At 41.5% G+C, this 130,521-nt stretch overlaps 5 protein-coding genes across 5 annotated transcripts in view; 4 read left to right on the forward strand and 1 right to left on the reverse strand.

Annotated features, from left to right (window-relative positions):
* Positions 1–207, forward strand: part of LOC119729269 — a 1,940-nt gene extending 1,733 nt beyond the window's left edge. The window contains exon 2 of the mRNA XM_038201876.1: positions 1–207. This exon is cut by the window's left edge and continues 1,308 nt beyond it. The gene's annotated coding sequence lies outside the window, so the exon portion shown is untranslated.
* Positions 208–215: 8 nt separating this feature from the next.
* Positions 216–3,119, reverse strand: LOC119733179. Its single transcript, XM_038206762.1, has 5 exons — positions 3,096–3,119; positions 2,850–3,011; positions 2,282–2,479; positions 2,031–2,163; positions 216–1,468 (listed from the first exon to the last, which is right to left on the reverse strand). Exons 1-5 carry the CDS (start codon positions 3,117–3,119, stop codon positions 1,185–1,187), a joined length of 801 nt encoding a protein of 266 aa, XP_038062690.1. The 3' UTR covers positions 216–1,184.
* A 32,025-nt stretch (positions 3,120–35,144) lies between these two features.
* Positions 35,145–99,138, forward strand: LOC119733193 (the record flags this gene model as incomplete). The annotated part of the gene is made up of 44 exons (XM_038206783.1): positions 35,145–35,214; positions 36,211–36,315; positions 39,754–39,891; positions 40,883–40,987; positions 42,753–43,010; positions 44,819–44,975; positions 46,429–46,642; positions 48,756–48,936; positions 49,722–50,015; positions 50,335–50,701; positions 51,069–51,198; positions 51,338–51,508; positions 51,599–51,805; positions 51,990–52,264; positions 52,526–52,670; positions 53,651–53,872; positions 54,222–54,372; positions 58,975–59,258; positions 59,821–60,021; positions 60,208–60,346; positions 61,772–61,951; positions 62,211–62,329; positions 62,734–63,024; positions 69,114–69,279; positions 70,623–70,832; positions 71,041–71,252; positions 71,539–71,644; positions 72,268–72,384; positions 72,718–72,856; positions 74,177–74,357; positions 74,498–74,774; positions 77,640–77,829; positions 78,335–78,662; positions 79,930–80,049; positions 80,975–81,103; positions 81,706–81,816; positions 83,431–83,661; positions 84,458–84,601; positions 85,727–85,904; positions 95,674–95,824; positions 96,443–96,564; positions 97,352–97,491; positions 97,702–97,843; positions 98,572–99,138. Coding segments are annotated over 44 exons (8,004 nt in total), but the record flags the coding sequence as incomplete, so codon positions are not given.
* On the forward strand, positions 87,226–88,769 carry LOC119729279 (Bloom syndrome protein-like). Its single transcript, XM_038201888.1, has one exon. The coding sequence runs from the start codon at positions 87,496–87,498 to the stop codon at positions 88,690–88,692; it is 1,197 nt and encodes a 398-aa protein (XP_038057816.1). The 5' UTR covers positions 87,226–87,495; the 3' UTR covers positions 88,693–88,769.
* A 10,389-nt stretch (positions 99,139–109,527) lies between the features above and the next one.
* Positions 109,528–115,765, forward strand: LOC119733202. The gene is made up of 2 exons (XM_038206792.1): positions 109,528–109,698; positions 110,162–115,765. Exon 2 carries the CDS (start codon positions 110,321–110,323, stop codon positions 115,763–115,765), a length of 5,445 nt encoding a protein of 1,814 aa, XP_038062720.1. The 5' UTR covers positions 109,528–109,698; positions 110,162–110,320.
* Positions 115,766–130,521: the final 14,756 nt, after the last annotated feature.

The following is a 130,521-nucleotide window of genomic DNA, read 5'->3' on the forward strand; positions in this document are numbered from 1 at the left end:
TCGTTAATACATGTACATGTATACTAATAAAGGTTTGATCGCAAACATGCCTTTGTAGATGCAATGTGACATATTTTTTCCTCCTTTAATATTCCCTGTACTTAATACCCACATTATTATTATTATTATTACATCTGTACAATGTATTTTGAATGGTGCTTCTGTACATTTTCGATCCTTTTCATTGCAGCGGCCATCGTGTAATTGCTTTTTTCCCAAACAGAGATACACGCAATACTAGTGCATGAACATTCAAACTCACTGAATTAAACAAACACTAACAGCAAGGTATCATTTAATTTGTGAATGTCTCTATTTTGTTAAATCAACCTTTGGAATGTTCGCTTTCTATCAGTAGTACAAGAAGAAATGTCAAGATTCTAATCACTTTATCCCTGTGATAACACATGGGAATGAAAACTGTATAGCTACATGTATGATGTATTACAATACTTTGAATTCATTTATATGACAGACTTGGTACAATCCCTCATGTCTCAGATGACACTCCCATGTTACTCTTACCGATATTTACAAATGTATAGTTTTGCAGAGTAACCATGCCAATGAAACAATTTATGAAAATTAAATCCATGCTGTACAAACTGTGGCAGAAAGTGACACATTAAAAGAAAAGGAATATGAACTGAAGGATCCTCTTAATTATTTAAATTCTGCGTGTCAGTTATTTTACAGGTTTACTGCAACCACTTATGATATGACTCCTAAAAAAACTCAATGAGGAATGGCAATTTTTTTGGTTCATCATAATTGGCATACACTACACAAGAAAGCTGAACATTTTAGGCTTATTGGAAGCATACGTTAAAGTCGAAAGAATTGAAATGAGCATCATACCGTTGATGTTTCAGTTTGACGGTATCAGATGTTAAATCTTGCAGTCCTTGCACTGTATTTTTTTTACCCAATGTGAGAAAAATTTGGTCTCTATATCATGCATGATATAAAACATTATTTTGGGAAAGAATGTTGCAACCTGGCGCCACTTTTTTCTTAATACATCATCTTAATAATGGATAGTCATTATGAAAATGTTGAAAAGCCATGAATCTGGGGCCGAGAAAACTTTCCAATATTGTAAGGAAATACACATTTTTTTTCGTAACTCTCCATACACTTTGTACACAACCGCTGAAGTGACATCTGGATACTACATTCTTTCCTTACTTTCTCCGAGGAAGAGGTGTGCTATCAAGAGCAGCCACTTCATCTGCACCCTGTACTTTGCAGTTGCCTCTCTTCGAAGCTTTGACGCAGCTGGATGCAACATACAGGGCCTGCATGTTATGACCAAACTGCTCGACGGTCGGGTTATCGCTGCAGCCACCTGTGCCACGCTGCTTGCTAAAATACTGCTCCAAAGGATCCTGATTAAATTTCTCGCTTAGAAGAAAAGTCACACCAGGAAGCTTGAGCAGCAGCCTCCCTAGCTCGACAAATGAATGCACTGAAACAGAAAATCCAAAATAGGGATTTGTGTTAAAACTTTGAAGAGCCAACTGTCGTGTACACATGTATGCATACACTGTACAAACAATGTCAAGACAAACTTTTTAGGTACAGCATGCATGGAGGAAGGAAGGAATTCCTTCCTCCCTGGTTACAGCAAACAAAAACCTTGGTCCCGATTGTGTATTTACATGTCGTCGCGTCAGTGCAACAAAGGTTGTATTGCGACGTCCATTTACTTTGTGTGCACATCTGGGTTATTTTAAGCGAGATACAACCTTTTGACATTATTAAACTGGAGTTTCGTGTTAGTGCAATTTTAGGAGATACGACCTTGTTGCAGAGATGACTTTAAAACAAAAAGGGAAATGATTCAAGCAAACCATTGCTCACAGATTTCGTAAAATAAAACAAGACTGTGACATTCTACTTTGAAGTTTTACAGTTACAATTAACTGCATTCAGTGGAAATATAGTTCACAATGTATATGGTATTGAACACACACAGGATGGATTGATGGCAGTTATTGGTACCGTTTCTAAAACACTGTTGATCTAACCTGTTATTCTCATCCCCTTGAGAGTTTCCTTGCTGAGGATCATCTTCGCCTTGGCTGTCTTATCCAGGGCTGGGTGTGACTCGACTTCAGCCTCCCATTCATCAAGGAAACCAAGGAAGTCGTGCATCAGCCACTGTTGACAAAAAATGAAATCATCTGAAAATTATAAATGTAATACCAAATCACTGTGGTAATACAAGACAGTTAAAGTAACACAACAATTGGCATTCATTGAGACATCTTCTACTTACGTCAAATCTTTTATCCTCAGCACTGATGTAAGGTTCCAAGTTGGGCTTCCTGAGGCGAGCGTAATCGTAGGCATTGGAGACATTCAGGCAGTCAAAGAAGTCATCAATGTATCTGATGAATTTGATGGTGGACTCCAGACCAACCTTGCCTGCCTTCATCTGTGCATCAAGAGTGTTGGCAACCGTGGAGCTCATAACCTAAAAATCAATTAGAATGATTATACTTCCTGTTTCACTGTCTGTACACTCTGGAACTGTAGGTTGTGACGGTACAGTTGCCACCTTAGCATAAACAATGTTGCCACCAGTGGGCCAACAGACTTCAACGCTGCAACTGTTTTCTTAATTTCTAAAACAAAAAAATCCCAATAGATTTTGATGACGGCTTTGCTTTGTAAAAAATTGCAACTTCAGAGTTTATGACCTTCTGGGGTTCCCATGTTTTGAGTGCTTTTAAAAGGGGGATTTTTAAGCATGTGTTCAATCATGCAATAACTTAAATCATTTTTTTTTGCACTAGTACGGAGATCAATTGGTAAAATCAAAACCACGTCAATTAAAAGCTTACCTGTGCAGCCATGTACACCCGCATTCTGAGGGACGGAGTTAGGTGCAGATGTTCATAGGTTATCTTGTGCAGGCGACGGAGACCCGGTGAATGGCGATCCAAGCCGACGTCCCACTCATACAACTGAAGAAGTTGCGTCCACTTGATGTCTTGCTTATGGTACTATGAAAGAAATACACAACACAGCCCACAAAATAAATAGATGTACTTAATAGCGCAAATATTACTTAGTTGTTTGCATCAAACAATTCTATGGACCACAGAGAGCATTCTGAATTGGATTTTGTAAACAATTCTCACAAATTTATAGTTTCTTTTTAATTACAACCTTTTTGATGCATGTGGGACAATTTTATTACACAATTTCAGCATCCCATACCCAAGCACTCCTTATAATAGATTTCTGTTTAGATTTTTTTTCTATTTTCTTGCTGTTAATATACAAAAAATGAAAGACAAAAGAAAACAAACATGAAACTCACGCAGAGTGTCCTTGTCTAGCGATTGTATCCCGAATTCTCGAAGTTGTTCCTTGTTGTTTTCAGCAGATTGGGAACATCGCACAGGAAAAAGATTTTCCGGGTGGGGTCAAAGGGATTCGGAGTGCAATACGTTGGCACACTCGTCTCAGAACTCTTTCCGTGTAATCGATAGAATTTCCTATTTGGAGAGGCTCCATCGGACACCAAACCCCGAACCTTCAGCCCAGCTGTTTCTAACCACAAAACAGCTTCCCACATGCACGGGTACAACTGGTCGCCTGTGATGCCGGTAGTTGGGAAATACGCCACTGGAGCACGTAAAGAACTGAAAATGCCCCTCACCATCAGAACCATGACATGAGTTGCTATGGTTGGCTCCTCGTCTCCTCTGCACCTCCTTTCAAAAGCAGCAATCTCGTTGGCCACACTCCCCAAATCAGTGAAACCCATGATTTTCCCAGACCTCACAGAGAAGGCCAAGCCTGCTTTCACCTTCATTTCATCAAATAGAAGAGACACATTGCGTTCGAACTCAGGAACCGTCTCCAGATGCCAGTCCTGATAAATCCTGGCAAGCATAGAGGCATTAAACCCTGTAGTGAGGCTGGCAAAATGGCTGTATGAATGCAGCGTGCTCGGGTGGGGTAGCTTAAGAAAGCCTGAATCACGAAGAAGACCATACCCTGCTGAGGACTTGCTCTGAAGGGCAATGCACCATCTGATAATGGCAGGATGCCATCGCATCTGTTTGCCCTTCAGAGCCGACTCCTTTTGCTGTTCCCATAACAGCCTTGCTGAGCTCAACCCAAGGATTTTCTTCATCTCGTCATCACAATCACCTACTGTCGCTGATAACTGCTTATGCTGAATTCCATCAACCGCCACATTCTCCTTTTCCAGCATGGAGGCTACTTTGTCCTTCAAGGCTAGACTTCGTCGTTTCAGGTTTCTCCTTTCGGTCTGCAGAAGGGACACTTTCTGTTGAAGCTGTTGATTTGTCAAGTTTTCTTGTTTGGAATTGTGGAATCGACGGACACATCCTTGAACAACTTTCCTTTCTCCCGACTTGCAAGGACCATCAAGTCACTCCGATGAATCATGCACACATCACACCGGGGCCTATTACTAAGAAGGAGACATTTGATGTGTCTAACTGTCCCCTGACAGTAGATGTCATTGGCTGTAATCCTGATTGGCATCTGACCTTCTGCCCCCTTCCTTGCCTCCACAACGCCATGAAGATCTTTGTTTCCCTCACAAACAAATAGTGAAGACAACTTCCGCAGCATATCCTGGAAATCTTCCACACTCAGAACCCTTGGGTGCCCACAACAGACGGGAAGGTCCCCTTGTGCAACAATACCGGCTACAATCAAACGCCACGTACAGTCATCAAATACTGTAAAAAACACAGAGGGCATACCCTCACCATCCATCTTCATGACTTGAAGACGACTATCTGTCAACCATGTGTTGAGGCCTGCACTTCGAGCTGCTTCCTCCCATTCAACTTTCGCCAACGTGGCCGTGGTCGATTGTGAAGAGATCCCTTCACCCCTTGGAAAATTAGAAACTTGGATGTTGAGGGAGGCCTTCTTCTTTTTCTTTGTTGCATCCCACCATCTCCGCAACTTCATCTCGCACGGTCGGCAAATGTAGGGTGGATGAATCCCAGTGACATCTTCTTCTACGTTGATGTTCAGGCCAGCTCGAATAATTTTCGAAACATCCTCCTTCCGTGTAGGATTTCGATGTGATTCCGAACGCCTCAAAACCCCACATAATCTACACAAGTCTTGCAACTCTGGACCTGACATCTGCATGCAATAAATAGACAGAAAATAATAGGGAAAAAAATGGATCAATGCTTCTCAGTGCAGTATTCTAACATTTGCTTGGAAAGTGGAAAAGCTTTAAAGCGAAATTGCACGTCCTTATAAAAAATAATACATAACTTAAATAATAATAATTACATTCCTTTTAACTTTATTTTAAATCTTAAAATGAACCACAAAAAATTATGTTTAAAGAAAATAGTTAACTGAAATGTCACAATTAAGAAGAAGACAAAATAAACGTATGTAATTAATGATTGAACATGCAGAACTTAAGGTACATGTTCCGATTAAAAAATGGTGTAAATGGTGAAAGTGTTGATTTGTAGTTAAAAAAATAAACAGAGACTAAACAATCAGACAATGATGTGCATTGCCCTAAAAAAATCTAACTTCTAAAATCTAAGATTCTTAGATTTAAGAATAAAAAAATTAAAATTAAGTAATGAAGTGAAATATAGTTCTGTAACCATTTTCGTAACCAAATATTTTTTTTTAAATCCCGATCCAAAATAAAAAAGATTTCAGCAATAAACGTTAATAAGAATTATTTAAAACATTTGAAATAATTGTTGCCATTATCATTCAATCATGATCATAAAAAAAAAATCATCACTGTGTCATGACTAAAAATATAGTTTTGTAACGAGATTGGACTTTAAAAAATAGCCTTCTAGAGGGTAAAATAATGTTTGTTTCCCAGTGGTTTCCCCAAACAATGTTCGTAGCAACGCGTAAAATACATTAAAAAAAAATCGGAAGGTCGAAAACGAAGTCCGGTAAAAATATTGCACGGGACTGCACACCTTAAGTACACAAACGAATGGTCAAAATGGGTGTCGGACGCTTCGCCCCATTTCCACGTCGCCCCATGTCACTTCGCCCCTAACCACTTCGCCCCATCCCCACTTCGCCCCATCCCCACATCGCCCCATCTCCGCTTCGCCCCATCCCCACTTCGCCCCATCCCCACTTCGCCCCATTTAGTATGAAAAAGGTGAAGGCTAGGGGTGCAGACCAAATAAACTGCCAAAGACCCCAGATAATAAATGCTCCCAATTCTAGAAACTCAGGAAAAATACAAACTCTCTGATGAGGTGCTCGAGACACAGATGAGAGAAATGATGGCTCTATCCCATTCAGGGACGCCTCTCCTATTGGCGTGTGAATAAAATCGTCAGCCGCTGGATTCAAAAGAGTCCCGTAGGTATGGGTCAGTGAGTTAAAAGGAACTCACTGCCTTGAGGAAAATGTTCCGTCAAAATTTGTCTGATATGTGACACTTACAACTTCATTTAAATGAGATTGGTTCCTCCAAGAGTGAAATTAGGATGTCAAAGGTATTGTCGTTCTCAGATAAGTGGGAAACGGGTTGGTATAGCCGGGTTGGGAACAAAGTTGGATCTTTTACTTCAAGCTTTTTTCTCGGTAGGGGAGAGCCTAGCTTGAGAGGTTGGTTATGAATTGTTGTATTTGGTGATGAGCTAATTCTTTCCGTTGGTTAGCAATTAGTGAATCTATTGAAATTGTTTTTTTAAGCCAAAAAAAAATAGATGAGATTTTTTTTTTTTACATGTAACGGCTGGGGCGAAGTGGGGATGGGGCGAAGTGGGGATGGGGCGAAGTGGGGATGGGGCGAAGTGGGAATGGGGCGAAGTGGGGATGGGGCGATGTGGGAATTGGGCGAAGTGGGGATGGGGCGAAGTGGTTAGGGGCGAAGTGACATGGGGCGACGTGGAAATGGGGCGAAGTGTCCGACATTCCTCTGAAGGATGTACTATGGTCCATACTACGATCTGGCGATAGATGGCCCCGGGTGTGTTTACCACGTGGCCAGGACAATATAAAACATAAAAATGTGTAGAGTCAATATTCCCTCCTGAATCCAGGTAATTGATCCAATGCAATCAATCCTCTTTATTGATAACCATTATGGCTTCTAATTATATTCAATCACAGTTGCTTAACACACTGTGAAAAGAACAGTTTGGGGACTTTCCAGACTCTTGAAATATTATAGGGGTACTGTTCGAGCTCTTTATTCCATGAAATTGTTTGTGTACTGTCGCCTTAGCAACGTGTAAATGTCGCCTTAGCAACGTGTAAACAGAGACCTCCGAACAACAGAAAATGCACGATAAGACTGTTTTCCCCTGTGGCATATAATAGTATGACCTATGGAAGGTGCGCCAAGTCGTTTTGGCGACATTTGAACTCAGTCATCCTTTCGCCTGAGGGTGAAGCTAGTCTGGTTCCCAGACCAAAAGATTCCGACTATTCCTGATGAATCTTAGGTCCGGTAGCCTCCGGTAATACAATGTATTACAATTTAGGTCACGTGACTAAAAACGGGAGGAATTCCTCCTTTTTCCGAAAATTTCCGAAGTTTGCCGAAGTCGTTCGTCGACAATCGGATAGCGCCCGAGTATTTCCGAGTATATAATATAGGTTTAATTAACTGCTAATTACTTATTAATTTTATTTTAAATGAGTTGATAATTAATATTCATTGTTTCATTTAGAAAACTTGAAATTCAACGACGATTTTGTGCATCAAATATATTCGGATCGTACGGGCGAACTTTTTGCTGCGTCATGTACAATTTTGAATTTGACGACCGTTACCGAGATTTTCCAAAACTCGGTCTTCATTCGGCTCCGCCTGCTAACAGTGCTATTTGGTTCCGTAAGTTTGAAGATTCCAGATCAACATTACTCAATGTTATCTTACAAAAACATCAAGCTGTATTATCATAACTGTATGATATTACGAAGCAAGTGATTTATTTAAAGATTTGATCAGAACATTCAAAGCTACAAGTGATAAAGCGAAATTGGAAACGAAGCCGCGCTTTGAAAAAGGGCCATTAATGTCGTCATGTTTATTTTTAGCCACGGAGGCTGCCTGACCTACAATACAAGACGTGAGCGTCGGGAATAATTGTCAGGTCTGAGAACCAGACTAAGGGTGAAGCCGGAAACTCCGGTGGCGTGAGATCCCAACCTCGTCCCCAGTGCTTACTTTATTTCCAACCGCGTTTCCAATAGTAAACCCTGGATAGGAAACTTTCTTCCTGTATCCTGATTGGATACCGCAATTGGCTAGTAATGGATTTTTATCGTGTACTTGGTGCTATATATTCACAACGTGCAGTACGTGTTTTCGCGATCATTCGTCCACGCCTTCTCGAAAATACTAATTTCCTTTCCAATTTGCTCATATTAATATGAAATATGATACTGCATGTTGTCTTGATAAGATCGTAACAGTTTGATTTCAAAAATCGTGTTTTCGTAACTCACGCCGTGCTCGCGCTGCTACGAATTGACTCTGTTTTTACCCCAGACACCGCATACAAAAACAAACGCTAATGTGTAACGCATATCCAGGCACCAGACTGTTCCTCATTTGCATACGTGTGCAAAAATCTTGCACATGCAAATGATCCAATACCAGGGTGAGAGAGCAGGTAGTGGTGGGCGCGTACTGCTCGACACCCTGGGGACGAGGTTGCGTGAGATCCCATTGTTTACTAAGACCTTGTCAATATAAAAATTAACAAGAACCCTGGAGGTAAAAAAAAAATCAAAATTCACTGTAGGCGGGTCACATGCTCCGTCAAAAACAAACTTTAATGGAATCAATCCTGGGTGGTTTTTTTTTTGGTACCTCGTTCCTCCTGGCTGGTTACGACCACCGAGTGAACCCGGAGGTAAATCTCCTGAAGCTCGCTGCTATTGTTGGAACTTTTCACCAATACGAAGCCAATCTATGATGACATTAAAATATAAACAGCATAAGTTAATTGTTAATAAACCCTGTAGCGCCATCTCATCAGAAACTTAAGCTTTTTTCTTCATCTAGCAGGGTACAAAGTGTGAAAAAAGGTCGACAACTTTGACTTAGGCCAAGTTCGGGCAAGGACCATTAGTCGACTAGTGGTTGATTTGTGACGTACCTTACGCCTGCGCACTGATAGCAACGTGCGAACGTCTCTAGTCAAACGCTGGTCAAAATGTCATCACAAAACTTCTGGATCCTGGCTCTCTGCTAGCATTATGAATGCGCGCGGCTATTGGTTACCAGCGAAGCAACCAACCCCAGTAGGCTGGTTCCAAATAGTCAACTAGCGTAGTCAACCACCGTCGACTAGACAGAGTTCGGGCAAACGTTAGTTAACCATTGGTCAACTATAGTCCTTGCGCGAACTTGGCCCTAGATTACCGCAGTGCAGCGTTATACAGGGTGAGTCCAACAAGAAAAAAGCGGAACCCAAACCCCCAACAAACTTTTCATATTTAAATATATATATATATATATATTATGTGGCACCTAAACTAATAATGACTGGAAAGTCAATTTTAGAAACTACTTTTATATGGAAAAATTCTGAAATTGCTCAATCCGTTCAAAGAATACACCATTTAAACACACTGACCCTAAAACCTGTTTCATCCAAAAAGTAAGTTATTGTGTGTCTGACTGTTTGGAACAAAAAAAGCAATTTATTGTATGTTCTGACTGTTTGGAACATCAAAGAAGATGATACAGGATACTTGTTTCAACAACTGTCGACAACTGTAGTACACAATATCTTTATTTACAACCCTGCTTAGGCAAACAATATGATTTGAGGCCAAATAAAATAAGTCTCCGATTTCTGGTATGGAGCTTGCCCAAAAAGTGGTGCGGCGACGCGGCTTTTTTTTTTTTTTTTACCTGATTTTTTTTGCCTTACATGTCGGCTGATGACTGCAAATGGTGCCCGACTAGACTTAGTGCAAATACATGGGAGTCCAGAGAAGCCACTTAAAGCTTATTCTCGATCATAAACTCATCTAAAAACACGTTAAAACTGTGCAGCAGCAGGATTCCAGTCAAACCAGTGAATTTGGCGGTTTTGAGACATCATCTTTCCTTGCAAAAAAAAAACTTTTTCATTTTGCCGACGCGCATGGCTACGGCGACGCGCGCGCATACCAGAAACCGGATACTTTTTTTTGTGGGCCTAACAGCCCTATCTTTTTTTAACAAAACAAATCATGGTCACAGGCCCAATGCCGGAAAAAAACGAGGAAATATGCATTCTTATGTTATTTAAAAAAATATTATTGTTGCCTGGCCCAACAAAGTATCAACGAAAATACCTAATCACAGTACAAAATAATAAGGACAAACAAAATAAGGAAATTGGCAAAGTATTATCATCCGGTTGCGTGCAGACAATCTTGCAAATGTCCTTGAATAAACTTACCAACATCCAGGAAATAATTCGAGACAAGAAGCCAGCATTAGATGGGAATTTCCCGTTGAATCTCCCATTGAACAATACATGCAAACACATCTGGTCTAGAGCTTTCAAACAAAAGTTTGTTAGTGGCCTAGAAGTAAAGTACTCAACTTTTAGATAGATAGTTTGGACATTAAAAGTCCGGGAGTCCATTGGGGATTTCCAGTCAATTTCCGTTTTTATTGTCTATGCCTAATGTCTACTTCAATCCTAAAACAGTTATACAAATCTTTAGTTATTGGCTCATGTATTATGTCTCCAAAATTAAAGCAAACTGTAGAAAGACTTATTGTACACGGTCGTCCGGTACGATGTTTAATCCAAGATCCTTGTCCTTACCATATCGTTATATATGATAAATACATTGCGGTTAGACAAAAAATGGTTACCAGGGTACCAGGGTACGGATTAGTGTAAATTCACATGGTCGGCTTTTTTAATAATATTTGTTTACATCTGACGCAAAAGCCCATGAAGACTTGCCTATTCGTATTTCCATCAGCGTATAAAGCTTTCAAGTTATTAGCTCTTATATTATATCTCCAGAATTAAAGCAAATTGTAGAAAAGACTCATTCTACACGGTCGTCCATGACGATTTTTAATGCAAGAACCTTGTCTATACCATATTGTCATATCTGATAATTACAAATACTGTAGGCCTAAGTGGTAAACATTTTACCGAAATACAACATACATCTGCAGTCAAGTATATACCCTCCTGTGGAAACATGCATTGTGGGCCCTGCTGTTATTGGTCAAGTTACCCATTGGTTTGTTAGAAGTATACCAGGGGAAATGGAAGGAAACTTTGACCGTTTGTGACCTTTTAAACAGCAGGTGTGTCTGTGTTTTTTACGAACTGCAGAAACAAATGAAGCGAAATTCGAAAACGCAATTCAACAAGTTTATATTTGCATAGTAGCAAAATATGTGTTAATTTTGTATTAAACAGCTTCTTTTTATGTTTTATGTCACTCTGTACTAACATTATAACATCCCTCTCCCACTTTGTCTATGTACAAAAGACACAGGCTGAGAGAAACCACGTCCGGCTCACACAGCTGTGCCTACTATGCTCATCCCCCTCACCAGTGTCAAAGCTGAAAGTCCATTGTTTACAGCACTTGCTGATCAACCAGAACAAAAGCACTTGCCAAATAATTGTGTCCTTTTGCATATACAGAACAACAAGCCACGTCACCCAAAGACAATGCCACTTGTAGAGTCAATGACATGTTTTGGTATGCCTGAGGGCAATAGGTGTCACAATCGCTGAAATTGAGCCAAGAGTTGATGCCAGATCTTGTTGCTAGTGGTTTACATGAATATCAATTTTTTGGGGGCGTTAGCTGTGACACGTTTCTTGACGCAGAATTTAGTTCATTCTCTTTGCATACAAAATAATCGTTCTCTTTGCATACAAAATTGCCATGAAATAATTGCACCATCAATATCTCCAGAATTTACTCCCGGCTGAAAACGATGAACTTAATCCGGCACGGGGTTTACCCTCCCTCCCCGCCCCCTTGAATTGTTTTTATAATAGCTCAAAACGAGCTACAATAGCCCTATCCATTTTCAACAAAACAAATCATGGTCACAGGCCCAACACCGAAAAAAAATAACAAGGATATGCATTATTATGTTATTCGAAAATTCATTATCTTTGCCAGCATGTCTCTACAAAGTATCAACGAAAATACCTAATCACAGGACAAATAATGACAAACAAAACAAGGAAATGTGCATTTTTTTGTGAGTCAAAACCATGTTTTATTTGCCTGGCTCTATCGAGCACAAAACAAATTCATGGTCATGGGAACAACTACAATGCATGCTGGGAATCAAATGGTGCCATTGGCTCAAAAAGTCATTACCCAGTAGCAACTGTACTATTTTGTTATATATTGTATTTATTCACTGAAAAATCGATCATAATACTGTAGAGTGCCAGGGCGGTTTTGGGAGCTATTCAGGGCATATTAGGAAAGGCGGTGTTGGGCGATATACAATTTGGCGTCCAAGGTTACCGCTTAAAGGCGCTTTATGTCCACTTTTGGAGAACAATCATCTCTTTTTTTCTCTTAAAAAAAATAATAATTTGCCCCAATAGTTCAGTAACTAATGATTATTTAAAGAGGTTGTGGAATGCTCGAAGACATTTCCGTCATTTTTTGGGTATATGTAGCCTAAGGTGTGATGGAATAAAAACGACTATTGTTTCTGTCATGAAATGAGTGCAAAGGTTACTTTTGAGAGTTATTTTTTAGGTCCTGTTTCGACCCGAACGTGCAATTTGTGTAAAAGTCGTCGCTGCGGGCAGCAAACAAAACACAGTAAATCGTGACGTAATAAACAGGACTCGTTTATGCTACTCTGCATCGGGAGTCCTGTTTATTACGTCACGATTTACTGCGTTTTGTTTGCTGCCCGCAAGGACGACTTTTACACAAATTGCACGTTCTGGTCGAAACAGGCATGACAGGACTTGAAAAACAGCTCTCAAAAGTACCTTTTGTACTCATTTTATGACAGAAACAATAGTCGTTTTTATTTCATCACACCTTAGGCTACATATACCCGAAAAATAACGGAAATGTCTTCGAGCATTCCACAACCTCTTTAATGTATGCATTGTATGTTTGTATGCAAGAACTGTCAAATCCCAGAACCAAGAATACTGTGCAGAGGAGGGATATCCTTTAGTCTATGTAGCGCACCACAAACCCCTGCATAATACATTGTAGCACTCTAAACTACCCAAGCACTATATTATCGACATTTCTGATTTCATTATTGATGACCACAAAAAACCTGTTTACCTAAATTTTAATGTTTTTGAATGAAAGATGTTCAAGTCTCTGCCTTAAATACTGTTTTTCACCAAACATGGGGAAAATGCAATAAAGGTTCCTCTTGTGGCCAGCGCATTAAAAACCAAATGACTTCATGTTGTAGAACTTCGGCCAATCAACATTTCTGCAAATGTTCAGGATAATTTGCCGTCGAATACAGAATTTAGGATGGGATGTGCCCCCCCCCCCCCCTCGGTCCTGAGAAGACCCCAAAATACCCCGGTCCTTGATACGATGAAGGTGTATGAGCCCGGAGGTTTTTTCTAACACGACTTTCAGAGTAGTGTTATCCGGTTGCGAGCAGACAATCTTTCAAATGTCCTTAAATAAACTTTCCAACATTAAGGAAGTAATTCGAAACAAGAAACCAGCATTACTTGGGAATTTCCCTTTAAATTCTGCTTGAAAAATTACATGCAACAACATCTCGTCGATAGTGCCTTCAACCAAAAGTGCTGATGGCATGGAAGTAAAGTACTCAACTTGTTTAGATAGATAGTTGGCACATTGAAAGTCGGGGAGTCCATTCAGTGGCGGTTCCAGACTCTAACATTTGGCCGGGGGCAATTGGGGGAAAGGAATTGGGGGCGGGGCAGTAAAACAAAAACTCAAGCCTGTGTACGCTCGCGCGTAGCCAACGGTCCGCTTATGAGCCACTAGAGCAAATTATACTATTTGGGCTACGAACAAAGTGATAAGACAGGGATCAAAAGATAGAATTTTAAAAATGATCATTTTTAAATTCTCCGTACATTAACTTCCAGTCTGATGACGTCATCATTTTGAAACCTTGCAAACTTATATGTAGTTGATAAATTTTGGTTAAATTGGGACGGATGTTTTTTTTAAGTTGAAGAAAGGAAACTCTATTTGATGAACCACTAGAGGGCGAACTTTGAAATGATGACGTCATAATGTTATTTGTGTGTCATTTATTCCGTTCTAACACTACCATAATTTATTTGCTGATAGTAAAGAGCTCTGCTTTTGAGTTGTATTCATTATTTTATTGGACTTCCGGTAACACCGGAAGTGAAGGTCAAGCTGTTTTGTGACCGGGAATAGAATTGTTGCCCGAGGCCTCATTTATATCCGCACGCAAAAAGCAAACGCGATACTCTATTTAGTTTCAAAGATATAGCTAAAACTATTTTCACCAATTTGGCACTTAAATTGCTTGTAATTTGATACCTGTATTTTTTGTATATCTTCGGACGGGGGTTCAAGTTCATACCAGGTTTTATTATAATCGAGTAAATCGTTGAAAGAAATTGGGTTCGTTTTGATTGCAAGGCTTCTGTCTGTATCTTTAATTTACCCAACGTTGACCTTCTGGTTGACCCGGAAGTAAAGGTCATGTGAGTTTACGAACACAAAAAAAAATGTTATTTGATCACAACGTATGAACATAATTGGTTATTTTGTTTGAGACCAATGTATTGGTCATTTTTTTTTAACGAAAATCAGTTGTAATTTTACACCCGATGACGTCATCATGACGTCAGAGTAAAATGAACCACAAGGGATGAGGGTCGATGTATGTTGATAGTAACAAGTTCCTACCATATACAGTTTAGGCCAAAAAAAAAGTTTCCGGTTTCTGGTATGGAGCTTGCCCAAAAAGTGGTGCGACGACGCGGCTTTTTTTTTTTTTTTTTACCTGAATTTTTTGCTTCAAATGTCGGCTGATGACTGCAAATGGTGCCCGACTAAACTTAGTGCAAATATATGGGTGTCCAGAGAGGCCACATAAAGCTTATTCTCGATCATAACCCCATCTAAATACACGTTAAAATTGTGCTCGGCAGAATTCCAGTCAAACCAGTGAGTTTGGCGGTTTTGAGACATCATCTTTTATTGAAAAAAAAACTTTTTCATTTTGCCGACGCGCAGGGCTACGGCGACGCGCGCGCATACCAGAAACCGGAGACTTTTTTTTTTTTGGCCTTATAAAATCCTTTTTTTTTTCAAAAAAACGGGCCTTCAAAATGACTCCGTGAATGTTAACTTTTAAACTGAGGTTTTATCACTGGTGATGTTTGAAGACAATTGTAACGTCGATTCTTGAAATCGCATTTTTTGGCGAAGGAGGTTTTAGGGTCATGTGTTTAAATGGTGATACTATTTGAACGGATTGAGCAATTTCAGTAATTTTACCATCTAAAAAGTAGTTTATAAAATCGGATTTCCAGTCATTATTAGTTTTGGTGCTACTTTCTTTAAATATGAAATATATTTTTAGAGGTTTGGGTTGTTAAAAATCCAAGTGGTGGAAATATGCCTAATTTGCATAAATTCAAAAGGCCGCTAATTACATGATTTTCATATGATTTGGCGCGGCCATAATAGTATATAGGCCGTTATGTACTTTTGCTTTTTTTGTTTAAGAAGTAATTTTTGCCATATTTGGAAAGAGTTTACCTCCCTAAGCCGGAAATGCATTGAAGACATTTTTTCCCAGCTGCCGTGTGGCGGCCATCTTGGATTTCAAAATGGCCGCCATTTCGAGCCTAATTTGTATCATAACTTCGGACTTGATTGTCACATGAAGTTTATTTTGATGGCAAACCCCATGTTTTTGATACCAAGGAACCTGAGTACATTATTGTTTATGGTGTACTCTTAATGGATGGCAGCCATCTTGGATATTTCAAATATATGGCCGCCATTTTCGGCTTATTTGCATAATAAATTTGGACTCGAATGGCGTACGAAGTCAATTTCGGTGGCAAACCCCATACATTTGATACCTAGTAATCTTAATGACCCATTGCTGATGATCTATCCCAGATGGATGGCAGCCATCTTGGATTTTTTTTCAAAATAGCCGCCATCGTGGATCTTATTTATAATAACATTGCACCTGAATGTCCTATGAAGTCCATGTATTTGAATGAATGCAAGTAAATCACTGTGGACGGGGTACTTACAGTTGATGGCAGCCATCTTTGATATTTCATAATTGCCGCCGTTCTGAACTATTTGTATAATAAATTTGGACTTCCATGTTGTATGAAGTCACTATTGGTGGTGGCAAAGCCCATAAATTTGATACCAAGGAATCCAATTAGCACATTTAAGCATCCCAAATGGATGGCAGCCATATTGGATATTCAAAAATAGCGGCCATCTTTGATTTCATTTAAATAATAAGGTGGCACCTGAATGTCGTATGAAGTCCATTTTGGTGGCAAACTGCATATGTTCTTGATACCAAGGAACCCAAGTTAATCATTGTTGATGGGGTACTCCACTGGGAGTATACCCCATCAACAATGATTTTCGTGGGTTCATTGGTATCAAAAACATGGGGTTTGCCACCAAACTGAACTTCATATGACAATTAGGTCCGAAGTTAGATACAAATTAGGCCCGAAATGGCGGCCATTTTGAATTCCAAGATGACCGCCACATGGTAGATAGAAAAAAAATTTACCAATGGATTTCCAGCTAAGGAAGGTAAAGTCTATCCAAATAATTATGAGAAAAATTCCTTCTTTAGCAAAGAAAAATGCAGTGGCCAAAAATATGACATAATATGCTATCTAGTAATAACTCTCGTCCTAAGTTGCTTTTCGGGGTACTTTAAACAACTTTTGTCATTTGACATTGGGGCCATTCAGTGCCAAATCAACCCCCAAAACCTTTAAATTTGAAACCCCAACCTCTTCAAATTGGATCATATTTAGTTTATGGGGTAATTTCGGCTGAAAAGCCGAAATTTTAAGTTTGAGCACCATCGGACAAACAGTTTTCGCGCTACCGCCCAGGCAATTTTGGTCAAAATGGACATTGCTGCCATTTTTAAATGACCATATTTCTATAATCTTTGAGCCAAATGTGTTAATCTTAATTTCTTTTGAAAGGTTACATCATGAGAAATCCAAATTTACCATTTTTTTTTCATGTGGGGGTTATTTTAAGTAAAATGACATTTTGACCTTTAATTTGACCTTGAATTTGACCTAGTGAATCACCCGACATTGAGACAAACTTGGATGAAAATTAAACCCCAAGATGTTCGCTACAAAATATCAAAAAATTGGGAAAGATATTTTTTTGTTCGGTTTTTGGCTCATCTCAAAGTTGGCATACGCGTTGCAAAATGTGATATCCCTATGCAGTGTACTAGTGGATTTAAAGTAGGGTTTTTTTTTGTCCCTGAAATGTGTTAAAATTATTCCTTTTATTTTCTGAGTTAATTCATCAATCACTAATTTGTTTACGGCCGTAAAGTGTTATGTAACTTCGGAGGTGGGTGCTAGGTGAATTATGCAAATCGTAATTCCTTTTCCCTTTGTTGCATACCAATTCCGGGCTTGCAGCCATGCGGGAGGGGTATAAAACCATCGCCCACGTATTTTCGGATTGAGGTTTGCGGTTTTTTTGTTTATTTCTTTCCCGTATATATAATATGATTTTTGTGATTTGTAACTCCTGTGTTGAATCCTCTGTTCTCTTGAGTTATTCCTTGAGTTTTGGTCCGAGTAGAGCGGCACAAGGGTTCGCTCTGCGACACAGGGATATCACATTTTCCAACACTTATACCCCATAGGAAACATAGGATCTCATAAGGTACCTCGGACTGGAATGATGATGAAATCAATGTCAAAGGACAAATTGTTGTTCAAAGTACTCCAAAAAGCAATGCAGGACAAGAGTTATGGCCAAATATAAAATCATGTAATTAGTGGCCATTTTGAATTTATGCAAATTAGGCATATTTCCACCACTTGGATTTCTTTCCTTTTTTAAGGAACCTTATGGCAATGCACCATGGTGTGAAATTAATTTATGTACATGACTGGACTTGGATTATCAGGGGAAATGTTATTGTGACATGTCAACACATGACAGCCATAATTTTAACTTTAATCTATGCAAATTAATAAATGGCATTTATGCAAATTATTATCGGCATATCGCAAATTTGGGAAACATAGGGATATTGAAACTTACCAAGGTCTAGAATAATGAGTAAATTCGCCTGATGATCGCCACGCAGTGTGCGTGTGCGTGAAACCAATGGTAGCAGAATAGACTGAACCTATATGTTATATATAGATTCATATATATATCATATTGCAGATAGTATATATATATTACAGCATAATAAATGAATATAAATCATCTACAGATCTTTTCTGAAGTCAATGGGCATCTCAATAATAAATTAAGATCAACTCTCTGTGTTTAGTATTAAATATATTGTTGCAGCATCACTAAATATTCCATTATAAAGTAGCAAAAAAAAGTGGTACTGGGTGTGGTTAAGAAACACATTAGAAAACTACTTTCCACCACTCGGATTTCTTAAGACTTTTAATATGTTATAGAGGAGATTTTTCTGAGTAATAACCTTTTTAAATGGTTTCTGTTGCAATTTGTTTGAGGTTATCCCTTAATTTTTCACATAATGCCTGTACTACAAGGCCGGATTTTCAAAAGTTAACTTGGGCGTGCAAATCATTGAAATCTTCAAGAGCCTGGAGATTTGTTGCAATTGTAATTACTGGGGGGGGGGGAGTACAGTACAACATTTAGACTTAAAAGTCAGTTCAATTCGATGCTCCAACGTTGTCAGATTTTCGATAAAGAATGATAGAGATAGAGTACTGCAAAAACCAAAACAAACCATCAAATTTACAAACAAACGAACAAAAACAACGACAACAAACCATCGAATAAACATCATCATTCTTTTTCAATAGGCAGAGAAGGTATCAAACAAATTCCTGTGGCGTTTGAAAACGAGTTCATATGAAGTAATCGCAGTCCTCGTGGAGAGATAGAAAAAACCCAGAATGTTTGGCTGCTTCCATGCATCGTGTAATCGAAGACTTTTGCCTATCCCAATCCTTAATGATTTAGAGAAACAGACGATTATTGGGCGTACGGGAAAACAATCCCACATGGTTATATACAGGCTAGAAGTGATGTTACAAAGCCTCTGATCTCGATCTCTGACATTTAACCTCATGTCGGATCCTGAAATGCAACCTTGTTTATACAACATACTAGACAATTGAGAGTGAAAGATTAATTTTAGAGTGAACAATAATTGTACACAGGAGGGAAACTCTGAATAACAAATGACCAATGCGTGACTTTTTGTTTACTCAAGTTGAATGGTCTCGATACCTTAGACTCGGCCTGCAGCGTCCGAACCATCTTCAGTTCCGTGGAGGAATGGAAGGTGTAGACGTACTCGGTGTCCGGTTTGAACCGGATGAAACTGGCAAGGACCGGACTGAACCAGCTAGTGCTTATGGAGAGTACCAGAGCTAGCTTCAGCATGGTGACTCCAAACCGAAGATTGGTCCTCCCTGCCGGCAAGGCCATCTTGGTGGATGGCCTGCTTTGGCAGCAGAAAAATCCGAATTCAAATATTTAAAGTTCTGAAATTAAAGAGAAAAGACAAATCTTGAAAGTGAAAAACTACAACCCAGTGGTCAATTTCGGGATAGAATGAAGTCCATTTGGAGCTCGCGTAAGGCCCCCTCAAGGCAAAAGGGTGTAACTTCAGTCTTGGCCTTTTTGAGATGAAGTCACTTCTGGGGTTATTTGGGGCGCTGTTTTCCTTCAACGAACCCTCAAGTCCATATGTCCTTCCTTTTCAGATGTATCTCGTGCAAAATTGTGAATGTTTGGTTCAGTTTCTTTGACAAAAGGGCGTTTGTTGAGATATATTCTGGGTTTTTTGCTGGATGTGACCTCATGTCAAAAGGGCATAAAAGATACATCCTTTTGCCTTGTTATTAGGTATACATTATACGCATAGTGGAAGTGCAATAATAGTGCATTTGGATATGCTTTCTCAAGATTCATCCTTTTGCCAAAATAATCCTTTTTATTATATTTGTTATACTTCATGGAAAAAAATGGCGCAAATTTCTGGTTTAAAATTGCCAAGGACAAGAAACTGACATTTCTAATGTATGTTTATTCACAACTCGTGGTAGAAACATTGGTTTAATTTGTGGTAAAATAAAAAAAAAACAGAGGACCTTGAAATTTGACACTGATTTTTCTCGAAATGCTCTTTTTTTCCCTTCAAGTTATACCCTTTTGCCTATAGGGGTTCTAATCGTAATAACATGAATAGAAAGTAGCAATCACAGTAATTGTCCTTGAATTTCCTTGATCTGAATGCCCTAGTACTGAAAGAGAGATGCGCGAGGTCATGACGCGCCATTCGCAGAAAATGAAACAAAATGTGAAGTAATTGGTTGAATCAAGGAAATACTTATTAGTCAGACGAGTAGAATAATGGCTTTCGAAGTGGATAACGCAACTTTCGTTGGGTAGAGGGGTTCTGCCCCATGAGAATCCAGGGACGGGAAATTATAGTCTACTTACAAGGCGCCAGGCTGTGGCCGATCCAGGATTTAAGAAGTCGACGGGTGTCGATGTAAGACTCCAAGGTTTTAGGGGGGGGGGTAGAAGAGGCGTTGCAGTTATAAGACTAAAGACCTGAATCAATTAATCGAGATTTTCAATAACGCGTGTAACTTTATTCAGGGAACCTTGCAAGGGTTATGCCAATAATTAACGTTGGTAAGTCGTGGGGCGGGGGCGGGGCCGGGGCGGAGAGGGGGGGGGGGGGGTTGGCCACTTAACCACACAAACTCCCGCCTGGATCCGAGCCTGTTATATAGCCCAACATTAAGCCATATTTTTTTTCAGGGGCCCAATAAAGGATTTTTTGTCGTATCCAAGTTGGTGAATAATACGGACAATAAACCTACACATGTAGCAATAGGTGAAGAAAAGGGGGGGGGGGCGCCCGATAGTCCAAAGGTCTGATAGTCCGAATGTTCTTTAGTCCGAAGGTTCGATAGTCTGAATGCACGAAATTTCCATAAGAGGGGGCTCGTTAGTCCGAAAATGAAATAAGGTTCGTTAATCCTAACATTTGATGCAATAGTCCGAAGGTTCATAATCCGAAGGTCCAATAGTCCGAAGGTTCATTTATCCGAAGATTCATAGTCCGAATTTAGAATAAGGTTAATCAGTCCGAAAGGTTCAATAGCCCGAATGTTCATTATTCCGAATTGACAATAAGGTTCGATAGTCCGAATCGGCAATAAGGTCCGATAGTGTCATACTGACGAACCGTATTGCCCATTCGGGCTATCAAACCATATTCTCAATTCGGACTATCAGCCTTATTGTCAATTCAGACTATCGAACCCTACGGTATATTCGGACTATCGAACCTTATCATCTATTCGGATTATCGAACCTTATCGTCTATTCGGACTATCGAACCTTCGGACTATTGCACCTTCGGACGACTAATGACCAGGCGCGGTTCTAGAACCAATATTTTGGGGGGGGGGGCTAGCACGGTGGATCCAGAATTTTTTTCAGGGAGGCGTGCTGAAATGTTGACTGGTTATTTTTTCCAGACACTTAGGCCTCCGAAAATCATTACGGGGGGGGGGGGGGGGGGGGGCTCATGCCATATTTTCAATGGGGAGCGCAATAACATCCTAAAATCATTCACAATATATTAACTAATGCACCCTTGTCACGGCTATTTCTTCTTTAGGGGGAGACCGTTCGCATGTACATCACAATCCTTCTTTTTGCTAATGCAATTTTTTTTTTACGGAAATTAATTTGGGGGGGGGCTAGACAAAATTTTGGGGGGGCTACAGCCCCCCCTAGCCCCCCCGTAGAACCGCGCCTGCTAATGACCCTTCGGACTAAAGAACAATGGGACTGTCGAACCTTCGGACTATCGGGCTGTAACCAAGAAAAAGACACCTCTGGATAGCCATTACCGAGTAAAGATTCTTCGAGAAGTAGAACATAATACAGAAACTAAAGAGGACTACTCCTAAATCAACTACAATACACGTACAGACATTCCCTCAATAAGCAGGATTGTAATTTGTAAATATTGGAAATGCCACATAACATTTGACAATTCGTGCGATGGTCTTCTTACCTTTGATCGCTGCTTTCAACGACGACGATTGAGACGGACAACAAAGGAAAATGGCCTGTATTTTTACAAATAAAGTTTGAATCAAAAAAAGGAAACCCAAAGTCAGGACCATTTTTCAAATGAAGTTCTACATGTAGCTTTTTTAAAATCTAGCATATGAAAGCCCAAGTAATAACCTTTCTTTTAGTACAAGAATCATTCAAATCACTTAGGCACTTTTCAAGTTACGGAGTTTTAAACACAAACACCGTTTTAAAATTCTGTCCACGGATCACGAAAAAGGTCAGTGTTCTTTCAGCAAAACGAAAACAATTCATCCCGTGTACATCCCTATTTGAATTATATTCGTTTTGCTGAAAGGACACTTATTTTTTTGTGATCCATAGACAGAACCTCGTTTAAAATTCCGTTACTTGAAAAGTACATGAGTGATTTGAGTGACTCTTGTACTAAAAGAAAGCTTATTGATTAGGCTTTTTATATGCTATATTTTGAAAGTGCTACATGCAGAACTTCATTGCAAAAATGGTCATGTCATTTGGGTTTCCTTTTGTTTTACTCACCCTTTACAAACTCAGGAGACAAAACGGTACACGTACTTACAAGTTCCCTCAATAAAACCACTATAGCTTCTACTGTAAAAAGAATATGTTGCGGTCACTTTACCGTGAACGTGACAGATGTATCATTATTAAGGAAGTGCTCTAAACAGGCAAAAACACGTGAGTATGGTGGCCCTGACAAGGGCGGATCCAGAACACAATTTTTGGGGGAGCCCAAAAAAAATTTGGTCCCCCCAAAAAAAGTGGGTCTAAAAAATTACGTGGGTCTAAAAAATTGAGCAGTAGTTGTCAAATAGTTAGGTTTTTTTCCAACGGTGGTCGGCTGACCACCGTTGGAAATGAATACATTAATACAATTTTCTTGAAAATGACTTCACACCAGGTGCCATAATTTTACAGGATGCTTTAGACTGTCATTTACCAACATCCTAGTAAGTTTTGTTTTTCGATGTTTGCAAATGTTGTATATTCCCTTTAACCAACATCTGCCGAAATTTCATGCATCTGCTTTGCACAGACCCCCCCCTAACATAAACATGTAATCTCTTTCACTTCACTTTATTAGACGTCCTTTTCTGCTTAGCAGCTCCGGGGATAAGGTTTCGGTTGGCAGTAGTCCAGGCCTACTTGAATTGTACAGCACTTGAAAAGTGCCATGGCCTATCGGTTAAAAACAGTGCACTAATGCTCTGGTGTTTCAGAGGCAACAGTGACGTGGGTTCGAGCCAGGGCCCGGACACTTGTGCCCTTAAGCAAGGCACTTGCTTCGTCCTTCGGATGGGACGTGACGCCGTAGGTCCCGTGTGTTGTATAATAATATAATGCACAATAAAGAACCCAGTACATCGCTAAGAGAAGGGGTTCGCCCCGGTGTTTCTGCCAGTGCGATTATCTTCAGCACTTGTAAGGAAGAGGAAGTGTGAAACAAACAGCTCAGTGGAATTCCAGTTCCCAAGTTCCCATATTGAAGTTAGTTCTGCTTTTACTTTGTATTATACATGTAGTTTGCAGCTCCCGATCTCGTGCATAAAGTCATTAAGGTATTGAGCATAATGTCATATCAACAGCACTATATCAAAACTATTAGACACCAACGAATATACAAAACACATCCAGGAAATAAACATAATAGTCGCATAACGGATGTAGGATATGTGTGTGCTATCATTTTATCCATCTACTTCACTCTTGATGTTAAATACAGATGTGCTGGTCTTTACTCGAGACGCTCACAAGTTCCAAGCCGTGTGAACAAAAAAAGCAGTACACGACCAGTATTGGCCTAGTCTGTAGGCCTATACATCTTTGTTTTAGCGTGTGTGAGCTAGTTTGTCAGTAATAACCATCAGATGATGAAGTCTGCACTAATACATTTGAGCCAGTTTGAAGTAGATCTGGGTGAACTTACTTCGTGAAAAAGAAATACACTCCTTCCGTGGGAGAGACGGTCAAGTCAGCCCAACAACCCCAAGAATTCCAATTTCCAGAACTGTCGCACACAATCACCTATTGAGTGGTATTATGTGTTAATCTTTTCAGAGGATTCGATTTTGGTTTCCCGCATCTGGAGATAAACCATGCTTTCCTTCGGCTGTGTTATCGTCATCATCTTGGCTGCCCATTTACCACAATCACAGTAAGTCGTGCCGTCCCAAGTGCGAAAAAAACTCTGATATTTTTTCTTGATGAAATGTAAGACTCTGGAATTATTGTCAACCCCACTTCCACAGCGGCTGTATACATGATTAAATGGGTGGTCATTATGCGGTGATATTTTCTTAAATATCAGAATGATTCAATTTTGTTTCAGCGGAATTATAGCAATGGTGTTTAAAGCAAGGAGAATTTAAAGTGAGACATTGTTTTATTTATTTATTTTATTTCTTTCTGGTAATGAAACCAAGGATTCCTCAAAAGTACCATAAGCACTGTAGCCCGGAAGCCTGAAGAAACCTGTGGAGAGAAGACAATGAGAAGAAGTTACAGTTTTAGAGGTGGGAGGAAAACCCCAGAAGAATATTCTGGGGAAAACCCACGGAATCAGGTAGGGACTGAAAACCCAATCCACATATTGGCCCAGGCGGGATTAGAACCCGGGTCACAGCAGTGGAAGGCGAGGAAAGTACCGCTACGCCACCCTGACTCCCCATATTTTCAGAAATTCTTGACGAATACCGTAAACTACTGTAGGCCTACCAAATTACAAATCGTAAATGAACAGAGTTGCGTCGGCTCAAAGTTGCAAAAGAGGAAATTCGTATTGTTACATTGTCGGTCAGAAGATGAGTACTGAAGTTACAAGATTACAAATGGATTTACCCAAAATAATATCCTCCCTATTTTTTTTTCATTTTGCTGTACGCAAATCTCAGTATTTCTGAAAATATGGATAAATAAAGTTTTGTTGTCGTATTTCCTCTTCACCAGTGTTGTTAGACCACATTTTAAGCCAGAGTTTTGACATGCTTTCTGGAAACTTCTATCTATACAAAAATTCAAAGGTATTATATTTATGATAAAAATGTGAAAACCATATTGACTGAAAATGACATTATAAATTGTACACAAGGGGAAGTGTCTGTGGATACGGATGCCCTCAGCGCTACACAACGAAGTGTGGATTGTTTGGCTGGAACTGGAAGCGCTGTACCAAATACAGGTGAGCATGTAAATACGGTTGTCACGCGTGCTGATTATGTGATACTTGTAAAGCAAGAAAACCCGTCTCTTGATCTCTGGATTGTGACCGATTAAGGGGTGTGCGCTGATTAAACGCAACATGGCGCACATGCATGCTGTATAGGATGCATACCTGCAAATACATTCCCATAGACACTAGTGCTAAATGCCCATACTTCAAAATTCTTTTAAAAATACCCAAAACTCTCACAGGTAGTCAAGCTGCACAGAAAAATGATAATCAACATGTCATCTTTCGTTTTCTTTTCAATTTTTGGTGGGTTGACCATTGACTTTTCGAGATATTTTCACCCAAAGAAGACGACCCCTAGTTTCCCCAAAGCGGAAAAGTAGCAATCTTGAAAAACGATACCTCCACAACACGGCAAAATAGCACGACTTTCGAGCCCAAGAGCATCCAAAATGCTCAGAATTGGAAGCCCCAAGTCCGGGCCAGAGGTTCATAACCATATCTCTTCAATTCTCCAATTTTACGGCGCTCAGAACTCTCTAATATAGAATATTTTGTGGGTATAACTTGTATTCATGAGCTTGGCGGATCGATTTACCGGTGTGCACCCGTAATGAAAAACCCGCGTCATTATGACGGAACAACGTTTCATACAATTGCGTGATTTTTCTTTTAATAGGACGTGACAGCAATACGCTTCACACGCTTTCATAATTCAAAAATTAGACGCATGTCAACAATTACACTTGATGTTGAACATCCTTGAAAAACAAAGTTATTTATGATAGCGTGGCGTGTCCTTCAATATCTGAAAAATTGAAGTTCGTAAACCAACGTTTGAATTTGCGAAATTGGACGAAAATTTATATTTTTCTTCGCAGGGCATAAAGGTCTACAAAAAGGTGGAGGACAAAATCTTCCTGATCCAAATTCCATATGGAAAAAAACCCTATTTTTTTGGACACAACCATTATTTGAATTTTGCCTAAAATACTAATGTCAAAAATTGAAGTCCGTTGTGATGACGAGTTAGTGACACACTACATGTTTGAACACGGTTCACTCTTACAAGTTGTACGAGAGGGTCACGTGATATACCAGCAGTGCCAACGCGCGACCGGTCACGGAAAAGGGGAATCCCCACATTCCATCTATGCATCACCTTTGACCGTACTGCGCATGTTGCTTCAGCGAATGGAACAATTAGAATGCACAGACAAAAAGAGACCAGTACAGAGTGCAGTCTCGCTTAGACTTGACTCAAGTCGGAATTGCTTTAAGTCGGAATCTGAAAAGAAAAAAAAAGTAGCGAAAATCACTTAGTTTACGCCTTCCCAGATGCCCGACAAGGTACACTTCAGCGCGCGTTCCACTTCAGTGCCGTATAACAATGCGCACACACTGTATGTACATTGTACAACACGCGTATTTCACGTACATTGTACACATGTGTGTGCATGTATTGCAGAGCATGTGCATACATGTGGTGCAAAAGTTAGCTGCATCACTTGAAAATAACATGTACATGTACGTTTTTAACATGATGGTCCGGATTCGACGCATGAGGGCGCGCGTTATGTACTGTTAGGACGTATGCGGTAAGCGCTGTGAGTGGATTTACTATAGGTACAGACCGAGCGCAACCCAGACTTGGCCAAGTCTAAGTCTCGCTGGGCATATGACTGCAAGCCCTATCGGGCTATACTGACGCCTGTTCTCATATAAGGATAAACACCATCAAAAGTTGCCGGACAACGAGCCTGCCTGACCCACTACAGGTAAAAAATCCTCAAGTATTCCCTTCTTTTTCGTGCGTATTTTTATTGTAAGAATTATTGCTAGTATTGTTTAGGACTAAATTATATGCAGTATAATATACGTGTTGATATATTTTGCAGATTTTTTTTTCCGACCAAATTAACTTCAGGTTTTCCTGTCCAGTTTCATACCTTGCTCAGTCGGTTATGCAAAGCTTTAAACAAAATCGCATTGAAATTTGATTTAAATTTTACGAAAGCAACTCTATTATGCTCAATGAAATCGGGAAAATGTTTTAGGTCAAGATATAAAATGACAGGACATTTTCGAAAGATTTATGAAGTAATGTACAGCTATTTCAAAGAAAACTACGACTGCTTGAGCAGGAAAAATGAAATATGCATAACATAACTTTGAAAGGTGTAAAGCGTCGAAGTAAGAGAAGGAAAAATATGACCTTTTAAAAAAATTATTTGTTTTTAAAAATAATTATAGCACGTCGCCAGGGGTGAACCTTCAGGCTTTATGGGCTTCGTGTGCCAACAAGAAAGGACGTTTTTTTAAACCACTTTTGAGAGCCCCGTTAGACTTGGCCCAAGTCTGGGTTGCGCTCGGTCTGTGCCCGCCCCGTAAGCCTTCATCACGTCCCCCTTAAGCGTCGAATCCAGACCACCATGTTAAAAACGTACATGTCATTTTCATGTGAATTCAGCAACCCAAACTTGGTCAATCTCCTAAGGCTGCGCTAATTACGCATGCCGTACGTGTACGGTGCGGTATGCGTTCTGTCCACACCGGCGCGCCGGTGTGGACAGAACGCACGACAGGCCACCAAACCCAGCCAAATCTATCGTAGTCTAGTGATTGTGTCTGGCACAATGCAATTTTCTATTTATAAGATTTGCAAGAAAGAAAAAAATGTTATTTTCCTGAATGTTGGGGTTTCTATGATGGGTTTAGTTAGTGCATAAACGAGTGGAGGCGTTAAATTATTGTAGGCCTAGCCATTATATTATTGGTAAAACCATCGCAGAAGTTGAAGTTGTGGAACACTTTCAGTTTCCGTAGCTTTCCTTTTCTGGTCTGAATGGACACAATGCTTATCATCAGTTGCTTTATGATCGTCTGTCTGACTTCAAATTTAAAAATATAAAAATAAAATAAATTGTAATGCTTATGAAAATAGCGCTTTCCATCGTATCAACAGTCTCAAGGCGCTTTACGACCATTTGCGTCAAGGTAGGCATATGATATAGTTGTCCACATAGCTGCATTTTCAATTTTATTCCACCCTTGTTCTTATTATTGTGTTCACTTTTTCCCCTCATAAAAAACTTTCAATTTGTGTGGTTTATCTCAACCCTCACGGGAAAAGCTACTTAAAAAGGGGCGGTTTTAACCCTTAGTGAATACTTGTAAACATGACCCTGTGACGACCTGCATTTGTCCCTTGTCGATGATGTCATTGTTTATTATAAGTCTTGGCATTAAGCGCCGTGGACGGCTCCTGCGTAAGTATTTTCTCTACGAGAGTCACTTCCCATTTTCCACCGGTGGAAAATGAGTGCGCCCTCTTGTGACCCGACACTGCAGTGACCACGCTCCACGAAACTTGCAGCCAATCAGGGATAAGGGTAGGGTCGAACAATCAAATCACAGTTAAAGGGGCGGGGTTTAGGACAACCAATTGTAAATGATATAAAAGTATTTGCTGAGTTAAATAAAGGAGAGAACTGGTTTGGAATTGAAACAATACAGACGTGTTCCGCATCTCCCCCCCCCCCCTCTCCCTCTCTCTCTCTCTCTCTCTGTTTTCAAATAGTATCAGCACTGAGGGAGATTGGAATCCGGTGTCATATGAAAATCGGACTCGTATGAAAATCGGACTCTTTTTCCCTTTTATTGGTTAAACCCTCTCACGTGACCAGTCCCTCTCCTAATTATCTATGCATGAGCATGCGCAATACCACCAATGAGTCCGTATTTCATAAAACCTAAATTCATGCTACACCGGCACTGTCGCCACGCTACCCATTGACAGACTGGTGCTGATTCCAAGGGGATATAATTGTATGTAAATGATAAAGCGCTCGGATGACAGCAAAGGTCTGTTACAGCACGTTTTATTTTTGGGTCGCTTTTGCATCGGGACCAAAATAATACGCCCGTCATTTAATTTCAAACCGCAAATATTTCGAAATATGTGAAGTTACAATGTATTAATGTGGAATTTTTTAATTAGTTTAGTTCAATGTCTTATTCTAACTTCAGCACTTTAAAATCGAAATCTATATCGGGTGAAATTTAAAACAAAACACGGGAAGAGCAATTTAACCTTGTGAAAGTACACTGAATTTGCACCAAACCCCTACCTATACTGTAGGCGTAGCCGGCGGGGGGGGGGGGGGGGGGGGGGGAGGGGTAGGGGTGTATTTACCCCCCCCCCCCCATATTTTGTAAAGATTGCCCTTTTCCATTCAAATGCCCTTTTTCACCAGCGTTTAACCCCCCCCCCCCAAAAAAAAATTGTAAAGGGGGGGGGGGGGGGTAGGGGTAGGGGTGTATTTACCCCCCCCCCATATTTTGTAAAGATTGCCCTTTTCCATTCAAATGCCCTTTTTCACCAGCGTTTAACCCCCCCCCCCCCCCAAAAAAAAAAAAAAAAAAAAATTGTAAAGAGTGCCCTTCTTTTGTTGACAAGTGCCCTTTTTTTCTGAACAAGTGCCCTTTTTAAAGAAAATACGTGTCTACATTTCAGCACGGATGTACAAGTGCCCTTTTCAAGTAATCCGCCCTCAACAAAAATGACCTTGCTATATACGCCCCTGTATACCACTCATACTAGTAAATTAGCGTTCTAGACAAAAACGCGTAGGGCCTCAACGGGAACAATTTTTTTTAATGTGTTAATTTACAGGCGTAGTTTTCCATGATTCCTGGATTTCATCCATGTGTTGTTGAATGTCATCTTACTTATCCTTTTTTTTCACAATCTTTGGTGTTTGTACTCTTCGATGTATAGGTCTACAAGCACTATGGTTAAGAGCTGCTTAAATCCAAGCGTTGTTCAAACCAGAACATTATTTTTGCTTTGTCGATCTTCGTATCATTCATGCAATGGTTAAATCGTGTTGCTCGTTGATAAGTTATAAATTGAAGCTTGAAATTATGTATCGTTTGCAATAAGGCTTCTTAATGTTAAAACTCATGACATACTTACATTCATTTATGTAAAATAGCTATCACGCCATAAGGTTTAGTTGTGAACAAAGTTATGCACGTAAAATATAAAAAAAGTGGTTTAACGATAGTGTAACATATAGATTTGGCTATAGTCTTTGGAAGGTTTGACTATAAACTATATGTTAGGATACGGTAGCTGTGGCTAAAAACGGAATGAACGATGACTATGAAGAATACAAGACAAACGGAGCTCAGCTATAATTATGGAGAAATTATTTTATTCTCAAGAACTCAATTAAAACCAGGTCTTGTATAATTACAGAAGTAGGAGACGGAAGACAGAAAATCGTAGATGAAGACTGGTCAGAGCATAGGGCTCGAGTTGGCTCGCGTACGAGTTGGCACGCGTACGAGTTGGTTCGCGTACGAGTTGTCTCGCGTACGAGTTGACCAATCCGCGTACGAGTTGACTCGCGTACGAGTTGACTCGCGTACGAGTTGACTCGCGTACGAGTTGACTCGCGTACGAGTTGACTCGCGTACGAGTTGGTTCGCGTACGAGTTGACCTGTTTCCGCATTTAATGAAAACAAACAACCCAAAACAAAATAGCCTAGGCCTACTGCCAGTTTTCGTCAACGAATCAAATGCTTTTTTACTTGTTTCTGTAATAAATGTATAAATTGAAATTTGTATGGTTCTATTTTATTTTAATAAAAAGCGTACTTGTATTTACCTTGGACATCTCTGTAACCTTTGTTGCTTTTTTTTTTTACTCCTAGAACTATGAGGCTCCACTGTGGAGCCTCATAGTTCTTAGCCCCATAAATGTGGCCTATTTACTGGACTGCCTCCGTAAACATAGGCCACACATCCACATGTACAAAAAACGTGTCGACTTTGCCAAATTTTGATTTTCACATTTAGGCTTACTTTGTAGATTTTTTTTGCTTTAGAAGCATTCTCACCCTCTATATAGGCTAATCAGAAAGTGCTGTCTTTTTCAGATGTTTAATTTTTGTGAAATTTCATATTGAAATTTTGATACGCAAACGTGTGCAAATGTATCTGGAAATTTCACGAAAAATGGACATCTGAAAAAGGCAGCACTTTCTGATTAGCCTATATAGAGGGTGAGAATGCTTCTAAAGCAAAAAAAATCTACAAGGTAAGCCTAAATGTGAAAATCAAAATTTGGCAAAGTCGACACGTTTTTTTGTTCATGTGGGTGTGTGGCCTATGTTTACGGAGGCAGTCCAGTAAATAGGCCACATTTATGGGGCTACAGTGTACATAGTTCTAGGAGTAGCTTTTTTTCACAAAACAGATCCACCCTGTTTTGGGCTGCTGTTTAGTGTTGGCCTGCGAAGCAACTTTTACTAATTTCATGAATTTGCAGCGCGAATACTTGCCACGACTACTCCGCAGAGCGGAGCATCATTGTTCGGGGCCGTATCATAAGTCTGACGCCTCATAGGTCCGACGCATAAGGCGTCGGACTAGTAATGAGGCTAGTCCGAGTAACTTGGACCCAACTTATCGCCTTTTTTAACATTTGGACATGGTCTGGCAGTATCGCCAGACCATGTCCAAATGTTAAAAAAGGCGATAAGTTGGGTCCAAGTTACTCGGACTATAATGAGGCATAACAATGTACATTTATTTATTCAGCCTCATAGGTCCGACACCTCATTCATGTAAGTCCGACACGTCACAAGTCCGACGTCGGAAAAACGAAGCGTATGAGGTGTCAGACCTACATGTATGAGGCATCACACTTATGAGGCACCGGACCTGTGAGATGTCGGACTATTAAATGGGCCTGTATTTGGTTGGGGGATGCGATTTTGTCGGACCTATGAGGCGGCGGACCTTATTGGACTTATGAGCGGACCCCATAGTTCTAGGAGTATGGGGATATGCCATGATGTCACAAATTCACATTCGCTTTTGCTTTTGCGCCGTACTGGAACCGGGCTTAAAGATGACATTCCATAGCTTGACATGGAAGTGAAGTGATTTTGTTGTTGGATGTTTCATTCAAAAAGTGAACAACTATTGCTAGAACAAAAAATAATTTAAAAAAGGATGCATGTGTCAGGTTGAAACTTGAAAATGGCACTATCTATAAGGGAAATGGAGAACACAACTTAATTTGTACAGATCATCCCTATACCTAGTCCCAGTAACTGGGTCGCTAGAACTCCTTTTTTGACATTTGGGATGTTGGTCTGTCTGTACGATAGACCAACATCCAAAATGTCAAAAAGGAGTTCTAGCGACCCAGTTAGTGCATGGGGCTACCCTATACCCACCAGATATCTTTAATTGTATGTGTATGACCCGGATATTCGTTTCTTGTACAAGTTTATTTTTACAGCAAGAAAAGGGTAGATGGGTATAAGTATATGTTGAGCAAGGATGGGAAAGGATTGCTGAGCTTTGCTTCAGAGAATATCTTCTGTTATTAATTTAATTATTAGGACGATAGTTAAGAATGGAATGAACTACTACATGTGTAGTAGCTCATGCTGACCACACTGACCACAATGTAGGGCCTAAGACCCTCAGTGGGTGGTTGTTGCTAGGGCAACCAGTGGGCCTTCCTTGTACAACTGATCTGATCTAATAAAGGGCAGTGCACTGAAAGTGCCTGGTCAAACGCAGTAGCTTTGAATATATTGAAATACCTTTATTGTTATCCACATCAGTGATACAATAAGAATATTAAGAAATTACATTTATTTATAAATAAAAACATCTACATTTTGTTCATTATCACACAGAAAACGTCAGACATGGACAAATTCACAAATGTACATACACCAATGTAGCAGTAAAAAAAAAAGGAAGGGGGGGGGGACCTAGGACTCAGGCGTAGGAACAGGGGGAGAACCTTGAAAGGGCCTGGCAAGGTAAAAAGGGGAAAATTCCACCATCTGGAGGGGGACAAAGCTATAAAAAAGCAATTTGGAGGGACATGTATATAGAAAATAAAAAAAAAAATAAAAAAGGGGGGAGAGATTCAACATGTACAGAATGCTTGCAATAAACACATAAACCCTACTGTCTGGAGATAGAAAAAAAAGGGAAAACAATTGCACATTCAAAGGCCTTATTTGATGCTCAAATTCCAGTCAAGCTAGGGAACTTATATAAAGAAATTGAATTATGCACAGAACTTACATTTGCAAAGGATGGCTACTAGGCTATAATATTATAATGGAGCGCCTAAACTTTAAGGGGAGTGGAAATGGCTAATCACACTCAAACTCCCTATATTCCAAAAAAAACAACAATAGAAACTACATGTATAAGTAAAATAAAAAAAAAATAAAAAATTACCGATAAAACTGTCACAGATCATATCCACAAATTTTTTTAACATGGACTGGAATTAAAAACTTAAAACTTAAAAAAGAAAACCCTAACATCGGAGGAAAAGGGTTTCCTGAAAGCATTGATATGTAGCCCGATGAGCAATAAATTTTTTTTTTAAACCCACAAAATCAGCTTATGAAAAGGAGAAATTGCCCATGTATTCAAGGGCCCGAAGATGCTCAACTACGAGCCAACCTAGGGAGCCTCTATCAGAGAGTATAATTTGCTGACAAAAAAAACCAATGAGCCCACCTTTAAATTTAAGGAAAAAAGAACCCAATATGACAGTCACATTCGAGATCCCTTTACACTGAACATGTATCCCTGAATCAAATTACAGCAATTTCCTGAAATGTATTCACACATTCGCTGGTTTTTATAATAATAAATGAGTGGTTTAAATGACCAGTCACACTCGATTCTCCGGTTACTGAATACAGTATATGAGGCATTCACTACTGTCCTTACAACATCTTCTAAGAGAGTCTTAATGACCCGTTTAGACATACTAGGGGCCAAAGTTCTGACAGCAGAGGTTAAGTCTGATGGGATATAATGACCTAAGGCACCTACTTCTATTGTCACCAAGTCCACTGATTGAATTTGTTCTGTTAAGTCCGCCACCAGTCCTTGGTATTTAGCATTCCCCAGGTTTACTGTGGAGTTGTTTGGGATCGTCAGTTCTCCTACAACGGCGCTTGTGTGCCCGCTATATGTAGAAAGATGTCCGGACGAAGGTTGGTTGTGCATATTGCGACTGGAATATTTTACTGGATTCCACGCACATACCTGGGAGGTCGACTGTCAAGTTCGATTCCTGGTCCACATGATCGTACAGGTATTTTGAAAGACATTTGAGGACGCAGTCGTGTCTCCATGTGAAGTGACCCAAATTCAGGGCTTTTTCACATGCGCTCAGTATGTGAGCAAGCGTGCATCTAGGTTTATGACACAGGTGACATTTTGGGTCAACTTGGATGCGCCATCTTGTCAAGTTCATGGGGGTGGGTAGGGTATCGCATCCTGCTCTGAGTAGAAATGCTAGCTGGCCACTGGGGAGAGAATAACGCACTCGCTGCCAGGCTTTGGATTCACTCTCCAACTGGATAATGTCCGATAGCTTTGATTGTACTTGTAGCTCTTGTAGGTGTGTTTCCCAGTGGAGATCATGGTTGGCTTTTGTCAGTTCCTTTATTCTCCTGGCAGAGGTTCGTGAGGTATGTGTAGTGTCGCTTGAAGCCAGTTCCCGGACTTTATCGATGGCTGATTTGAAGATTTTAGGGACCGCATTTCCCCAGTACATGTAATGGTCAAAATAATATTCATGATTATTCCTATCATACAGGTCTGTAACCTGCTATCGGTGTTGCACAGGATGGACTGGAAGTACATCAAGTGGCTGCACAACCCGTAAGTTGACTGTTTTGACCAAGTTTTTTAGAAAATTTTGGTTTTTTTTCTAATTTAATTGCCTCAGGTGTTATTACAGACAGGGCTCTGGAGTGCTCTGAAATGTGCAAAACTAAATTAGGCCAACTTTACTCACATTAGTCAGCAAATTTCTCCAAAAAATTCCACTGGGCAAAGGAAAGGTCCTCAGTATTTCACCAACCAAGTTTGTAGACTCAATTCAATGTTTGAATTAAGGAGATTTTTCTTCAATATTTTGCACATGAGAGGGAAGTCAAGTGATTTCAAAATGAGGCTAAAGACTAGACTGGTACAGGTCCGACCATGGTCCAATTGTTTGAAAAGACCAACTTCTTCATTCAGTGACATTAGTCTGGTGGCTGACTGAGGAGAAATGTGTAGTAAATTGAGACTTGTTCTCGGTTCATGCGAAATGTTTCTTAAATTCTGTTGGCATGGTTGATTGATGCAGTGCTGTTGGTCTGGTTGTTTCAGGTGCCAGTCTGTTTTCTGGTATTGCATGTTTTCAATACCTTAAGTTTTGGGACTCTCATTACACAGTATTGAGAGTCCAAAATTATCGGACTAGTGTTATATTATATGCTTTAGCTTTAAACAGCTCTGGAGTGTCATATGGCCTAGTGGTTAAGAGCACTGGACTCATGTTCTGGTGTTTCAGCTAGGCAACAGTGAGGCGGGTTCGAGCCCGGGCCCGGACACTTGTGCCCTTAAGCAAGGCACTTAACCATTATTGCCTCGTCCTTCAGATGGGATGTTAAGCCGGAGGTCCCGTGTGTTGTAAGCCTAACACACGTAAAAGAATCCAGTAACACTTATCGCTAAGAGAAGGGGGTTTGTGTATCTGGCCTCCTAGTTATGCTCCCTTGTGGAAGTCCTTCCAAGTAACCAACCAAGCTCACACACAAATGTTCATCAAATCAATTATGCCTGTAAGTATCATGCATTCATTGATTTGTTTTCTCATTTCTTACCAAGCCATTTGTTTTGGCCATACTGATTCGTGTCCCAATGGAGGGGATTGCACACGTCCTGACTACTGCAGCAACTGTAACCGAGGCTTCTACTCTCCACGATGTAATCGTAAGTTGTTATGACAGAAAGACTTCTTGATATAACTTGAATATTTTGATCATAGACTACTGACATCAGACTCTTTTTCTCAACGGATAGGCCTAATGAACAGGAAATCTCTGACAGCCATGCTGGGAGGATTCAACATGATCATTCAGGGAATTGAAGTAGCCAGCCAACTATCTCACTTTGGTTAAGTCAGTTTAAATATGTATTCATAAATACCTCAGACAGTGTAGCTATTCCTATTGGTCGAGAGCCCGTCACGTGGCCGGTCTTAAACGGATGATAAAGACATGGCCAGCTGGTCTTAAACACTTTTCCAGTGTCACAATAAAATGTGGACTCCTAAAAATCCAGTGCCTCTTACCGTTTCATTGGTTGAACGTTCACAATCCTCACGTAGGCATGCGCAACACTACCAGCGAGTCAGAATTTTATAGTTCTAAATTCAAAACGCAACGCCCCAGGTGCGTTCTGTAAAACATCGGGCAGAACATGCTACGCGCGCGTCAATCTCCATAAAAGGGTTGCTTACATCTTACTCGCCAGCTGAACACTCCATTATTTTGCTAGAGGGACGTTTCAAAAAGCATGAAGTAAACTTGTTGAACAAAATTGGGATTTTTTGAACGAATTATTTGACATTTTTTTACCGAAAAGGTATTTATGAATGGGAATAAATATGTGCTCGGTCGGTATTTATCACTCTGTTTAAGACCGCTTAGAGTCTGGGCGCTGATAATTACCCTCGCCTCCGGCTCGGGTAATTATCAGCACACGGCTCGGGTAATTATCAGCACCCAGACTCTAAGCGGTCTTAAACAGAGTGATAAAAACCTCAGGAGCACACATTTATTCCCTTAATAATAATAAAATGAGTGGGTATATATATATATATATAAGGTGCACGTTTCCACCAGGACTTGTGCTCAAGGTGCTACGTCATTATTACCCCTGCTCATTGGGCCCATGAAACATTCCAAATACCATCTCAGCTCCCTGGGGAGTATACAGCTCAGTGCAGCCTGTTAGGCGCAAGGAAGCTAATTCAATCACAATAACCATCTCTGCCCTCACAGGCACCCATTTACTCCTGGGTGGAGAGAAGCAATGAGTGGCAAAGTGGCTTGCTCAAGGGAACACGCACCATGACCCCAGGCTGGACTCGAACCCACAGCCAGCTGTACCCGCAGACCACAAATCCAATGCCCTTTAATAACCACAAGGCCACAGCACTCCGCAATATGTGGTGTGTTGATCACTAAAACCATAGCTTAATATTTCCCAAACCTTAGCTTACTCCTACTCAGGGTTTGGTTTTATATCTAGCTTCAGTATCATTTAAATTAGAACCCCCTTGTTCAAACCCAATGAAAATTAGCCTCGTAACTGTAAGATTCGATATCCTTGAGGCAGAACAAGTACCAGTTTTGAGCTTTAGTCTCTCAACTCAAGGGCATACAAATCTCCTCTAGCCAAATAAGCCATAAATGGATTCAAGATTTGAAAACAAAGTGTGTTTTTTTAATATCTGAAAAATGTGTACTTGATTGTAAATTGAAATCAAGTCGATTTCAAGTTACTGTCAAGTTTAAAGAGTGCCTAAAGAGGGGAAGTGCGGCCTAGCGGTTAGGGTTCGTGACTCATGATCAGAGGGTAAGGGGTTCGGGTCCAGCTACCGGCCTTAGTTGCGTCATTGGGTAAGCCACTCTTAACTGGACAGTAAAGGCACTCTTAACTGGACAGTAAATTGAAATCAAGTACAAAAACCCTTCGCGTGCGATCGCAGCGAATGGGGGTGAATTGGGGCCTTGATGTGCGACTCGAACCCACAATCTCGCGGTGCAACATCATGACCCTATCGCACTGCTCTCCAAACCCTGGAAAAAAATTATATACCTGCGTACGTATCATAAAAGTATTGTAGAGGGCGCTAAACAACCATGTTTGTGGATATGTAGTTTGGGAAAAGAAAATTTGTGGACTGCGAGGGGGTGGGGTTGCACGACCCCTACGGGCCCCCTCCCCCTTGGCTATGCTGATGACCTTTTCCTGAGTCACGGCATCCGGAATAAACCCGTAACCATGGTCACTAATGTAGGCTAACAAGTTGTCAGTGGGTGGGCGGACTGGGAGGGGGCAACATGTTTTGGTGGGGGGGGGGGGGGGCATTCTATATGCCCCTCCCTCTCTGGCTACGCCGCTGGCCTTACCCTGTTTAATCACTCCATCTTGAATAAAATCTCACCCATTGCATCAGACTTGGGTGCACGTCTCGATGATTCAGGAACACAATTCTTATTTTTGGTGTTCATAGGATGTACAGCTATTTCAAATTGCCTTGAAGTGTTCTGCAGCACGTCTTCTGACCAGAAATGTGACCGATGTGATGGTGACTATGGCATGAGTGATGACAAGAGACAATGCATAAGTATGTATGTCAACCATAGGTGGCTGTAGTAGAGAGAGAATTGGGGTATGGGGAACATTATTTGCTCCTCTAAGGGCTGTGCATTTTTATACAGTTGAACTTGGATTCAGTTGAATATAGAATATTTGAAACAGACCAGAAACTGGGAATAAAGCTTGATCGAGAATAAAGCTGGTCCACTGAATGAGATTTGCACAAACAATGAGCTTTTGAATATTGTAATGGGCGTGAAATTACTGGTTCAAGTACTAAATGACTAGAGACTAGACAAGAATTCTGACTTCATGGAGATCGTGCCGTTCTTCAAAGAACAATAATGGTTGTCGGCACACGCTGTGCCTGATGCTTACAATCGAATGCCTCTCTAACAATGAGGTAGAGCACCAGTGTGCATTGCAATCGAACGTTGAGTAAGACGCGCTCCTTATTCTAGACCGGGCCAGAACCAGTCACGATGTGAACAGCGATCCCTGACTGCATGGGCTCATTTTTTGTATCGTTCGGGCGCGTACAGGGAAATAACCTGCTATCGGTGCAAGGAGCTAGCGCATCATAACAAAATGTCTCTTGCAGTGCTCTGATTAGTCATAAACCACTGCGCCAAATATTAATCTTAATCACAATAATCCTAGCGTCTTGACCTAGAAAGCTTATTAAAGTTGTGTAAGTCATTTCAGTTTAAAACAGTTATTCATAGGCCCCATTATCAATACATGCCCAACTGTATTGGCAATTCTTCTCAATGGAATACTAGTTGTTGACTGGGAACTTATTTCTTATCTTACACAAGTCCTATCAATTAAGGTATGAGAAAAGAACCTGCATTTTATCAGAGTGAAGAATAAAGCGTGATTACTGGAAATTAATCATGACTGTTATTTTCGTTACAATATTAAGAACATGGTGTGTGCATCATTTTTAGAGCCTGTATTATTATTATTATTATTATTGCATCAGACTTGGGTGCATGTCTGGATGATTCAGGATCACAATTCTTTTTTTGGTGTTCATAGGATGTACAGCTATCGCAAATTGCCTTGAAGTGTTCTGCAGCACATCTTCAAACCAGAAATGTTACCGATGTGATGGTGACTATGGCTCAGCGCGTGGATCAGCCTATAAGAAGAGTGATGACATGAGACAATGCATAAGTATGTATGTCAACCATAGGTGGCTGTAGTAGAGAGGGGATTGGGGTATGGGGGACATTATTTGCTTCTCTAAGGGCTGTGTATTTTTATACAGTTGAACTTGGATTCAGTTGAATATAGAATATTCGAAACAAACCAGACAAGCATTACATGTACTAGCCAGTTGGAAACTGGGACTAAAGCTTGATCGGGAATAAAGCTGGTCCACTGAATGAGATTTGCACGAACAATTAATGAGCTTTTGAATATTGTAATGGGTGTGAAATTACTGGTTCAAGTACTAAATGACTAGAGACTAGACAAGAATTCTGACTTCATGGAGAGATCGTGCCGTTCTTCAAAGAACAATAATGGTTGTCAGCACAGGCTGTGCCTGATGCTTACAATCGAATGCCTCTCTAACGATGAGGTAGAGCACCAGTGTGCATTGCAATCGAACGTTGAGTAAGACGCGCTCCTTATTCTAGGGGAAGTTCCTCACCGGGCCAGAACCAGTCACGATGTGAACACCGAGCCCTGACTGGGCTTGTCTTTTGCAGCGTTTGGGCGCGTACATAGTGCAAGGAGCCAGCGCATCAATATAAATGTCTCTTGCAATGCTTGATTGGTCATAACCCATTAATCACGATAACCCTAACGTCTTGACCTAGAGAGCTTTTTAAACTTGTGTACTGGTAAGTCATTTCATTTAACAGTTACTCTACCATTAGTTTATCATAGGCCCTATTATCAATACGTGGCCAACTGTATTGGCAATTCTTCTCAATGAAATACTAGTTGTTGACTGGGAACTTATTTCTTATCTTACACAAGTCCTATCAATTAAGGTATGAGAAAAGAACCTGCATTTTATCAGAGTGACGAATAAAGCGTGATTACTGGAAATTAATCATGACTGTTATTTTCGTTACAATATTAAGAACATGGTGTGTGCATAATTTTTAGAGCCTGTATATCAATTATTTCTCTTGTCTTAATGACTATTTGTCAGAGCAATGTTCATGGAGGAGTAACAGCAATGCCTGCTTCCCAGGATCCTGCACAAACGGCCAGTGCAGATGCAGCAGTGGCTTCTTAGGAACTGACTGCAGAACATGTGAGTGAGAAATCAGTAGAGGTTAATAATAACTGGTATGGAGGTGAGATCGTGTCTAGCAATAAAATCCTGTCTCACTTTTATTTATTTGTTTGATTTATTTTGTATTTACTACTTCTGGTACTGAAACCAAGGATTCCCCAAATAGCGCCCTAGGCACTGTAGGCTCGAAGGCCTGAAGAAACCTGTAGAGAGAAGTGAATGAGAAGAAATTACAGTTTTAGAGGTAGGAAGAAAAGCCCAGAAGAATATTCTGGGGAAAACCCACGGAATCATGTAGGACTGAAAACCCAATCTACATATTGGCCCGGGCGGGATTCGAACCCGGGTCACAGCGGTGGAAGGTGAGGAAAGTAACACTCTTGAAACAACCTGACTCCCCAAGTTCAATCTCCTTCAATTTCCTTTCAAAGACAGTCTTGAAGTCATTTCTTTATATCTGGGCCAAGGAAATATGTAACTGTCATACAAGAGACCCAAGAATGTACTGTGCAGCAGAAAGTGAAGAACACTTTGCTGTTATTTTATGGACAAAAATAGAAGATCATGAAGATTCTTTGTTGCCACTTTTGATGGGACACACCCACAGACATATAAACGCAAAGACCGCCAGTCGTGCGCGTAAAACTGTGATTTGACAAAGTATGGGCAAAACGTTTGTTGATGCAACGCACGTTCAATGCTAATACACATTTAGTACAATACATACATGTACATTTACATACGGAACATAATAAATTGTTGAGTTAAAAAAAGGTTGTTTTACTCACAGTGTGCATTAAAAAGTTGTGCAGCTTATTGTATTTTAATCTATCTCAATCATACTTAGTACACAAGGGATTTTTTTTACAATTGAAAAATAACTTCATGGATTTTTTTTACTGAAATAGTTCAACTGTGTGTAAGATCCCTATACCAAGAGGTGAATTAATTTGCCCATAGTTTGGATTTTAGTTGGGCACTGCGCAGATCACGGTATGTGCGTGTAGTTTCGAATAGGACCTGGCAATCAGGCTATGTGTTTGTGTCTGTGGACACACCACATAGAACACGCTGGTTTGTGTGTATATTGCAAAGCACGCATGATTGATTGTATTCCAAATGTACACAAAGGCAGGGCTTCGTGTGAGCATCAGTTTATCATCGGCATTGAGTTCTCTACCAGTTTTGGCACTCTCCCATTCTTGTGGTTGAGGGGCAATGTGAACGGATCCCATTGCATTATCATCTGCGTTGAATACTTGCACTGGTCAAGCACCAGACCTATCAATCATTCAGGTGCCTATGGCGAGCAGCTGAATCCACTTCCCCTAGACCCCTGCATTCTTGCTACATGTAGCCATAGCCACAGCCTATTAAACTCTTGTCTTGCATTGGGCAGTAGTCAAGCACCGGACCTATCAATCATACAGGTGCCTATGGCAAGCAGCTGAATCCACTTCCCCTAGACCCTTGAATTATTGCTACATATAGCCATAGCCACAGCCTAACTCTTGTCTTGCAGTGGGCAGCAGTCAAGCACCAGTCTATTATCAATCATACAGGTGCCTATGGCAAGCAGCTGAAATCACTTCCCAAGACCCCTGCATTCTTGCTACATGTAGCCATAGCCACAGCCTTAATCTTTCCCTGCAATGGGCAGTAGTCAAGCACCAGTCTTATCAATCATACAGGTGCCTATGTCAAGCAGCTGAATCCACTTCCCCTAGACCCCTGCATTATTGCTACATATAGCCATAGCCACAGCCTAACTCTTGTCTTGCAGTGGGCAGCAGTCAAGCACCAGTCTTATCAGAGCACCGTGCCACTTTGGTCAACGGGACAACAACTAGGGAATCTCCCTCTGTCCAGGGCAGTACAGACACTGTCTACACCAACGTACGAGACTTCACAAGCATCAGAGCCAACTGGAAAAGTTCTTACCAGCCTACGGGACTACCAGCCTATAGTGGCGGTGGACATCCATACATTCAAAGCATTCGGTTTGGTGTTGTATGGGCTAGAGTGACCGCTGCTGTGAATCGTAAGTCAAGTTACAATTCTCCATCAAACAAGTGCGACAGCACAATAAGCTCTGGCCCTCTTGCATGAAAGTCTTGCATGAATTGATACAATTACTCACTTGGTCCTGATTGCGCTTTTTGAAATGAGGATTTAATTCCCATTTTGTTGAAAGTCACAATGCAAAATAATAGTAACCTTCATAATGCAAAGGTCTATATCCCCTGGAGACTCATTAAACTGACACAGGGCCAGAGGCAGGGGTGATGTATAGTCACAGGTAGAAGCCCCCTTTAAAATTTTCGAAGTTCGAAGCGCACAAAAAAACCATGTGACTATAACATTACCACAAGTATCTTGCCTCTAATCAGAAAAGTTCATAAACAATATAATGTAACAAATTGTTACCCAAAAGTTTCGGCAAGTATTTAATGTCTTTTGTTTGCTGTTTTGGACAGTTACAGTTTGGTACTTACAGGTTTGTGGGTGAGTTTGGGGGTTCGTTTTTGGTCACTTTTTGGGGGGACCGACCAACCGAAACCCGAGTGACTGGTAGAAGCTCTGTTGCCAGAGCTTAAAAATCCGATTCAGATCGAAAGCGACACACCCAGAGACACCCATTAAGTACATGTGCCTTCTTTTGACTCATTACTCCCCATATTTGCAGAGTCAACAAAGTGGCATATCTAGGGTCCAGTTTTGCAGTAGGGTATTTGTTGGAGGGGGTGGAATGAATGGGTACTGATCATGGTCAGCTTCAAATAGACAATAAAGGTTTTCTTCTCTTAATCGGGGGGGGGGGGGGGGGGGGGGGGGCAGGGCAGGCATGTACTCTTCGTATTCCCTTCAGTCTTTCTTTAGTTATGTTTTTGAACCAAACATTCCTACATGTATATGAATAAATTTACAAGCTATTGTTTAGGCCACACGGAAATCATATTTTGTACAACCTTCACATTTTAATAAGGTTAATATTTTATCTTTAATCAATACCAGAAAATAATATTGTGATTTTATACAAATAATGAATGTTTGTGAGTGCAATGGTAAGAATAATTTCATGAGGTGACAGATGAAATGTTCCATTCCACGAGGCGAAGCCGAGTGGAATGGAACATTTCATCTGTCACCGAATGAAATTATCCTTTCTATTGCACGAACGTGAAATATTCATTATTTTTTTTATATAACACCTGAATAAATCCTTGTCATCTGATTGGTTGACTTTTAATAGCCAATTTATTCAGGTTAAAAACTGTTTGAAAGTTTGACAAGGAAGTTCATCATATTTAATTTATGCAAACTGTTCAACAGGTTGAGAACCATCATATTCAAGTAATCTCGATTTAAAACAGCGCCACTGCCAGCAGCGGTGACACCGTGCAATGGAAGTTCTATTCAACATGCAATGAAACTTCCATTGCACTGTGCGCTGCGCTGCGCGCCGCACGCGCTGTGCATTGGGACGAATAATTCAAAAACATGTCATCAATGATCCACCAATCAGATGACGGGGATTTATTCAGGTGTTGTATAAAAATCAATATTAGGTTTTTGCCATTCACCTACGTATAAACACTGTATATTCAAATGTGTTACCTCCCGAGTGAAAGTTGGAAAAAATCACTCGGATGGGACTCGAACCCACGACCTCCTGCTTTGTAGTGCAGATGTCTTACCACTCGACCACCGAGCTGATGGGATCGGTTGGCTGGTTTGAATCTGATGCATTTAGCAGGGGTGCCACAGTTAACCTATTCATAGATGAATTTGCTTCAGGGTGATGTAAATATTAGTTTTTTGACCTTTGTGATTTTTTTCATGCATTAGGGGGTAACCGTGTGATATATTCAGTGGGCTCTCAGGCTTGTACAACGTCGACAACTGGGAATTCTTTCAATCGAAACAATCCGGCAACATACCTGGTATCCTGTCAAGTGACATTCAACTTGAACTACAACTCCTGGACACCAGCTACAGGAGATGTGTAAGCCCATTAGAAACACGTAGTGTGATCAGAATGCCAAACATTTTACTTAATAACACATTTTTGCCTGTGCTGTGATGTTTATAGCAACATTCACATGTTTTAGATAAAAAGTTGCATGAAAATAACCTTTGAAGTAAAGAGGTTTAGGACAAATCGTTGGGGTAAGAGAATACAATGTATCTTGAAAAATCCAATTTTTTTTGATAATTTGAGTGTAAGGACTCAGCAAATTTCGTTAGCTGCAAAATTCGAAACACATTTTTGTAATGCTTTAATACATACAGGTTTATCAGTTGCATTAATTATTATCAAATTCTCCAGCCTGTAGAAATAATTTTGTTCAGAAAGATATTATACATGATTAGGACAGTTTAGATTGTTTCAGAATATACAAGAATTACTTTGTTCAAACATGGAGCAAGGAATAGGAGTTAGAACTCTTCGGCGATTTACATTTTTGACCATTAACATTCCAATCCCTCGGGAATGTCCATAGCTACAGCACTGTGACCGCAATCCTGGACCATTCATTGCGAGACTGCAAGCGGCCTTTGAACACGATGATCGTCACCGCCTTTTCATTTAGTAACCAACAACCTCCCTATAATCACGTTTTTAGATTTTCACAACTGCGCAGTTGTTAGATGTGAGTAATGAAATCAAGTTCTCGATGTGCAGTTGTTGGCCCTTGAATGCGCTGTTCTGTTCCTGTTATTTCCCGATAAGTTATCATGTCTTTTTGATTTTTTTATTGGCAATACATCATTCATGAAATATGACATTTTGGGAAATTTCCTAAGGTTTCCGACGGAAGGGATATAGAGCATATTTTGTTTGTCATGAAATGATTGTTTCAGTTATATTGACCACATTGTGGGCCAGTATTAGCCAACTCTGAACAGACACTTTCAAAATCATTCATTTTTGGCGATGTATGACAACTGCACCTGTGTATAATATGATAGTGCTATCCACAACGCAATGCAAACTCTTTCTTCTAGCTTTAGTGAGCACGGATCTCAATAGGGTAGTGAGCAACTGAGTCAGCTGGCCGCCAGGTGCTTTCTATTGTTGCTTTCAAGCGCGTTGACGATCATAATCACTTTGAAGTAGGGGATCGAGTTCTGACTCCTTCAGTTCCTTGCTCCGTGGTTCAAATGACAACATTGCAGTGGTATATAGAATCAGTTTCAATAGACCATTATCATGTTGCAGCCATTTGATTTTTCCCCCATTCAGATCAATGTAACCAAAGCGAGGCTGGAAGGAAACATAGCCTGGTTCCTTTTTCCACAAAGACATTATTATTCTGTACTGTTATTGGATACAGGGAACATGACTGAAATGGTGGCAGCATGATAAAGGTCTATCAGCTGTTTTCTTCAGATTGTTATATTTTCATGTCTAAAGTATGTGTGTTTGTTTATATTTCTTCATTTGTATACTACAGCCTGAGGTATGATGTATATTCCACAAGTGGCGGGTACATGAAACTCTATGACAGGGACCATTCAAACAGCATCATCACACGACACTACAATGGCAGGACAACCTCCGGCTATTCAACTTTCACCTTTGACTTCGATGACCCCTACCACTGTGTGGATGTTGGCAGTGGATGTAGAACCACTATGCTGTATGCAGGGAATGATGTTACATCACAGGTTAGTGTGGACCAAACATAATCTAAATCCTGAATGGATAAATGGCATGATGGGTTTATGGCATAATAATAATGTAATACTAATATGGTGCTTATATAGCGCCTTATACCAAAGGTCTCAAAGTGTGCTTCACACTAATTATTACCACTGTTCATCAGGCCATGAGACCACTTTGTGCAGCAGCTTGAGATCAACGCATTTTGGTCTCTACCTTTACAGGTACCACAAATATCATGGGTGGAGTGAGGCAATTGTAGTAAAGTGTCTTGCCCAAGAACACAAGCACCATGTTCCCAGCCAGGGTTCGAACCCACGTACCACGGCACGTGAGTCGACCACCGTAACCATTAAACCACAGCGCTCCACACCTTATCTAACTAGCACCTTTGATCAAAGACTCAAAGATTTGCACTGGGAGACTGCCAACCTAGGGCTGATAGCTCAATAGTCTTGAGACCTAATGACATCACGCTTTGTTTACATGTGCGCTATTCTATGGGAGCCAGGTGGGGACGCCAGCCAATTGTCACCACCTCGTTCTCATAGGAAAGCGCACGACGTAAACAAAGCGTGACGTCATTATGTCTAAGGCCTATTTTGGTCGAGCGCCAGCCACATATGGTGTTCAGCAGATCAGGGGTCAAATCCAGCTTCAATGTCTTCGCTCAAGTACATAATCCACTAAAGTAAAGTGGACGAACCTGTGTTAAGAGGAACGGAGTGCCCATCTCTCTTTCGTTAGCGATTGGGCCAGACTCGTATGCTGCTGTGGGGGGGGGGGGGGGAGGGGATTGCCACACCTCCTCCACAGCGAGTTTGTTGGGTTGAGAGGAGTAATTGAGGTAAAGCGCCTTATACTCATCAAGGGCACAACACTCATGGCCACGGCGTGGCTCGAACCAACAACCTCACGATTATGAATCCTGTGCTCCACCGCTAGACCACACAAACCCACAATCCACTAAGCATATGCCTTATGAATTTTGATCATGGTTTTTATTGTAAACATAAAATTGCTCTTGAAAATAGGAAAATACAATTGGATATATATTGATGTATATGGGTCATTCTATAACTTTAGTTTCCAAAGAGTGCTCTTTTCCAGTATACAAATATTGAATGCTTCGAGTGGTGTAGTAAAACTAGCCTCCCGAGGTGATCCATGGACATTCTATTTTCCCGAGGCGAAGCTGAGGGAAAATAGAATGCTCCATGGATCACCGAGGCAGGCTAGTTTTACTTCACCACGCGATAAAGCATTCAATATTTGTTTTATAACACTTCACCCACAGATTCTGCTTGGTTTTAATATTTTAAATTATTTAAATCTGAACACAGTTGAAATAAACTTCAATTTCAATACAAAATAGGTGGAAAATGTATTTCTCTCTTCCAAACCTCCCCTTCGCGAAATGTTTGAACCCAACTCTTTGGCGCGCTCTCTTTGGAACAAAACGCGCAACGCGCAGACCAGCATGTATTTGCACACAAATACCGTGCCGTGGAAATAGTACTTTGGTTGCTAATGGTAAAGTACTTTGGTTGCTACGGGTATAGTACTTTTGGCCGTGCACAGAAAGATAGCAAAAATAAAAAGTATCATGTGACTCGCTCTCGGCCAATCAAGACACAGAATCTGTGGGTGAGGTGTTATAATCTCTATTAGCACGTTACTTTGTAAGTTACCATTCAAATGTAGAATGCTAAGTTCCAGTTGTTACGGTGTTTTTGTACAATGGTATATGGGTTCATACCCTGCCAGCTAGGAACATGGTGTTTATGCCCTTGGGCAAGACACTGAAAGGGAATGTACAACATTTGCTCTTGCTGCAATTTTCAGTAGTAAGTGGATTTTGGGGGTTAGAATGTTATAGCAGATATTGTTAAACTGACTTGTTTCATGTTTTGGGCTTGAAGATGCTGGAAAAACCAAGAATGTTTTTCCGATCTAGAGAGACGTTGATTAGAAGTTGATTTCCAAGAGTGCACGATACCCCCGTCTTCCCACCCAACTATCTTTAAGACCGGCCACGTGACAGGCTCTTGACCAATGGGAATGGGTAAACTGTCTTAGGCATTAATGAATAAATGTTTGGTTTCATGTTCTTCACAGGCAGAGATAATTGTCACCTGGCAAGGCTGGGCAGACAGTCTCGCTGGCATCAAGGAGTACGAGCTGCAAGTACGTCAGCTATCTGGTAGCCATGGCAATCAGATGACGGAAGTCTTTGACAGTCCAGCCGTTTATAGTGGAGTGACCGACTCTAGTCAGAACATCACTTTGCACCATGTTGGTACGTTAAGTCTTTTTGCAAATCGAGCGTTAAATTTGTTATCATATCATACCTTGTTACCATATTTTCAAATCCTTGACAAATAATAAAATTCAAGTTCATTTGAGCAAATCTTGTAAATTTTTATATTTCAAAATGTAAAGTAAAGTCTGTCCCGAGCCAATGTGGCTCATCAGGCCGGCGTTTATCTCCGGTTTCAGTAGCATGAAACGACTGAGAATATTTCTACTCCCCCTGGATGGGATGCTAGTCCATCGCAGGTTACTCCCCAGCTAATGCCGGTACCCATTTATACTCCTGGGTGGAGAGGGGCAAGTTGGGGTGAAGTGCCTTGCCCAAGGACACAATATATGACCAGCGGCTGGATTCGAATCCCTGACCCTCTGATCATGAGTCACGAACCCTAACCACTAGGCCACACACTCCCCAAGAATGTACCTTGTACCTTTCAAAATGTACCTTGTACTTTTTTTCACAACGAATTGCATTTGGAAGGGTTATTTTGTATTAAGCCTCTTTCAAAAAATGTGTTAAGAGAATATTGTGTGCCTGGCCAGTTTAAAACACTATGTTTAAGATAGCTTGGAGTTTGGATGCTGATAATTACCCGAAACGAACCATTCATTCATAAATACCTTTTAGGTCAAAAAATAAAAACTTTTCAATCCAAAAGTCAAAACAAGTCCAAATTTATAAATTTGTTCTGTTCAATTTCCAACACTTTCAATACACCTTGTAAAGAAGAATATAAGACGAGCTGTATCTTTTCCTCTACATCTGTACAGGTGTGTACTCCATCGTCCTGAGTGTTTTTGACAATACGGGCAATGTCGGACTCAGCAGACGCTTTGTGTTCTTTGATGACGATCCACAAGATGTCACCCTTCAGGATGATTCCTCTCTGCGCGTTGTCTCCGCGACTGCAGAAACCAACTACGAGTGGATGACCAGTCTAGACTCAAGCGGAGGGATGACATCCGTGCAGCTTGATTGGACGAACCGATTTATGAATGCACCTCATCACAACCAAGGATTGTTGAAACCAATTGGCTCCTATGTTGCTGGTACCATCGATTCTGGTGAGTTGGCAAATGTTGCTTTGATGTGAGGCGGTAATCATAAGTTCTATTATATGGGAAACAACAAGGTAATTTAATAGATTTTCTTCAAATATTTCTTCTTCAGATGTTAACAAAATTGTGAAACTGTTAGCAAAATTGAGAAACTGCCAACAGTAGCTCATCTGATAGAGCAATGCTTAGGTTTCCCAAAAGTTACAGGTATAAATCGTGCCCTTGTCAATTTTACTCATCTCTTGTAACGTATAATGGAGCACGCGCGCCTTGCAACTTTTTGGGGCTTTCTAAAACACTACACCTGTTTGAGTTTCTCCTATAGATTATGACCAGAGCTTTGGGCGGCGTGGCCGTGCAGCCATCCCTAACACCCTCGGTGTGACAGAATTCCGCGTCCTACACGACATCGACCACAGCGGTGGCAGAACCACTGTCATCGTGAGTGACGACAACTCGGACCACTGGAGTAGTGAAGGCACAAACACACAGGCGACCTATGACCTGACCCTTGTTGATGGTGATTCCATTCGGTTCTGGGTGGAGGCCAGGGATTTGGCTGGTCACTTTGTGAGAGACAGTGTGTTGGTGCACGCTGATTCATCCCCGCCTGTTATTGAAAACTTCTGGCTGGTACGGGACGGGGAGGTGAATCTAGCCGTTCATAATTCAAAGGATCTGGATAAGATGAGGTAGGAATTCTATGTTATTTTTCATTAGGTGATGCTAAGATGATCTGCGATTGATTAAGCTATACCTAACAAATAGAAAATACATCTTGCACCTGCAAAATGTATTTTAAAAATTACACAGCTATGCTTAGATTTACAAGCGTTTAAATATTTCTTGATCGAGCCGATGCAAATTAAGGAATGCATTTTCTAATACCCCTGAGACGAAATGATTTGACCCTTTTTTTCACATGTGTACCTTCTGAAGAGATAGGAGTGAGGTGGATATGAGGGGCCCTACCTACCGTAGCTTCCACAGGAATGCACGTGTATAAACAAACTTTGTGTCTTTTTATCTCAAGGCTATGTTTCTTTCATTTTTCCACAGTGTTGAATTCAGGACATATGACATTCACAGTGGTATACAAACCATCGAGTGGCGTCTCTTTGACAACCACACTGGCACAGAGATGGCACATGGCAGCCGGAATTTGGCGGCCATGAAAATCAACAACACGGTAATTCCTGAACGCCAAACTTTACAGTTGTTTAATATTATAGTGTTGTATTTTGTGTCAGACTTGCATCCCATTTGCAATTGTAAATGTATGGCTTGACGCAGGAAAGTTTGCTGTTATTGTTTGCTTTTTTACACAGGACACTGAGAAATGTGATCCTGTCAGCTGTATGTGTGTCCCACTCGGTGATTGTTATGTAGTAGACTATGGTTTCCACCCAACAATGCACATTGGTACCCATGACTATGATTACTACATCACCCTGACGGTGACCAACCAAGCAAGTCTAGCAACTACTCAGACAATCAAGGTATGTTTATTCAAAGAAATTCCAAATAAATGTTGTAATGCAGTCCAAATATTCAACTGAACTCAAATCCTTATTGCTGATGAATCACAGATAACGGTGGATGCCTCTGCTCCTCAAGCTGGTGTGGTGCATGATGGGATACCTGGGTCCAATGAGATAGACTATCAGGAGGGCAGTGACCTCTCGGCTCATTGGGAGGGCTTCTTTGACAAGGAGAGTGGGGTCAAGTTCTATCAGTATCTGTTTGATGACTCCTGCAGGACCGGCTATACAACAGTCGGCAGTGCCATGAATGATGTAAGTTGCATGTGGGTTGGTGGTTTGTCCTTGATATAAGCAATACTCAAATCTTTAATATCCCATTGTGATTCACATTGCTGTGACTTCCAAATTGTAATCCTTCACACTGCTTTGACATAACTTTACAAGTCAGTCCTCCACTTCAGCAACACCAATTATTAGAATTCCATCATTTCTTAAGATGACAAAGACAACCGCCACGCATGCCAGTTGGACAGCCCCCTCGCCTGGCCAGTACTACATCACTGTCATCGCTTACAACCGTGCCCTGGAACCCTCAGCAGCTGTCTGTTCTGACGGTGTTGTCATCGATACCAGCCCTCCAGAGCTGACCCAGATTGCTATCAGCTATGCTCGGATGTGGCCTGGTCTGGCCAAGGATGCTGAGGGTCGGGTGTGGTTCATCAATGAGCATCGCCGGAAGATGGAGCTGATGAATGCGTCCAGTGACTGCAGGTATGCACATGAGACTGAAGCAGTTGAGCATTCTGATAAGACTCATGCTTCTTGACACTGACCTTTACTAAGTCATCTACCAAATCGGGTTCAAGATAATGATGCTTATGTCCTTCAGCACTACATTTTAATGCAATCGCCCCTCTCCAACCTTCTGATTTGTACCTATGCAAAGTTTGGTGATGAAATCATATATTTGATAAGTATACTTCAGTTGAAAGCCTTGTGTATTCACGTGAGTTTGGATTTTCTTGCGCACAGTTCCATGGCCGCTCTGGTAGATGATTTGTCAGTTTATCCTGAGATAGCTGGTACCAATGACTCTTCAGCAATACTACAAGGAGACCTAGACTGTGTCTGGATTTCGCCCATTGAGCAGAAGTTCTTCCTTCCGATAGACAAACATGTACGTATATATGATCTGCTCAGCAGGGTCCAAATTAAGCAGCTCAGAGACAATGGGCCGAATACATAAAAACTAGCAATTGCTTTTTCTAGGCTTTTGCTTACATTTTTATACATAAAAATAAGCAATTGCTGACAAGTAAATGCTTGTACTGTTAAGCAAATACTTCCCATACTTCCCTTGCAAGCAAATACTTCCCAGATTAGCAATTGCTTAAAAATGGATACATAAAAACAAGCTTTTGCTTTTGCTATTAAGCATTTGCTTGTAGTGTTTCAAGTTTTCCACACGGTAGGTTTTGCTCTTGCTTATCAGACAAGATCAACTGTTATCATCATTTGTTTGCATCTGTTTTCTTTGACCTGTGTTTTCATGTTGGCTACCTTCTCTTCAATATTTTTTTCTCATCCATGTTTTCCTCCAGTATTTGTAGCAATTGATGCTTTGACATCAAGAAGTGCCCTCACTTTCTTTTCCTTGCTACTTGGTGTGTGGGGATAAAAAGCAAAACATGCGTCCATAAAAAGCTTTTACATTACGCACGCCTCATGTGCATATCTGGACAGATAGTGCTATTGTTCAGAACTTATGCATTTGCTAGGCAAGCTTAAGAAAAAGCTGTTAGTCAAAGCAAAAGGTTATGTATATGTTTTTAAGCAATTGCTTTTACTTTTGCTTCTGCCTGATAAGCTTTTGCTTTAGCTGGGTACTTCTTCTCATAAGCCATTGCCAGTTTTTATGTATTCGACCCATTGTCCCAAGGTGGAAAGTAATTCACAGATATCTGGATGAGGACAGTTCACAATGAAGGTGGTGTTGACGCTCTCTCTTGTAACATTTTACATACATGAGGATGCGGCTTATGTAAATATACTCCATAAAAGCAGTATACTGTAGTACTGTGAAAGAGATTTGAAAACAAAAACCATTATTAGATGTAGTAATTGTGGATGGTATTAATGTCATGTTGTCAATGACAGTTGACCATCTCATGGACTGGAGGAATCGATACAGAGAGCTCCATCTATGACTATGAGATAGGTCTGAGCAGTGACCCCTCAAACCCGACCCCTGACCTGGTGACCTTCATGTCAACATCAGGTCATGATCACTTTGTGATGTACCATCCTCATATCAGCCAGGGAGCTGTGTTCTTTCTGGTTCTGAAGGCCATCAACAAGGCTCAGCTATCTACCTTCAAGGTATGTAATGGACTGACTGTTGATGAGAATTAGCCATAGGCTGAATTACTCGGCTGTGGATGGCAAGTACACACATATGGAAGGTAGATAAAGTGTAAAGAATTATCCTTGTCTAAATAAAACCCCCAAAAGCTTCTAGACTTGGACAGCATGCACTGTAAATGCCTAATTGTTTAATGTACTATGGCTATGTGTGACTCGGAACCCAATTGAGTGTTGAGAGGGAAGGAGCAACATATTGGCTCGCCAAAGAAACAGCAAGGAACAGTTTTTAACAGTTTTAAAAGAAGCATTTGAAAGTATGCATTAACATAAACTTTGTCACATTTGGTTATTTTGCCTGTTGCAGGTGGTTGGTCCAATAGTAGTGGATACCACTCCGCCCATGTTTGTTGGGCGTGTCTCTGTCCATGTGGAGGATGATTACTTGATTGCTGCATGGGGAGATGATGGCTTCATTGATGATGAGGATACCAGCCTGAGATACCAAGTTGCCATTGGTGAGTCAGTCAAACATAGATGGTGTCCATAGTGCCCTACCCATGTTTGTTAGGTGTGTCTTTGTCCATGTGGAAGATGAATATTTTATCGCTGAATGGGAAGATGTACTTGGTTTCATTGATGATGAGCACACCAGCCTGAGATACCAAGTTACCATCAGTGAGTAACTTAAACCTAAGAAAGTGTTGGTAATTGGCCCAAAGTACCCCACCCATGCATTTCCAGACTTGTATTTGAGTCACGAAACATCGAGTCCGAGTCCGAGTCACCTCTCCCGAGTCCGAGTCCCGAGTCATGCAGGTCGAATCCGAGTCATGAGACACAAAGGTCAAGTCGGAGTCTGAGTCACGAGCAACTTTCATATACATGTATACAGTGAAATCTCGATCAGCCAAATCTGAAGGGAATGGATAAAAATTTCGAAAACTTTACGCAAAGTTCCTAAAAATCCCAAAAGTTCCCAAATATACTTCAAATATACAAATTTTCTGACCTACCTTGAAATAGGGCTGTGCCGAATATTTGAATATTCGAATATTTGATCGATAATCAAATATTCTAATATTTATTTTCGAATAAGAATATTCGGTGGTGATATGCAATGAAATAAAAAGGTGGAAAAAATGCCAAAAAAACCCATAAAAATAGCTTGTATATATGCCAAGCAATAATGCCATACATATATTACTTCTGCTTTGGGAGTGCTTGCAGTAAAGCCAACCCATTTTTTTAACGCCGGACTGCAACACCAATCGCTGATGCTTCCGACAAGATAAACAAGACATTTTGTCTTTCATGTCTTCACAAAACACTTCCTGACACCTTTTCATATCAAACTTCTAGCATGAGTAGTAACATTTCCGTTGTCCATATTTTTGTTTGTTGTCCTATTTACAATCCCTATTTTCAAAAGAAAACCGCCGCTGTTTTCCCCGATGCGGTCCTGGCAAGTTTCCCCGCGCGTTGGTGTTACATGTGCATGTGTGCAGCATAGGAAAATGCAGCGTGGCATTGGAGAGGAGCACGTGTTAATTTGCCCACGTGCGCTGGGAGGGGCTTACTGGGTCGGCTATTGACATCGCGAAAATGGCATGCCAACATCGATGTAGAAGACCTCTGCAATCTCATGCAAAGAAGCGGTACATTACACTGATACAGCGAAGCCAATTCCCCCCAAAGTTTTCCATCGCCTGTTCAATCGTGTCGAATGCACGTGGTTATAAGGAATCGCCTTGCACGCAGTATGCTGCCCACAGCACGTGGCGGTGTTGTAGAAAACTTGTCATGAACCCCAACATTACATTAAAACGTTTTAAAAACCTTGGTTCATTTACGTTACGGAGTCTGGGATTTTTCTAAAAGAATTTCTTGTTTACTTTTAGGGGTAAATTTATTATGGCTGTTAGATGTTCGCCTCAATGCCTCCGTAATTATATACATGTACATGTACAAAATAATCTAGTTCTCTCAACTGATCAGAGCACCCTTTTATCGAACACATTTTCGTTCGCTGTCCGTCAGCTTTGTTCGCTGGGTTAGTCTGCTAATTGCACCCAATATTTGCACAAATAAAACATACATAAACACTTCAAAAACTAGTTCAGCAATTATACTTTCAGTAATAATAGCAAGAACCTCTGGCTTATGTCCTCCAAGTTGAGCAAAACGCAAGAAAAAGGGCAGACAACAGAGAGGATTTCAAACTCAAAAGAGCTCTCATTTATTTGGCCAGACAGACTTTGCGGTCAACTCACCACACCGCACCGTACCCCTGATTCCCAGCATAGAAAACCACAGCTAGACAAAATGTATCAAAATTTTGCAAGTTGGAATATCCAAACCTTTTAGTGGCCTATCTATTAGAAAGTTATCTCCAGAGCACGCACTTAGCCAGACAAAAGAACCGGGTCAGCGCACCTGTGCCCTAATGCGCCCGCCAACAATGCGCCCGCCAACAATGCGCCCGCCAACAATGCGCCCGCCAACAATGCGCCCGCCAACAATGCGCCCGCCAACAATGCGCCCGCCAACAATGCGCCCGCCAACAATGCGCCCGCCAACAATGCGCCCGCCAACAATGCGCCCGCCAACAATGCGCCCGCCAACAATGCGCCCGCCAACAATGCGCCCGCCAACAATGCGCCCGCCGGAGCTCGGCTTATAATACATCCCCTGTGGGCAAACAAGGAAATACTGCTTTGCACGTGTCAAGCTGGGGCGTGTGTATGCCGCGCCCACGCCCATTATAACTTAAATATGCATTTACAATTCAAAGACCCATATTTCATTGAATAAAGACATTACATATCATAGGTTTTTTTCTTGGAGTTTTTGGTTGTTGAGAGTAAGTTTATTTAAAATGATATAAAATCATTTCCTCAATTCTTGGTGACAAAAGTGCGAGTTATTACTATAAAAGTGATTTTTTTATCTTCAATACTGTGACTAGGAAGTACACCGTTTTGTAGACTTCAAGAAGCTTCCAGTAATAGATATGCCCGGTTCCTGTTTGCGAGTTAAGGGTCGGAGAGTCACAATAGCTGACGCCACCCGCCTTGTTTGGGGTTCACGGCTTAATACGTCCCCCATGCAAACAAGGAATCCTTCACTGTAGCTTCTCTGGTGATTATTAATCTTTAAATTACTGACGACTGAAGAACAACTGATTGTTGTCAAATACTTGACCTACCTGTGAAGAAATCATACATGGCATGCTGACGTGCTCACGTACGTTGACTACATGTACAATGTACATGTGTGGCATATTTTTGCTTTTGAGGGAATTTGGAATGGCCAAATAACCGAATATTCGAATATTCGATCGATTGGAAGGTCGAATATTCGAATATTCAATTATTGGAATCATCGGCGGCGGAACACTTTTAAAAGTGGGAGGGCAAGGTCCAGTTACTGTTCCCGGAGCAGGATTACAGCAAAATCAAAGCAAATGGGAAAAGTGTGAAGTTGGTCCGAAGTGTGACCTACGTAATATCTGCTAACCAAGGGCGGATCCAGAACACAATTTTTTGGCGGGCCCAAAAAATTGTTAGTCCCCCAAAAAAGTGGGGGGAAAAATTACGGCGTGGGGTTCGGGGCCCGCTTAAGGGCCCCGAATTTTTTTTTGATTCTAGATGCTCTGTGGCGCGATCTGAGGCAATTTCTGACCACTTTAATCAATGTTTTTTTGAGGAAAAGATGGTGATGTACTCATTGCCTGCCTTTATTGGAATGTCACGTAAAAAAAAAAAAGGTTTCTTTTTTGGGGGGGGGGGGCATGGCCACCTTGCACCCCCCCCCCCCCCCCTGGATCCGCCCTAGCTGCCAACCTATGCATGTGGACTATTCCTACCGGTATATCCCTATTTTTCGTATCATTTTTCTAATTTTGTTTCGCCATACTCACTTAGGTATAAGTCCTGTTGTCAAATTGCACTACCAACCAGGGGTGTAAATCGCTTTTCAAAAGTGGGGGGGGGGACATACCTTGATCAGAACTGATGCGAGCGTGAAGCGCGAAGCTCTTGAGGCGTGGGGTTCAGGGCCCGCTTAAGGGCCCCGGAGAAAAATTGGATTCTAGATGCTCTGTGGTGCGATCTGAGGCAAAAGTGACCACTTTAACCAATATTTTTTTAGCAAAAGATACATTGTAGTACATAATACTATTAATTGGGCCCGATAAATGAGACACGTGTTCAAAAATCTTTTTTACCTCCTGTATCATTTTAATTAACCTCGTTTTTTTAAAATCGCTCCTTGGTAAAAAGTGGGGGGGCAAAATAGCTACCTATTAAAAAGTGGGGGGGCAACTGCCCCCTCTGCCCCCCGGTTCCGCCGCCGGTGATTGGAATTGACTCAGCCCTACCTTGAAATTTCCAGCTTTCTAGGCTCATGACGTATGGGAAGATTTGCCAGGAAAGTTGGAAATAATAACCATACTTACATGAGTTAGAATGGAGATTAGGTGATTATTGTCATGTTTTTTTTTGTGCTGATATTTTCCATTTCCGTTAAAATTACAAGCAACAACTCACCTATCACAGCCTATAATCCTTTATGGAACAAAAGATCCTCTCAAAATGACAATTTGATCAAGCTGAACCCAAAAACGTTTTTTTTTTATAGTGCAACTCCTTGAGTGCACAAAATCTTTTTCGTCGCGTCATCTGATTTGTGTAAGATGGAATAGTTGACCTCCAATCGTTGACCTCCAAGTTGCCAGGCTAAACCAAAACGCCACCTCCGGGCAGCGACTATTTGTCAATTGGTCGGTTTTGTCTGGTACCCAGGTTATATTTTGTGTATAGGTTAACAAATTGACATGTGGGAGATCATTGGAAGGGACATTCGAACGCATTGCTGATGACACCTGAACATTGCACACTCTATGGCATTACACTATTATGCTTGCCGACCAGTGGTCACCACCTTAACAGAATATTGCCTATTAACGGAAGGTTTTTCTGTACTGTAATTTTGACTTTTATTAAGCATGTTAAGCAGTTTACTGCAGTTTTATTCATTTTCATTAAAAAAAGAATTGTGTTCAGAATTTTTCAAAAACATTCTTTGATAAATTCTTTTTGTTTTGTTTTTTCTTCTAGGGGGTAGCCCAGGTGGCACTGAAACTCTTGATTTCCAGAAGGAGAAAGCCTACAGAATTGGTCCTTGTTTGTCCCAAACATCATGTGCTGCATTCTCATTGGCTGACCTAGACTGGCATCTCCATGGAGATCGTGACTACTACGTGTCAGTCAGAGCTCAGAATGGTGCTGGGTTCGCTACAGTGGGGACCTCATCAGTTTATAGACACATCGTGCAGTTACCATCTCTGGGTGTTGTATTGGATGTTGCACCCCCTGGCGAAAAGGTGCATGTGGATTTGGGGGTAATTATGACAAATTCACAGTAAATATTGTTTTCACTTTTTTGTTCCATTAGTTTGAAATCTTTTGTAACTGCCATTAGTAAATGCTGAAAGAATGCTTACAGCCACTTCAATAATTTTATGTTGAGTAATTGGATCATATCTTCAAAGAATGGATATAAAAAGTATATGTTCCTCCGTACTTTGAAAATTATTAAGCATTAGTTGAGCAACAACAAATAAGCCAAAATGGTTTTTGTAAGAAAAATGGTGGGGTCCATTGAAAAATATGTCTGGTGTGTTTTTGTAATAATTGCTGAAAACCAGTTAGTGGAGTTAAGGCATCAAATGAAATGATTTCGTATTGATGAATAGCAAACTGAGAAGAAAAATGTTAGGAATTTAAAATTAATTTCCAATGAATAGTTGTTGAAAACCAATTAATGGAGTTAAAGCATCAAGTGAAATGATTTCACATTGATGAATAGCAACCTGAAAAGAAAAAAAGTTAAGAATTTTAAATTAATTTCCTGTTACTGACTGCCAGCCTATTGTCTCAGTTACACAAATGTCTCCCTAACAGGTGGCCAAAGACATTGATGTTCAGATGAGCACCGCAAGCATCTCAGCTCGTTGGTTTGGTTTTGAGCATCCTCATCTTGATATCAACTATGAGATTGCCATCGGATCAGAAGGAGGTGCTTCTGATGTCAGCGTTGGTTTCATTGATGTTGGCAATGCAACCTTCTATCAACTGGATGGACTAGATCTCATTCCACTTATGGTAATTGGGACATGAATTCAAAATAGTGGAAAATGTTAAATTGTATTTTCATGAAACAATGGAGCTTGAAATTTCGGGCTCTCTGTTTATTTACCTTCGCAAGAGCCACTGACATCTCCTTATGCCTTTTGTGTTTGTTTCTGTTTTCCGTATTAATTGAGGAAATTTGTTTTGTATTACTGATAGACCTATTATGTGACCATCCGTGCTAACTCTGAAGCTGGTAGTGTCAATGTTACCTCAGACGGTGTCAAAGTCATTCAGGAGGGTCAGGTTCTGGAGGAAGCTGGGATCAAAGATGGACTGGGCTGCGATCAAGATGAAAGTAAGACCCATGGCTTATATTTCTGTGGTGTGACATTCTCGCTGAAGGGAATCAAGTATCTTGCATTGGCTAATATTTACTCAGGCCTTTTATCTTGATAGGACATCTTTCTCTGATCCTTTCCCATTGCTAAACGTCCCTGATGTTAATTAACCATCTAAATGTGATAAAACCCTCTGTAGACAGTGTCTTGCCTCCTTCTTCCAGTGTCTTTGCCTCAAGGATTATCTATCACTCATCTGTTGCTGTTCAACCCTGTCAGGATGACATCACCTACCAGTTTTCTTCCTCAGACATCTCAGCTCATTAGACCATTGCTCAACATCTCTCTTTACTCACGGTATCTTGCCTCCTTGCAGTGTATGTGCCACCAAGATTATCCCATCACTCATCTGTTGCTGATTGATTCTGTCAGGATGACGATAACATCACCTAGGCCTACTAGTCTTCTATGTCACTTATCTCAGCTCGTTAGATTATCACTCAACATCCCTCTTTCACAGATTCTTGCCTCTTTCTTGCAGTGTCTGTGCCACCAGGATTATGCCATCACTCATCAGTTGCTGATCCATTCTGTCAGAATGACAGCACCTACAAATCTTCTACGTCACTCATCTGAGCTGACCATGCATCCCTCAACATCCCTTTTTACTCACAGATTCTTGCCTCCTTCTTGCAGTGTCTGTGCCATCAGGATTGTCCCATCACTCATCTGTTGCTGAGCCATCCTGTCAGGATGACGTCACTTGCCATTCTTACCTCACTCATCTCAGCTCATTATACCATACCTCAACATCTCTCTTTACTCACGGTTTCTTGCCTCCTTCTTGAAGTGTCTGTGCATCCACGATAATCCCATCACTCATCTGTTGCTGATCCATTCTGTCAGGATGACAATGACATCACCCACTAGTCTTCTACGTCACTTATCACAGCTCGTTAGATCATCCCTCAACATCCCTCTTTACTCACAGTTTTTTGGCCTCCTTCTTGCAGTGTCTGTGCCATCAGGATTATCCCATTATCTGTTGTTCATCAATCCTGTCAGGATGACATTACCTACCAGTCTTACCCCATTTATCTCGGGGGATTAGACCATCCCTCCACATCCCTCTTTACTCACAGTTTCTGGCCTCCTTCTTGCAGTGTCTGTGCCATCAGGATTACCTCATTACTTATCTGTTGCTGAGCCATCCTGTCAGGATGACGTCACTTGCCAGTCTTACCTCACTCATCTCAGCTCATTATACCATCCTCCAACATCCCTCTTTACTCACAGTTTCTTGCCTCCTTCTTGTAGTGTCTGTGCCGTCAGCATATTTCATTACTCATTTGTTGCTGATCACCCTGTCAGGATGACATCACTTAATTACCAGTTTTACCCTACTTATCTGAGCGCAGACCATCCCTCAACGTCCCTTGCAGCGTCTACGCCACCAGGATTATCCCATCACTCATCTGCTGCTCAGCAACCCTGTCAGGATGACATCACCTACCAGTCTTCTACCTCAGACATTTCAGCTCGTTGGACCATCCCTGAGGTGCTGCAACCCTTTGTGACTGGTGTCTTCTGGGCAGTTGAACAAGAAATCGAAATATACCTTGGTAAACCTGAAATCATATGCCTCTGAGTTTTACTACAGACGTGTAATCCTTACTGCTTGAATTGATAGTATTGGTAATTTAGTTTGTAATGTTTTAAAAGAATCAAATTGTAAAAAAAAATCGAGAATTTTTATCTAGTTATTATTTGGGCAAAGGAACCACTACAAGCTACTGTTTTTACTTGGTGTCTTCACATATAGTCACTGATTTTGTAAGTTATGTTACCTTTTCAGAATGAAGTATATTTCATTTCCCACAGATGATGAGAACACTATGATGGAATGGATCCCAGTGATTGACGATCAAGATCTTGGCATGTCATTCCAACATGTTGGAGCTGGGGTTGGGTTGCATGGTGGAGGTCATTACAGATCAAAGGTAAGAATTAAAAATTGTCATGATGAAACACACTGGCTTGAATCCGTGTCGGTGATAGGGGGACGGGAGATGAGTATACGATGAGTATAAATCTGCAATTGCCCAGCCGTGGAAATTTGAAGAAAGGGGGGGGGGGTGGCGCTAGACACCACATGACACTAGGGGGTGCCGGTTTCACCACTAAGATATGGGGCGATGATCCAATGGCCCACCACCCCCTTTGCAAAAAAATCGGGGATATTACGCCCCCTTGGTGCAACATCATTGCAATATGTGCGGTTGTTTAAAATTTCACAATATGGTTGGGCAAGACAAACTTTATTTAGGTGAAGTGTGAAATTTAGTTGGAAAAAAATATAAATATTGTAATACATTTGGTTTTATTCTGGTAATTTATTTGGCAGGTTCAGTTTTGCCACGTTAACGTTTGCTTCAAACCCGTCGTCACTGATGGATTCTGGGTATTATCCCAACCTCCTGAGGTCGGTCAGGTCACAGTCAGCGACGTTGAAGCTACGCCAGGCAGGACGGAGATCCGTGTGGTCTTCCAGCCTTTTGCCCACGATTACGTCCGTCACGACGACCCGCGGGAACTGATGGATTTCTATGAGTGGAGCATTGCTGAGGATGGTAGCGATGGAGCCTTGCTGAGCCAGTGGACAAGAATCCAAGATTTGGTGGTTACTGGGGATGTGGTAAGTTCTTGTAGCAGAAGGGAGTGGCAGAGATTTACTGAACATGCAGAAGGAAATATCTACAGTATGTCCCCTAAAAAGTGTCCGTCTGACTGTTTTTAAAATAACTACAAAACCATGAGGTCAATTTTGAAAATGTTTTGCTGTGCAAATACTCCTAAGACTTGGCCTCAACCCCTATGAGTTTCATTTAATTTCAGTCAGGCATCACTGCACAATTGTCCATTGAGCACAACAACATTTATGCTCACTGTGACTAAGTTCCATATCTTAGTCAATTACAGTGCTGTTTTATGTAAGCTGTGTAAAATCCTGCATGTTGAGAAGAATAGGCTGGTGTGGTATGGGATTGGAATCATTTGCCCTTGAGCATTAAACTGAGGTCTTGCCGTCATGACTGGTAGCCAGGCAAATTATTCCAATCCCAACTGCACTGCAGCCCTTCTCACAGCATGAAGGATTTTACACAGTTTACTAAACACACTACTGAAATTGAATAAGGAAAGAAACCTGGTCACAGTGTCCCAAAATGTTGTTGTGATCACTTGACAATTGTGCAGTGATGCGTGACTGAAAATAAATGAAACTCATAGGGGTTGAGGCCAAGTATCTGTACAACCAAAACAATTCAAAATTGACCTCATGGTTTTGTAGGTTTTTTTTCAAAAATAGTCAGACGGACACCTTTTCAATTTCAAGAATTTCAATTTCAAGAACATTTATTTCCATCTTTTCACAACATTTGATTATAATACAAAATAATGAAAAATTATACTGATGGAGGCATGCTCAAAAAAGCCGAAGCTTATAACATATAACATGCCTGTACACATACATAACAACTCACACGATAGACGAACGTTTAGAATCAAAAAAAGAAGCACAAACAAACAATTAGAAAAAAGGACAAACAAATGTGACAAACATTACAAAAGTGCAATAATAATAACGGAAGCGTATAGAACAATAGAGGAGCAGCGGCAGAGATGACAAGATAAATAAAAAGCAAAGCAAGAGGTAAAAAGCAGGCAAATTAAACTGAGAGAAACGAAGAAGCGGAGAAGCTATGTAATATAATGGGCGAGCAGATGCGTCTTATAATGATTTTTAAATCTGCCTACAGAGGATTGAGATTTGATAAGTGGGTCAAGTCCATTCCAGAGACGTGGTCCATAGAAGCGTAGGGTATTCATCGAGTAGGAAGTGCGAGTGAATGGTACATACAGGTTATTGTGAGATCTGGTGTGATATTGGTGGATATTATTAACAGAGGTAAAGTACGATGAGAATGTGAAGGGCAAGAGATTATTGGTAAATTTATACATTAGGATACCTGTTTGAAGTTTATTAATATCGATGAGTGTTAGTGTGCGTAATTTGGCGAACAAAGGTGCGGTGTGGTCACGGGGGAGAGATAGGGTGCATATGCGAATTGCTCTTTTCTGGACTTTGATTAAGGAATGGAGTTTATTTGTTGATGTGCGTGCCCAAACGATGTTACAGTAGTTCAGATAGGGAAGGATCAGTGTGTTATATAGCGTGAATAAAGTGGTGGAAGGCAAAAATGAGCGGAGCTTGGAGAGTACACCTGTGTTGCGGCTTATTACATTAGAGATGGAGGCTATGTGATGAGACCAGGAGAGTTTATCATCGATAATGACACCAAGGAATTTCGTGGAATGAACTTCACAGATGGCAGTACCATCTATCTTCACAGCTTCATGTTGACTGGAGTTGGATGACCTACTGAAGATCATATACTTAGTCTTAGAGGAATTAAGGGAGAGCTTGTTCGCTTGGAACCACGATGAAATTTTAACAAGCTCAAAATTCAAGATGTTGATCAGAGAAGCAAGGTTTGAATGTGAGAAGAGAATAGTAGTGTCATCGGCAAAAAGGATAAAAGACAAGAGAGGAGAACTACAGTGAAGATCATTAACGTATAGAAGAAACAGCAAAGGGCCAAGGATAGAGCCTTGCGGCACGCCATAGTGGATTGTCATGGGAGAAGAATCGCAGTTTTTTACTGTAGTATACTGTCTCCTATTTGATAGGTAATCAACAAACCACTGAAGAGCGACGCCTCTAACTCCGTAATACTCAAGCTTTGATAGGAGAATGGAATGGTCAATCGTATCGAAAGCCTTAGAAAGATCAATGAATAAACCAACAGAGTGTAGTTTATCAGAGAGAGAGCTAGAGAGGTGATCAACAAGATGGATAAGCGCCATATCAGTGGAATACTTATTCCGAAAGCCGAATTGATGATCATAAAGAAGCTGGTGTTTGGAGAGAAAGTTCGAAAGTCGCTTATAGATCAGCTTTTCAAGTATTTTTGAGAAGCATGGAAGGACGGAGATAGGCCGATAATTGGAAATGTCACGGCGGTCACCAGTTTTAAAAACAGGAGTTACCTTCGCTATCTTTAGATTAGAAGGAACGACACCAGTAAGGATAGACAGGTTGAAAATGTGCGCAAGAGGCTGAGAGATGAAGGGAATGCATGATTTAACTACTGATGAATGGATATCATCAAACCCACAACTGGCATTTTTAAGTTCATGAACAACTTGTGAAATTTCAGAAGGATCGGTGGGAGAAAGAAATAAAGAAGAGGTATTTCTATCCTGCAGATAATTTGTGAAGTGAGCATCGGTGGAAGGAATCCTGCTAGCCAGCGTTGATCCGATACAAGAAAAGTAAGAATTGAAGGTGTCAGCAATAGTAGAAGGATTAGAAATAGACTGATTAGCATGGAGGAAATTATAAGGAAGATCATCCTTCTTTTTCTTGCCCAAGATGTTATTGATCTCACGCCATGTGCTTTTGACATCCTTCTTTGCATTGGCGAACCTGCTGGCGTAGTGGTTTTTCTTTGCCATTCTAATAACTTGAGTGAGACGATTACGGAACCTTTTGTATCTCTGTTCGTTTGCCATTGTAGGATTACGCAAGAAGCGTTTATACAGCTTGTGTTTAAATTTACAGGACTTCAGTATTCCCCGGGACATCCATGGCTGATTCTTCTTGCTTTTACCAACAACTTTTGTTACAAGTGGGAAATGGTGATTGTATAGAACAGTAAATCGATTGAGAAAGGCGTCATATGCGGTCTCCGCATTGGTGCAATCGTAGACTTCACTCCAGTCTGTGTGCTCAATGTCAGCTTTAAAAGCTGAGAGTGTAGCGCTACAGATGTCCCTTGCGATGTAAGTACTTGGGGAAGGATGATGGCCTTGGAAACAGTCAGAAGTAATCTGGAAAAGGGGAAGGTGATCAGAGATATCAGCATAAAGTATACCTGAGGCAGAAATATCGGTGTTATTGTTAGTAAGGAAATTGTAGATAAGAGTGGAGCTGTGGGGTGTGATACGAGTAGGTTTATCTATCAATGGACGAAGACCGTAGGCATAAAGAGTATTCACAAAATCCTCTGTAGGCTGATGAGTGGACTAATTCGTCAAGTCAAGATTGAAGTCACCCATTATATAACACAGCTTCTTTTCATTCGTGATCTTGTTGAGGCAAATATCAAATGAATGGAAAAAATTGTCTATGGATGTGCCAGGAGCTCTGTAAACATTACCAATGACAAGATTACAAGCACCATCACGCTGGATCTCAATAAACACACATTCAAAGTCCTCACAAGAGGACATGAGATCGTCTCTTTTGATGAAGTTCAGGCAGTCACTGACAAAAAGGGCAACTCCTCCCCCTACTCGGTTACACCGTGAGGAGTGAACAAGATGGAAGTTGTTCATGTGAATATAGGCAGGAGGAGTTTCTTTAAACCATGTTTCAGTGAAGCCATATACAGAGAAAGAAGAGGTAAGGGAGCAAAGGTAATCCTGGACATCAAAAAAATGTTTACAGAGACTCCTGGTGTTTAAGTAGAAAATAGAAAAATCACCCGGTGTGTTTCTTAACTGATTAAAACCATGAGTATCATAATACGAGCAATTGTCATTATCTGACAAAATACCATCTTCATTAACATTAATCAAATCATCAGCACTATTTTGGTTAAACATTCAAGCAAAATACACAAACGAATCACATAGACAACAGAAACAATTACATTAATGTACAAGGGATTGCAATAGCAAGAAAACACAAAAGAAAAGCACTTTGTAGTATAAGGAAACGTGGGCAAATGAATCGAGCTCATAAGCTGAAAAAAAAACTCAGTATGCGCCAAACTAAGTAAAAGTGAACAAAAAGAAAAAGAAACAAATTAAGCCAGCCATGAACGAAACAACGAAAACAATAAGCTCAAAAGTAAACAGCATATTTAAAATCAACCTTAAGGTAAACGAAAGTAAACTCGAAGGCCACAGGATAAATGGAACAGGTAAGTGTGAAACAGCTGCACAGGCCTCAAGGTAAAAAAAAACAACAACAATCAAACACCAAATCAAATTACCGATGAGTCACAAGCAAAAAGGACATAATTAAAAAAAAAGAAAGACTGATGAAAATATAGACAGATCAATGAAAACGTAAGCGACTATACTCTGCATGGAAAACAAATAACCAAAATTATGTGCGAAATGTGTTATTAAAGATACAAACATGCATTGTGTGACAGGAGCGGTAACATGCATACATTGTATATATCTTCAAAAGCAGACCAGTGAGAAAATTGCATGGTGTTTAATCACACAATGGCCTGAGAAGGGGCAGTTATTGTCGGGAAAAGACTGCTGGAGCACCTCCGTGACCACGCCATTTACCAGCATAGAAACGGTACTTTTTACCTTCCCGGTATGCCTTGCTTACTTCAGCCTTCCACCTACGCTTCTCCTGCAGATCTTGTCTAGTCAGGTCCTCTACGCAGAAGTAGGTCTCCTCTGATAGGGCCTGTCGCTGGTGCCGCAAGATTGCAAGCTTATCCTGGTAGCAGTTCAATTTGAAGAGAAGATGTTGGGGCTTACCAGGAATCTTGGGGCCATCACGATGGGCTCGTTCGATCTTAGCATCAGTCACATCAAACTTGTCTCGCAGAAGATTCTTGGTCAGGCTTAGGCAGTCTTCATCTTTTTCTTGTGGAAAGCCGATAACTCTGACATTGTTACGTCTGCTGAAGCGTTCGAGTTTGTTGAGCATTTCATTATGGTCAGCCAGCTTTTTTGGGACATACTGTATTATAACTGATGCAGCAATCCTAGATGAATCTGTTAAAGGAGACCATGCATGGTGCATGGTCACAAAATGGAATTAGGTTGACATTCATCAGCTGAAGGCCGGGTCCAGTTAATGGGTGATTAGGTGTAGTTCTTTGTGACTTTAAAGTGCCTCTGTTTTATGACCAGATAGTTCATTTTTGTTCACGCGGAATTATTGTTCTGGAATTATAAATCAATTATTATTGAAAGGTCTGTTCCAAGTTCAGCACTTTCCAATGGTCGACAATGCTTTAAACTCAAAGTATAAGTAATAGTTCATGAGCTTAATAAGTGAATTAATGTGTGATTGGGAGGTTCAGCAGGTTCAGCAAGGGTAATTATCAGCATCCATTTGATACCGACCAAGCACATATTTATTCCCATTCACAAAAACCTTTTTGATAAAAAAAAATCAAAACTTTTCGGTCCACAAGAGTAAAAAAAAAAAAGGTCAAAATTATAAATTTCCAATGATTTTGTTCAACAAAACACCCTTCTAGCTATACAATGGTATAGCCCCCTGGTAAACAATCCTGATATGGAGATTGGCAAGTACGTCGTGCGTACTGTGTGATGTCGTGCAAAACGCAGATGTACTGGTGTAGTGTGAATTTAGGACTATTAATACTCTCACTGGTAGTATTGCGCATGCCTACGTGAGGATTGTGAAGGTTAAACCAATAAAACCGTGCTGGCACCGGATTTCATAGGAGTCAAAAGTTCATGTGACACTAGAAAAGTGTTTAAGACCAGCCAGCCATGTCTTTATCAACCATTTAAAACCGACCACGTGACAGGTTCTCGACCAACAGGAATGGGTAAAGTGTCTTAGGTATTTATTAAAATAAAATGAACTTTTTTCTTCATTATCGCAACATGTTTCACTGCCCAACCTTAAGTCTTGCATGTTTTGCTGAACAGGCACACTTTACAGCATCTCACAGTGGATCCTTAGACCTAGATGTCTGTCTGCAGTTATCAGTGAGAGGCTACAATAAGGCTGGTCTGTCATCCATCGCTAGCACTGAGATTGTGGACTGTGATAACGTGAAGCTGATTGTCCCCCATACTGTCATTGATGCTGATCGTAAGTGCACGTTGACTTCCCCCAGGGCTTTCTATTGGTCTGAAAAGAAGAGATTGGGTGGGCAAAACCCAAAGCTGTCTTTATTGTGTTTTTTTTAAGTATTATAAAAGTACATAAATTGCAGCAGTTGATATATTATTATATAACTGACATACAGGTCCTTGTCCTCTGATTGGTGTAACTCGCATCACGTGACATTCATTACTGCTCCCATTCACGCTGGGGCTCAAAAAGTCCCATTCACACATGGTAAATGGGATTTACTATTCAACAGTTAGGATCATCCTTGTTCCATGGCGCGGTGTTTGTGTGCAAATGCATGCCGGTTTTATCCTTGGGTAAAATCTGGACTTTTCCATTTCATTTGACTTTGCATCGTGAAAAAAAGTCCAGATTTTACCTTGCCATAATATTCCTCCCATTCCACTCTGAGCCACTCAATATTTGTAGACTAATTTACTGCTGAAAATGGTTAGGAAATTTGAACATCCATGAAATCCACAGTATAATTGAGTCCCCTAATTAACGTGGCGCACTTTGATGTTTCCCTTGACTTTCCTCAGGCAGTGTTGCCAAACCTCTTAGTTGACAAACTTCAAATTCATTCAGTTAAATACTGGTACTATTACCCTAATAATAGTTGCTGTTGAACCATTGTAAACAATTTTCGTGTCCTTAAATTAAGTCTGAAATATTAAAAACGTTAGGAGCCGGAAATTGGGAGCAAAATGAGCCGAGTGTTCCCTAATGTGGTGCACTTGAAAACAATCTTGGAAATTCGCTGAATTAAAATCAAACTACTTATGGAAATTTCCAACGATGCGTCTTGGCCTTCTTTCATTGTTTTCTTCAAAATGACAGATTGCCAGAACGAGTAATTTCACAGGGAGTTTAGTCCCACAACTATGTTTAAACTAAGTATGCTTTTCAACAATAATTTCGTCCGTTACTTTTTGAATAGGTGCTAATGATGGACTGTAGCTTTAATGTGATTGATATGTTTTTCTTTCCAGTGCATTGTCTGTCGTTATTTATCACAAAAGTTATCCAGGTTTGATAACAATTTGGGCACTCTGTGGATCTGTGCCATTTATATTGTGCCATCGGTCGATCACTGTATCTTATTCGTGACTCTGGAGGATTATTTTTAGAAAGAGAAGTAAAGTCTGCGATTTCCTACGGGATTGACCAATTGTGCAAATGCAATTCTGTGTGATAGAGTGATAGCACCGATTGCACCTAACAATAACACCAGGCCAAAGTGTGGATATTGCAAAACAAAAGGAAGACCTGAAGACTTTTGTTACCTAACAACAACTTCTTGCTTTGTAACTTTTAAACAGATGAAGTCAGCATGGAGCAGAATGCCATGTGGCCGGAACCAGACAAGAACTACATCTCATCTACGTCCTCATTATCCGCAGTCTGGCCCACATTACGTCATAGGGACTACGTCTGGGCAGCCATTGAAGACACTGGATCGTTTGGAAACTTGGATGATGGTCTGCAGTATCCTTGTGATCACCCGAGGAGCATCACCTGTGGGAGTACAAGTAGGAAAGATTGAAAATGAAATCAGTGAAGCTGTGGATTCTTATAAAAGTGTCCCCAGGAAAAAAATAAATAAAATACCACAAAACATCTGTTTTTAAAAGTGAAACACAAGACATATTGTCAAATAAAAAAGTCATCTTTGGTGCAATGTGACAATTTTCGTTGATGCGAAAAGTGATAGTTTTGTTACACCTTTATATCTTGTAGATAAAGAGTTTGTCAACGTTCCTGGTTTAGTCCTGCATCATGGCAAGCGTTATCGCATTTGCATCCATGCTGATGAAGTGACATTAGAGCATGAGCTTTGGAATGAACTGTTGCCTGCTGTGTCCAGCTGTAGCGATGGTGTTGTCATAGATACGACCCCACCGACCCCTGGCTCTGTATGGATTGGATGGAACCAGCATCAAACCTATCAAGTAATTTCTGTAATCATTTTTTCCTCTTTGTTCTTTACACAATCCAGGAAATCCACCTTCCCACCAGTATATGTCAGAGAAATCCAACTTTTTTACTGGGTAACCTTTTAGAAAACTAATGTTTTCTCGCTTCTGACATTATCATCAAATATTTGACAAAGTTTTTGGTATAAATGCAGGATATTTTTTAGCATGGGTCCACTGTTTTGAAATAGATTGTTCAGGAAGATGTGGTATTCATAACTTTAGTTTGAACCTTGCCTTTCCATGTTTGTATTTTCGACAGAGTTCCAGCTCAGAGTTAGTCCTACAATGGGAGTCCTTCACTGACATTGAGGAACATGGTTTGGCTAGTCATCACTCAGGGGTCAAGTACTATGAATATGCCATTGGTAGGAGCATACATCCACAATCGTTTCGTTTCTGTATTTTGTGGTCTTTGCACGTGACAGTGGGGATATCACTGCGATAAATGCTCTTAGGCCAATTGTGATATTTTCATGGCAGCTCTGGACCCTCGGTCCTATTTTTTATTTCCAAAAGTCACTTTCATCTTAGATTTTAGTTTATCCATGTGAAAATTACTTTTAATTCTTTCTTTGTAAGGCCAAAAAAAATATAAGTCGGTCTCTGGTCAGCGCGCGCGTCGATTTTAATCATGCGCGTCGATCTTTTTTTTTTCCAAAATGTTCCGCGGTAGCTCCAACAGCGCCCTCTATTTCTGCACCTCCTCAATTTTTTTTACCAAAAAGCACCAAGGAATGGGAAATTGCACCAAGGCAAATGATCGAAAGCACCAAGGCAAATTATGGAGGACACCAATGTACATGAGGACACCAAAAAAGCAAAATAGTACCCCACCTTGTCTGTACAATCCAAGCTTGAAGAAAAAAAAAAAAAAGCTAAAAAAAAAAAAAAAGCCGAGTGGCCGCGTCAATTCCGGAACTTTGGTCTGACCAGAGACCGAATATTTTTTTTTTTTTGGCCTAACTTATACAATTGTTATATGTTGCAGGTTCGATGCGAGGTGGCAGTGATGTGGTAGAATTCACTCATGTTGGAATCACTAACAGCGTTATCGTACACAACTTGAGATTACAGAATGGACACACATACTATGCCACTGTTAGAGGTAAACATTCAATACACGTCTTCTCCAAAGGAGGAAAGATGGGCATAGGGGCTTTGAGTTTAATGTTTTGTTTATGTTGTGTGAGGTTCAAGTCAATTTCAGATCTTTCAGGTCAGGCATCATAAGATCTAAATCTTTCTGGTGCAGTGTTATATATCTGTGGTAACATGATCATGGTCACAACCAAACAAAAATTAAATCTATCTGGTAAGGTTTTGCACTTTTGTAACAAATACGTTTTTGTACACTGACATGTCACATACATTATTCCTTTTGACCAATTGTTCTTTCCTTTATACGTTTCTTTTGACTGATGTTTAATTTTCCAATCAGCGACTGATTTTGTTGGTCTGTCATCACACGCCATGTCAGACTCAATCACCATTGATATGTCGCCTCCTGTCTTCAGTGCTGATCACTCACTGGACATTGGAGGCAGCTTCATCCGGTCTACAACTTCCATCTCAGCAAGGTAGAGTAACACATTTTCGTTCCGTCACCCTTCTTAAGAGACAGGCATGTCAATTATGGAGAAAAAAAATTGAAGAATATTGCAGGACAAGTTCTTCTTAGTTTAAAAATGTGAAAAGTACATTACAATAATAAGGGATATAGCTTCAGTTTGCGGTAACACCATGTAGTTGTGTGTATAGTTTCACTGAGAAGAAAAGTTCCGATAAGAATTGTCGTGCTAGTTCAAAAGGAACTTGTCCTGCTTATTATCTACTTTCGCTAAGTACATTGGAAGGTGGTGGGACTTCTCGCAAAATCACTGAGGCTGAGTGAGATAAGTTTGGTCTCAACGTTTCAACCGGCCAGCTCTTAGCGAAAGTAGATAATTCGTCACCGTCACAACGAAGTGAAACTAACATCGAAAATCTATATTTTGCGATTTCAATTTTTTGTTTCCTAATTGGTGATTATTTACACATAATCTGTCACCTCAAGAAGCTACTATTCACAGAGTAAATTAGTTTTGTCAAAATATTAATTAACATTAATTAACATTTGTAACTTAATGGGTCGAAACCGGAAAATGCGTTTTCAAGACGTGCACTATACCATTCTTTCGCCTGTAAGCAGCCTGCGCACTGCGCGTCCAAAACGGATTTTGCGTTTTTACGAAGTAACACAAATGTCATGTGATATGTGCGACCCACTTCTGGAATTTTCACAAAGTAACACTAAGCCCATAGCTAATACACTAATAGAAAATATTAATTTTCAGGCTTAAGCGATATTCAGAGCACCATTTCAAAACATAATCAACTTAAGTCACTTGTATCTCAAAACACACATTTTCCACTTTGCGGGGTTAAAGTCACTCCGTGGTGACGGTGACAAATAAGCAGGACAAGTTCCTTTTGAACTAGGCAACTAGCAGGACAATTCTTATCGGAACTATTCTACTGAGCGAATGTACACACAACTACATGGTGTTACCGAAGCAATATCGATACTCCACCGTGCAAAGCCTAAAATCTTAGAATAATAATAAGGCAGTGAAAACCCATCACATGATTCGCTGAGAGGTATACCCTTTGTGACCCTAGCAATTATCATAAACCCAGTGGCACTAAGCCAAAATGAAGTAGTAAAGGATGCATTCCCTGTGTGCTCGTTTCGAGTTTCACCTCGAAAAATAGATTTGTTTGTTCGATTACAATTTTCTAGTATCTGTTACTTTTGAATGATATGTTCAATGAAGAAAATCCACCGATGTTTATTTATTAAATTATTTCTTCACATAAGTTGAATTTTCACACCAGTTTACTTCTTTTATTTCTTTCAGTTGGAAGAATGTCTTCTCAGACAAGGAGAGTGGTGTAGCATATTATGAGTGGGCTGTGGGTTCACATCCAGGTCATGCAGACGTCATGCCATTTACTAGAGAGAATACAGAGATAGGAGTCAGTGACCCTTCACGACCTTTGCACCTTCATGAAGGTCACTCATACTTCATTTCTGTGAAGGTAAACTGTCAGAGATTTTATTGTTTGTGTTGGTCTAATACAAGGGTGATAACAGATCTAGATTTGCAATGTATATTCATGATCACAACTAAAGTGGTTTTTCGAAGTCCGTGGTTTATGTGATTGTTCTTTTTTTTTAGGCCATCAATACTGCAGACCTGATCACACTGAAGAGTTATGGAGCATTTACAGTGGATGCAAGCCCGCCATTGGCTGGCCATGTCTTTGATGGGAACCCAGCGGATGCCCCGGCCAATCACAGAGACCGAGACTTCCAGGAGGATCGCAGAGTGATCAGGGCATTCTGGGAAGGGATTCATGACCCGCACAGCGCTATTGTTGGTTATTCCTGGAGAGCTGGGATGTGTCCAGGGTGTAGCAATGTTGTGACTGAGCAGCATGTGGGATTGGACACTGGTAAGTTTCAAAGAATATTTGTCAAATTAAGATTGACGAGATTTGTCTCGACTTTGCCACCTGTTGCCTGTATTGCAGGGAGTCAACTGTGACCGTGAACAACTCATTCTCTCACGTACACACACCCCCCAAGCCTTACCTTACATATCTACTGTGGACATTCCTTAAGCCGTGTCCGTACTGGACTTTTTTTTGGGAAGGTTTTACCGAGACGAAGGTAAAATGAGAAATGGTCAAATGTGACCACTGTCCGCACTTGGACTTTCGACACGGGAAATTTACCCAGACCGCGTGGGAGAAGTAACCAAGCTGTCACAGTGTCAGTATAATGACTCACCGTACACAGAAAACAAATTGCCGATCACATTTTCAGCCGCCGATATGCACAGTAATATTACACACGCCATTTGCATGCGCAACATAATCGTTTACACGATATTATTTCATCTTGACACGCTAAATCTTGACGAAAAGGCCTATAATTCTGACGCATTTGTGATGCACGTCGTCGAAGCCATGCCGCTGTACGATGTTCCGTGCGCGCGGCAGCAGCGCCATCAGTATTCGTTGGTTCCCATTGCATGCTTACAGAATCGAAGCTATGATGTGGGCCAGGAACCAGTGACTACGGCCTACGTACGGTACCGGACCATGATGTTCCGTGCATGCCTACAGTAGCGTATCAGGACAAATTTGGATTGTAGAAAATAACATACATCGGTGGAGAAAGAGAATTTCCCCAAATTAATTTTCAGAACGTGATCTCTCTTCTCTGTGTATGTATTTGTCCGTTGAAATATATATTTTAACGAGATTCTACTGCTCGGACTTGATGATACACCGCAGCGTGTTTCTACAAAATGTTCGGCCACTGCATGTGCAGGTTCGTGCGGTGTCTATATGCATAACAGGGCGCTCGGGCCGGATGTACGCTTTCCTGAGCCGCTTTTACCGACTCGCACTGTCCGCACTGGACTTATCGTCTCGGGAAAAGTGACCTGGTCAGTTTTCCTGGGCGCGTGGGAAGTTTTCCTGGGCAGCAGTTGGCCAGTAAAAGTAACCGCTGGACTCAGGAAAAGTAACCGAGAGAAAAAACGTCCTAGGCTGTCCGCACTGGACTTAAAATGGGAAAAGTACCCATAGTCTCGGTTAGTTTGACCCAAAAAAGTCCAGTGCGGACAGGGCTTTAGTATTCGTGTAGTTAAAAAAAACCAGAGAAAAAAACTACCTTTACTCGCACTGAGAAAAATCTTTCAACCCATGTTTTTGTGTGTGATTTCTTTGAGTGTTCCTCTTCATTTTGGGTTGATGAACATAACCCCAAAAATGCCTCTAAACCTGTTTTCCAGAGAGGGGGAAACCTAGTGTGGACATGTGTAAGTCCACACAACGTGTGGACATGTGTAAGTCCACACAACGATCATGCTTCCTGCATCCTGTGGACCTATTCTGTTCACAGGTAACAAAAAAAAGCATGTAAGGTTAGAGCAAAAGTGTGTAAACACCTTCAATCGCGAACCCCCTATAGTCCCTCTTTTGTTTGTACCTTAACTTTTTAGGAAGACCTCCCATATGTTTTGTACACGATCGTCAATCATGGACCTTCAAGGAATTGTGGACCCTATTGTCCTCTATTGTTTAACATCCCCTATGGAATACAAAAACAAAACCACATACATCAGTGTGTAAACACTTTCAAACGTGCCCTGGCCTACACTGCGTTATGGGGAAGTTTTTTATCGTTAGGCTAATTAGGACCGAGTTGTGGGGACTTGCTGGTTTCCCCACAGCATCTTTTGGTCCCAACAAATACCATGTACAGACGAGTGTTTGTCCCCACAACTACGGAACAAGACTGTGTGAACCTTTTGTCCCTCTTTTGTTTGTACCTTAACTGTTTAGGAAGACCTCCCATATGTTTTGTACACGATCGTCAATCATGGACCTTCGGGAATTGTGGCCCCTATTGTCCTATTAAATGCAAAAACAAATACGCACATAGCCCTAGGCACATATACTTGCGAGGAAGACCTTGGTCTCCCTTCTTTTGTTCTCCTTTGTTCCTATTGAACTCCGTAGCGTTTCCCTTATGGGGTACATGGATTTCTAAAGACTCCCTTATGGGGTCTACAGGGTGGTTAAAAAAAGGACACCCATTTTTGACAGCAATTTTCACCTACTTAATGCACTTATGTTAAATATTTTTTTTCACATAGTAGTAAAGTATAGGCCTTTAACCATGCATGCATGGTGAAAAAAAGCTTAGTCAAAGTCACAGAAATAGTGATATTATGCTAATTTGAATACAAGTCACCAAAATCAGTCTTGTCCCAGGGTTATTCTATGTAAATTGGACGTTTTCATTGTTCATAAAAATTAAAAAACCTTCCCGTCAAAGTATATTTTGTCATGGTAACTTTTATTGAAGCTGTCCAATTATTCATGTCCGTGTTAAGATCATCTACTCAATGAGCTGTCGGCTTAAGTTCATTGCTCCATAACATGACCTAACATAATTATCAAATGCCATGCCCTTTCAAATAAAGCTCCAATAGCTGAGCTCAGTCAAGCGAAGGGAATGTATACCTCCATGGACAAACAGGTTTTGCACATGAAATGTTCAAATTAGCATAGCTCAACGACAAAATATGCAAATGCAATGATTTTTTTCGTCATATTTGCTTAAAGGCCAGTACTTTAATAGCTACTAATCAACAGTTACAAGTAATTTTTAAAAATTGGTGAAAATTACTGTCATATGTGGGTGTCCTTTTTTTGAACCACCCTGTATTGTTCTATTGAGTTTTGTAGCCTAGATATAATGATAACCCATCTAAGCATTGATGTTCATATATTCCTTCGCAGATGTCCTTGCTGAAAACCTGAACCTAGTGCCAGGTCTGACCTACTACGTGACAGTGACGGCTTGCAATGCTGCTGACCTTTGTACCTCAGTGACGTCTGATGGGGTCACGGTGGATGACTCTCCCCCATTGCAGGGGCGTGTCAATGATGGTGGTCCTGGGGGTGGTGATATCAGCTTCCAATCGTCAAGGTGATCACAAATACAAAAACTTTCTAAACTGGAGAAGACAAACCCCAACCGCCCAAATCATTGAAAGTCACAGTGCTTAAAGCAAGAAAGAATACTGATGCAGGCTGCAAGGCGGGGGGCAGCCAGTTGTTTCGATTGAATTAAGATGCTCGATTGAAACATGTTCATCTAGATAGCTCCACTTCAATTTAAACTCATTAAACTGAAATTTGTCAAGTCCCATGTTAGCAGTCTCCTTACAAGTCCATCAGTTCTGGACAGGGATAGGTGGTTAGTGGTTCATTTGAGTTTTATTTTAAGAATTTTGACAAGTGTTGGATTTGAACCTGTGACCAACAGGATTCTGTACTGGTTGCTCTGCTGCCCTTTTTGGTAGCTTTTCATATTTAAGTGTGCTGTTTAGGATCTAAAGGAGCAAATTGAGATATATTTGCATTATCAACATGTCATTACTTGAGGTGTTGTTATGATGTGTTCCGTGTTCTTGTTTTTCATGATTCATTAGGCGTCAGTTGCGAGCCCATTGGTGGGGCTTCCATGATCCTCACTCGGGCCTCTCCCACTACGAATGGCGCGCTGGCACGACACCAGGAGCTGCAGACATTCTCCCCTGTACACGCATTGAGCTGTCAGAAGATGCTCTGATATTCCTGTCAGCAGCTGACCAGATGCCAGCTGGCACTGATATCTACATCACAGTCCGTGCCTTTAACCGGCTTGGTATGTGGAGTCGGGCTACATCTAATGGGTTCCGTGTGGACTCTAGCCCTCCTGATGTAGTGGATGCACCCGCTGTGGATGTGACTCAGGGGATGGCTGTCAGAAACACTCAAGTAAGAACCCAAAATGATTCACAATTAAAAACGGCCATTTTGTTTCATTCTACATCTTGGACAACCCTGTACTTGCATTGCACTGAATAGACTATTAACCCATTCGCGCTGGAGGCCGTGTATGTACGCAAAAGTTTTGTGGTATTCGGAATGAATGACGGATAAACATGTAGGGAGCGAGGCCGGAAATTTCTGTCAGTGACTCGCTCGCAGCGAGCGAGGCCGGAAATATGAGTGCACGCTGCCCGAGGGTGATGGCTTCAACCCCCCTGGCTTGAGGTGAAAATACATCCCGCACCTGGTTCCATTCTTGTCAAAAAAAATCCTGGCGTGAACTGGTTAAGTAGAAAATAAGCAGAAGGAACATGTAGCAGGGGAAGTGGCGTTTGCTCTCTTTTGGATCTCATGACAACATTTAGCAACAGGAACTGACAGATAATAACCATACACAAGTACACAAGAATGTCCATAAGTTATCCTTCCTTTTGACATTTAAAAAAAATTGAACAAAACTTGGAGCAGGTTTGAACCTGCAATCGTCAAATTGCTATTCGGTGCTCTATCAACTGAGCAATCTTGCCCTATATTGGTGGTTCCCCATTTTCTCAATATCTTTGTTTAAAGGGGGCTTGTCAGAAGCCAGAAACCAGTATATGCCATGTTGCCAGGGATCACGCCACATGCCATGATGCTAGCAACATTAGCAATGCTGCAAACATGGGAAATATATGGGCATAACTCAGAGAGGATGCAGCTTGTTATAACAAATTTTCAATAAACCATAATTGGACATTTTCCCATATAACTAACTTTAGACTCATGGGACCGAAGGATTTCCATGCCCCCTATTTTCAGAGACATATTCTGCAGACAAGAGAGGATAAAATTAGAAACCTTTTTTGTTTATGTTTAACCAGTTAGTGCCAGAGGATGTGTAGGCCTATACACGCAAAAGTTTTCTGAAATTCAGATTGGATGACAGATAAACCCGCAACGAGTGAGGCCGGAAATATCTGTCAGCGACCCGCTCGCAGTGAGCGAGGCCGAAAATATCAGGGTGTGCTACCTGCACATTTGGCCTGAACCCGTCTGGCATCGAGGCTTGTGAGAAATAATCCCACGCCTGGGTCTGTCACTGTCAAAATAAACCCGGCTTCAAACTGGTTAAACAAGATTAGTCTTGCATTTATCCGTGATAAAATTGCTTTTGGTTTTTTTGCGATTTCAAATCTCTGTTTGAAATTAACCTGTAACATTCTTTGTTTAGGTTCTGCGGGATCTGATTCACTTTTCCTGGAAGTTCAGTGACCCTGAAAGTGGTATTAAAGACCAGTACGTATCAGTCAGCACACATCACAATGGAGATGTGAATATTCCATCAATAAAGGTAAAGTTTTTATCTGTATAAAAATATTCATGGGTTGAGATGGGAGAGGTGAAAATGAAAGTACAAAGAGTGAGCTAAGTTTACCAAATATAACCAACATAATGTGCAATCGGTCTAGGTAACAATTTTAAATACATACAGGGTGTATCAAAAAAGGAAACCCAGATGTAAATGTCAATTATAACAAATCTAATAAATGTTTTCAAATAAGTTAAAGATAATGCGAAATGTCAATGTGTCCTCTTCCCAATGATACCTTGATTATGTGTCTGTGGCCACGGATGACTGAGCATTCGTTATTCTGTCAAGAGTCAAAACCTGTACTGGGCCAAGTTTTACCTAGCTATTAAGATTGCTGGCTGGTTTGTTGTGCAAGGCTTGAAATGGACTAGACTTCATGCAGAGCTTTGGGTGGAAAGAGGTGGCGGCCACGTTGAAGGCATCGGGCCATGAGGGGTAAACTTCACGTGCTGTATAAATTGTTTTAAAGAACAGGATGCATTCTTTCTTTAAATAAAGCCGTTCTACGTGCCCAGAATACCAGTTACCCAGAGTACCAGGTACTCTTTTTCACAAACTTGGCCCAGTGCAGGTTTTGACCCTTGACAGAATAACAATGATTGCTCAGTCATCCATGGCCCCAGACACACAATCAAGGTATCATTGGAAAGAGGACACATTGGTGTTTTACATGATTTTTAACCTATCTGAAAATATTAGGTTTTTTTTGTAGTTTACATTAATTTTGTAGTTTACATTTGGGTTGCCTTTTTTTTTTTAAACACCCTTGTACAGCCGTTCCACCTTTTTGACAGTTGGAAGGTCGACCATTTGTCACTTCGCATTCCGCTGTTTGTCTGAATTGGATTGCAGTGTATGTTTATTAGCAGCAACTTAATGGATCTGATTCTGGTATCATTTGAAGATTGCAGGGAGTGAGTTGGACTACACCTTCACCAATCTGACATTACATGAAGGCAGTCGTTACATCGTTACCGTAGTGGCTTGTAACTTTGCTGGTCTCTGCACACAGGCCAATACGGAATCCTTTTTGGTAAGTGACATCCACTTCACAATCCCTGATCATAACCACACATGTACCTCCACCAACTTGACCTTTCATGACAGATTTTAGTACTTCTACATTTAATCTCCGGTAGACCTTTCCATCCATCAGAGTGATCGATTCAGTTCTTTGAGTTGCCATACACACATGCCATAGACTGCTTATCTCTGTTGTCATCAGTCGTCATTATTACCATTTGTGTTATTTACAATTTAGAGGTAAACTTGTGATCACATCACTAGAAAATTTTGTACCTGAAATTTTTTGACCGAAACCTTGGTCTCTATCAGCAGGATGACCCGGATGTTGCATTCTTGATCTTACAGACACGTGATCCCAACACCGCGCCATAGACTCCTGGGAGTTTGTACCTCCCCTGGTCCAGAGAAAGTTTGAAGGCTCTTATGTAGGCTGCCTCCTTCATCCCCCTTTCGAAGTATCATGCGTCTCTGTCTAAGATGTTTACTTTAGATATGTCTGCAGTGTTATTGATGTCTTAATTTATCCCCACCCATAATCCTTTTTAACTAGTTCTCTCATTAGTAAGATGGCACTGTACCATCATTTCTTGTATCATTTCTCTTCCTCAGGTTGATGGCAGCCCACCTTCTGTTGTGACTTTTGCCATTGGCACAGAGAGTGCTGCTAACTTGCAGCGTCATCACATCATCTGGATTGATCCAACTGAACCGGCTGAAACTGTGAGTTTATGATATTACTGTTCAGTCTTTGACAGTTTTGTAGAATTTTCATAGCATTTAGCTTTCAGTGAATAAAAGAAGACAAAATGCTGAATCACTGTTGCTGCTGTTTTATTGAAATTCTTGTGAAAATTCGTACTTAAGAAAGTACACCTGTTATGTTTAAATGAGAAGATATACAGAAATTTATAATTGAAAAAAGTGTTTAGGAAGTTTGTTGAAGGGAAAGCATTTGACAGACTTAACTAAGTATAGTACCAGTTTTGGTTTGCTGTTTGCATGTTGAAATCTCCAAGTAGCAACGGCAGTTTCCACATGAACCTCAAGTTCCTCTAATCAATAATAGGATGTCTTGTGCCCTACATCAGAGACTGTCAGAATCACACAAAGAAGACAACTGTCCCTTGAATCCTGCTAAAATGTTTGTGAATGTGAATTTTTTTTTTGAGTTATTGTGGTATGATTCATACAGGGTGGTTAAAAAAAAAAGGACACCCACATTTGACAGCAATTTTCACTTATTTTCAAAATTATTTTTAACTGTCGATTAGTAGCTATTAAAGTACTGGCCTTTAAGCAAATGTGAAGAAGAAATCGTTGCATTTACACATTTTGTTGTTGAGCTATGCTAATTTGAACATTTCATGTGCGAAACCTGTTTTTCCATGGAGGTATACATTCCCTTCGCTTGACTGAGCTCAGCTATTGGAGCTTTATTTGAAAGGGCATGACATTTGATTGTTATGTTATGTAATGTTATGCAACAGTGAACTTAAGCTGACAGCTCATTGAGTAGATGATCTTAACACTGACATGAATAATTGGACGGCTTCAAAAAAAGTTACCATGGCAAAATATATTTTGGTGGGAAGGTTTTTTTTTAAAGAGGTTGTGGAATGCTCGAAGACATTTCCGTCATTTTTCGTGTATATGTAGTCAAGGTGTGATGAAATAAAAACGACTATTGTTTCTGTCATGAAATGAGTACAAAAGGTACTTTTGAGAGCTGTTTTTCAGGTCCAGTTTCGACCCGAACGTGCAACTGTGTAAAAGTCGTCGTTGCGGGCAGCAAACAAAACACAGTAAATCGTGACGTAATAAACAGGACTCGTGTATGCTACTGTGCATCGGGAGTCCTGTTTATTACGTCACGATTTACTGTGTTTTGTTTGCTGCCCGCAACGACGACTTTTACACAGTTGAACGTTCAGGTCGAAACTGGACCTGAAAAACAGCTCTCAAAAGTACCTTTTGTACTCATTTCATGACAGAAACAATAGTCGTTTTTGTTTCATCACACCTTAGGCTACATATACCCGAAAAATGACGGAAATGCCTTCGAGCATTCCACAACCTCTTTAATTTTTATGAACTCCGAAAACGTCAAATGTACATAGAATAACCCGTGGACAAGACTGATTTTGGTGACTTGTATTCAAATTAGCATAATAATCACTATTTTTGCGACTTTTACTAAGCTTTTTTTCACCATGCATAGTTAAAGGCCTATACTTTACTACTATGTGATAAGATATTTAAAATAAGTTCATTAAGTTGGTGAAAATTGCTTTCAAAAGTGTTTTTAACCACCCTGTATACTAACCTCCAAAACAGCCTGATGGAACAGACTACGCCACCGACTCAATCAGCTCTACCACGGAGAGTCCACCGACCACCCCATCTCCTCCACGCTACCACTCTGGCTGGATGACGTGGCTTGAAGACCCCCGTACATCCCTGGGTTCCTTAGCCCTTGCCTGGCTGGGATTTGCTGATGTACACTCTGGTATCAGCCACTACTTGGTCTCTGCCGGACGCACGTACAGCGGCACTGAACTCACTCCGGTACCTTTGTGCTTTATTTGGAATTCCATGTCCAGCATTATATGGCTGTTATTGACAAATGAAAATTTTTCAAATAATTGCATAAATAGTTCAACATTGATCTGCCCCCCCCCCCCCAAAAAAAAGTGTTAATCATTTGTTGACCATTTTATTCAATTGTATTTGAACTTTCATTGATGTGTTCTGTTTGTTGCATCTCTGGGCAAGTTTGCACAACAACCATTGTGGTCAACCAATGGTTGGTTGGTATCAAACAGGGCGCATGCGCTGTAACATTAAAGTGCGAACGACTCTAGTCAAACCATTGTCAACATATGGCGGTCACGAGTATGTTTGGATTGTTTACGTTCTTTGACCTGTTGAATGAACCGGAAGATATCTGTGAGGCCCACCAGTGGGTAGTACAACTCGCTACGGTTTAACCTTTTGTCAATGGTTCCCTCTGCACTTAAGTAACAAAACGAGGCTACTGATAACCAGTGATGCGACCAGCCCCAGTAGGCTGGTTCCAAATATTTGACTAGCGTAGTCCAACCATCGTCCAGTAGACAGAGTTCGGGTTAACTTATTCGAACTATGGTTAACAGTAGTTCTTGCACAAACTTGCCCTTTGATTCAGTTTTCTATGTCAAGTTTTCTGTTAATTGCAAGAATCTGAAGCGCTCTTTGCTCTAGATGACTCTTTTGAACAATCCAATTCTGGTTTTGTGTGGTTTTCGAGAATGTTATATTTTGTTCAGTTTATGGAACTCTTGTGTGTCAAAAGTGAAGTAAATGACAATTTTGTTTTCCTAAGAATGGACCGGTTCGTGTAAACCACAGCAATGACGGCATGTCATTGGATGAAGGCATCGCACAGACAGCCATCATACCACTAGAGGGCAGTATAACAGACCCATCTCATCTGTATCTCTACATCTCCATCTGGGCTGTTAATGGGGTAATGAGTTGTAATTGTTATGAATCTATACAAATGTAGATTAAAACACGTTTGGTTGGAAAAGTGTAAAACCTCTGATTTGCAAGTGTAACATTCATTTGAAATGTTACTTGTAATTGGTCTCAAGTCATCTGGAGCCATCGTGCAATTTTATAGATTCAGTTCAAATTGAGATCAGCCATTTTGGAAAATATTTGACATTATCATAATCCTCAAAGGAATGTATCTTTTCATAATTTATGAAAGGATACATTCCTTTGAGGTCTCTATTAAAATAATCATGTATGAACTGAGGAGAACTTGTGGAGTATTTAAATTTTTGGTCATATTTTAAAAAGTGAAACAAATCACAATATTTTTATTAACATTTATTCTCCATTCAACATGAAACAATACCAAATGGTGAAAGCCGAGGTTGATCAACTCCAGTTAGAGGTAGAGTAGATCATTTGCAGCTATCCAAAAAGTAACTGACTGAATTGTTGTTGACAAGCTTACTTGGTTTAATGATAGTAATGGCACTATTACAACTCCCTGCGAAATGGTTCCTTCTTGCTTGCTGTCATTATGAAGAAAATAATAAAAGAAGGTCATTTTCCAAGGATGAGCCAAATGTCACATTTTGCAAGTGTTGACACGACGCACACCTGCGCGGGGTTGCTATTATTCATCGGCTCAGTACGCGACATCACGTATAGCTGCAGTAGCCTGAAAGAGAACGTGTGCCGCATGCTGATTTCGTGCGCAATTTAAACATGACTCAGCAACTTTAGAATTGAAACCGAGATTCTAGAATATTGTTTTCTCTGAGTGCACAGCATTCATAGAGCTAAAACTTCATCAGGTTAGTTGTTAAGCACCTGTCTTTAGTTTTTGAGCACTTTCGTTGCTTCAAACGAAAAAATGCACAAATGACAAATGATCTACCCTTCCTTTAAGATGTTGAAAGGGCAAAACCTAATATTCATTTACATCACCCTGACGCAGATTCATCTCGTGAAAAGATGTTACTGGTCATAAAAACTTTGTCTCATTCTAGAAAGAGGTTTGGTTGTAACGTGATCAATGAAAGTATAAAAAGATAAACTACTTTTTGAATTCATATTGTTTTTAATATCTCTGTAGGTTGGGATACCAAGCAGCCGTCATCATTCCACTTTTGAAGCCTCTCCTACTCGACCAGACGAGGGCTCCCTTGTCCTGCTGCGACGCTGCTTGCCTACAACGTGCAAGGGCCATTGTGCGTGTGCACCCATTGATAGAACATGTAATCCAGACCAGTCTTGCACTGATGTCACTCACAGTAAGTAATAGGTGTATAGGCCATTCCATATTCACTCCAACCAGAGGTCCTATATGGCAATCGACTCGGATTTGGCTTAAAAAAACCTAGAAGTACCTTTCTGTGTATAATGAACACATGCAACAATTTAAGCACCATCTCCTAAGGGTTTCTGAGATATGGCCTTAACAAAGATTGGTGCCATGCCCACTTTCGCACACGCATAAATTTATAGGGTTTTTGGAGGCTAATATCTTGGAAATGAATCAAGGATTTGTGCTGAAAATTGCTACCAAGGGTAGCAACTATTGGCACAAATCATCATTATGAGTTTAAAAAATTTCATTTGTTTAACCTGGTATTAAACCGTGTTTACTCATTGAATCCTTGACACCATAGAGTGTTGGGGTGGTTGAGGGGTGTATAAAGAATTGACAAGTCCGGCACTTTTGGGCGGTACAGAGACTAATGTGTTAATCCTTAGAACTAGATGGAGATCCAAGAACAAGGTTCTCGGTTACCCTCAGTCTGTCATGGGCTCCATGCACAAGTACCCTTTCAACAGACAGAAAGTAGAGTTGGGGGCCGGTTCTTAGTCCATCCACTGCGTATTTCGAATGATCCAAAGATATTGGGGGCGGGATTAGTCGGGGAGACCATCGCAAGTAAAATTTGATTGTATTCACGCGCTGACTACGCCTGACGCTCACGCGAAGACACTGTGGCTAATAGCTTTGGCACGTTCAGGAAGTCGTGCACACTTTGTGCTCTAACCAGTAGAGTACAGTACAGTATGCACACGCTGTGTGTCCTGTCCACGATGCTCTGAAAAGTGGCAAAAACGCGCCCTCTTTTGTTGGTGCACTGAGCCCATAGTCAAGCTTTATAGTTAGCAGAGACGCTTTTTTTCGCAGTGTACATGTATTTCCATGAACCAAAGCTGAAAAGTAACATGCCAACTGATGACAAAGTATGACAATTTTGTGAGATGATGATGATAAAGGCGCAACCTCGTACCCAGGGTGTCGAACAGTACGCGCCCATCACTACCTGCTCTCTCACCCTGGTATTGGATCATTTGCATGTGCAAGATTTTTGCACACGTATGTAAATTAGTCTCCCTGTGGGCGATGTATTCTGGGCGCACGTAATAGTCTGGTTCCGAATTGAACTTCGCATCTTCGTCGCATTCATAACGTAGTCTGTGTGGTCTGGAACTAGATTTAATAACTTGATTGGAAAATTCATGCAATACAAGGCCGGCCATGTAGTCTTCGGTGTGCAAATCAATCGTTGCCGATTGCTGATGTTGAAAACAAAGATAAAAAGAGGCGAATCTATATTTATATCGACAACTTGTGAACAGAAATTTAACCAGACATCGTCACTTCAGTACTGCACCTCACATCTCCTCTTGTTTACTTATTTATTACGTGGTAGTGTACTGGACACTCTATTAGTAAATAGTACATGACATATTAATATGAGTGTAACTCAGACAATGTCACTGTCAGACATAGACAGTTCAGGTTGCTAAAATTATTTAGATTAGGCATTTTGGGGGGCTACTACTACTAAACTACTGTACAAGTACAAGTAAAATCTACATTTGATGGCTCTCTCCTCGATCAGTTGCATGGAGTTGCCGGCATCTACAATGTTATCCTGGCAAATTAACAGCTTTTGGCCCTCGGTGCAATATGCAGTAAATCAGTTACAGCTCAGTGTTAATCTCAAACCTGCACAGTGTCGGGCATTATGGGAACTGTTCAATGGACATGATGTGTTTGTCATTCTTCCCACAGGCTATGGCAAAAGCCTTATTTATCAGCTAGCTGTTTATATGCTTGGACATAAACTAAACATAAAAAATCCAAAACTTCTGGTAGTCACTCCTCTGAATGCCATAGTTCAAGATCAAGCCTCAAAACTTTCTAGCATTGGGGTCCAAGTTGGTATTCTTCGTGGTCATATGACTGGGTCTTGTCCTGATCATCAAAGTGATGAAGAAGAAGAAGAAGAGACAAACCGCATTTCATCTACAGATGTTTGTATTGCTGGGAGCACCGAGGAGCAACTACGCAAAGCAAATATTGTCTATGCCCATCCTGAAGCAGTTGTGTCATCTCGTCCCTATTTACTGTCTGATGCAATCCAAAATACCGTGGTTGCTACGGTGGTAGATGAAGCACATTGCATAGTAGAATGGGGTCTGGATTTTAGACAGGACTTTGCAAAGTTAGCCATTTTAGCTAGCCTATTTCCACATACTCCAACAGCTGCAATGACGGCAACCGCTCCCCAAGATTACAGAGAAGCCATAATTAAATCACTTTGCTTGAAGAAGCCAGTAATTATTAGCAGGAACCCCGACAGAGAAAACATCATGTATGCCGTAAAGAGTCGATTGCCCTCTACCCATGGTGTTCAAAGTTACTACGACATACTCTATCCAATAGCCATCAAGTTGCTTGAAGAACGCATCTGTTATCCATCCAATATCATTTACATGAAACTAAAGTACTGCGGCTATGCACACAGGCTATTTGAAAATGTACTTGGAGTTCATCAGTACTATCCAGAAACATGTGCTGGTCCAGATCACAGATTGTTCGGTCAGTATCATGCGCCCCAAACTGAAGAAATGAAACAAGTTCTGCTCAAGCAACTGTCATCACAGAACACATGCAGGGTTGTGTTTGTAACATGTGCAGTAGGGATGGGTGTAGATGCCCCAAGTATTCGCCATGTTGTACACATTGGAGTGCCACATACAATGAGAGCTTACTTTCAAGAGACAGGACATTAAATCTTTAATGACCTGGTATTCATCCTTTGCAGCTGACCTATGAGTGTGTTTCACTGACAAATTGTGTACACTGGTATTACCAGCAAAATTCTCAGAAATTTTCTGCAGACCTGCTTGCGCTTTTGAGATTCGTTGGATAGCTTTCACAGTTTTATTTGGTCCCATGCACTGTATTTGTTTCTTGCCTTCTCTGTTGTAAATCTCTTGCATTAAATCACACTCCATATTGTTGCCAGGACCTCCTCTAATACTACAGAAACGTCCCCACAAAACTCTTTGGGCCATTTGGGGAGTTAAAAGTGCTTCCACCTGAGCAATAGCAACTAGCGTTTCTAGAGCATATTTTTTCTTTTTCTGACCCATTGCATAGAAGTACAAAAGTAGCCTTTTCATGTTTATCAGGAGTCGACTTCCATCTCCTTCTTTAGTTGTGTCAATCATTTGTCGGAGAAACACATACATGTCAAGCAAACACATCCCATAAGATCTAACTCCATCTAAACGATTTACCGTTTGTGAAGGTGATGGTGTTTCATCATCAGGTTTTGACACTTTTACCGAAGACGGTTGCAGATTCGGAGTGGGAGGAGGTTTTGGAGGGTTAGTGATCTGGGACGTGTGTGCAGTGACTTGTATGTTTTCCTTCACCTTCTCAACCACCACTTCAGCATTATCTTCAGGCTGTCTTACTGTGTAATTATGATCAAGGGCAACTCTGCTGCACTGAACCAATCTATCTTTGGCAACTATCATCTGCTCAGACTCATGACTGACTAGTACATACTGATCCACAAATTCAGTAATAACCTTATCAAAATACAGCTCTGTGTGAGCTTGTCGTTCTCGCTGTAGTTTTGTAGGGATGTGCTGGGTAGGTTCAGATGAGATGTCTTTCATTCCCTAGAATTGACAAGCAGCATTCCAAAGGTATCCCTTGCCAACAGTCAGAAACAGCTGCTCACACGCTTCATAATTTTGTCAGGAGTTGTCACATTGCGCCTTCCAATCCTCTCCCGAAAGTACTTCAGAGTACCTACATCGTGAGCTGACTTGTTGCTGAACAGCACATCGAAAGCCATCTGAAAATATTTGTGTAAAAAAAGAAAGCAAACAATCTGTTAGAAGTGGGAATGCAAGGGTATTTTAAAGGTTCAATAAAAAAGTGAGTTTTCCCATACTGTGGGCGTGGAAAGATACTTGGTTTTTTTTTAAGAAAGTATTCAGGCTTATGGCATTTGGAACATAAACACACATCATTTTCAGTGATTGCAAGTGGGATAAAAACTTCATCTTCAGTTCAAGCAAAAATAGTACAGATTATATGCACACTGAACATGAGCTTTGCTGTGGTTATCGTAATCACATGTATGCATGATATAGAGTGATATGGGCAGTGATATTTTGGAATTATATCGCCACCATTGTTATGAACTGACCAATTAGGATTGAGGATTCAACTTGATTTGAAGATAAATGCAGAATATTGTTAAGAATTTAAGCGGTTTAAAAACGAGAGAAGGAACATCATCATCTACAAAATGTACGTTTTTTGTTTCTATCCAAAAATTAGAAAACTTCTAAAACAAGGTCAGGAAGGCTGCAAATTTTGTTGTCATGGGTGCTTTTTGGAAAGTACAGGAAAATGCATAATCCAAAACGTACATTCAAAAAAGCCTTTTTAGCATGCCAAATTTCACAGACGAAGGGGTACAGATGATCGAACCGCTGTCTTGCAGTGTGAACTCCAGTCCTGAGATCCTTTGCCCCGGCAAGCCGGACTCTTGTCAGCTGGTCACCACCAACAGGAATGTGGACGTGCTGTAGCGGATCAGCTGGATCCACTTGCATCATATGAGATCCTGGCTGGTCTGGTCTTGACTGAACATTCGGACATGAAGCTGGTGTATCAGACTTTGCTCCAGTTTCCTGTAACACATATTTAAAAAAGAAAAGAAAAAAAAGGTAAATGCCATATTTGCTTTTGCTGTAATTTCCAGGAATGGATGGATTTGGGGTTAGTTTTTTTTATAACAAATGTTGATACACTGACCCGTTTTACAGTTATGTGTTCATAATGCTGGGAAAACCAAGAAAAAAGTGCTGTTCGTGTAGTCTGGTTCCCTGACCCAACTTCAGATGAAACAAAGCCAAAAGGATTTTTTTCGAGAAGGGGGCACATGTTTTTCCCCAAAAAAATTTCTTTATTTCACAACACATTCTTGTTTTATCATTTTTAGAGGGGGGTGGGGCAGGGACATTTTTATGCTGCCATATCACAGCTGGTACATGTGTACATGATTCTTCCAAACACACATGTACAACAGAAGCAGGTTGATTCTTTGTGTTTCAAGGTTTAGTCTTTGTGTAGAATCACCATACAACACCCAAATTTAAATGTTTTGGTTTTTGTGTGTTAAGGAAGGGCAGCATGCATTATTTTATATTTGGCAATAACTTACGTTGTCAGTGCCTGAACAGATGACAACACCCTCGTCTTGTAGATCTTTGGTATGGACATGATCATGGTAAGTAAGCTCGTCAGCTCCCAACATGCAGAAATCCGCATCCCCATCTCCCTGAGAAGAACAAGCATGCAATTTAGGTTACTTCAAAACTCAAAAGTAGAAACTTCTCATTGAATCAATTTCAATTGTAACCTTTCCAAAAAAGAGAAAATCACCCTATCCCTCACACTTTCCCCTCCTCAGGGACCCAAAACCTGTAACAACAATATTGTAGACACTGTTGTGCAAGTTCCAAATTTCCTTAAGGTTCTTAGTATTTGCTAGTGGGGGAAAATTGCACTCTAATTAAGTTATGTTTGAACCAAAACAACTATACTTTATCATTTAGTCAGTGAATCAGCACATGTATGATATGTACGAGATAGATTGGATACGTCTGTACATTTGTCAAGTCTTATTTACAGCTATTATGATCAACTATCTATGTGTGTAAGTGTCATTATTTTTTCTTTAGTAAAATTAAAAAAAAAAATGTTTTGGGTTGTGGTTGTAACAAATACATGGCCGGTGATTATTCCATTTGTATGAGACAGCAGGATTTTACTTTCGAAACATGCGTCTAACTTGTTCACACTTACTTCAGTTTGCTTTTCAACCAGTGGAGTTGCAGATTCTTTTCGAAATATATTATGGACCCATTCTTCGTATCTGCTAAGGATCTGGACCACTTCCCCATAGTTATTCTCGTTGCATGGGAGAATCTCTTGGGTAAACAGGGCACTCTTCTCCTTTGTAATGTCACTGTACTTGTGCTTGATGTGATGTGGTATGACCGACTTCATGAAAGCCAATGCAGGACAGCACTCGACAATGTCTCTTGCCACCAGAATCTTGTAGCTCTTCTTCAGTGTGTTGATTTCATCCTCGTTAGGCACGAAAGATGAGATGGGACACTGCTGGAGTGGTCGGGTTGGTTTGTCATCAGGCAGTTGTTCAAATGATATCCTGTCAAATACAATGGTGCTTGCAAAGTAATGTAAGTCAATGTTCTTTGCATCCTTCGTCATGTCATGTCGCAGAACCCGGAGGTCAAAGTTATCTCCAATAATCTGGAATTTGCTTCCCTTCTTGACCAGTTCCATTGCTTCCTCGTTGAAATGACCACCGATTTTGTTCAGCAGCACATCTTTTTGTGTGAAGGACTGGCATACTCCCACCCGCTGAAACTCCCTGTAGATCTGTTTGGAAAATAAATATTGAAGAAAAACCCTGTATGATTGAATGACTTATTAAGATTTGGATAAAGTAAATATAAAGCCTTGATCTGGGGCTGATGATCCTCTTAATACAAAATTCTGGATTAAAAAAAAACATTTTGAATTTGAATTAACAAGACTTGACTGTAAGGTTTCAAATACATGTAGCTGTTTTCAGTGTGGATTTCTTTTGTACAGACTGTATAACCATGGAGGTAGAATTATGGTTTTCAGAAATTCACCCACCATTTTACACAAGCACCACTTGAAGGGGACGGGGGGGGGGTCCTCCACAGTGTCTCAGGCTTTGGGGGCAAAAAGCATATTTCATTTGTGGATTTTATTTGTGTTCATTATTGAAAACAAAGTGCCTGCTGCAGGAGTTATAATATTTTCCATCTTGAATATTTTCACTTGAGTGTCATGGAAAAGCTTGCATCACATTACATGAAGAATACTCTCACTCTGGGGTTTTGTTAGAATTTACCATGGTCGCTGGTGTTAATATAAAATAACAGAAATTGAAGAAAAAAATTGACTGAAATAGTCCTGGCATGAAAGTGATCTCTTTTACCAATAATTACAACTTAGCAACTATTTCCCATATTCCCAAAGTTTCATTTACTGCACAGAACTATACAGCTTCATGCAGTTGTCACCAACAGAATTTCAAAATAAAACTAAGTGATTTTATCGGCAATTGATTTCAGAAAAACAAACAAACAAACTGACCTCCTTCTTGGCTGCTGATCTACTTAAAAGGATCGTGAACAGCTGCTGCAGTCTTCCAATGCGACAACTCCTCTGGTACAACAGCATTCCATATGCCATGCAGATAACCGGTACTTTGGCATCCTCGAAGACATGTGAATCATCACTAGCTGTTGTCACAAGGACATCAAGTAGAAATGGACACCTGAAATGTACATTACTGCAATTATTTTTCACTTTTGTGAGTTTTATTTAAAGTATAATATATGTATATGCCTGTGACTGAGTTGGCAGTTTTCTGTACAGTTTTTACAACACAATAGAAATTTCGAATTAACTTGAACTGAGTCAGCATTTAAAAGGAAGTGCTTAAATGTTCACATGTTTGTTGGGTGGGTTGGGTTACAGAGTTGATCTGTTCTTTATCAATTCCTTCTAGTTCTAACAGGAACATATCATGCATTATTTGTTGAGGGGTGTACATAGGGATGACAAAGAGAACTGATGCCACCTATTGTTTATCCATCTCCTGGAGGATGTCTCTCCAATTGAAGTTGGAATGATCTGAGAAGTCGCATTTCCTGAGTATGGAACAACGCTGCAGACTGCAGCAGTTTGCTTTCACCTCTGCCAGACTCAAGTGCTTCACTGCACTCTGTATGGGTTTTATCCCCCACATGACGTTTGCAATGGAGTCTGGATCTCTACTTGACACTATTGATGACAAGCCGTTGAATTCTTCCAAGCTCAGCAAGCGCTGATTTGAACTTGTGTACTGAAATTGAATGAAATGAAGAGAAAAAGGATGTCAAAATTGATTAAAAAGGCAACTGCATAATACTGTTATTGACACGGGTATCAACAACTTCCATGTGACTGACTCACTAGTGCTCCACCATTATTGTGAGGCACTCAGCAGTTTATTAACCAGGGGAAATCAAAAGATCAAATTTTCATGACCCTTGATCCTGAGAAAAGTTGTTCTGCAAAAGCTGCAAGTTTTTTTGATGAACTCAATGCAAATTTTGCCTTTTGTTTTACATGATTAACTAGACATCTACAGAAATATGATTTAGGACAACACTTTGCAAATTGTTTGTTTCCAAATAAAAAAATGTTTCCATATTCAGATTCAGAATTCTATTTCAAAGTGTAATTAACCAGGATCTTCCAAACTGTAGTGACTATAGGCATTGTCCCCTGTCATGCCTGTAATTCAGTTCCCCCTCCCTCCCCCACCCCATTTTAAAAAAAGTTGGCGCCAAGGTCATTAACATGTCACACACTATGCACTCATCAATTGTTTCCTCCATCTTCCCCCCCCCCGGGCTGCCCCACCCAAGACGTGGGGGATTGTCACTTTTGAAGTTACAAAATGGGGGGAGGGGAGGTGGGAGAGCCGGGGGAGGGGGGCAGGGGGAATTTGATAGGTGCAGATATAAACAATGTCAATGTATCATCAATATTAATAATCAATCGTTATCAAATTAAAATAAAAGCACAACACAAGCAATTATTAAGGTAGGCCTAGCACATTTTTTTTTTGAGAGTTAATATAAATGTAAATAAATCCAAGAAAAAAATCCCATACCCGTGCGAGACCAGTCTTCGTTGTGGTTTGCCCATAAGTTGCGCACTTGTGAGGCAAAGGCCTGGGACTTGCCGCTTCCGACGATGGACAGGCTTTCGGGGCAATTGGCCTTGGGGGACGGGCGCGGGCCTGGGCACCGGTGTTTGGCTAAAAAATCCGCCGTTTCGCAGTAGGAACACTCTGAGCAGGAGAAGTCAGGAACCGTTTGCTACGACTGGTACGACTTAGTGTCATTTTAGCGATGTTCACACGTGCCTCCTCCAAAAACGTAACCATTTTGTGCACCTTCGTTCCACAACTTCGGCAGAGTATGTCACCAACCAAGTCGCTCAAACCCGGAACGGGTACGTTGAGTTGTGACAGCAATTGCGGGAAATTCTTTTTTCGTCCAATGACTCCCCATAAGTGCGTTCCATTTTTGTCCCTTTTGGAGCACAGCATGCAAGTATCAGATTTGACTGGGGTACTTTTAGTTTTACAGGGACTGGGCGTCGCCATTGTAGAAACTCGGCAAGACTTTCTCGGCTAGAAAAGTTGTAGGCCTACCGTGTGTGACTTTCAGACTATTTCGCGCGCAATCTAACTTAACTTTTAACGAGCTTAAAAAGAAGTCACCAACTGTACGGTGTAATTCTTATAGATTTATGAATATGGAACATATGCTAATATTGTGTTGTCGTTGTCCAATCAGAGCACAAGTACAGAGTTTCCTATCCAGGGTTTACTATTGGAAACGAGGTTGGAAATAAAGTAAGCACTGAGGACGAGGTTGATAAAGGCGTGGGTTTTAGAGATGTGAGCAAACATCTTTAAGCAGAAAAGTGATAAACATCAGTTATGATAGTAAGGAAATGATGACATGCAGCTTGATAACTATTTAAGCAGGATTCAAACCAGTGCTGTTAAACTGTTATGTTATTTTGATTGTCTTGACCCATTCTTTTACGATGACTTGAAGGTAACCCCAACACTGAGATAGAAGTTTTGGATGTATTGGATCTGATGAATGATGATATCAATAATGTGATTGATATTGATGATACCGCCACTCAGTCTATGGCTGCTGCAGTATGGCGAGTCACTGAGCAGAAAGGACTGGATATTAAGTGGTGAGACATGTGATTTATATCGATTATGGAATTGATATCTGTGAACCATTTACTATATAATTCTTGAGTGACTATGCATCTTTAGAAATTGATACTTGGTAAACTTTTACCCAGTTTAATAGTGGTGGCCACTGCTCCTTAAAGGGGTTTTTGATATGTCGTTCTATGATTGACGTTTATGATATAATTGCAGGACTGTAAGGACTCAGGTCTGTAAGATCTTTCCAACAACTTTACTTCATGTTTTTCGAAACACCCCTCTAGCTATGCTATGGTATGGCCCTCTCGCGAGAAGTAAATAAAAACTCCTTATATGGAGATTGGCGCGCGTGTACCGCGTGTACTGCGAAATGTGACGCAGAATGCAGCTGTGCTTGTGTAGTGTGAATTTAGGACTATGAAATACTGACTCACTTGTGGTATTGCGCATGCATGCATGAGGATTGTGAACGTTCAACCAATAAAACTGTACTGGCACCAGATTTTAGAGGAGTCCAAATTTCATGTGAAATTTCAGCTGGTCTTTATCAACCGTTTAAAGCCGGCCACGTGACTGGCTGTCTACCAATAGGATTGGGTAGACTGTCGTAGAAATTTATGAATTTATAATATTTGCAGGTTCGAATGGAGCATTGGTGATGACTCTTCATCAGATCCTGTGGGAATCTTTGATCCAGTTCAGGATAGGTTATGGTATGATATTGGACAAAACAACCAAACTATCATCACACTGGATGAAGGTAATGAAATCCGTCCAATTTATAAGTCAACGTTATAAATAATGAAAAAAAAAGAAGTTTTTTAATAAATGTTGTACATAATGTACTAAATTGTACAGGGTGAGTAAAAAAACGAAACCCAAATAGCAGGATCATTTTTTGAATGAAGTTTTGCCTGTAGCACTTTCAAAATCTAGGATATGAAATCCGAATCTCTGAACTTTCTTTTAGTACAAAAAAATCATTCAAATCACTCATGTACTTTTCAAGTTACGGAATTTTGAACACAAACACCATTTTAAATTGATCCACAGATCACAAAAAAAGTGTTCTTTTAGTAAAACGAAAACAATTCATGTACAACGATTCATGAGAATCGTTTTCGTCTTGCTGTAGGAATATACGTGTTTGCGATCCTTGGACAGAACTTTAAAACAGTGTTTGTGTTAAACATCCCGTGACTTGAAAAGTACATGAGTGATTTGAACTATTCTTGTACTAAAAGAAAGCTTAATTACTGGGCTTTGATATCCTAGATTTTGAAAGTGTTACAGGCAAAACTTCATTCAAAAATTTGTCCTGCTATTTGGGTTTTGTTTTTTTTACTCACCCTGTATTGCATTGTATCTGTTCCCTGATGAATCGATCCATAATCCATATATTGCTCGGGCGGTTTAGGGCACAACAGGGACTGATTGGTTATTAAAGTTTCTTATAAAATGAGCAGAATGTCACCCTGACCTTGCTTCCCCCCCCCTTTTTTGTTGTGTACAAGAAGCAAAGAAACTAATGTTAATATCTGTTATAGATCACAAGATGGAGAAGGGAGTCACATATCATGTGTTCATCAGAGCCTGGTATAATCCTACTACATACGCAGTGTTCAGATCAGATGGCATCACCCCGGATATCACACCACCAAAAATATCAACAGTCAGAGGTGCAAAGGTATGAGAATTAGAGAGTCAGATGTACAAATGGAATCTGACAAAACCAGGCAATATATCCTTTCTTTGGTTCTTTAACAGTGCTCTTTCTTCTAATAATGTGAGATCATTGAGAATACACAAGCCGTAATTGCAGTTTTATCAAACCTCTTCAGCCAATCATTCCTTCAATATTGTCAAAGTACCTGAATGAAATACGTTTTTGTTCCAGATAAAAGATCTTGCCAGATCTTATGCCAGGAAAGACACTGATTACTTGATGGATCCTAACGTCCTCTTTATCTCCTGGAAGAGAGTGTTTTTAGACGACGCGATGTCCCACTACCAGGTGTCTCTGAGTACCTACCCAGGAGGTAAGTACACTCAAATCTCACCAAATCAACTCAAAGACTCACTTTTTGTCTCGCCTGAATGAAGTTCAGGAAAGAGACTATGCAATGACTAAGTCTGCACAAGTCATGTATAGTGTGTACATGTATGTGGTATTTTGGTTAAAGTTTCATCAAATTGGTCTCGTTTCAAAAGTTGAAGTCCAATTGGAACCAAACTTAAATCATAAATACAACATAGAAATCTTCTTCTGACATTGATGTCAAAGGTCACATACCAAGGTCAAAGGTCATCTGGGGTCAAGTTGTAAAATAGGCTGAACATGTTAAATTGCTTTCATTTCAACAGTTGAAGTCCAATTGGAACCAAACTTGGGTCATAGGTGCAACATGGCAACCTTCTGTGATATGTGATAATGAAGTCAAAGGTCACGTACCAAGGTTAAAGGTCATCTGAGGTCAAGTTGTAAAATAGGCAGAACGTATTGGTCTCATTTCAAAAGTTGAAGACCAATTGGAACCAAACTTGGGTCATATACATGCAACATGGCAACCTTCATACTGATTAGTCACTCTTTAAAGATATTCGCGAAAGCAGGCGACGCATGGTTCGAGAACCATCTTGTTTCCTATATGAGTCACCCTTGCTCTTTAAAACATTTACTAGCAGGACTAGAGGTCTCTGTGATGCGTTCTTGTCATGTTTTGCCTGACTTCAGAATGTAAAAGATGTAAACTATCTTGTTTCTCAGGTGAAGATATTCGTCAGTTTGCTGACCACACCTTCCCGGCCAGTGTGTCCTCCACACAGTTCACCAATCTGAATCTAAAGAGTGGACTGCGATACTACAGCAACGTACGAGCATTCAACAAAGCTGGTCTGCACACGCTGAAAAGCAGTGATGGCTTTGTGGTGGACACAAGGAGGCCAGATGCAGGCCTTGTGTTTGATTGTTAGTTTCTTGATTTCTTTATGCTAATCTCTGGGGTTAGAACATTTAAGGTGTCTCACGCTCTTTTTGTAGAATTCTCGTTTCGATTGTTTTATAAGTCTTGAAACCTTGTTTCGCAGGAATCTCCAAAGGTAAGTTTTGCCATCCACATTAAACTTATAGGTGTAATACCGTTCTTTGGCACAATTAAGGCTCGGGTCACCGAGAAATGGCGTTTTGACGAATAAATATGATAAATAACGGCAACAAGGAAATACAAAGTTCATTGACCTCTTCGAGGGCATCACTACCTCAAATATGATGTCCCCACATCTGAACATTCTTTTCATGGCACAAATGTTGGACTTGGGTCATACGATTGTGTAAATCGTGTTAATATCAATAGGTAGGCTTTGGTTTTACAAAGGTCATGACCTCTCGTAAGGTCACCTGTGGTTAAATATAAAATACCCTATATATGAAAATTCCCTTTATAGCATGAATGTCTTTCATTTAGACTTGAATCGTGAAAAAGCTGGGGTTTTAAGAATAAATCTTACAAATATCTATAAACAGGTTTACAAAGGTCATTTACCTCTCAAAGGTCACCAGAGGTCAGATATGAAATGTTCCCACATCTGATCATTATTTTCATTGTATGAAGACTTCTGGACCTGGATCAATACTGCAAGCTATCTCCCGTTATGTGATGTATATGTTGCAGGCTTATGACATAGACTTAGGTCATAGGAAAGTGAAGTTTTGAAGAACAAACGTTATGAATAGAGTGTAAAGTTCATTGACCTCTCAAAGATCACCAGAGGTCAATATGAAATGCCTGTATATCTGAAAATTTTCTTCATGGCATGAAGAACCAACGTGCGAAGTTTCATGCTTTTATCACAATTTGCACAATCCTTATAGCATATCGGGGCTATGCCGCGCCACTATCGGTTCTTTGTTAAAAAAAAGTTTTCCATGAGAAATGTCGGAAATGTAAAAAATAAAATAAAAACCCTGAATTCATACACAGTCATAATAAAATAAAACAGGACGTGTCAAAAAGTAACCACTATGCACTGCAGACTGTCAGATTGGTTCTGTTTAACCGATGAGATTACCTTTGTGCTGGTCCCAGAGGGCCAACCTACAGTTCTCTTTGTACCTATCTCACTGACTCACTGACGGACTGGCACCTGTGAATACGATTTGTTAAAGCCTCACTTTGGCCCCCAAATAATATCACTCAGATGACTACTTTGAATACTTCTACCAAGTTTAAGGGACGAGCTAAAGGGGGCTTGCCAGCTGTCTTGTTTATTATTTCCTCGTCTTAACATTTAATATTATAGACAAAAAGAGCTTCACTTTGTAGCAATGTATAACCAAAGCTGCTGTAAATATAACTGCGTGGTTAAGTAACTTTCTTGACAAAGAGGATTTCGAAACAGTTGCAGGATAATTCTGCCAGAATGGGACGCACTGAATTCATGTTCAGTTGTATGTACTTAATAGGTATTAGTGTCGAAGCATGTAAAAGCTGTTCGTGTACAATGTACGCATGAACGGTGGATTCGCAAGGACATACACGCAAAATCATGATTTGTTTTTGAAATTTCTTCCCCCTTTGGCATGTAATTTTTAAAATTATCAAAACATTTATTCAAGCAAAACATGAAACGTATACGTTTCATAAAAAAGCGAAAGTTTAAAATACTTATTCTTGTCTATTTGCAGACATTTCATCAAGCCCTAAGTATTTTAATGATTTGAAGTGTTTTTCCCAAGCGCGCTATTTGAACAACGTGAGAAACTTCACGATTATGAAACTTAACAGAATAAAACTGGTATTACATTCTGTTTCTCAACTTGAGTTTTCACTTTATTACTTTTAAGTAGGGGAGGGGGAGAGTGGGATTCTAAATAATAACAAAATGGCGTCTTTTGCGATTTGGAAAAAATATCTTTAATTAATGTTCATGCTTTCGTTGCACTGATTTCGTCAGCTTATTACATTACTTAAAAGATTTTAATCAAAAAATAAAATTACTTCATGTTTAGCCAATAATCATGTGGTTTCGCAGATTTGTTGATTGTCGAATAGAAATATCTTTTTTCTTGAATAAATTGTAATTATTTGGATCTCATTGGACATAATTAGACATAATTAGATGAAGTATATAGTACATTGAGAAAACAATATTGTATAATGTATGGCAATCCCTTTTGATTTCTTAATCCGGCTTCTTTGGTTTGATGAGAGCCTGTAGTTTCAGCTTGATTTGTCGGAGCGGTTTAATAATTGGATTGAGTCTTGGTTTGGGTTGGGCTGGACTTGTTGCTGGGCTGTGCTGGTCTTTGGCTTGGTTGGATGTGGGTTGGATGTGGCTTGGATGGGATGGGCTGGGCTGCCTGGACTTCGATTGGCTGGGTTTGATTGGGTTGGATTTGGATTGGCAATGGGTTGGGCTGGGCTTATGGGTTGATCCAGGGGGGCCAAAGGGGGCCATGCCCCCTAAAAAGAATCCATTTTTTTAGTGACTTCGCAATAAAGGCAGGCAATGAGTACCGCACCATCTTTTCCTCAAAAAAACATTGGTTAAAGTGGTCAGAAATTACCTCAGATCATACCACAGAGCATAGAATCCCATAAAAATTTCGGGGCCCTCAAGCGGGCCCCGAACCCTACGCCGTATTTTTGATGGACACACTTTTTGGGGACCAAAGTTTTTTTTGCCACCCCAAAAAATTGTGTTCTGGATCCGCCCTTGGCTGGGCTTGGTTGGTTTGGGTTGGGCTGGGCTGTGCTCGGCCGATCTGGGCTAGGCTGATCTAGTATGGCTGAGCTTGGCAATTCTAGTCTTTGCTGGGCTAGGCTGGGCTATGGCTGGGGCTCCGTTCGGCTTGGCTTGTGCAGGCTCGGCTCGGCTCGATCCGGTACTAGGCTTTTTTAGTGGCAAGGTTTACATAGAGTGTTTTACGGATACACCATGTGAAGTAAATATCCGCTAAAAAGTGAAGCGACGCTGAAAAGAACTGACGGTGAACACGGGATTGGGCCATGGTTGTTTTTTTACATTGCTTGTAACGTTTTATGACGGGGTGACCATTATTTCCAGAGATAACTGGCGTTGCAACCTCCTGTTCAATACGTGCAGTTGCAGCCTGTAAGAAACGCAGAATGCGAAGTTAAACACACCAGTTTGGTATTCTAAATGCAATGGTAGGATTCCTGCTACACGGGCGCGAATTGGCACAGAATCAAGCCTAGAGCCTCGTCATCACAACACTGCGCTGCAACAACCAAGTACAATTTATGAAGCACATAGACAATAAAGATTATACAAACCTCGAAAACGTGGGATTAGACATGAATTAGACATGAACAAAATATGTGACAAGTTAACCCGTCTCAATGGAAAGTTTTTGAACCATGCGCATTTTATTTGCTGTCATATCTATTGACAAAGAAAACCGGATACGTATACGATCGACAGATATACAGAGCAGAACCACGAAATAAACATTATTTAATGGACAATGATGAGATCATTTCAAATGAATTGCTAACAAGAACGCAGATGTAACTCGACGGCGAGGAGCAGGAGAACACGCGCGCGCGCAACTTTGAACTCCTCTGACATGCGCAGACACCGCCACCGCCGCGGCCGTCTTTATTCCATCTTTTCAGCGTTTATTCTATCTACAAATAGAACATGATCCACAACTTGATCCACACAGATCCACAACTTGATCCACAAACTCCCTTCTCAACTTAATCCCCCTCCTCCTCACATATCCACAACTCGCTTAGCCTTGGTCAATGCTCTCGTCGTTATTCGTCCCGTACGCGGTCAATCGTCGGCATACATGTATATCCTCACGCGCTATGCACATGCATGTAAAAATACAGCGCGAACAGCGACCTCACGCGGCCACCATTTTTATATGCAAATCAGTTGGGGACGATCGAGAGCCTTGGTTCAATCGTCCATGTGAGGTTTTGGGGGTGGTGCTCATTATGTTAATAGCCTTAGCTGACCTTAAATGTCGTTTTCTTATTGGTCGATCGTTGCGTGGAAACTTGCATAGTGAAACGTGGCACCGTACATAATCCATACACGTACACGTTGTGTGTCTCTGCACACGGCACCAATGCACAAAAACTGTGGTTCTTGTCACGTCCGCAAAAGGCGAATAGCTGCAAATAATTTGATGACGTCCGGATTTACCAAGGTGTGATTGGACACTCCACATGTTAGCCCCGCCTACACTTATCTGTATTCGCATACGAGGTCGTGCGCTAGAAATCCAGCGCAAAATGAAGAAAAACATAAGCTTTTGCCGACGATTGAACCAGGGCTCGAGATCGTCCCCAACTGATTTGCATAAAAAAAGTAGTGGCCGCATCAGGTCGCTGTTCGCGCTGTATTTTTACATGCATGTGCATAGCGCGTGAGGATATATGCCGACGATTGACCGCGTACGGGACGAATAACGACGAGAGCATTGACCAAGGCTACAACTCGCTCCTCCTCATCACAAACTCCCTCCTCACAACTCACTCCTTAACTCACTCCTCCTCCTCACAAAATCCTCAAAACAATGCCCGATTTACCCCTCACCTACTACTCATCCTGTTTTTCACAATATGAGACTTACACTGTACCTATTTGTGCGTGAAATTCATGTCGCATTGTGTCCTAGTTCTTACCAACAAAAACATCAAAACACAGCACATGACAAAAGTGCAAACGAATTTGATGGAAATACCTTATTTTTTAGCTCAATTATCAACCTTCTAGGCATCATAAATATCTCAATATACATGTAATAAAAAAATTGCACAAATTAAAGACAATTTTACATAATTGGCATTTTCTCAGCAACCCAATGTGCTGTTTTTATGATTTTTTTTTTACATGTATTTGAAAGAAAGACTCTCAACTTAATCTGATATTTAAAACTTAAAACACACAAGTCGCGATTTTGAAGAAAAAAAACCTACCACAATGTATCAGGGTTGCATTTTTTGGGTCACCCTGTATAGGAGGCTATTCACCCATTTTTTTGACTGGGGGAGACCGTAAAAGATCGACTGAGTTTAATAAAAAATATTCATTTCCGCCCTAAATTTGCCTTTAAAACGTCGCCATCAATCGAATATAAAATCCAACACTGAAAGTGTGTGTTTACAAAGTAGCCTGTAGTTAAATAAATAAAAGAAAAAAAATCAGGAAACAAAACGAAAGAAATGCCCAAATGCATTGTTTTGTTATGACACATTTTGTCTTTTCAGTATTTGAACTAAAAACCTCTCAGCTTTAAGCCGATATATAAAACATAAGAACACTACAGATTGCGTTTTTGAAAAAAAGGCAATTGTGTCAGAGTTGCATTTTTGGTCACCCTGTATAAGAGGCTATTTACCCATTTCTTTGACCGGGGCGGAAACAAAACGAAAGAAATGCTGACATGCATCGTTCTGTTATGACACATTTTGTTTTTCATTCGCGTGCACAAGTTTCTTTTTTACATTACATGACCGAGTGGCAAAAGGAAAACCTGTGACACTATCACATGCCAGCCGCAAGTTACAAGTTATAAAGAGGAAACGATAAATAATTGGGTGATTTGATATCAAATTCGAATAGGTATACATGTGTTTAGTGTTTCTTATTCGCGCCACAGCAGATAATCTAAGTCGCGAGCGTGCAGCGAACCACGCGACACACAATGATGCTACTCAAGCAACAACACGTACAATTTCAGCCAGCGTCTTGGAGGTACGTGTTCTTCCTTCTGATGGGTGTGGTTTTGCTGAATTGCATTCCTCGAGAAGTGACACCTCTGTTTCTGACAAAAGACTCAGCTAGGCCAGCCAGCGAGTTCATTAATATCACAGAAGGCAAGACACTGTCTATGAACTGCTCTGCCTCGGGCAAAGATTTATATCGAGTTTGGTGGGGTAAGTCAAATGGATCCGAAGACACTAATTGGCTCACCCAGAATTCCATCATTCAGACAAATGATCCCCGAGTTTCCATTGCAACTCGCTCGTTTGGCGAGCACAGTGCATATTCTTTGCAAATAACCGACATCACCGAATCGGATGCTGGAAGGTACACTTGTTACGCTGCGTGGGGCGGTGATAACTTGTTAGGATACATCTTCGTATCGGTGCAGTACTTTCCGGCAGAAAACCCGATCTGTGCCACGAATGAAAGCGATGAGATTTCAACCGAAAGCATCGCCGTGTGGTGCGACACTGCGATCGGCAACCCTGAGGTAACCATCACTTGGAGAGTGGACCATTCTGACAAGGAAGTCACAGGTAGCATCTACAGCACTGAACTACCGCAGAACGAACGCGTGAGGAGTGTTGTTAAGCTCGGGGAGCACCTGCAGAATCAAGTCTTGGTATGCACGGTGACTAGTTCTGCATTTCCAGGACAGAATCGGAGTTGCTCTATCGGTTCCATCTTTCTTAATACCCCAACCGCCACTGGTCGAGTTCCAACAGCTGTTACTGTAGCTGCAGAGACTTCAACGGTAGCTGCAGAGACTTCAAATGTCACACATTCCAACACTGGCATAATTGCAGCGGCACTACTTACCCCTTTCTTTATGATTGTCGGCTGTCTGCTAGTGATGTGCATCCTGAAACGGAAGAGGCATCGAGAACTCGAGAGTGAGAACACAAATGCAGGAATCTCCGGAGATAGGAGCGACGATGCGACGACCGTTGCCGCTTCTTTAATCCCTGACACAGTTACGGAATTGGTGCATGGGGCCAAGAGGGAAACTACCGCAGTCAGTTTGAAGCAAAACTCCCGGGTCAAAGTTCAGTTGGACACTTCTTGCGGATTGGTCACTTTCGCAGACGTACCGCATATGGATGGGAGTGTGGAACATGGTCTTAGTGTCGTCCCGGACAACACTGTCTGCGACTTCGTCACTCAGGGGACACAGGACGAGGACACCGTGTACGAACATGTCAACTAAAGCAGCAGCAGCAGCGGTGTCATGGGGACTAAGGGAGGTGACACCGATGTCGTACCGGAAAGTGACAATGACACTTCAAAGCCTGGAGGCACTCCATCGACGACTGATGAATGGATGGTGGATAATCCTATCTATCATCACTCAGCCGTGAATTAGAACAGAAGGTGCATGGCTGATTGTTTCCCGTGAAAAAAAATCATGCAGAACAAAAGTTAGTGTCTGCACGATTTGTCACTCAAAGATGGCCCAGTAGGACGGATCATAAAAACAGAATTCATAATCGAATACATGTACAAATAATCGATACCAACAAGCAAACCAGCACCCAATTTCATGAAACTCTTCGTAACTTACGATGCATTGCAGCGATGCCAAATGTCGTATCCCTACGATGCGTCGCAGCTGCGACGCGTCCTGCGATCCATTTCACAAAACACGTCTTAAGTGCGACGCGTCGTAGGTGTATTTATAGCACAACTCGGTCACTGCTTTATGTATTTAGTCAGCGTACAGTAAATAGTCGTCTGATATTCAACAAAGAATCGTGGGATCTGAGCTCGAAATTTGTTAAAACGTAAAAATGGCGGCCGTGCGATGCAATTTTGAAGGAAAACAAGCTCTCATTGGACTGTTTAGCTACTTTGAAATTTCAACTCTAAAATTCCGGTCTAACTCATAATTATTCAATGAAATTTATAGTTAAAACTTTACACACATTTTCTCGGTATTATAATCTCGTTAATGTAATGCTTATGGCATAAAACTGGCTTAGAAATGACTCTTCTTATTCTGCGATGACCACTAGACACGTCGTAACTTGTGACGTGTTTTAAGCCGTTGTCAAGGAACTTACGACGCGTTCAACACATTGCAACTTTCGTGAAATGGACTGAGATACGACGCGTCGCGAGTTGCGACGTGTTACACGTCGTGACTCGAGTTGCGACGCGTCGCAGCGCTTCGTGAATCGGGTGCAGGAAATAAAATTAAAAATACCGAGGATTCCATTCCAAATAAATCTTTCTTCCACTTTTTAAATGAGTGATTGTCTTGACTTGACTTAAAGCTGACAGCGATTGGGAGACATAATCACTCAGCCATTTTTGAGGCATACTTCGATTTTAACACAAGTTTGAAAACAGTACCCCGGCCACATATGTACACGGTAAAAATGGTGCCTAGACTTTAAACATTGTTGGGGTACTTACTTTTTTTCACACAAAGATTAATTAAGAATAGATCTCCTTGGCAATTAAAGGGGAAAACAATCAAATTAGCACGAATTGAAGGCAATATTTACCGCCAAGGTGTTTTCCAATGATTTGATTAAACTTTATCTTATTTGAGTAAATTGTAGACAATTAGTGAAAGAAATTAATACTATCCGGAAATCAGCCGGTTAAAATATGCTAAGTTTGAGTAAAATATCTTTCACGTCAAATCTGTTAAAGGATGTTGACAAGTATTATGCTAAGACACAAAAGCTATAATAGAAAGCCTATACCACAGCTTATGCCAAAGAATACCAGTGGTGGGCCACCAGCGACAAAAATATCAAGAATGTTTGGCAATATGTGTAGTATAGTATGTCAAAGATATGCTCAGCTATCACAATGTAAATGTTCTACGTGTAAGCATTGTATCACTATATCCATACAAATATTCAACTAAATTTGCAATGATGAACTATAGTAAATGTATTTCACATCAGCTTACAAGAATAGCGTCAAATATTGAAATACGGTTATCTTACTGTCTTGCTTTGAACAAGTATCAACACGTCCAGCAATATATATAGCCCAGATGTAAGTACCCAAAATAGTTAAGGCGTAATACAGTTTAGGAAATGAGCTATTTATGAGTTAAATCTCAATTAAGAGTTATGGGCTTAATTATGATATGGTTAAAATATACTCTGAGTAAGGTGCACTCTTGAGCAAAATGTAGTCTGAGTTAATCATGAGTAAAAAGTAATCTGAGTTATGAGCAAATAGTAATCTGAATTATGAGCAAATAGTAATCTGAGTTATGAGCAAATAGTAATTCGAGTTATGAGCAAATAGTAATCTGAGTTATGAGCACTGTGCAGACCCGCTCTCTCCACTTATAAGAGTCAACCTGTGTAAACAACACACAGAGCGAATACATAAATAGTCGTCGAGACCATACATGAAACAGCCGTATGCTTCACGCGACTAATCTTCACACAAAACTTCACACACAGTTTCCCAAAAGTGCTTCACAGAAAACTTGTCCAAAATGACAGATTCTGATTTTGGTTTGAGTCCACACTCGGTCCACATGTTCTATGAACCTGCATTTATAACATGGTTAGCTCAAAATAAGGTATTTCGATGAATGAAATGTGCAAAATAAGTGAGATTTGCAGAGAAAGTGGAACGTACTTCTTTACGAAGGGAACTCCAGCAAGAGAGAGGACGGTTTCGTACAGTGTGCCGAAGCACGTCGCGTAAGATTACAGTACTGGGCCTACATATCCGGCATAATATAACAATTGACAAACATTGTTTCGCTATTATTATGACAGGAATATTCAAATGCAATGATCGTGATTCATTACAAATATTGATTAAATGTCCAATAATTTGTATGGAGATAGATCAATTACATTTATGGGCTTATTTTACCTAAGCGCATGCACGGCATGGTTGCAGTAACAGTAAACAATAGACTGGTCTCAAGGCGGAGTGAAGTCTTGTTTCGAGTCGTATCGCCACAGTAACATCATTAATAACTTATGAAAAAGAAACAAAAAGTGTAAAAGTGGTAAGTGTTATTTCTTTTGCTTTTGTTATTTATGCTTGGTGGTTCTTTATAGGCTTTTCTCGTGTACCTAAACATGCCACATCCATAAACCTAAACAAGTCGTTTTATAAAATGCGTGGAAAAACTTAACTGTTTTAGAGAATATGCACAAGCTCTAAACACACCTTTTGCTGTGTAAGGTAACATGCATGCGTCGGAACCCCTCTCATAGGCGTAACCAGCGGGGTCGGGGGGGGGGGGGGGAGTAAGAGGGGTATTTACTCCCCCCCCCCCATTTTTTTTTGTAAAGACTGCCCTTTTCCATTCAAATGACCCTTTTTTCACCACTGCTTACCCCCCCCCCTCGCATTTGTAAAGAGTTCCCTTCTTTTGTTAACAATTGCTTTTATTCTGAACAGTAATATTGCCCTTTTTGGTAAGGTCACCAGTGGTTGAAAATAAAATGTCCTATATATGAAAATCCTCTTTATAGCATGAAAACCTTTCATTTAGACTTGAATTGTGAAAAAAGATGGGGTTTAAAGAATAAATGGTACAAATATCAATAAACAGGTTTACAAAGGTCATTTACCTCTCAAAGGTCACCAGAGGTCAGATATGAAATGTTCCCACATCTGATCACTATTTTCATGATATGAAGAGCCATGACAAAGGGTCATAGGAAAGTGAAGTTTTGAAGAACAAACGTTATGAATAGAGTATGTAAAGTCCACTGACCTCTCAAAGGTCACCAGAGGTCAAATATGAAATGCCTTTATATCTAAAAAAAAAATCATGGGATGAAGAACCAGCATGCAAAGTTTCATGCTTTTATCACAATTTGCACAATCCTTTAGCATATCAGGGCTATGCCGCGCACCAATATCGGTTCTTTGTTGACAAAAGTTTTCCATGATAAATATCGGAAATGTAAAAAATCCTGAATTCATAGTCACAATACAATTATACAGGGCGTGTCAAAAAGTAACCACAATGCACTGCTGTTGCGGGTAGGAAAGTTTTCCAGTTCGTTCGTGACGTCATAGGCGTGGAATTTTCTTGGTCAACAGAGGGCGCTCTCAGCGCGCCAGCATTGTCACATATTTTTGTCAAGTTTGTAGAAATCCGTCAAAAGGTTCCTTTGATTTTGCATCATTATTCGATACGCCCAATGTTGTGAGTACTTATAATTGTTTAGAGATTTAGAAAAAGGGTTAAAGATAATTGTGTATAAAGGGGGGTAATAATTATGGTCATTAGATATAGTTATTTTGGGTCAACTTTTGGGGATAAAATTTGGGTAGAATTAGCGATGCACGTTTTATACACGTTTACTAAATAATGCACGTGACACATGATTCTCACATCAGTTTCATCAGTTTATATGGATTACTGTCAACCAAGGTTAATTTTGGAGACTTGGATATTAATTTTAATGTAAACATTGATGTACTAAGGCACATACATGTAGTTTTTAATGAGGAAATAATTCACGCTAGACACAATTTCATGAGTTTGGGGATCAAATCAGTCAGTTTAATTCATTTAGTTCATATTGTAATTGATTCATTTATATGCAGGTACATTTTGACATAATTTTAGAGACTTATTGTATTTTTTGGTTTTATATTAATTGCAGATTGAACCGCATCCGCATTCAACTTCTGAGTGTACAAAACCCGTCACACATTTTGCTATTGGTACAATACATGGGAAACAGTTAAATCGTCATCAAAGGAGTCCTTTTTTGTTGTCATCCGTCACATTAAGTTCAATAACAGCGTCATAAATCGACAACATGAGTACTACGTCACCAAGTCATGAAGATGATGTCAAGCCGGAAGATTCGGCCAGTCAGTGCAGCCATACGACAAGCACCTCATCCAGCAGAAGAGCCAGAATGGAGGCCATGGTGAGGAGTGCTGCACTTCAAGCAGAAGTTGAAGCTCTTAAAGAACAACAAGAGCTTGAGCTACAGGAATTGAGGCTCCACCAAAGGAGAACTGAGCTTCAAATGAAAACCAAGCTCAGCTGTGCAGAAGCGGAGGCAAAAGTTTATGCCCAGTTCGATGACGAGAAAACAAGCCCAGTTTCTCCATCTCAGTCAACACCATCTCCCCCTGATGAAGACTCCCCATCGCAGCCCGATCCATCACCGCATGATGATGATACAAGCGGTGACACAGTCCCATACCCCATTGAAGATCATCAATCGTCAACGCCGCAAGAAACGCCACCCCCTACCGAAGCCATCAATGAGATGTTGCGACAATCAAAGCAACAGCAGCAGAGCCTCATTGAGACATTGCAGTTACCGAAAGCAGAGCTGATGTGCTACGAAGGAGATCCCCTCAAGTTTTGGGAATTTTGGAGAGCTTTCGAGGTGAATGTAGACAGCACGACAATAAGCAACGCTGCCAAGCTGACAAGACTTCTTCATTACTGCAAGGGGGAAGCACGCAGAGTGATTCAAGCATGCTCTGTGATGGAGTCGACACAAGGTTATGCTCGAGCCAAAACCTTGTTGAAGGAGAGATTTGGAAACAAATATAAAGTTGCTGATGCATGGATGAAGAAAGTCACCCGAGGCCAAACAGTGTCACCCCATGATGGAAAAGCCATCAGAGAAATGGCAGATGAGCTGAAAGTCTGCTACGAAACCCTCCAGGCTATGGGCTACGAAAATGAGATGGCACACCAGAGTTTTCTGAGAGACATTGTTGAGCGCTTGCCCAACTACTTGCGCTATCGATGGGTCCGAAAGGTCAGAGACCTCGAAAGGAAGGAAGATCGAATGCCAAAGGTGAAGGATCTTGTGGCCTACATAGATGATGTAGCAGAAGAGGAGAATAACCCTGTGTATGGTACATCTACTTGGGAGAGAAGCCGTGATGTTCCTCAGAAAAGACGCACACAGCCGAGACAGAAGGGGTCCTTTGCAGTGGCATCTGTACCAGAGAGAGTAGTCACCAGAGAGTGTTCTCTATGCAAGGGAGAACACACCCTATTTGGTTGCCAGCAGTTCAAGGCAAAATCACCACAAGACAGGCTGAGTTATGCCAAGCAAGAGAGATTGTGCTTCAACTGTCTGCGCAGAGGTCACATGACATCAGCGTGCAGGCTGAACAGGACATGTACTGTTTCTGGTTGTGGAAGGAAACATACGAAATTCCTTCACATCCCGCAGACAGTGCAACAGCATGAAGAAGCAGCGTCCCAAGCCAACACATCACTAGATGCCCCGGTACAGAATGGCTACATTGATTCAGCCGCTGAAGCAAGTTGCAGTAACGTCACAGGGGCCGGCAGGACCGTGCTGCCCATTGTCCCTGTTCGAGTGAAAGCTGCCGGCGGCAGTGTCTTCATCCGCACCCATGCATTGTTGGACACTGGTTCGACAAATACATTCTGTACAGAACACTTGGCACGACAGCTTGGAGTTGAAGGGGCCAAACAAAGGCTCAACCTGACAACACTTGACAAGATGGGCAGCTCCATAGACACCACAAGAGTGAGCTTGATTGTGGACTCGGGACCAGCCACAGACCGTATAGAGTTGCCAAATGTGTTCACCAAACACAAGATCAACATTCAGAGTACCCACATGGCCAAGATGGAAGAGATAGCTGGACTACCCTACCTGCAGGGTATTGACCTACCGTTTGCAGGCGAGAATGAAGTTGGACTCCTGATTGGTCAAGATATTCCGAGAGCACTGATGCCTCTCGAAATAAGAAGAGGAAAGGCAAAGGACGGACCCTATGCTGTGCGAACGGCATTGGGATGGTCGCTACATGGCCCAGTGAACAAAGTCGGCACAACAGAGCAGAACACTCATGCTACCTCTACCTTCATTCAAGGAGACATCGGCCTGGAAGAACAGGTTCATAAGTTTTGGAAGCTGGAGGCATCCGATACACTACATGATGAAAGAGGCATGTCAGTGAACGACCAAAGAGCTCTGAAGATGTGGAAAGGTGGAATAAGCATTGATGGAGGACATTATCAGTTACCAGTGCCATTCAAGCGTCATCCTCCATGCCTGCCAAATAATCGGTGGTTAGCAGAACAGAGGTTGCAGAGTCTTGCAAGAAAGCTTGGCAAAGATGACAGTCTCCGTCGTAAGTACCAAGAAGGCATCGAGGACTTACTCAAGAAGGGGTATGCTGAGGAAGTAGAGAAACAAGAATGTCAGTCTGAAGATCAGGCTATCTGGTATCTTCCTCACCATCCAGTTTTTCACCCCATGAAACCCGACAAACTACGCATCGTGTTCGATTGTGCAGCTAAGAGCGGAGGTGTGTCTCTCAATGATGAAGTTCTGCAAGGGCCAGATCTGACAAATAAACTTACCGGAGTCTTGCTGAGATTCAGACAGGGACCAGTCGCCTTCATGGCAGATGTGGAGGCCATGTTTCATCAAGTTCGAGTACCAGTGGAAGAACGAGATGTGTTGAGGTTCCTATGGTGGCCATCCGGCGACATGACTCAACAACCAAAGGTGTATCGGATGTGTGTGCACCTGTTCGGCGGGACCTGGAGCCCCAGTTGCTGCAATTTTGCACTGCGCCAAACAGCCGATGATAACCAAGACCAGTTCAGTCCTGAAGCTGTAGAAATTGTGAAGCGCAATTTCTATGTTGACGACTGCCTGGTTTCCGTCGAGTCTGAAGAGAAGGCTGTGAATCTATCGGATGAGCTGAGAAATCTGCTGCAAAGAGGCGGATTCAAATTGACCAAGTGGCTGAGTAACAAACCAAGTGTCCTGAAGTCCATCCCTACTGAAGAACGATCCAAGCAGTTGAAGGGTCTTGACCTAAACCTTGATGCTCTACCTGTTGACAGAGCCTTGGGCGTCAGCTGGGATGTTGAAAGAGACTGTTTGGGATACAAGTTGTCACCTAAGGACAAGCCCCTGACGAGACGTGGGCTATTGAGCATTGTGTCATCAATCTATGACCCCCTGGGATATGCCAACCCGTTCATCCTGAGAGCGAGACTGCTACTCCAGGAGCTGACAAGAATGAAGCTGGGATGGGATGATCCAGTGCCAGAAGAGCACCGACAAATATGGCAAGGTTGGTCAGAAGAGCTAGCAGAGATGAAGGAGTTTGAAGTTAACAGATGTGTGAAGCCACATGGCTTTGGCACAGTGACAGAATACCAGTTGCATCATTTTGCAGATGCCTCAGAGAAGGCTTATGGAGCAGTGTCCTACCTTGTCATGAAGAACACCAGCAGTGAGCTACACAGCAGTCTGGTGATGGCCAAGTCTCATCTAGCGCCATTAAAAACAATGACGATACCTCGTCTTGAGCTTGCAGCAGCGACCCTTGCTGCTAAGCTTGATGTTGCAGTGAAGAGAGAGTTAGATGTACAGGAACTGATCTACTCGACATTCTGGACAGATAGCACCATTGTGCTGCAGTACATTCGAAGTACAGACGGGAGGTTTCGCACATTTGCAGCCAACAGGATAGCTACCATACATAATGCATCAGAAGCAAGTCAGTGGCATTATGTAGACACAAAGTCAAACCATGCTGATGACATATCAAGAGGGATGTCAGCCGGTGAGCTTAAGAAGAGCACAAGGTGGCTACAAGGACCAGAGTTCCTCCTAATGCCACAAGAACACTGGCCAAAGGAACCACAAGTTATGGAACCCCTAAGACAGAGTGATCCGGAGCTTAAGAAAAGCAAGGAGCAAGTGCAGATATTTGCTGTAGATTCCGAAGAGAACAAGGCGACAGACAAACTACTCCAACACTACTCATCGTGGCACGGGCTAAAGAAGGCTGTAGCATGGATCTTGCGAGTGAGAGAGTACTTGCAGAACAAGAATGGACGTGTGCCAAGTGACATGAAGAAGCCACTTACAGTAGATGATCTTGACAAGGCAGAACAAGCAATCATCAGACACGTTCAACGACAAGCCTACACAGATGAATACCAGACACTGCACACAACCGCCAACCCTGTGAAGAAATACAGTCCTCTCTACAGACTGGACCCAAAAATCAACAGTGAAGGAGTGATGTACGTCGGAGGGAGATTGAAGAATTCCAAGCTGCAGACACAAGAAAAACATCCCGTCATCCTTCCAAAGAAGAATCACATTGTCAAGCTATTGGTGAGACACTTTCATGCTGTATCGGGTCACTCAGGGAGAGAGCATGTAATGTCATTAATGAGACAGCAGTACTGGGTGATCGGAGGAAGAACCACAGTACGACAGGTGTTGCATGATTGTTTTGTGTGCAAACGCCGATCAGCTTCACCCAGCATTCAGAAGATGGCCAATCTACCTGAAGACCGAGTAACCCCTGAGAAACCGCCATTCAACTACGTAGGAGTAGACTGTTTTTTGCCATTTTTGGTCAAGCAAGGCCGAAGTCAAGTGAAAAGATACGGCTGTATCTTTACCTGTTTGGCGATTAGAGCAGTTCACATCGAAGTTCTGCATTCTATGGAGACCGACTCCTTTCTCAATGCCTTGCAGCGATTCATGGCCAGACGCGGTCAACCAGAACTTATCAGATGCGACAACGGCACCAATTTTGTCGGAGCTGAGCGTGAGCTGAGGGAAGGGATCAAACGATGGAACAAGCAGCAGGTCCATGAATATCTTCTTCAAAAGGGGATCAGATGGAAATTCGACCCACCGGCAGCGTCCCACATGGGAGGACCCTGGGAGAGACAGATCAGAACAGTCAGGAAAATTCTGAACACTGTAATGAAGCAGCAAGTTCTGCATGACGAAAGCCTATCAACCATGATGTGCTTGGTTGAATCAGTGATCAACGGACGCCCACTTACAGTAGTATCTGATGACGCGAGAGATCCAGAACCCTTGACGCCAAACCATCTTCTCCTGTTGCGTCAGAACAGCGCATTGCCAGTCGATGTATTCCAGAAGCAAGACCAGTTCAGCCGTAAAAGGTGGCGACATGTGCAGTATCTTGCGGATGTCTTTTGGCGCAGATGGATACGAGAGTATCTACCCACACTGCAGCAGAGAGGCAAGTGGAACGAGCCAGTACGGAACATTGAGGTCGGAGACATCGTTCTCATTGTTGAGGATCAACCGAGAAACCAGTGGTCCTTGGGGAGAGGAGTCGAGATCTACGCTGGTGAAGACAAGCTGGTCCGATCGGCAAAAATAAAGACAAGGTCAACCACACTCGTCAGGCCCATCCACAAGCTATGTCTGATGGAGTCTGCAGAAGCCAAGGAGAGATGAGGTATCAACCTTTATATTGGAGTGCTTTACACCAGTTTTGGAGTACCGAGTAGGCAAGAGGAGAGTATCAGTGTGTCATTTGTGGAATTTGCACATGTAAATGATGTCATGCATTGAAGTATGACAGAGGTACGAGCCTAGCGCCGCCTCTTTTTTGAGCCTTTGAATTGGCCACACTCCACCCTACATGTATCAGGCTGAATCGCACACCCGTGGAGCACCGGAACAAGTCAAGAGAGAAACAGTCATCTCGGACAATCGAACATTTCTGAGTTGGACTGCACAATCTTCGAGAACATTGCAAGACATTTTTTATCCATGATTGACAATGATCAGAGTGCCACTTTAAGTTTGTCAAATCTAGTGATTTTCAGATTTATGCAAGTTGCATTTAAATGTTGCTTAATTGTGTTATAATTGTTGTTATTACTGCATATGATTACTGCCCAAATTAGATCTCATCTTGAAATTCTACTGATTGTGGTAAAACATTTTCAAGACACCGTAGGTATGTGATTTGTATTGCATGTGACAATGTTGCCAATCTCTGAAAATAGTTTGGATTTGATTATGCATGGTTTGAATTCCTTGTGAAATTTGCTACTGCTGAAGAGAAAGTTACAGTGGAATTCTGAGTAGATGAAGCACAATATGCATGTATTTCTATCAGATCTGGAGTCAAGTTGTAAAACAAGCAGTTTTTCTATTTGCAGTTAATTTCCCCATGATGGATCAGTTAATGTTCAGCGTATTATAGCCACATGTTAAAATGTTCATGTTTGTTATTACTAAAGTAGCAGTTTTAGAAACTAGTTCATAGTTCAAGTTAAAGGAGCAACATAGTTCAGTGTAATTTTAGTAAATGATCATAATTTAGTATTCTCATTTAAGGGGCCGGGATGTTGCGGGTAGGAAAGTTTTCCAGTTCGTTCGTGACGTCATAGGCGTGGAATTTTCTTGGTCAACAGAGGGCGCTCTCAGCGCGCCAGCATTGTCACATATTTTTGTCAAGTTTGTAGAAATCCGTCAAAAGGTTCCTTTGACTTTGCATCATTATTCGATACGCCCAATGTTGTGAGTACTTATAATTGTTTAGAGATTTAGAAAAAGGGTTAAAGATAATTGTGTATAAAGGGGGGTAATAATTATGGTCATTAGATATAGTTATTTTGGGTCAACTTTTGGGGATAAAATTTGGGTAGAATTAGCGATGCACGTTTTATACACGTTTACTAAATAATGCACGTGACACATGATTCTCACATCAGTTTCATCAGTTTATATGGATTACTGTCAACCAAGGTTAATTTTGGAGACTTGGATATTAATTTTAATGTAAACATTGATGTACTAAGGCACATACATGTAGTTTTTAATGAGGAAATAATTCACGCTAGACACAATTTCATGAGTTTGGGGATCAAATCAGTCAGTTTAATTCATTTAGTTCATATTGTAATTGATTCATTTATATGCAGGTACATTTTGACATAATTTTAGAGACTTATTGTATTTTTTGGTTTTATATTAATTGCAGATTGAACCGCATCCGCATTCAACTTCCGAGTGTACAAAACCCGTCACACATTTTGCTATTGGTACAATACATGAGAAACAATTAAATCGTCATCAAAGGAGTCCTTTTTTGTTGTCATCCGTCACAACTGCAGACTGTCAGAATGCTTCTGTTTGTAATCGAACCAATGAGATTACCTTTGTGCTGGTCCCAGAGGGCCAACCTACAGTCCTCTTTGTACCCATCTCACTGACTCACTGTTGGACTGGCACCTGTGAATATGATTTGTTAAAGCCTCACCTGGGCCCCCAAATATCACTCAGATGGCTACTTTGACTACTTATACCAAGTTTAAGGGGCGAGCTAAAGGAAGCTTGCCAGTTGTCTTGTTTATTATTTCCTCGTCTTAACATTTAATACTATAGAAAATAGAGCTTCCCTTTGTAGCAATGTATAACCAAAGCTGCTGTAAATATAACTGCGTGGTTAAGTAACTATCTTGACAAGTGGGATAAGAGGATCTCGAAACAGTTGCAGGATAATTCTGCCAGATTGGGACGAACTGAATTCATGTTCAGTTTTCTGTACTTATTAGGTATTAGTGTCGAAGCATGTAACAGCTGTTCGTGTACAATGTACGCATGAACGGTGGACTTCGCAAGGACATACATGCAAAATCGTGATTTTTTTTTTGAAATTTCTTCCCCTTTGGCATGTAATTTATAAAATTATCAAGACATCTATTCAAGCAAAACGTGTAACGTATACATTTCATCAAAAAAGGCGCAAGTTTAAATTACTTATTCTTGTCTATTTTAATGTATTTTAATGATTTGAAGTATTTTAATGATTTGAAGAGTTTTTTCAAAGCGCGCTTTTTGAATAACGTGAGAAACTTCACGATTATGAAACTTATAACAGAATGAAACTGGTATTACATTCTGTTTCTCAACTTGAGTTTTCGCTTATCACTTTTAAGTAGGGGAGGGGGAGGGTGGAATTGTAAATAATAACAAAATGGCGTCTTTTGCGATTTGGAAAAAAAATCTTCATTAATGTTCATGCTTTTGTTGCACCGATTTCGTCAGCTTATTACCTTACTTAAAAGACTACTTAATCAAAAAAATAAAATTACTTCATGTTTAGCCAATAATCATGTGGTTTCGCAGATTTGTTGATTGTCGACTAAAATATTTTTTTCTTGAATAAAGTGAAATTATTTGGATCGCATTGATTTTTGTGTTTTGTTGTTTTGTACATGGACATAATTAGATGAAGTATATATTACATTGAGAAGATAATTGTTTAAAGTATGGCTATCCCTTTTGATTTCTTAACCCGGCTTCTTTGGTTTTATGAAAGCCTGTAGTTTCAGCTTGATGGGTCAGAGCAGGGTTTTATGATTGGATTGAGTCTTGGGTTGGGTTGGGCTGGACTTGTTGTTGGGCTGTGCTGGTCTTTGGCTTGGTTGGATGTGGGTTGGGTGTGGCTTGATGGGATGGGCTGGGCTGGGCTGCCTGGACTTCGATTGGCTGGGTTCGGTTGGGTTGGATTAGGATTGGCAGTAGGTTGTGATGGGCTTGGTTGGGTTGGGTTGGGCTGGGCTCGGCTGATCTGGGCTAGGCTAATCTAGTATGGCTGGGCTTGGTAAGTCTTTGCTGGGCTAGGCTGGGCTGGGCTGAGCTGGGGCTCCGTTCGGCTTGGCTTGTGCAGGCTCGGCTCAGCTCGATCCGGTACTAGGCTTTTTTAGTGGCAAGGTTTACGTAGAGTGTTTAACGGATACATCATGTGAAGTAAATATCCGTAAAACGTGAAGTGACTCTGAAAAGAACTTACGGTGAACACCAGTGTTGTAGTACTCGTACTCGGTACTCGTACTCAAGTACTACTCGAGTACTTTTCTTGGAGTACTTGTACTCGTACTCGAATGTCAAAGTACTCGTACTCGAAATGACAGTACTCGTACTCGGGCAGCAAAGTACTCGTACTCGACATGTCAACATTTGTACTTGACCATTAAAGTACTCGTACTCGAATAGCAGTACTCGGGGGAAAAAAATGGTATACAGCTTTAGTTACCATGGCCTTATTTAATCGATACTTTCCGTTTGAAATGTTTGATTGGCTTGTAGAGAAATCGAAAATCCTGATTTTCATCTGTGAACGCGCGTCCGGACAAACACATTTAACAGCTAGCTGTGAGTCGGTCTGTACAACGGTCTGACTGGGCCTGGGCCAATTACGCACAATGAACCATTTGCTGTATGGCCGTATTCGAAAATACTCGTACTCGTACTCGGAAGTACTCGTACTCGTACTCGGAAGTACAAGTACTCGTACTCGGAAGTACTCGTACTCGTACTCGGAAGTACAAGTACTCGTACTCGGAGACCTGTTCTTGTACGCGGAGGTACAAGTACTCGTACTCGTACTCGGCAACCGAAGTGCTCGGCAGTACTCGGTACTCGGAAAAAAAAGTACTCCACTACAACACTGGTGAACACAGGATTGGGGTGATTATGTTTTTTTAAATTGTTTATTACGCTTTATGACGGGGCGACCATTATTTGCAGAGATAACTGGAGCTGCAACCTCCTATTCAATACTTGCAGTTGCAGCCTGTAAGAAACGCAGAATGCGAAGTTTTAACACACCAGTTTTGTATTCTAAATGCAATGGTGGGATTCCTGCTACACGGGCGCGAATTGGCACAGAATCGAGCCTAGAGCCTCGTCATCACAACACTGCGCTGCAACAACCAAGTACAATTTATGAAGCACATAGACAATAAAGACTATACAAACCTCGAACACGTGGGATCGATATCAACAATGTGAAACAAAGAATTATACATGAAAAAATATGTGACAAGTTAGCCCGTCTCAATGGAAAGTTTTTGAACCATGCACATTTTATTTGCTTAGTCATGTCTATTGACAAATAAACCCGATACGTATACGATCGACATATAACAGAGCAGAACCAGGAAATAAACATTATTAAATGGACAATGATGAGATCATTTCAAATAAATTGCTAACAAGAACGCGGATGTACCTCGACGGCGAGGAGAAGAACGCGCGCGCGCGCAACTTGGAACTCCTCTGACCTGCGCAGACACCGCCACCGCCGCCGCCGTCTTTATTCGATCTTTTCAGCGTTTATTCTATCTATATGTAGGGATCTGGGAATTCCCCTTTAAGAAGTTACGTACGCGCCATAAGCATGATGACGTCACTGACTCGTGGTTGCTAAGTGCGTTCGGCAACTACATAGTTACAACAAAAACGTTCTTATAATTTCTCAAACTTTATGCTTACTATTTTATTGGGCATGTATAAGTTAGCAAAATACATTTATAGTTTTCTCATAATATTAGATCACTCCTGAAATATGATATTTTACTAAAGTAAATCTGGGTTTTTGTGCTTCAGACTTCTTCGGGCTTTTCCGGAAGTAAGTGGCCTACGTGCAGGATTGGCACGTCCTGTTCCTTGTTCTTCGGACCATGCCGTTGCATGATGTGAGCCCAATTCACATCAAAAACCATCTTTTGTGAGCTAAAATCTGAAGGCCCATATCTGAACAGCCCATCAACTGAAGTGAAGTGCTGTATAGCTGCTTTCGGAGTCATTTAAGGAAAGATTTGAAGACGTCGGGGTGAGAATTTAAGGCATTTCTTTCGACACATTTTGTACCGAAATTGTAAACAAACTGAAGTTACATGTACGTGTATTGTACGTATAGTGTGTACGCTGTGACATGCAAACTTTAATACACAGCGTCTGCTTTTCTATTTCATTATGCAGGGTTTTTATATTCCATTGAAATATTGTATCTCAACTGGATCATCAATAAATCAACCAATCAACTAATGACAGAAACCGATGATGATTGTCCACGCTTGGTGATTGCCTCCCATCCTCCTTAACTGGTGGACGAGTCTCCCCCCTCTGAATAAGACAGCAGGGCCGACCACTACATATTGTAACGAAACATTGGACATAGTGCCAGTCTAGGGTACTGGTGCCCGCATCGGTGGTCTCCGCGCTGCTACTGTTTATGCACGCGCTGCTCGCGGGTATAAAAGCGTGCGTCAGCCGCGCGTGTGATACTCACTCACTCACTGACTCACTCACTCCGTCAGTCACAAGCTGAGTCACAAGCAGAAGCGCATGACACGAGTTATTTCTTGGGTGAGTCGTCAGCCAGTTTCATGCAGGTCTGACAGCGCTGCGATTGATTATCCGCTAGCGAGTTAATCTAGAAGAGGGATCAACCGGACGGGCTGCCTTTACATCACTAGTTGGTGAGTTAACTGGCCAGGAAGAGTTAGAATAAGCAGCCAAGATTGTGTCCACGTTAGAGTTAGCGATAGACGCCTATATAGGAGTCGCCTGTCAAGGCGCACACAATAAAACACCATTGTTACGTTATATAAAGAGGACTGTGACTTAATCATTGTCTCCTGTGAGTTATTGAGCCTAATAGGGTGAGAGTGATTGAGTGCGAATATCTCTGGTCCACTGCAATGCCTGGGGGTATACTTCCTCCAAACGAAGTAACGTCCCGGGTTTCCCGGTAACCGCTCATCGGGAAAGCCTAATCCTGTCAGCGTCCGTCCGGCGGCATCTCCCGGCTGGAGGCAGGGACGAAGGGTCGGCGGACCGTTACAAATTTGGTGTCAGAAGTGGGATTGGCGTTGCAGTGACATCAGTCACCATCAATCATCGGTAGAGTGTGAAGGAGTACTTCACCTACCTAGGCGTCATGGCTGTCAGCCTCATTGATTTTGATGGCGATTTGTCGGAGGTCGACCAGATTGACAGCGATCTTCAGCGAGCGACCCACGAGAGAGAGAAACTCAAGGCTGAAAACTACCGGTTACAACTTCAAGTACAAGAACTACTCGAGATACTCAACATTGGACATTGGGGTTCGGTGATGTCAGCGCCTGCCCTGCGGTCAAGAATTCCACCTACTCCAAAACCTAGAAGGAAATTTAACACATTCGCACCTCCACCTACCCCAGTGCCTACGCAACCAGCTTCATCGACGCCTACGGCTGAAACCAGCAACCTTGTAGGATGGACACCTTCCAGATGTGACAGTGAAGTTCCGCCCTTGAGTGCAATAGAAGATGTCTCTCTGCGAGTGAATCATAGCGCCAAGTTCGAAGGAGGCGAGCTGGATCCATTTGGCGTCAGGGAGAAAACCACAACGAAGGAGAAGGGCAGCTGCGAGTCGAGCACTAGTACTAGTAAGCGGCCGAACATCCTACCAGACCGATTCAACGGGAAGACCCCTTGGAGGGAGTATAAGCAACACTTCAAGGCGTGTAAACTGGCAAATGCTTGGACCGATAGTCAAGCGAAAGTTTTCCTTGCAGCAAGTCTTCAAAGCGAGGCAGTGAAAGTGCTTGGGAACCTCGCTGCCAGCGGCAAAGACGTTACCTATACTGAGCTGATGGGTCTCCTTGAAAAGCGATTTGGCCCCGGACAACTGGCGGAAAATCACCTAGTGGAACTTCGCCACAGGCGTCAAGGAGATAAGGAGACGTTGCAAGAGTTGGGACAATCCATACGTGACCTGTCGGCACTCGCCTATCCAGAATTGACAGACGACGGGCGAGATCGCCTAGCTAGGGGTCATTTTTCAGACGCAATTCGGGAGCAAGCCATCCGCGAAGGAGTGTTCAGGGCAAGACCGTCGTCACTGGATGAAGCCATCTACGCCGCCTTAAGCACAGAGAGCTTCCTCAAGATTGAGGAACAACGGAGTGACAGACGAGTCAAGTACGCCCGAGGAGTAGACGGGATATCGAACGATCCTATGCAGGAGGTCAAGAGTGAAGTTCGGGAGAGTAGTAGTCAAGCAAAGGAGTCATTTATTCAGAGTGCAAGTGACCAAGAAGTTAAGGAGTGGCTCCAAAGGATGACAAAAATGCTATAGAGGACATGAAGTCAGAGCGAAACCCAGGAGCGCCTAGAGGGCCGAGGATTGCTGCCAGGCGCAAGACAACTCCCCAAGACGTGTGCTTCAAGTGCAATAACCGAGGGCATTTTGCACGGGAGTGCAGGAAGCGCGTCGGACATGACATCGACAGACAGGCGTCGGGAAACGACAGCCAGCTGGCTCCAAGGCCCGAGGGACAGCTGGAGAAATAGACGGGCCGAAACACCAGAACGGAGACAACCACGAGAGACCATGTAGGGATGGGAGAGATGTGAAGCCTACCCTTGGCCAAAGGGCGCGCGCTGGACTATTTGTACAGGCGTTTATAAGGGGAGTCAAGGCAAACCTCTTGGTGGACACAGGTGCGACGGACACCGTCCTATCGTCAGAGTTTTACTACAAGATTCCCATTGAGAAACGACCTAAGCTGGAGAGTGGAGGTACAGGAGTTCGTAACGCTGACGGTAGCAACATGGAAACTCTCGGAAGAGCCTTGGTAGAAGTGCAAATTGGAAGGACGACGTGTCCCGTTCGGGCTGTTTTCGGCAAAATAGTTGAAGTTGAAGGAATCCTGAGAATGGATTTTCTGTTGCCAACGCAGGGTTCCTTGGACTTCCACTCACTTGAACTGAAACTAAATGGGGAGGAAATAACATGCAATGACCTATCAAGGATGCCTTGCACTCAATGTGGCCGAGAAGAGGGACAACAGGCAAAATGTCAACCGACAGACAACGATGAAGTAAAGAAAACAGAAACACCGTCGACGGTATCTCACTCGAGAGTCGTGACCGCACAACCGACCCTGAGTTCAGAAGAGTTGCGGAAGGCGCAGCTGGAGGAAGAAGACCTCAGATGGGTGATAAAAGCAAAAGAAGAACATCAGCGAGAACCTGACTGGGCGGAAATGTCTGCGTTGTCGTCCAGGGCGAAGACTTATAGGCGCCACTGGGGCCAACTTGAAATCCGCAGTGGTGTTCTCTGCCGGAAGTGGGAATCAGACGACGGGCGCGAGGTGAGATGGCTCACGGTGCTACCAGCGGGCTGTTTTCGGCAAAATAGGTGAAGTTGAAGGAATCCTGAGAATGGATTTTCTGTTGCCAACGCAGGGTTCCTTGGACTTCCACTCACTTGAACTGAAACTAAATGGGGAGAAAATAACATGCAATGACCTATCAAGGATGCCTTGCACTCAATGTGGCCGAGAAGAGGGACAACAGGCAAAATGTCAACCGACAGACAACGATGAAGTAAAGAAAACAGAAACACCATCGACGGTATCTCACTCGAGAGTCGTGACCGCACAACCGACCCTGAGTTCAGAAGAGTTGCGGAAGGCGCAGCTGGAGGAAGAAGACCTCAGATGGGTGATAAAAGCAAAAGAAGAACATCAGCGAGAACCTGACTGGGCGGAAATGTCTGCGTTGTTGTCCAGGGCGAAGACTTATAGGCGCCACTGGGGCCAACTTGAAATCCGCATTGGTGTTCTCTGCCGGAAGTGGGAATCAGACGACGGGCGCGAGGTGAGATGGCTCACGGTGCTACCAGTGAAATACCAAGACGAAATGGTGAATCAACTACATGGCAACACATCTGGAGGACACTTGGGCGTTAGGAAAACCTTGGCTAAAGTTAAGGTGAGATTCTACTAGGCTGGAATTTCGGCAGACGTTCGGTCCATCCTCAGGCGATGTAATGTCTGCGCCCGTAAGAAATCACCAACAAAGACCAGAAGAGCTCCCCTGCAGCAAAAGATGGTTGGAGCGCCTATGGAAAGGTTCGCCTTGGACGTACTTGGTCCTTTACCGGTTACCGAGAGAGGGAACAAGTATATACTGGTGGTGGGCAATTACCTGAGTAAGTGGACAGAAGCCTACCCGATCCCGGACCAAACGGCAAAAACAGTAGCCGATAAATTCGTGAAAGAGTTTGTGAGCCGGTATGGTGTGCCCGAGATTCTACACTCCGACCAAGGTCGTAATTTTGAGTCCCAGGTCTTTGCGGAAATGTGTCGCCTACTGGGCATCGAGAAAACGCGAACGACGCCGTACAATCTGAAGAGTGATGGGATGATTGAGAGATTCAATCGCACACTGGTCACAATGGTTTCTATGATGATAGAGCCCCACAGACGACAGCGAGATTGGGATGAAAAGATTCCACTGGCAATGTTTGCCTATCGTGCCTCACCACAGGAATCAACAGGTGAATCGCCTAATATGCTGATGCTCGGACGCGAGGTGCGCCTTCCCATCGACTTGGCTGTTGAACAACCCCGTGACGACCAACAAGAGGTTGAAGGCGAAGAGACTCACTATGCGCAACAACTGAGGGAGCAGTTCAGACTCGCGCACGGTAGGGCACGTGAGTGTCTGAAGCGGAGCGCCAGAAGGCAGAAGACTCATTACGACAGACGATCTGTGAAGTATAACTTGGTGGCTGGAGATTTCGTGTGGCTGCACAATCCGGCCAAGAGGAAAGGCTTGTCGCCTAAACTGCAGTGCCGATGGGAGGGTCCGTATCTCATCGTGCACAAGCTGTCCGATGTCATCTTCCGAATTCAACGTAAAAAGGGTGGAAAGATGAAAGTTGTGCATCGGGACCGCTTGAAGTCCTACATAGGAAATCCCCTAGTCTCATGGATTGAGAACACAACAGAGGCTAATGCAGACATGCTCAGCCAACAGCAGGAAACCAGCGTTCCAGCACAAGCGGAAGACAATCCCAGCAGGCAAATAGAGACGCCTACGACAGGGAGGCGAATTCCAAACCCAACCGCCTGTCCTTTTACCCCCAGAGTGTCACCAGAGGGCAATCACCCTACCCAGGAGACACCATCGATTGTGATTCCAAGTCCCAAAACCGAAGACAGACGCCGAAGGGAAAGCAATGCCGAATCCAAGGACAAGGCCACATCGGGCAAGAAACGCAAGTATGAACAGGCAGAGGACTTTCCCAGTAAAGATCGTGGCAAGGCTACGAAGAAGGCGAAGACTCCACAGAGCACGGTATCGAAGGTGCCAGCTGACGATGTACAGCCAAAGCTAGGCGAGGCTACGAATAAGGCGAATACTCCACCTAGCACGGTATCAAAGGCGCCAGCTGACGAAGTAGGGCCAAAGCTAGGCAAGGCGACGCTTCACCCATTGGAGACAGTGTCCTCAGGCGAGCATGGAGAGCCTGCAGGGCAGGACTCTTCCCAGCCAGAGTTTAATGCGGGACCGCTCCTAGCAAGTGAGGACATCCTCGAGATAGCGGTTTCGCCTACCTTATCCATGCTGTGGGACAGCATGCCGGAGGAACATACGCCTAAGCCACAGACAGGAGGGAAACCTTTGAGCTTGATCCGGCAACTGCAGCAGGGCCCCGATGATGTCGAGTCGATGTGTAGCACTGCCACTAAACCAGAGGAGCCGATACGGCAACCAGGAGTGGTACCCCTTGGGAAGTTCTTTGCCGGGCAAGTCGTGAGGATCACCGAGAAGGAGAAGACAGATACTTACCTTGGTGAGATGCGTACCCTGCACGATTCTGCATCCCGTCACTACGATGTAGTCGTACTGAGAGAGGCTAGCGAGCCTGAGAAGGCGGGCCACACTTTTGAGTCGCCACCCCCGGTGAAGATTCGTAGGATCATCGTGGATAAGGACTCGAGGTCAGAAGGCGTGGGACCCTCCATGAACAACGCACAACTGGAAGGCTCCATGATTGGCAACGTGACAAAGATCACCGAGAGGAAGACCCATAGTCTGTACCATGGAGGACTGTTGGTTACCCGAGAGGAAACCGAGCGCGTTTTTGATGTTAATTTTAAAGCTGGGTTCTAAGTCCACAAGTTAACAGAAACCAGGAGTTTCACCTTAGACGCCTTTACATCTTTTTAAGTTCACAAGTTAACAGAAACCAGGAGTTTCACCTTAAACGCCTTACACCTTGAAGTTTGCAAGTTGTTTGATTAAGTTTACCGATTAATCTTAGGAGTTGTTTAAACTTGATGTTTACATGTTAACTGTATTGAGGCCATAAGTTTAAGAAGTGTTTATAAAAGTCGAACAGTTTGAAGTTTAATGTCTATTGAAGTTATGCTGTATAGCTAGGAACCTATCTAGGACCAGGAAGTCCAGTAGAGATCACCTTATGTCAAAATTTAAGAGACTTTAGGTGGACCAATGTTTCTTTTATTTATTTTTGTATTAGTTTATTGGTCAAAGGGACTGACCAAACTTAAGGCGAGGCTGTGTAACGAAACATTGGACATAGTGCCAGTCTAGGGTACTGGTGCCCGCATTGGTGGTCTCCGCGCTGCTACTGTCTATGCACGCGCTGCCCGCGGGTATAAAAGCGTGCGTCAGCCGCGCGTGCGATACTCACTCACTCACTGACTCACTCACTCCGTCAGTCACAAGCTGAGTCACAAGCAGAAGCGCATGACACGAGTTATTTCTTCGGTGAGTCGTCAGCCAGTTTCATGCAGGTCTGACAGCGCTGCGATTGATTATCCGCTAGCGAGTTAATCTAGAAGAGGGACCAACCGGACGGGCTGCCTTTACATCACTAGTTGGTGAGTTAACTGGCCAAGAAGAGTTAAAATAAGCAGCCAAGATTGTGTCCACGTTAGAGTTAGCGATAGACGCCTATATAGGAGTCGCCTGTCAAGGCGCACACAATAAAACACCATTGTTACGTTATATAAAGAGGACTGTGACTTAATCATTGTCTCCTGTGAGTTATTGAGCCTAATAGGGTGAGAGTGATTGAGTGCGAGTATCTCTGGTCCACTGCAATGCCTGGGGGTATACTTCCTCCAAACGAATTAACGTCCCGGGTTTCCCGGTAACCGCTCATCGGGAAAGCCTTATCCTGTCAGCGTCCGTCCGGCGGCATCTCCCGGCTGGAGGCAGGGACGAAGGGTCGGCGGACCGCTACAATATAAATAGAACTTGATCCACAACTTGATCCTCACAGATCCACAACTCGCTCCTCCTCATCATAAACTCCCTCCTCACAACTCACTCCTTAACTCACTCCTCCTCCTCCTCCTCCTTCTCCTCCTCCTCCTCCTCCTCCTCCTCCTCCTCCTCCTCCTCCTCACAAAATCCTCAAACAATGCCCGATTGACGCCTCACATACTACTCATCCTGGTGTGGAGAAAATACAATAATCCTGTTGTTGATAATATAATTATTTAACACACCTCCTTTTTGGTCCATTCCAGTGACATTACCACAGTTGAGGGACTTACACTGTACCTATTTGTGCATGAAATTCATGTCGCATTGTGTCCTAGTTCTTACCAACAAAAACATCAAAACACGGCACATGACAAGAGTGCAAACGAATTTGATGGAAATACCTTATATTTTTAGCTCAATTATCAACCTTTCAGGCATCATAAATATCTCAATATACATGTAATAAAGAAATTGCACAAATTAAAGACAATTGAACAATGGGCGAACAGTGTCATGTTTATTGTGAAGCACTATTGGAAAACGTCGACATCAATCAAATATGAGATCCAACATTGAAAGTGTGTGTTTCCAAAGTAGCCTACAGTTGAATAAATAAAATAAGGAAACAAAACGAAAGAAATGCCGAAATGCATCGTTCTGTTATGACAGATTTTGTTTTTCATTCGCGTGCACAAGTTTCTTTTCTACATTATATGACTGAGAGGCAAAAGGAAAACCTGTGACACTATCACAGCATGTCAGCCGCAAGTTACAAGTTATAAAGAAGAAACGATAAATAACTGGGTGACTGAATATCAAATTCGAGTAGGTATACACGTTTATAGTGTTACTTATTCGCGCCACAGCAGATAATCTTAGTCACGAGCGTGCAGCGAACCATGCGACACATCATGATCTACTCAAGCAACAGCAGGTGCAATTTCAGCCAGCGTCTTGGAGGTACCTGTACTTTCTTCTGATGAGTGTAGTTTTGCTGAGTTGCATTCCTCGAGAAGTGACTCCACTGTTTCTAACTAAAGACTCGGCTTATCCAGCCAGCGAGTTCATTTATATCAAAGAAGGCAAGACACTATCTATGAACTGCTCTGCCTCAGGCGAAAATTTATATCGAGTTTGGTGGGGTAAGTCAATTGGATCCGAAGACACTTGGCTCACCCAGAATTCCATCATTCAGACAAATGATCCCCGAGTTTCCATTGCAACTCGCTCGTTTGGCGAGCACAGTGCATATTCTTTGCAAATAACCGACATCACCGAATCGGATGCTGGAAGGTACACTTGTCACGCTGAGTGGGGAGGCGCTATTTTGTTTGGATACATCTTCGTATCGGTGCAGTACTTTCCGGCAGAAAACCCAATCTGTGCCACGAATGAAAGCGATGAGATTTCTACCGAAAGCATCGCCGTGTGGTGCGACACTGCGATCGGCAACCCTGAGGTATCCATCACTTGGAGAGTGGACCATTCTGACAAGGAAGTCACAGGAAGCATCTACAGCACTGAACTACCGCAGAACGAACGCGTGAGGAGCGTTGTTAAACTCGGGGAGCACCTGCAGAATCAAGTCTTGGTATGCACGGTGATTAGTTCTGCATTTCCAGGACAGAATCGGAGTTGCTCTATCGGTTCCATCTTTCCAACTGTAGCTGCAGAGACTTCAAATGTCCCACATTCCAACGCTGGCATAATTGTAGCGGCACTACTCACCCCTTTCTTTATGATTGTCGGCTGTGTTCTGGTGATGTGCATCCTGAAACGGAAGAGGCATCGAGAACTCGAGAGTGAGAACACAAATGCAGGGATCTCTGGAGATAGGAGCGACGATGCGACGACCGTTGCCGCTTCTTTAATCCCTGACACAGTTACGGAATTGGTGCATGGGGCCAAGAGGGAAACTACCACAGTCAGTTTGAAGCAAAACTCCCGGGTCAAAATTCAGTTGGACACTTCTTGCGGATTGGTCACTGTCGCAGACGTACCGCATATGGATGGGAGTGTGGAACATGGTCTTAGTGTCGTCCCGGACGACACTGTCTGCGACTTCGTAACTCAGGGGACACAGGACGATGACGCCGTGTACGAATATGTCAACAATAGCAGCAGCAGCAGCGGTGTCATGGGGACTAAGGGAGGTGACACCGATGTCGTACCGGAAAGTGACAATGGCACTTCAAAGCCTGGAGGCACTCCATTGACGACTGGAAGATTTGATGAATTGGTGGTGGATAATCCTATCTATCATCACTCAGCCGTGAATTAGAACAGAAGGTGCATGGCTGATTGTTTCCCGTGAAAAGAATCATGCAGATGCA

This window comes from Patiria miniata, unplaced genomic scaffold (assembly GCF_015706575.1).
Source record: "Patiria miniata isolate m_02_andy unplaced genomic scaffold, ASM1570657v1 HiC_scaffold_1, whole genome shotgun sequence".
NCBI lineage: Eukaryota > Metazoa > Echinodermata > Asteroidea > Valvatida > Asterinidae > Patiria > Patiria miniata.

Coding starts and splice junctions, on each gene's coding strand:
- LOC119733179 (XM_038206762.1), bottom strand. CDS start 3,119: ATGCTCTCTGTGGTCCATAGAATT. Junction 2,480..2,849: donor GGGTGTACATGGCTGCACAG/GTAAGCTTTTAA, acceptor ATTGATTTTTAG/GTTATGAGCTCCACGGTTGC. Junction 2,164..2,281: donor CTGAGGATAAAAGATTTGAC/GTAAGTAGAAGA, acceptor TTTTGTCAACAG/TGGCTGATGCACGACTTCCT.
- LOC119729279 (XM_038201888.1), top strand. CDS start 87,496: ATGGCTCTCTCCTCGATCAGTTGCATGGAGTTGCCGGCATCTACAATG.
- LOC119733202 (XM_038206792.1), top strand. CDS start 110,321: ATGAGTACTACGTCACCAAGTCATGAAGATGATGTCAAGCCGGAAGAT.